At 42.2% G+C, this 144,179-nt stretch overlaps 1 protein-coding gene across 5 annotated transcripts; it reads left to right on the forward strand.

Moving 5' to 3' along the window:
* The first annotated feature begins 23,659 nt into the window (after window positions 1-23,659).
* elavl2 (ELAV like neuron-specific RNA binding protein 2) lies at window positions 23,660-116,711 on the forward strand. Of its 5 annotated transcripts, XM_045212264.1 has the most exons (10): window positions 23,660-24,065; window positions 26,704-26,802; window positions 75,676-75,766; window positions 78,166-78,409; window positions 96,892-96,995; window positions 103,402-103,555; window positions 106,920-107,145; window positions 108,667-108,705; window positions 114,145-114,374; window positions 115,483-116,711. In XM_045212264.1, the coding sequence occupies exons 3-10, from the start codon at window positions 75,695-75,697 to the stop codon at window positions 115,545-115,547; spliced, it is 1,134 nt and encodes a 377-aa protein (XP_045068199.1). In that variant the 5' UTR covers window positions 23,660-24,065; window positions 26,704-26,802; window positions 75,676-75,694; the 3' UTR covers window positions 115,548-116,711. The 5 variants fall into 5 exon arrangements, with proteins under 5 accessions (XP_045068199.1, XP_045068197.1, XP_041723511.1 ...); XM_045212262.1 differs by having other exon boundaries at window positions 114,145-116,711; XM_041867577.2 differs by having other exon boundaries at window positions 78,169-78,409; window positions 114,145-116,711.
* Window positions 116,712-144,179: the final 27,468 nt, after the last annotated feature.

A 144,179-nucleotide genomic window follows, 5' to 3' on the forward strand; every position in this document is an offset into this window, starting at 1 on the left:
TTTTCCAATGCCTGCCACCTCCTTCCTCTGCCCGGTCTCCCAACGGCCCTGCAAACTGCGGAGGCCCTGTTTACACACGTCTTCCGGCACTATGGGTTACCAGAGGATATTGTGTCTGACCGGGGTCCCCAGTTCACATCCAAGGTCTGGAAGGCATTCATGGAACGTCTGGGGGTCTCGGTCAGCCTGACCTCTGGTTTCCACCCCAAGTCTAATGGGCAGGTGGAACGGGTAAATCAGGATGTGGGTAGGTTCCTGCGGTCCTACTGCCAGGACCGGCCGGGGGAGTGGTCGGTGTTGTTGCCATGGGCCGAATATGGCCAGAACTCACTCCGTCACTCCTCCACTAACCTAACGCCACTCCAATGTGTTTTAGTTTACCAACCGATTCTGGCACTGTGGCACCAGATCCAGACCGAGGCTCCTGCAGTGGATGATTGGTTTCGGCGCACGGAGGAGACGTGGGACGCTGGCCACGTCCACCTCCAACATGCTGTGCGTCGTCAGAAGGCCAATGCTGATCGCCACCGCAGTGAGGTCCTGGTCTTCGTACCGGGTGATCGGGTCTGGCTCTCGACCCGGAATCTGCCCCTCCGCCTGCCCTGCCGGAAGCTGAGCCCGCGGTTTGTGGGGCCTTTCAAAGTCCTGAGGAGAATCAACGAGGTTACCTATAGGTTATTACACCCCCATGATTACCTTATTAACCCCTCGTTTCATGTGTCTTTCCTCAGGCCGGTGGTGGCTGGTCCGCTCCAGGAGTATGAGGTGCGGGAGGTCGCTCCGCCTCTTCTGGACATCGAGGGGGCCCCGGCGTACTCCGTCCCTTCCATCCTGGATTCGAGGTGTCGGGTGGGGGGCCTTCAGTACCTCGTGGAGTGGGAGGGGTACGGTCCGAAGGAACAGTGCTCGGTCCCGGTGAGGGATATCCTCGTTCCCTCCCTGTTGCGGGATTTCCACCGTCGCCATCCGGCTCACCCTGCTCCGCGTCCTGCTGGCCGTCCCCGAGGCCGGGGTCGGCACGCTGCTGGAGCTGCACGTCAAGGGGGAGGTACTGTCACGACTTCCTCTGAAGCTGCCTCCCCTCCTTGTTCGGGCAGGCTCTGGCGCTCCATATCTCATCATTCCATTTGTCTTGTCTTGTCAATTACACACACCTGGTTCATATTCCCCTCATTAGTATGTGTTTAAGTGTTCCCTCTGCCCCCCTTGTCCTTGTGGTTGATTGTTCTTTGTGAGGATTAGTAGCTCGGTTGAGCTCAGTATTTTATATTGCCGGCGACAAATGTTCAACTTTCCCCAACTTTGGTCCCATTTTTTTGCCAAAGTGTGATGACACATTGAACCTATAGGCTACAAATAAAACAAAGTGTAACTTATAGGGGCAATCTGCAGTTTTAACAACAACAAAGTGCACCCCGCCACTGATTTGTTAAACAGCTGAGGGATGGGGCTGGAGAAATGTAATGACTCTCAAATTTACAGACAGAACTAGTGATGCAAGGACTGACCATCCATGACATCAAAATTATAGTTTTAACCATGTTTTGAGGCTATAGAGTGTTTGTTTACAATAACATTGTTTACAAACAATGGAGTAAAAAAAGCTTATCTTTTGGGTTCTGATGGGGTATGACAGAGGAACTAAGCTCATGAGGCATTTATAAATTATATTCTTCAAGAATCAATGGGTATACGTAATTAATTTAAAAGTCCAAAAATTGATTTAGCAATAGCAGATTGCCCCTTTAAACATATGACTGCAGATAACGCAGATGAATGCCACTTTGCTTACAACTTTGAACCTTTTCCAGCTCTGTCTCTCATCTCAGAAGAATATAATCATTTTAAGCAAGAGCATATTAACATTCATAGAGCCAGAGTTCAGATCTCCTCCTCTTCCTCCTCTTAGACATGTGGATGGAAAGGCTTAGATTTGATCACACTTAAAAAATAGATAAAGTGGCAAGCGGGCAGGACCGGGCTGTTTAACCAAGCCCTTTGTTTGTTGTCTCCTCGGCCCTGTGAAGGCTTGCCAAGTGAACACTGCCTAGTAAAGCCCTGAATTCTTATTTTATCGGTGGACAACCAAATCGATTGGCATCTTCCCCTGCACCTGCTCCCCCCTGAACAACCAGTCTCTGCTGTCCATCCCATTGTCTATATCAGACTATTTAGACCAGGCTATTTCAGAGGGAGAATAAAGCTTCGGGTTGGACAAGCTCTCCTCAATGTCTCAGAAGGGAGGGCAAGTATTGACATTTCCCAGGATCTTGACGTTTAATTGAGATTTCATGCCTTAATTTCTCCCGATCAAAAAAATAGCTCTTTACACCATGAGCTGGGGGAATTTCCTACAGGATCAAGATGAAATAAATTGTTTTCAGGGTTTATTTGGTTGTTCCTTTAAGGACTATTTTTTATCAGAGCAGAACAGCTTTTCAATTAGATGTGCCTGTGTTTGATTTTGTTTATCTGAAAAGTGCTGAATGGATTTATCCCAATGAACTATTGATCAAGGCTCACAGTAATTTATTAGGCTGCATACATGGATGTCAAGATTGTCACAAACACCTCTTTTACTGTTCACAATCTTTGATGCATTTGATTGCTCAAGGCTCCTATTTAAAACTGTGTCAACTAGTGCTTGACTCAACAAGGGAATGGAGGGAGGAATATGTTGTATTTTGTTTTGACCATAAAGACAGTTCCTTTGGCTGTCAGTTTACCCCATGCTGTGCAATATTGTGGAAAGAACTTTACACGCCCGAGTCAAGGCAAAGTCTTACATGCCCAGGATGACTATGTATAACCCTGGGATTCTTGTCTGTGATACTGTTTCATTTCTATACAAGCAGGACAAATACAGTACAATGTATCAGATTGCTAAATGACCAAAGATGACCTTGTTCTATAAAACACGGTTTTAAAACCTTTATATTCAAGATGCTTTCTAACTTTTCATTGTACAGTTTTCTACATGCACCTGGTTTTATGATAAATGTGCACTTTATATTTTTTAAAAAATGTTTTACTAATGTGGCAAAACTTGTATTTTGTCACCATGACCATATGTAGGTACAGTGCCTTCAGAAAGTATTCATACTCCTTGACTTTTCCACATTTTGTTGTGTTACAGCCTGAATTCAAAATGGATTAAATATATATTTTTTAATCACCCATCTACACACAATACCTCATGACAAAGTGAAAACAAGTTTTTAGAAAGGCCCCTTAACACTTCAGTGTTGTGATGCAAAAATCCTAGCAAAATGTATAGCGCATAGAATTAAAAAGGTATTGTCGGATATTATTCATTCTAATCAGACAGGTTTTTTACATGGAAGATACATTGGAGATAATATAAGGCAAGTATTGGAAACAATAGAACACTATGGAAAATATGGGAAACCAGGCCTGCTATTCATAGCAGACTTCGAAAAGGCATTTGATAAAGTTTGACTGGGGTTTATATATAAATGCCTGGAGCATTTCAATTTTGGAGAATCTCTTATAAAATGGGTCAAAATCATGTATAGTAACCCTAGGTGTAAAATAGTAAATAATGGCTATTTCTCTGAAAGTTTTAAACTGTCAAGAGGAGTGAAACAAGGTTATCCACTATCGGCATATCTATTTATTGTGGCCATCGAGATGTTAGCTATTAAAATCAGATCCAATAATAATATCAGAGGATTAGAAATACAGGGCTTAAAAACAAAGGTGTCATTGTACGCAGATGATTCATGTTTTCTTTTAAATCCACAACTAGAATCCCTCCACAGCCTCATAGAGGATCTAGATACATTTTCTAACCTCTCTGGATTACAACCAAATTATGACAAATGTACTATATTACGTATTGGATCACTAAAAAATAAAAATTTTACATTACCATGTAGTTTACCAATAAAATGGTCTGATGGTGATGTGGATATACTCGGAATACATATCCCAAAGGAAATAAATGATCTCACTTCAATACATTTTTATAGAAAGTTAGCAAAAATGGATAAGATCTTACTACCATGGAAAGGAAAATACCTGTCAATTTGTGGAAAAAATCACCCTGATTAACTCTTTAGTATTATCCCAGTTTACCTATTTGCTTATGGTCTTGCCTACACCTAGCGAACAGTTTTTTAAATTATATGAGAAAAAATTATTCAATTTTATTTGGAACGGCAAGCCAGACAAAATTAAAAGAGCATATTTACATAATGAATATGAATTCGGAGGACAGAAATTATTAAATATTAAAGCATTAGACCTATCACTAAAAGCTTCAGTCATACAAAAGTTATACTTAAATCCGAACTGGTTCTCAAGCAAATTAGTAAGATTGTCTAACCCAATGTTCAAGAAAGGCCTTTTTCCCTTTATTCAGATTACAACCTCTCACTTTCAGTTATTTGAAAAGGAAATAATCTCCCAAATGTCACTATTTCTAAAACAAGCCATAGAAAGTTGGTTGCAATTTCAATTTAATCCTCCAGAAACGACAGAACAAATAATGCAACAAATATTGTGGTTAAATTCAAATATACTAATTGACAAAAAAAGCTTTATTTTTTGACAGAATGTTTAAAAAAGGTATAATCTTCGTAAATGATATCATCGGTAGGACTGGTGGAGTTATGTCGCACATGCAGCTAACAAAAACATATGGAAATGTCTGCTCTACCCAAAATTACAACCAAATAATTGCAGCCTTACCGCAAAAGTGGAAGAGGAAAGTGGAAGGGGGTGAAAGTAAGGAACTTGTCTGTCGGCCTTGCATTAAAGAACATAATTGGTTAAGGAAAACTGATAAATAAAAAAGTATATCAGTTTCACTTAAGGACCAAAGGATTGACAGCCGTCCCATATAGATTGCAAAATAGTTGGGAAGAGATCTTTGACGATTCGATCCCATGGCATAGTGTTTATGAACTGACACGCAAAACGACACCGGATTCAAAAATTAGAATCTTTCAATTTAAATTATTATATAAAATTCTTGCTACCAATAGAATGTTATTTATATGGGGGATACAATCTTCCCAGCTCTGCAGATTTTGCTGTGAAGAGACAGAATCATTAGATCATTTGTTTTGCTTCTGTCCATTTGTAGCTTGTTTTTGGACACAGGTCCAGGAATGGCTAAAGGATTGCAATATTTACCTGGAACTAACCTTGCAGATAGCATTACTGGGTGATCTGAAAAGTCATAGTCAATCAATCAATAATATAATAATACTTTTAGCAAAAATGTTTATTTTTAATCTGTATAAGCAATGAGAATAGAAAGGTTCAGAACTTTTGTAAAACATCACAGTACGGTTGAAATATATATGGCAAATAGAAATCCTATATGGATGGTGTTAAGAGATAGATGGGAGGTATTGAATAGAGTTGAAGGATGGGACTAATAACAACAAATAATAACAAAGATAGCTAATAATGTAAGCATACTGTGTCCATAATAAGTATATAGGTTGTATGTTGGGAGCTTTTGGGAAAGAGCACAGTTAGAAAGATATGGCATATAGAAGCAAATCGGATGGACATCATGAAAATGATCGGAGAGGTTGAGAGTAGAAGTTCAGGAGCAAAAAAAAAAATATATATATATATATATATATATATATATATATATAATAGAATTATTGTAAAATTAACTCTGTCCATAAGGTGTAGATAGTAAGTATAGACCGGAAGTAGAGGCCTGGGCATTGTTGTTCACTAATTTACTCCAAGTAGGGTAAGGATGGTGGGGTTGAAAAGTAATAAAGGGGAGTATATATATAAAAAATTAAAATAAACTTGGGGGATTGGAAGTGATGCAGACAATTACATTGATAGAAGATACAATCTGCAATATTAAGCTGATCCATTCCCCCCGGAAAAATAAAAAAATAAAAAAAATAAGCATACCCATTACATGATGCAGCCACCACCACGCTTGGTGCCACATAGTCTGAATGCCAAGGATTCCAGTATGTCTAGGGAGCTTACTGGTGTTTATCTTAGAATAATTGATAGATGGAATATCCTGCCTGGGGTACAAGCTGATACCATCAGGGTGGGGAGTGTCCAATGATGGTTGTCAGATGTTGGTGAAGACTTGTGTAACATTAAGTATTTAAGCTAAGAGATTTCCTTTGTTCAGGAGTTCAGATGACAAAGGGCAACCCACGTGTCGTTTGTTATACGAACCCGGTACCATATCTATTAAATATATTGTATCAACTCTCCATCTAAGTGTTAAATATATTCTTGCATATTGAATTATTTAATACCAGAGAAACTAATCTTAACACCGGGGCAACCATGTGGTCTCTCTCGTGTCGGGAATTGAGGAAAATTCTCTGTGCTATGTTTTACACTACCTACTGTGTAACGGCTATATGGAAGCATTCACATATCACAGCCATTTCAAAGTGTAGCTACTGTACATTTAGCCAAATTAGCTCATCCAGGACTAGCTGAAAGCATAGCTAAACCTATGCAACTTAAGAAACAAGCAAATAATTTAACAAGATAAAAAAGATATGAACAAAAAGCCATTGTATTATTCAACCTGGATACGTTAATGAACATTAAATTGTCTTTTTAATTAATTCAACTAAGTCCAGTGCCAAACAGTCTGCTTTTTCAGCCTAACAACTCATGGAATATTTAGTGTAATGCTGTCGAACATTGTTCAATGCTTTAGTGAGCCATTTCCATTCAGAACTGTTTGTGCCAATTGAACATTCAAGTTGAACATCAGTAATTTCTCTTCCGATCTTGCAACTGGGTAGAAAACTGAGCATAAATGGAAACCTCAAAGGTTGACTAATGTCAAGATGAAACTATGTCCCATGACATTGGTTGTGTAGATCCAGTTACAGTGCATTCAGAACGTTTTCAGACCCCTTGACTTTTTACAAATTTTGTTACGTAACAGCCTTATTCTAAAATTGATTAAATAAAAACTGTTCCTCATCAATCTACACACAATACCCCATAATGACGAAGTGAAAATGGGTTTTTAGACACTTTGCCAAATGTATTAAAAATAAAAAACATAAATACCTTATCTACATAAGAATTCAGACCCTTTGCTATGAGACTCGAAATTGAGCTCAGGTGCATCCTGTTTCCATTTATCATCCTTGAGATGTTTCTACAACTTGATTGGAGTCCACCTGTGCTATATTCAATTGATTATACATGATTTGGAAAGGCACATACCTGTCTATATAAGGTCCCACAGCTGAAAGTGCATGTCAGAGCAAAAACCAAGCCATGAGGTCGAAGAGCCCGTAGAGCTCCGAGACAGGATTGTGTCAAGGCACAGATCTGGGGAAGGGTACCAAACAAATTCTGCAGCATTGAAGGTCCCCAAGAACACAGTGCTCTCCATTATTCTTAAATGGAAGAAGTTTGGAACCACCAAGACTCTTCCTAGAGCTCACTGCCCGGCCAAACGGCGCAATCGGTGGAGAAGGGCCTTGGTCAGGGAGGTGACCAAGAACCCAATGGTCACTCTGACAGAGCTCCAGAGTTCCTCTGTGGAGATGGGTGAACCTTACAGGACAACCATCTCTGCAGCATTCCACCAATCAGGCCTTTATGGTAGAGTGGCCAGACGAAAGCCACTCCTCAGTAAAAGGCACATGACAGCCCGCTTGGAGTTTGCCAAAAGGCACCTAAAGGACTCTCAGACGATGAGAAACAAGATTATCAGGTCTGATGAAACCAAGATTGAACTCTTTGGCCTGAATGCCAAGCATCACGTCTGGAGGAAACCTAGCACCATCCCTACGGTGAAGCATGGTGGTGGCAGCATCATGCTGTGAGGATGTTTTTCAGTGGCAGGGACTGGGCGACTAGTCAGGATCGAGGGAAAGATGAACGGAGCAAAGTACAGAGCGATCCTTGATGAAAACCTACTCCAGAGCGCTCAGGACCTCAGACTCGGGCAAAGGTTCACCTTCCAACAGGACAACCACCCCAAGCACACAGCCAAGACAACGCAGGAGTGGAATCGGGACAAGTCTCTGAATGTCCTTGATGGCTCAGCCCGAGCCTGGACTTGAACCCGATCTAACATCTCTAGAGAGACCTGAAAATAGCTGTGCAGCGACGCTCCACATCAAACCTGATAGAGCTTGAAAGGATTTGCAGAGAAGAATGGGAGAAACTCCCCAAATACAGGGGTGCCAAACTTGTAGCGTCATACCCAAGATGATTAGAGGCTGTAATCACTGCCAAAGGTGATTCAACAAAGTAAGGGGTCTGAATACTTATGTAAATATGATATTTCCGTTTTTTCTTTTTAATACATTTGCAACAATGTCTAAACCTGTTTTTTCTTTGTTATTATGGGGTTTTGTGTAGATTGATGAGGGGAAAAAAACAATTTAATCCATTTAAAAATAAGGCCGTAACGTAACAAAATGTGGAAAAGGTCAAGGGGTCTGAATACTTTCCGAATGCGCTGTATTTGCCTCAATCCCAAATGAATGGTTTTCCCAGTTTTATTCGGTGCTTATCTTTCCCATTAATTTAGGGTGGAGGCATATAACTGGATCTACACAACTGATGTAGTGGGATGTGGTTTCGTCTTGACATTAGACTACATTTGAGGGCTGAAAATGTCTGAAAAATATTGATATGAAAGTGCAATGTCCCTTTAACATTCCAATTCTCCAGACTTCTCCTGAATTGTGCACTTGCTCACTTCCCGCCATGGATTTAGAAGCATTGGAGTGGTGTAATCATTGGCTGGAGGGAGTTTCCACCATTGATGAAAAGGAGTGTGCAAGTGCACACTTTGGGAGAAGGCCTCAGAATCATGATGCAATGACTTGTGGTGAGAAGACTGGATATGTCCCTTTAACTTAGTTTTTTTAATCAGTGGTATTAAAAGAAAGGAGATGAGGAGTTAACTTTTTGATAGCCCATGTTCTAGACCTCGATGAACGAGGTATATGAGCATATCACTAGCGAACCGTGCGACTTAAAGGCCCAGTGAAGTCAAAAACTAGATTTTTCTGTGTTTTATATATATTTCCACACTGAGGTTGGAATAATACTGTGAAATTGTTAAAGTAATGATAATACCCTTTTAGTGTAAGAGCTGTTTGAAAAGATTGCCTGAGATTTCAGCCTGTTTTGACATCACCAGGCGGTAAATTAGTTAATAGACAAATAACAAAGTTCCAAACCTCTCTGCCAATAACAGCTCATTTTCAGTTTTCCCCTCCCCACTCAGACCACCCACTCCTAGACAGCTTCGGGACAAGTCTCTGAATGTCCTTGAGTGGCTCAGCCAGAGCCCGGACTTGAACCCGATCGAACATCTCTGGAGAGACCTGAAAATTGCTGTGCAGCAACGCACCCCATCCAACCTGACAGAGCTTGAGAGGATCTGCAGAGAAGAATGGTAGAAACTCCCCAAATACAGGTGTGCTAAGCGTCATACCCAAGAAGACTCGAGGCTGTAATCGCTGCCAAGGGTGCTTCAACAAAGTATTGAGTACAGGGTCTGAATACTTATGTAAATGATGATATATATATATGTTTTTTTTCATTATATTTCATTATTATTATAATTTTTTGTTGTTGTTGCAAAAACGTATAAAAACCTATTTTTGCATTGTCAATATGGGGTATTGTGTGTAGATTGATGAGGGGGAAAAAAGAATTTAATCCATGTTAGAGTAAGGCTGTAACGTAACAAAATGTGGAAAAAGCCAAGGGGTCTAAATACTTTCCGAATGCACTGTATATACATTTTACGGACACATTTATTTTTAGTCCCACCTTTCAGCTCCCCTCAACGCCTCCCATCTATCGCTGAACAATCCAGTTTTGATTTATATTTGCCATATATTTTTAAACTGTGCTGTGAAGTTTCACAAACGTTCTGAACCTTTCTATTCTCATAGTTTCTACAGATTGTAAATTAAATATTTTTTTTGCTAAGAGTATTATTATATTATTGATCGATTGACTATGACTCTCCAAATCACCCAGCAGTACTTTTTTCAGAGTTAGCTCTAGGTAAATGTTACAATTTTTCAGCCATTCCTGAACCTGCGACCAAAAACAAGCTACATATGGGCAGTACCAAAACAACTGATGTAATGATTCTGTCTCTTCGCAGCAAAATCTGCAGAGCTGGGATGGTTGTATCTCCCATATATATATAACATTCTATTCTATTGGTTGCAAGAATTTTGTATAGTAATTTAAATTGAAAAACTCTACATTGTTAATCTGGCGTTGTTTTGTGTATCAGTTCATAAACTCGGTACATTGAAAATCTCTTCCCAACTATTTTGCAACCTGTATGGCACAGCTGTCAATTATTTGGTCCTTAAATGAAACTGGTATACTTTTATAATTATCAACATTTTCTTTAACCGGTTTTGGTCTTTAATGCAGGGCCGACAGACAAGTTCCTTACCTTCTCCCCCTTCCACTTGCCTCTTCCATTTTTGTGGAAATGCTGCAATTAGTTGGTTGTAATTTTGGGTAGAGCAGACATTTCCATATAATTTTATTAGCTGCATGTGTGACATAACTCCACCACTCCTATTTATGATATAATTTACAAAGATTATACTTTTTTTTTTTTTCAACAATCCCAAAATAATGGTTTTGGATCAATTAGTATATTTTAGTTTAACCATAAAATGTGTTGTAATATTTGTTCTGTCTTTTCTGGTGGATTAAACTGAAATTGCAAACAACTTTCTATGGCTTGTTTTAAAAATATTGTTATTTTGGAGATTATTTCATTTTCAAATAACCGAAAGTGAAAGCTTGTAATCTGAATAAAGGGAAAAAAGGACATTCTTGAACACAGAGTGAGCCATTCTTTGCTAAGAAGCTATCTTAGTTTATTTTTGACCATTTTAATTATAAACAATCACAGTAAGGTACTTAAAGTGGAAGTGACAGCATTTTAACAACATGAAATCTTATAAAAATATACACCGGCAGGAACAATATGACACCTTTTTATTTTATTTTGTACATTTTCTGACAAGCGAGCACTTAGATATGGTAATTTTCACGTTTTCATAAATTCATCGAATGTTTGGGAATGACGTATATTAAGGCATTTGTGAAAATTCTATAGCAACGTAGAATGCTAGCGGCCATGCGTTTGGACAATTAAGACAGTGCAGAAAATAAAACCTAATTAAAACATCTGTCTTGTCCAGGAACAGAGTCTACGCTGACAGATGCGCCATAGCCAAGCAGAGCTACAGTAGGCCTACAGTGAGGGAAAAAAGTATTTGATCCCCTGCTGATGTTGTACGTTTGCCCACTGACAAAGGCATGATCAGTCTATAATTTTAATGGTAGGTTTATTTGAACAGTGAGAGACAGAATAACAACAACAAAATCCTGAAAAACGCATGTCAAAAATGTTATAAATTGATTTGCATTTTAATGAGGGAAATAAGTATTTGACCCCTCTGCAAAACATGACTTAGTACTTGGTGGCAAAACCCTTGTTGGCAGTCACAGAGGTCAGACGTTTCTTGTAGTTGGCCACCAGGTTTGCACACATCTCAGGAGGGATTTTGTCCCACTCCTCTTTGCAGATCTTCTCCAAGTCATTAAGGTTTCGAGGCTGACGTTTGGCAACTCGAACCTTCAGCTCCGTCCACAGATTTTCTATGGGATTAAGGTCTGGAGACTGGCTAGGCCACTCCAGGACCTTAATGTGCTTCTTCTTGAGCCACTCCTTTGTTGCCTTGGCCGTGTGTTTTGGGTCATTGTCATGCTGGAATACCCATCCACGACCCATTTTCAATGCCCTGGCTGAGGGAAGGAGGTTCTCACTCAAGATTTGACAGTACATGGCCCCGTCCATCGTCCCTTTGATGCGGTGAAGTTGTCCTGTCCCCTTAGCAGAAAAAAACCCACAAAGCATAATGTTTCCACCTCCATGTTTGACGGTGGGGATGGTGTTCTTGGGGTCATAGGCAGCATTCCTCCTCCTCCAAACACGGCGAGTTGAGTTGATGCCAAAGAGCTCGATTTTGGTCTCATCTGACCACAACACTTTCACCCAGTTCTCCTCTGAATCATTCAGATGTTCATTGGCAAACTTCAGACGGGCCTGTATATGTGCTTTCTTGAGCAGGGGGACCTTGCGGGCGCTGCAGGATTTCAGTTCTTCACGGCATAGTGTGTTACCAATTGTTTTCTTGGTGACTATGGTCCCAGCTGCCTTGAGATCATTGACAAGATCCTCCCGTGTAGTTCTGGGCTGATTCCTCACCGTTCTCATGATCATTGCAACTCCATGAGGTGAGATCTTGTATGGAGCCCCAGGCCGAGGGAGATTGACAGCGCTTTTGTGTTTCTTCCATTTGCGAATAATCGCACCAACTGTTGTCACCTTCTCACCAAGCTGCTTGGCGATGGTCTTGTAGCCCATTCCAGCCTTGTGTAGGTCTACAATCGTGTCCCTGACATCCTTGGGGAGCTCTTTGGTCTTGGCCATGGTGGAGAGTTTGGAATCTGATTGATTGATTGCTTCTGTGGACAGGTGTCTTTTATACAGGTAACAAACTGCGATTAGGAGCACTCCCTTTAAGAGTGCGCTCCTAATCTCAGCTCGTTACCTGTATAAAAGACACCTGGGAGTCAGAAATCTTTCTGATTGAGAGGGGGTCAAATACTTATTTCCCTCATTAAAATGCAAATCAATTTATAACATTTTTGACATGCGTTTTTCTGTATTTTTGTTGTTGTTATTCTGTCTCTCATTGTTCAAATAAACCTACCATTAAAATTATAGACTGATCATTTCTTTGTCAGTGGGCAAACGTACAAAATCAGCAGGGGATCAAATACTTTTTTCCCTCACTGTATATGCAGAGAAACCATTTGCCCCACGGGCCTGCCTTCATTCACTTTCAACTGGACTGTTTGTTTACAGGCAGTAGCAACAGCGTGATTTTAGATCATTAGAACGCATTCGCCAAAAGACACAAAATACACCTGAATGGATTTCTACAAATATGTAAATACCACGGGAGTCCTCTTACATTTGGGAACTTTTGATCAAACAACCATGAAAATTGTAGGCTCTCTCTCCCTCAGTTGCCCATGCACATCATCAACAACAAGATCAACAACTAATGCTAGCCAGAATGAGATGAGCTAAAATCTAACTAGGGAACATTAGATAAACACTCTCAAACATTTTCAGCTAGTTGGCCGTCAATTGCACTGATAAACAATGGGCAATTGTAGCCTGCTCGTCCTTCTGCAACTTACCTGCCAATGCATGCTTGTCCCAACCCACGTTTTGACAACTGAATGGGAACTTGCCTGCCTGCCCACGCATTTGATTGATGCCAAATACATTTGATTGACAACTAAGAGATATGCTAACCGTGGATGACAGTCGTTCAAGTTCAGCCAGCAAAGCGATTCCAGTAGCATACCACCCTGCATCCCACTGCTGGCTTGCCTCTGAAGCAAAGCAGGGTTGGTCCTTGTCTGTCCCTGGATGGGAGACCAAATGCTGCTGGAAGTGGTGCTGGAGGGCCTGCAGGAAGCACTCTTTCCTCTGGTCAAAAAAAGATCCCAATGCATTCCTCCCGTCTTCGAATGGGACGTTAAACGGGTGTCCTGACTCTCTGTGGTCACTAAAGATCCCATGGCACTTACTGTAAGTGTAGGGGTTTTAACCCTGGTGTCCTGGCTAAATTTCCAATCTGGCCCTCATTCCATCATGGCCATCTAATCATCCCCAACTTACAATTGGCTCATTCCTCTACCCAGTAACTATTCCCCAGGTCATTGCTGTAAATGAGAATGTGTTCTCAGTCAACTTATTGGGTTAAATAAATACAAAATAAATGCACATTTCTTGCTAGCTAACCAAATGACACCTGCATCTCTAGCTGTAGCCACCGAAAGCCGATATGTGGGGAAGAAGTCGGTCACGCACCCACTCCACCAATAACATGACATCCTCCCAGCAGCTAGCTATGTAACGTTAGGCTCCATGTTTTTAGCTTGCTAAATAAATAGCTAGCTATATAAATAGATACACTAGCCCAGCGGTGTCAAACTCAATCAGCACACTGGCCATGTAAAAAAATATAATTTAAAAAACGAATACGCGGGCCAGACATAGCCTATTTGTTTTTACAAAAATACGTGCAACTGCGACCCAAACTGGCCACTGTTTTATTAGAAAAAATATGGCCCTTTATAATGTCCACTTATGTACATACACAGTGGGGGGAGTATTTAGTCAGCCACCAATTGTGCAAGTTCTCCCACTTAAAAAGATGAGAGAGGCCTGTAATTTTCATCATAGGTACACGTCAACAATGACAGACAAAATGAGATTATTTTTTCCAGAAAATCACATTGTAGGATTTTTTATGAATTTATTTGCAAATTATGGTGGAAAATAAGTATTTGGTCACCTACAAACAAGCAAGATTTCTGGCTCTCACAGACCTGTAACTTCTTCTTTAAGGGCTCCTCTGTCCTCCACTCGTTACCTGTATTAATGGCACCTGTTTGAACTTGTTATCAATATAAAAGACACCTGTCCACAACCTCAAACAGTCACACTCCAAACTCCACTATGGCCAAGACCAAAGAGCTGTCAAAGGACACCAGAAACAAAATTGTAGACCTGCACCAGGCTGGGAAGACTGAATCTGCAATAGGTAAGCAGCTTGGTTTGAAGAAATCAACTGTGGGAGCAATTATTAGGAAATGGAAGACATACAAGACCACTGAACCACACAGGGGGACCTAGTGAATGACCTGCAGAGAGCTGGGACCAAAGTAACAAAGCCTACCATCAGTAACACACTACGCTGCCAGGGACTCAAATCCTGCAGTGCCAGACGTGTCCCCCTGCTTAAGCCAGTACATGTCCAGGCCCGTCTGATGTTTGCTAGAGTGCATTTGGATGATCCAGAAGAGGATTGGGAGAATGTCATATGGTCAGATTAAACCAAAATATAACTTTTTGGTAAAAACTCAACTCGTCGTGTTTGGAGGACAAAGAATGCTGAGTTGCATCAAAAGAACACCATACCTACTGTGAAGCATGGGGGTGGAAACATCATGCTTTGGGGCTGTTTTTCTGCAAAGGGACCAGGACGACTGATCCGCGTAAAGGAAAGAATGAATGGGGCCATGTATCGTGAGATTTTGAGTGAAAACCTCCTTCCATCAGCAAGGGCATTGAAGATGAAACGTGGCTGGGTCTTTCAGCATGACAATGATCCCAAACACACCGCCGGGCAACGAAGGAGTGGCTTCGTAAGAAGCATTTCAAGGTCCTGGAGTGGCCTAGCCAGTCTCCAGATCTCAACCCCATAGAAAATCTTTGGAGGGAGTTGAAAGTCCGTGTTGCCCAGCGACAGCCCCAAAACATCACTGCTCTAGAGGAGATCTGCATGGAGGAATGGGCCAAAATACCAGCAACAGTGTGTGAAAACCTTGTGAAGACTTACAGAAAACGTTTGACCTGTGTCATTGCCAACAAAGGGTATATAACAAAGTATTGAGAAACTTTTGTTATTGACCAAATACTTATTTTCCACCATCATTTGCAAATAAATTCATTAAAAATCCTACAATGTGATTTTCTGGATTTCTTTTTCTCATTTTGTCTGTCATAGTTGACGTGTACCTATGATGAAAATTACAGGCCTCTCTCATCTTTTTAAGTGGGAGAACTTGCACAATTGGTGGCTGACTAAATACTTTTTTTCCCCACTGTAGGATGCTGTATATGACATTTTAACTTATTAAAACAAAAGACGAGATAAACAATATTTGTCCAGCCTTTGCTGCTATGCTTGCAGATGTGCATAATATGCTGTGACCCTAATCAAAAAGTATTTAATAACTCCAAAAAGCTTTACAGCCTTCTTCGGTGTGTGGGTAGCACTTTATTTAGTCACAAAAAATAGAGAATTATAGGGTATGGGAGCAGGCAAGAAGGACAATTAATTAATTGCCTTAGGTGTCTGCTCACTTGGATACATTATATGAATTCATGCGATAGCGTACCACAAGTGTACCATGTCTGTACACTTTCCCTCTGCTGCACATTGTAAACAGGACACAGAAAGTTTAATTAACGGATGTGAGCGTATCAGGCTGTAATTTCATAAAGTAGATGACTCAAATTTTGACTCATTTATACTCGCATGTGTGTCCTATTCGGCCCACGGGCCTTGTGTTTGACACGTGCGCTAGTCTATTAGCCACGTTATGACTGATGTGATCATTGCCCTTGCTAGTTTGATTGTATTGATATTCCCTGCCTTAGTTACAGTCGTCCTTTTATGTAAAGAATATTGAGTAACTGAAACTGAAATAGTGCATCCTGAATGGGTGGAGGCAGCAAACAATGTGCCAGGCCAGCTGTGATTTACAACCTGATAGCTATATTTTTGGGACTACCAAGAAATGTATTAGTGAATTATATGAATCATGTATTAAACTGCATCCATCTATTCTGCCAACAATGCCTTACTGTACGTCATGGAATTTTGAGTAAAACATTACCTATTTTTCAAACTTCTTATAAAGTTGGATTTGAAGCATGAACTGGGAATTTGATGTTAGCCAGAAATGATTTGATATTGAGACAAAAATGGCTGCATTGTACCTTTAAGTCCGGACCTGTGACTGTACCTGTTTAGCTACACTTTTCCCACGTCGGAAGCATGGGTGAAGATGTTTTAGGTTGGGTGCTAAGAATTATTATTATTATTTATTTATTTTTATCAGGGGGTGCAGCACCCTCAGCACCCCTACTTCCCGCGGCTATGGTCGGAAGGTACATCCAAAATCAGAATACATTTCTGATTAAAAGGGCATAATTTAAATCACCAAGCAGTGCCCAATAAATAATTAAATATGTTTTTTTAGATGCTACCACCCTTGCAGTATGGTCGCCATGCTGCCACAGACAGAAGTAGAATGGTGCGTGTGCACGCAAACATTGTGATCCATGTTTGATTTTGATTTGGGTGGGGGGTAGCATCTAATAACTGGATGTAATACTTTCTTGTGCACTGCTCGGTGATGTAAGGGATGCCGATATAATAAGAACTGTCTATCGACTATGGATATACCTTCCAACGTGGGACACGGGCTGCTAAACAGGTACAGTAATTTCAGCGTGACTTAACTCAAACGCTTCTCTAATGTTATACCTTCAGATGGAATGTTACTGTTAAAATAAATTATTTACTGTATACATGTCCAAGTTATTTACTGACAGCGAACTTGTGGGGCTAACGTTGAGTGTATTGAGACACAAAGGCCCTATTTGAATACTTCAACAATACATATTTCCTTCCTCCATCCCTTGAAATAATCAGAAATGTGAGAGGGTGATTGGTGAAAGCAGTGGTGTGGAAACCTTGATTTCACTTCTCCAATGACATACAGATTAGTGATGATTAGGCTACCACAAGGATAGAAGAAAGAACTGGATCCTGGACTTCCTGACGGGCCGCCCCCAGGTAGTAAGGGTAGGTAACAACACATCTGCCACGCTGATCCTCAACACGGGGGCCCCCTCAGGGGTGCGTGCTTAGTCCCCTCCTGTACTCCCTGTTCACCCATGACTGCATGGCCAGGCATAACTCCAACACCATCATTAAGTTTGCCGACAACACAACAGTGGTAGGCCTGATCACCGACAATGATGAGACAGCCTATAGGGAGGAGGTCAGAAACCTGGCCGTGTGGTGCCAGGATAACAACCTCTCCCTCAACATGCTCAAGACAAAGGAGATGATTGTGGACTACAGGGAAAAAAAGAGAACTGAGCACGCTCCCATTCTCATCGACGGGGCTGTAGTGGAACACAGGTTGAGAGCTTCAAGTTCCTTGGTGTCCACATCACCAATAAACTATCATGGTCCAAACACACCAAGACAGTCGTGAAGAGGGCACGACAAAGCCTATTCCCCCTCAGGAGATTGAAAAGATTTGGCATGGGTCCTCAGATCCTCAAAAGGTTCTACAGCTGCACCATCGAGAGCATCCTGACTGGTTGCATCACCGCCTGGTATGGCAACTGCTCGGCCTCCGACCGCAAGGCACTACAGAGGGTAGTGCGTACGGCCCAGTACATCACTGGGGCCAAGCTTCCTGCCATCCAGGACCTCTATACCAGGCGGTGTCAGAGGAAGGCCCTTAAAATTATCAACGACTCCAGCCACCCTAGTCATAGACTGTTCTCTCTGCTACCGCACGGCAAGCAGTCTAGGTCCAAAAGGCTTCTTAACAGCTTCTACCCCCAAGCCATAAGACTCCTGAACAGCTAATCATGGCTACCCGGACTACTTGCGTGGCTGACCTGTAGTTGCTCCTACACGTTTGTTTCCACTTCACAATAGCAGCACTTACAGTTGACCGGGGCAGCTCTAGCAGGGCAGAAATTTTACGAACTGACTTGTTGGAACGGTTGCATCCTATGACGGTGCTACGTTGAAAGTGACTGAGCTCTTCAGTAAGGCCATTCTACTGCCAATGTTTGTCTATGGAGATTGAATGACTGTGTGCTCGATTTTATACACCTGTCAGCAACGGGTGTCGCTGAAATAGCCGAATCCACTAATTTGAAGCGGTGTCCACATACTTTTGTAAATATAGTGTACATCCTTGTTTTTTTTAAATAATATGTTTGTTTTCCAATAAAAAATTAATAAAAGACAGAAATACAAACATTGACATTCATTGTACTGTTGAATGGGATGGCAAATTTAGAGGACAAAACAAAACTTAACTCACACATACAAAAATAAATAAAAAAATCAAATAAAAAATCCTATTAGGTGGTACATATTATAAGAAGACAGCATATAGTCATTACAAACAGTGTAGTTAAGCCAAAAATCTATATTGAGTGGAGTACAGCACAGATTAGCAGTAGAGCATCAACCCAGTTATGAAGCTGGACTAGACCATTCATCCAGTATTGGCTGCCATATTTTGTAAAACATTGGACTTCTATTGGAGGTATTGTATCGAATATTTTCCATCAAGTCCTCCTCTTGTTCACCATCCAAAGGACACAGGGACAACTCAAATTTCCAACTCAATCTTTTTTATTTTTAGTTTGCTTTCAGTTGATTGGTCTGTCCAGTAAATTAGCCAGTAAATTAGGTTGTAAACCTTTAAAGACAGAACAAAAAGTTAACATTTTAGTTAATTTTAATGAACTTAAATTAGTTTAAACATTTAAATAAACATTCTAAATGAATTAACCATTTAAGCCTTTTACCATTGGCGTCTTTGGACTGAACCTGTGAGTGAACTTGGAGTCTTCTCTCTGAAGTTTGTTCTTCTGAATGACTGAGCCCCTCCATGCCTTCACAGGTGCTCCAAATCAGTGAAAATGACTGATCAGGTGACAAGCAGCCGGTTTGCTGCTGCTGGTGCACTCTGGGAAGTGTAGTTCTTTGACTCACCTCTGAGATTCAGCTCAACAATTACATTCCCTAAACCCGTAACCACATTTCAAAGGAAGGTACAGTTTCCAATTTCCAAAATTGCAATATGAGCCTTTTGGCTAATAGAGTACAAAGAGAGACAGCCTTCCCTTCCTGGTTATTCCCAACAACTGTACCAAACAGAGCGATCAATGGGTAGGGGGCTATACTCTATCAAAAGCTTTAGATAAGTAATAAAAAATTAGAGCCCAGTAAACATGTAACTTTTGACATGTCCAAAATAAGTTGGTCAAAGTCCCCTCATACTGCTTGCACCTCTCACACAGTGGTGAGGTGTCTGGGAATATTTTATGCAGTTTCACTTTTGAGTAATGTAACCTGTGTATCAGGTTGCGTCTGGCATTCACTGAACTGTGGTTTATATTCCTGAGAGCTTCTACCCAGCCCTGCTCCCAAGCCCTTTTAATAGTGTCTGTGGATACCTCTATGTGGGCCTGTAGCACATCATAAAGTCTAGAGACCGACCCTTTGAATGGGGTTTGACAAGGATAAGGCTATCTAATGTAGGATTATTTGGCTTAATGTCTACTGTGGGATATGTGTCCTTAAGAAATTCCTGATTTGGAGGTATCTGAAAAAATGTGTTGCTGGCATGTTAAACTTACCCTGTAATTGTTGAAATTAAGCTAAATTACCATCAATGTATGAGTTACCGATTGTTGTGAGCCCCTTCTCCCTCTACTGTGAAAACACCATATCATCCAATGCAGGGTGGAAAACACGATTCAGGCAAATTGGGCTGTCAATGTATACAGTGGGTATGTTAAGAAAATACCCAATCTGTTTCCAGATCCTAAGAGTGTGACAAATGACTGGGTTAGAGTCATAACTGTCTTTTTTCACATGCTGGGCTATTAACAAGTGCAGGGAGTGAGGAACGTTGACAGGAGGCCTGCTCCATTAAAAGCCATGAAGGCATATCATTCTGTCGGATCCCAGGGTGTACATCCTTCTTTTCTTGTTTCCTTGAGGTAAGCACAGATCTATGAGTGATTGGATAGGTGAAAGTAGGTTACCACTCTATAACTTCCACAAATCCAACTAATTCAGAACTGTGATTATTTCAAGGAAGGTAGTGAGGAAGGAAAACAGTTGAGTGTTTGTGCAGATTTTGTTGCTGAGAAATTCAAACTTGTAGTGTATTCTACACATTTGATAGTCGTAGATAGACCTACATTGTGCATCTTCAAAAATGGCATCATGAAATAGGAGCAAGTTAAATATGAGAACTATGCTGTAGGTAAACCTACACAACCCATAATAAGTTATGGCCCCAAACAAATCAAATCAAATCAAATTGTATTGGCCACATGCGCCGAATATAACAGGTGCAGACATTACAGTGAAATGCTTACTTACAGCCCTTAACCAACAGTGCATTTCTTTTTAACAAAAAAGTAAAAATAAAACAACAACAAAAAAAGTGTTGAGAAAAAAAAGAGCAGAAGTAAAATAAAATAACAGTAGGGAGGCTATATATACAGGGGGGTACCGGTGCAGAGTCAATGTGCGGGGGCACCGGCTAGTTGAGGTAGTTGAAGTAATATGTACATGTGGGTAGAGTTAAAGTGACTATGCATAAATAATTAACAGAGTAGCAGCAGCGTAAAAGGATGGGGTGGGGGGCAGTGCAAATAGTCTGGGTAGCCATGATTAGCTGTTCAGGAGTCTTATGGCTTGGGGGTAGAAGCTGTTGAGAAGTCTTTTGGACCTAGACTTGGCACTCCGGTACCGTAGCAGAGAGAACAGTCTATGACTAGGGTGGCTGGAGTCTTTGACAATTTTGAGGGACTTCCTCTGACACCGCCTGGTATAGAGGTCCTGGATGGATGGCAGGAAGCCAAGGCTTGTAAAGTTTGTACTTTCCATTTTAAAATGTCAGACTTGATGTGCCCAAAGAAACATGTATCAACCCCTAAAAAAAAATTCAATTTTAATCCACATAATAATTCACATTTACTGTTGCTGCAGATTAATTGTACTGCTGTAGCAAACTGGCTCAAATTAAGATCTTACATCTGTAGGTGTTTGAATGGGGTCAGATTTTCTGGCATCTTCCAGCCATTTTCCATCCTTTCAAACTACCAGAGACCATGGCCCTGTTTGAAAACTTTAAAACACTCTTTCCTCCCTTCGTAATCCCTGATCTAACACAAATTAAAAGGCAGCAAAGATAAATGCATTCTTAAAGTAATCGAACAAGGTCATTGTGTAGCATAAATCACACTGTTGTGTCAGTGGAATTTTTATGCAATTTGAAATTGTCATTCTCTCCAACAAAGCAATATGCAGGCCTTTGGCAAATGACCATCAGGTTTCATTATGTAAATAACACACTGAGTGCTCAAATGAATTCTGATGGAAATGCAGGCAAGGCTTGTATCATTTACTTGACGACCATCGTTTTCCATCTTGAAAATATGCAAATGCCCCTCAGTGTAGCTCCTAAATTTGTAAATCATATGTCAATTATAATAACATCTTAGTTTATTGGCCAAAGGCCTTCTTAGATTGACTTTCTTGTAAGTATGGCTGTTTGGCTTGAAACCTAATGGATATCTGAAGATGATCTTGACTTCATTGTCATCACTAAAAGGCTCTTAGTAGTCCTATACTTTCTGCCTTTCATAGCTGATCTAGGTTCAGGTTTCATACCCTTAGCCCTGACTTTAACCATTGCGCAGATAAATTACAAAACAGGCCTTGGACCTGTATATATAGCCTCCCTACTGTTAGTTTATTTTACTTCTGCTCTTTTTTTCTCAACACTTTTTTTGTTGTTGTTTTATTTTTACTTTTTTTGTTAAAAATAAATGCACTGTTGGTTAAGGGCTATAAGTAAGCATTTCACTGTAATGTCTGCACCTGTTGTATTCGGCGCATGTGGCCAATAAAATTTGATTAGATTTTATTTGTTTGGGGCCATAACTTATTATGGGTTGTGTAGGTTTACCTACAGCATAGTTCTCATATTTAACTTGCTCCTATTTCATGATGCCATTTTTGAAGATGCACAATGTAGGTCTATCTACTACTATCAAATGTGTAGATCTTTTGAAAACGTGTGACGTGTAGGCCTATTGTTCCTTGTACTGGCTGCGGTCATTTTATTTTCGAAGGCTAATAAGTCTTTATAAAAAAACACGTAGTATTTTCCACCATGTACTTCGAGTTATTTGTGCAACATTTGTGAATTATTTGTGCTACTTTTGATACTAAATTACTTAAACGTTAAATAACATTCCCTAATCGTATTTTGCGTTTGAATAACATAGCTAAAACGCTGTGGGGGGAAGCACTAGGCTAAATGTAAACACATGCTCAGTACAAAGCTGTGAATGCAGAGGAAAACCTCGTGCACTCTGTCAGAACTCGCGTTCGCTGTCCTTCGTGCTGAAAGCTGTGGCGCTGAATGTCGATTTCTTCGTGCAGTATGCATGGCAATAGGAGCCAAACGCCTCTTATTCCACATACTATTTTGAGTTGGTGCAATATTTTATCTTGCATAATATGCACTAAAGATCTGTAGGATATAGCGTTGGAATGTAGTAGACACATGGTACAAGCAGTAGCCTAGGCTATATTGATGTAAAAAGCTGTGAAGTAAAGTCCAAGGTTTAGACGCCTCATTGACATGGATCTTATATTTAGCCATGAAAACACCTATAACGAAAAGTTGAGAGGGGCATTCAGCTTTACTTAATTCAATTGAAAACACGTTCGCGTGTTTTGAAGGTTATCCTTGCATGGTCCACTATTTCAGTAGGTAAAAGGATCCATCCCATAATTGTAGCCTATAAAACCACAAGATATCCCACGTTTGCTAAAGCATTTCCCCCTGTTCAATCCATGAAAAATGAAATATCAAGACATTTTGTTATTCCCGCATTCCAGCTTTTACGTCTCTCTGGCAAGTCGATATTGTTGAACATCAAATTCCTAATTTAGGAATCAGCGTGATCGTTTTGAATGGCATAAAAGATAACCAATATAATATTTGGTTTGGTAGGATGGAAAGCCCGATGAGGATGTGTTATAGCCAATTACATTCAGGCACCTCGATGCATCACAGTGGATGGAGCTACTCCGGGTATACTTCCGCGTGCATGCGCGCTCGTGTCTGTAGGTTGAATGGAGGAAACAGCGAGAGCGGAGAGGTATAGCGTTGCTGTGATACGTCCCTATATATTTGCTGACAGGACTATCTTCCCTTTACAGACAACCTCCTTACATTGGTTTTCACTTAGTGATGTCGCGTATTTGTGTGGTGAACCTATAAAGAGAGAGACAGGCAGAAGCCAGCTTTTTAAATTATTTGATTCCTTTTATTTCTTCAGTTATTTTTTATTTGATTTAATGCATTGGCTGAAATGGACTCATTTCTGTATTTTGGTTAAATTTGATTTTTTATTTGTTGATTTTTATGTTTCCAAGTTTGAACTAGGAGGAAGGTAGAATTCATATTTTTATATTGGCAAGTGTTTTCTTCTTTCTCTATTTTTAAAGAGATTGTTTGGCTAAGGACGTCCATAACTTTCATTTGTAGAAACGGTAAGACATTTACAAATGTATTCATTATTCTGTGAAATCGATATTTTATTACTTCTAAGCTTTGGCAATATTATTGTATTGTTGGATATTGTAGCCTGCACTCATCGCATGAGGACCATATAGCCCAATGTTGCAGTTACGTTTTTGTTGCATTGAACAGATTCATTGTGTAGAATTATGGTGCGTAAAAATTAATGTCTAAATTAGGCTATGCCCCTGTGCGCGTAGGTTTTTTGCGACCCCATGTCAAACTATAGGCCTACATTCTGTGTCCAGTGAGTGCGAATCTTTGGGTCTCGCATGTCATGTTGGTCGCCGGTAGCTAAGCCACGAGTGTGAATAGCCGACCACAATATGCATTGGATAGGCTACAGCTCGCGTTTTGTCTTGAATAGTGCTGGTGAAACTGGCTATACCTACAGTTGAAGTAGGAAGTTTACATACACTTAAGTTGGAGTCATTAAAACTCGTTTTTCAACCACTCCACACATTTCTTGTTAACAAACTATATTTTTGGCAAGTCAGTTAGGACATCTACTTTGTGCATGACACAAGTCAATTTTCCAACAATTGTTTACAGACAAATTATTTCACTTATAATTCACTGTATGACAATTCCAGTGGGTCAGAAGTTTACATACACTAAGTTGACTGTGCCTTTTAAACAGCTTGGAAAATTCCTGAAAATTATGTCATGGCTTTAGAAGCTTCTGATAGGCTAATTGACATCATTTGAGTCAATTGGAGGTGTACCTGTGGATGTATTTCAAGGTTTACCTTCAAACTCAGTGCCTCTTTGCTTGACATCATGGGAAAATGAAAAGAAATCAGCCAAGACCTCAGAAAAAAATTGTAGACCCCCACAAGTCTAGTTCATCCTTGGGAGCAATTTCCAAACGCCTGAAGGTACCACGTTCATCTGTTCAAACAATAGTACGCAAGAATAAACACCATGGACCACGCGGCCGTCATACCGCTCAGGAAGGAGACACGTTCTGTCTCCTAGAGAAGAACGTACTTTGGTGCGAAAAGTGCAAATAAATCCCAGAACAACAGCAAAGGACCTTGTGAAGATGCTGGAGGAAAACCGGTACAAAAGTATCTATATACACAGTAAAACGAGTCCTATATCGACATAACCTGAAAGGCCGCTCAGCAAGGAAGAAGCCACTGCTCCGAAACTGCCATAAAAAAAGCAAGACTACGGTTTGCAACTGCACATGGGGACAAATATCGTACTTTTTGGAGAAATGTCCTCTGGTCTGATTAAACAAAAATAGAACTGTTTGGCCATAATGACCATCGTTATGTTTGGAGAAAAAAGGGGGTCGCTTGCAAGCCGAAGAACACCATCCCAACCGTGAAGCACGGGGGTGGCAGCATCATGCTGTGGGGGTGCTTTGCAGCTGGAGGGACTGGTGCACTTCACAAAATATATGGCATCATGAGGAAGGAAGATTATGTGTATAAATTGAAGCAACATCTCAAGACATCAGTCAGGAAGTTAAAGCCTGGTCGCAAATGGGTCTTCCAAATGAACAATGACCCCAAGCGCAATTACAAAGTTGTGGCAAAATGGCTTAAGGACAACAAAGTCAAGGTATTGGAGTGGCCATCACAAAGCCCTGACCTCAATCCTATAGAAAATGTGTGGGCAGAACTGAAAAAAGCGTGTGTGAGCAAGAAGGCCTACAAACCTGACTCAGTTACACCAGCTCTGTCAGGAGGAATGGGCCAAAATTCACCCAACTTATTGTGAGAAGCTTGTGGAAGGCTACCTGAAACGTTTGACCCAAGTTAAACAATTTAAAGGCAATGCTACCAAATACTAATTGAGTGTATGTAAACTTCTGACCCACTGGCAATGTAATGAAAGAAATAAAAGCGGCAGGTAGCTTAGTGGTTAAGAGCGATGTGCCAGTAACCGAAAGGTTGCTGGTTCTAATCCCCGAGCCGACTAGGTGAAAAATCTGTCGACGTGCCCTTGAACAAGGCACTTAACCCTAATTGCTCCTGTAAATTGATCTGGATAAGAGTGTCTGCTAAATTACTAAAATGTACATGTAAAGGCAATGCTGCCAAATACTTATTGAGTGTATGTAAACTTCTGACCCACTGGGAATGTGATGAAAGCAATAACATCTGAAATAAATCATTCTCTCTACTATTATTCTTAAAATAAAGTGCTGATCCTAACTGACCTAAAACAGGGAATTTTTACTAGGATTAAATGTCAGGAATTGTGAAAAACTGAGTTGAAATGTATTTGGCTAAGGTGCATGTAAACTTCCGACTTCAACTGTATAGTCTTTGAGACTTGGAACTCCAAATTGTTAAAAATGTGTGGGTGAAAGAATCAATGCATTGCACTATCCTACAAGGCCTTCATTTGGATTAATTGAATGTAAAAAAATTCAAATAATGTTGGCTAGTTTTTCCTTCAAGGTCTGGAACCTTGACCTGGATGACCCATGTGGCCTGTGCACCTGATGGAAATTAAATGTGTATCTCTCCTATTTGGGCTGGTTGGCCAATGGAATCTTCCAATTTCGGAGATTCTACGTAGAATAACTGTGTGATTGGTTGCCTATCTTGTAAGTTTACATAGGGTTGTTTTTTTTTCCCGCCACTTGCCCAGCTATTCTTCACCGCGCTTACTTTGGACCAGGAGCGGCCGTTTGTTGCATGGACCTTTGTCAATTATAGAAATTGTTGTGAGCTTCATTTATCACCAAAGGTAAGGAAACTGCAAAGACTATTTTACTGTATCCAACGAATTAGCTAAACCGTAAAAGAAACTAAAGAAAGTGGCACGCTTTCAAATGCTAGCTCAGTTGGTTTGATGGTCACGAGCAAGAAAGCTGCAGACACAACTCTACGTGGATTGCAGTCAACTTCAAGCATGAAGCTTTTCCCCTTTCGTTACTGTACCCAAGTATTTTTACTACTCTAGGCCAGGTGGACAAAAATGACAATTGTTTTTGTCAAAATTGTAGCCGGCTAACGTTAGAAAGATAACCAATACATTCTGAGTGGATAGGTAACGTTAACACTGCGTTGACTATATCAAAAGCCAGCCCGTATCAAATGTCTGAGACTTTAGTTTAACTAGATAACCTAGTTAGCCTAACTAGCTAATCTATCGTGTGACCATGTTGTTCGCTACGGTAGTTAACTTTACCTAAGTAGTTAACCTGGGTTGAAATAGTTGCGCTTTGATACTAGTTAACTACGGATAACGTTATACTGCGTCGTAGTCACCGTTAGGCAAATTGAAACAGGTGGCATGTAAATCATTTAGTCACAGGTCAATTGTTAAACTAAGTTATGCAGTAACGTTACAGGCTTGCTGATTATCATGCCATTCATATATTTGTACACAGGAGTTGGTTTATCTCAACCGCTCATACTCCATCAATACATTTCATTTTAGTGCTATATGCATCTACTCAGACCCAGGATAAGAAAATCACGGTGCATATTCATCATAACACATGTAGGAGAGATTGCATTGATTGGTAATGGAGCGCAAGGTCAGGACATTTTGTTATGCCCCGTTTACATCGTGAAGTGTATCATTCGTGATCTTCATGGAGTGCAGTGTTTGTAAAGCAAGATGGAGGAGAGATTGCAAAATATGACCTTTTAATTCAATACAGGAAACATGTATTGTTTCAGGTGATAATAAAACATGTTTTGTTTTGTTACTTTTTCCTCAGCTTGTTTCTAACTATAGCAAGTCAAGCTAGTTTGCACTCAGTGGCATGTGTTCATGGGTTCCAAGGAAGCCAGGCTTCCCCAAAACAAATTACCAAAAAAAAAAGAATGTATATTTCGTCTGTTACATTATTTACCTAAAATTCACAAGAGGCTGACTGTATCTCACCAGAGAAAGCATCAGAGCAAGCGAAACAGCACCCCTCTGTCTCTGTATGTGTAAGCAATGTATCTGATGTGTCTGGTCCAAAATATTACATCGTTTCTGCCCGTAGCATTGAATACAAGGGAAGCCAACGAGCATTTGGCCTCCCTTGATAAAAAAGGTGTAAAATAATAGCCAATCAGCGTTGAGCTAAACTGAGTGAGCTCAACTGTGAATGGTCCTGGCGCACCAAAAGGTGTCAAGGGAAGCCAGATTGGATTTAGTGTCACTCCTATCAAATCGCAATGAGAGCATACGTCATTGACAAACAATTTAAATTGTTGCATCTCGTTGTGTTGTCCTCTGGTGGCTAGCTAAAATTGGCCCTTTACTAAATTAGCCATGGCTGGAGATGGGGATTTGGACTTATGGTTTTACTTAATTCTTCCATGGGGCAGAAGTCATGCCGCATTCAAATGCTAGTCGGAACTAGGAAACATGGACATTTCTGACTTGTTGAACGCGGCATGTGCATAACTACAACCAGTTAGCAAGTGGGACATTTTTCTAGTTCTGACTAACACGTGAACGCGGCATCAGCCTGTTGTGATTCTGGATGGCCAGATTGCTAGCAAGAATGACAAGTAACTGGCATATGGGGAATCGTAAGTGGCTCGTTTCATCTTATTGATATCATGTCTTGTTTTGACTGATTTCATGTCAATGCTAATATGGCTAAAATTCGCTAGCTAGCTAACCAACAACTGTAACAATGTATTTGAGACAAGTGGTCATTGAGCAAATTTATTTGTTTTTCAATAAACATTGGAGACAAAATATAGCTTACATGTTGTCAACAATCTAAGCCAACCTCATCTGGTTGCGCACGTGTTTTTGTTGCTAAACAACAAACCTGTCTATAGGAATGGGTATTGTTTACAATTTGCTAGCTATCCCATAAAGCCATCACTGAAAACCACATTTTCATCTTCTGTGGTTTGGTCACTTCCTGTTCTTCGATGGACTCCGGCTGAACTGAAGATTGAAAAATGTGATAGTATGCAGCTTCCGTATAGCAACTCATCCTTCAACTGCAAGAAGGTGTTGCGTTTCCACTCAGCTGTTGACATCCCCATTGAAATGCATGACATCTGGCACACCGTACCGGAGTGTTTATGGGTAATGTGAACAAGGCTTTACTCAAGCAATTAACTTTCCAGCACAGGTGGTAAAGAACAACTAATTGTAATGCCAGCTCTCATGTCTCACTGCATGCAGTTTGGCATTACTCTTCGTGAAGTGCACCACTATTTGAGCTACATTCCAGCTATTTAGGTCATTTCTGGTTGGCTGAAGATCCAATGTTACATAGCTATGGTATTAACATATAACATTATGTAACCCACTCTAGTATTACTGTAAGGCATGAATTAGTCGGGTGTGCGGTGGTCATTCTTGTGTTCCAGGTTGCCACCTCATACTACAGTGCATTCGGAAAGTATTCAGAACACCTTTACTTTTTCCACATTTTATTACGTTACAGCCTTATTCTAAATACAAATGTCAGCAGTCTACACACAATACCCCATAATAACAAAGAAAACAGGTTGTTAGAATTGTTTACAAATGTATACAAAAAAAAACGATGCCTTATTTACACAAGTATTTAAACCCTTTGCTATGAGACTCGAAATTGAGCTCAGGTGCATCCTGTTTCCATTGATTATCCTTGAGGTGTTTCTACAACTTGATTGGAGTCCACCTGTGGTAAATTCAATTGATTGGACATGATTTGGAAAGGCACACACCTGTCTATAAAAGGTCCCACAGTTGACAGTGCATGTCAGAGCAAAAACCAAGCCATGAGGTCGAAGGAATTGTCCGTAGAGCCCCGAGACAGGATGTGGTTGAGGCACAGATCTGGGGAATGGTACCAAAACATTTCTGCTGCATTGAAGGTCCCCAAGAACACTGTTGCATCCATCATTCTTAAATGGAAGAAGTTTGGAACCACCAAGACTCTTGCTAGAGCTGGCCACCCGGCCAAACTGAGCAATCAGGAGATAAGGGCCTTGGTCAGGGAGGTGACCAAGAACCCGATAGTCACTGACAGCGCTCTAGAGTTCCTCTGTGGAGATGGGATAACTTTCCAGAAAGCTTATCATAAATACCTGATTGGTGGAGTGCTGCAGAGATGGTTGAGTGGCCAGACGAAAGCCACTCTTCAGTAAAAGGCACATGACAGCCCGCTTGGAGTTTGCCAAAAGAGATTAAGAAAAAATATATAGAGGTCCTGGATGGCAGGAAGCTTGGCCCCAGTGATGTACTGGGCCGTACGCACTACCCTCTGTAGTGCCTTGTGGTCGGAGGCCGAGCAGTTGCCATACCAGGCGGTGATGCAACCAGTCAGGATGCTCTTGATGGTGCAGCTGTAGAACTTTTTGAGGATCTGAGGACCCATGCCAAATATTTTCAGTCTCCTGAGGGGGAATAGGCTTTGTCGTGCCCTCTTCACGACTGTCTTGGTGTGTTTGGACCATGATAGTTTGTTGATGTGGACACCAAGGAACTTGAAGCTCTCAACCTGTTCCACTACAGCCTACACTACAGTCGATGAGAATGGGGGCGTGCTCAGTCCTCTTTTTTTTCCTGTAGTCTTACTCACCAAACAGATGTCGGGGCCGTAATTCACCACCATGCAATATTCAATGTGGAATTGAATGTCTATATCGAAAAATACATTGGTTTGTAACCCTGAGAAATTCGTTCAACTCGCCAAATTGTTCCCCATTTCAAATGATCACTCTTGAGAATAACTGCTCCAGATGAGAGATGCGCATCACTTTGCACTGGCAACTTTTTTTTCATTTGGAAAAATATTCTGTTCTATTGCTATATTACATGTTTTCTTTTAAACTATAAATTAGGTGTCTTGAATGATAAGGGCTCGGGAAATAAGAGCGTCTTGTCTGCTAAGTTAACAAAGCAAGGCTGTCATTGCACAGCCATGGGCTTCTACAAGCAGTGCCACTGCTGAGGTTGCTACCTTTTTGAAGACTGTTCAATGATATAATATAGCCAGTTGATATTACTGTGTGTGTATATGGGGAAATTTGTTACAGTATCTGTAACGGTTATGCTTAATTAGGCACTGTTGGCATAGGCCTATAGATACATGTGCAAAAAAATTGAGTACCCTAGGAGGGAATGGGGTGTTGATGCTGAAGGGTTGAGGGTGTGCTGCCCTCTATCAGCTAGCTGAAGTCCCAACTGTCCTCCCTGAACAATAATCTCACACGACGCTAACTGAATAGCCACCCTACTGTTGGAAGTTATGGCATGTCAAAAGGGAAAGGGGGGGGATACCTAGTCAGTTGTACAACTGAATGCATTCAACTGAAATGTGTCTTCCGCATTTAACCCAACCCCTCTGAATCAGATAGGTGCGGGGGGCTGCATTAATAGACATCCATGTCATCGGCGCCTGGGGAACAGTGGGTTAACTGCCTTGCTCAGTGGCAAAACGACAGATTTTTACCTTGTCAGCTCGGGGATTCGAACTAGCAACCTTTCGGTTACTGGCCCAACGCTCCTACCCGCCAGGCTACCTGTGTTAGGCTAAATACAGTTAATAAGAGGTTTCTGTTTACATTTCATCCATCAATAAATGTTTACAATAATTCCTTGGCAAGGTAGTTGGTCAATGGAAACTATTTTGCGGGCTGTTTTTAAGTTGAGGTTTCTGAACATAAATTGAGCTAGATTATTTCCTGCAAGTCCCTAACATTTTGCAATAAATGTTTTATTTTATAGGCCTAGATACTGCGTTTGGACAATTTCCTTCCTCATGTCTCCTGTTTCTTCCACAATTTAAACAGATACCGTGAGAGACAAGGGGATACGTGTGGTTGTCTTTATGTATTATTAAGGCCAGACATTTGCCTTTCTAAATGAAGAGAGCTGACCGAACGAGTAAAACGCAGAAGAGTAAGTGAACTTCCTAAGTCATGACAGTGCGCTCTGTGTGCAGCGTAGAATTCTCATTCTCAGCCTGAACCCGTTAAGGCCCGCCTGGCCTCAAATTCTGTGAATTGATTTGGGCCGAGTGGGTTTTCGGGCTTGCCATGCTTTGTTAAGAAAAGAAAACGGTGTGTCTCTGCGCAGCTTTTACTACGGCTCTCTGCTGCTAGCGGTGCCAGGATTCCAATATTTGCTGGGCCAGAGACATTTGTGGCCATGATGAAACTTATCTTTGTGATGATTTTAAAATGTTTCAAATTAAGATACGATTAGGCTGGAGTGCACTCGGGAGAATGAGGATCCACAAAACCACGACAGGCAGCACATCTCCGAATCAGGAGAAGCCCATATTCCAATGGCATCTGTTAACACCGATACAACCTGTGACTGCTCTGCTAATGAGCCTTGCTGGACCTTGTAAACCAGGGATATTCAATAGGCGGCCTGCGGTCCAATTTTGTAGTTTTCTGAGCCCTCCCTCAAAGTGTATTTTGTTTATTGTTGTTGGACTGTGAGACGATTTCTTAGTGATTTTAATTTAGGAATTCTGTCCCAAATATTTCCAAGTATAAGTAGAGACGTATGTGATCGTATTCCAATGTAATCAAGATTTTAAATGATTGTTTTTGTCTGTTTGGGCTTGTTGCGTTCAATATGCAGTGTACACTTAAAAATAATTGTTACGGCGCCCCGACGAGCTGCTCAAGGAAAATTCGGCCTGCGGCTTTTGAGCAATTATTCAAATGGTTGTTTGGCAGAAAATCGAATGCATTTGTTTAATTATTCAAGGATCCCTTTATTTCATTTAGAAATTATTGATTGTATTTTAAGGCATGAATGACTTGTATGCTGTGTAATGACATAAATCATTTGATTATATTGACGTAGGCGAGCTGGTTAAGAAGCTAAGATTTAAAGTTGGCTTTTTCTACAGAAACAGATCGTGCCTTTCTCTAAGCAGTAGGAAGCAGATTATTCAGTCAACCTGTATCTGTTCTTGATTATGGTGATATTATTTATCAAAGTGCAGCTGCTACTACTTTTAAACCTTAGGATGCCATCTACCATAGTGCCCTATGTCTTGTTACAGGTGACAGTTTTGATACTCATCACTGCATCCTGTATCAAAAGGTTGGCTGGACTTCGCTAAATCCGTAGATCTCTACATTACACCCTTTTTGTTTACAAGGCCCTACTTCATCAACTTGCATCTTATCTGACTTTGCTGTTGTAGTATAGACACCTGAGTTGCCTAACCCCATTCACAGGATTGATTCCTAGGGTATCCACCGAGGTAGGTAAATCTGTTTTTAGTTTTAAAGCACCGTATTTCTGAAACAAAATTCGAAATACATTTAATCTTTGAATGTTCTGATGCCATTTGCGCAGTTTAGAGTATTGATTGGGGACTTATTTGTGGAGGAATGTAACTGTTTTTCTAGGTGATTTGTGATGTTTTACTTGTGCTTCTCATGACTGTTTTTATATTTTGTGTATATTTGTGTTGTGCAGGTCACATTTGAAAAAGAGACCTAGGTCTCCGTCTTCCCTGAAAAAACAATAACAATTGACAAACAGTACGCGCTCTCAGAGCTCGATGGTGGAAAGATTATATAAGGCTACTAAAGTCTATACGTGAGTCGAGCAAAATGATACTTAATTTAGGCTACATTATTACATGCTATGTGTTTCTGATCCATGATGGATGAGAAAAATAATAAATAAGCTACCGCCTCTACTTATTTGCCCAGCCAGAGATCAATTAACCAAATATACAGACGGAAATTCAGTGAAACAAAATCGCATTGATCGATTATCAGACAAGTCGCAGGTATTTGGTCGGGAGTATGACACGCTACTACGCGAGTGAAGAGCGACACTCACTTGTTAAGCTACATAGCATGCTAGCAAAATGTTCTAATCCGTTAATATATGAGCAAACTAAACTGAACAGAAATATATAAACGCAACATGTATAGTGTTGGTTTCATGAGCTGAAATAAAAGATCCCAGAAATTTTACATACGCACTAAAAGCTTTTCTCTCCAATTTTGTGCACAAATTGGTTTATCTACCTGTTAGTGAGCATTTCTCCTTTGCCACAATCAATCCACCTGACAGGTGTGTCATATCAAGAAGCTGATTAAACAGCATGATCCTTACACAAGTGCACCTTGTGCTGGGGACAATAAAAGGCCACTCTAAAATGTGAAGTTTTGTCAAACACAATGCTACAGATGTCTCAAGTTTTGCGGGAGCGTGCAATTGGCTTGCTGACTGCAGGAATCTCCACTAGAGCTGTCAGAGAATTGAATGTTAATTTCTCTACCATAAGCTGCCTCCAATGTGGTTTTAGAGAATTTTGCAGTACGTCCAACCGACCTCACAACCGCAGACCACGTGTATGGTGTCGTGTGGGCGACCCACTTGAGTGCCCAGAACCTCCACATCCGGCTTCTTCACCTGCGGGATATCTGTCTGTAATGAAGCCCTTTTGTGGGGAAAAACTCATTCTGATTGCCTCGGCCTGGCTCCCCAGGGGGTGGGCCTGGCTTCCAAGTTGGTGGGCCTATGCTCTCGTATGCCAACCCGTGTCTGCGCCCCTGCCAAGTCCATAGATTGGGGCCTAATTCATTTATTTCAATTGACTGATTACCTCTATGAACTGTAACTGTAAATTATGGCATGTTGCGTTTTATTATATTTTTGCTCATGTTCACTGTAGATTTGTGTACATTCAGTGCTACCTCAGGGAAAAAAAAAACATTCTAAAGGAAATATTTTTTCCTTCTGGTGATGTGGTCTATTCTATAGTATTTTCTTAGTGTGGTCTCAGAAGTCGCCACTTTGTTAACTTTTGCATGGTGTTAGTGCTTTAATAGCAGGAGTCGTGTGTTCTCCCCAGGTAGCTTGGTTGTCTTAGCCACTGTTTGGTGGTAGATTAGCTGCTCCTATGACATGTCAGAGCTCATTGTAAGTGATGAAGTGCTATGCCATAATGTTAAAGGACACACACCACACATCTGCGATCATAGAATAAAAATAAATTGATACTGGATAATGAACAATGCCGAAATAGCCTTTGTGCAAAACGAACTTCCAGAAGTAATCAAGGCACTCGTGTAGTAAAAAAAAAATCGAAGAGCCTTTGTTTTACGGCTTATGCATGGCAAGAATACAAAAATAAAAGACGCATTGCAGCTACAACAGCCCTCATCAGGGTGACAAACAATAGTGGTGGACAAACAGGTGTATAACTTAACTCTCACAGGAAGTGACTAAATGCATTACCATATGTAATTGATCAAGTAAAACAATTTGGGGAAAACATTCAAGATACAAAGAAAAAAATTATAAACATGGAATAATTAATGCAATACCACAATGAAATATAATTTAAAGGAAAATACAAAATGTGTACACATGAACTCATATTACGAAACTTAAGAAAGAATGGAGAACAAAGAATCATGGAGAACAAAAACAGCTCTTACAGGAAGGGAGAATAATACATTTCCTCATTTAGACCTGGCAATACAGTGGCACTTACTTTAAAGATCCAGAATGTTTTGCGTTGTAGGAGGTGTTTGATACATCCTGTCCTTGAGCCTGCTCTAAATATGTCCTATGTAAAAACACCCACATGGGCACTCCAACCTGTACACCACATACTGTAGGTAGTGTTGCTGTTGACAAACGATTGCACTTGGTCCACAAGTGTCCCTGAACGTATTTGTTTTTACAATGTGATTGCAGTTACCGCTTGGGGAGCCAACTTGGCTTAGTTACTGGGGTGAGGTCGCTGCACACCAATTTATCCTTGAGGAAAGGGGCCCTTCTGTAAGAGAATGCTGGGGGTTCAGTGAACACATCACACAAAATAGGATCACTTTAAATTATGGTCCAGTTGCATTTAATGATGTCCTTAACCCTGGCTGCCTCCTGGCTATGTCGGGTAAAAAGTAGATTTGTTTTGGGTTTTTGAGGCTTGTGGGTGTGTTTGAGAAGACTTTCTCTTTCCAGAGATTTAGCTTTAGTGAGTGATTTAACAGGCTCCGGTTTGTATCCCCGTTGCTGAAACCTAGAATCCATTTTCACAGCTTTTTCCTCAACCATCCCCCCCGGTGACATATACTGCGCTGCCTTTGAAATTGTTTGACGGGAATGTTCTTAATCAAATTAGCGGGGTGAAAACTGTCTGCCCCGAGGATAGTATTGCGGTCCGTACTTTACCTGTAAGTGGTGTGGAGTGAACCATCCTGAGTTAAGATTTTCAGATCCAGATTTATTTTCTTCAGTTTGACATTCTTTTAGTGTTCTCTGGATCAAAAAGTCTACTGTTAGAATTCCACAACTGTGAATATATTAAACAAGGATTTGAAACCAAATTTAGAATAGTCAATGTATCTGCCAAACCAGAACAAAGAATTAACTTATCTTCCTAAAATCCCCAAAATAAGTTTGCGTAGTTCGGAGCAAAGCAAGCCCAGTAGCAGTCCCCTTTTGTTGTTTGAAAAGCTTGTAGTGGAAAAGGAAAACGTTGTTTAGTGTTCACTCTCTTAATTGAAGGAGAAAGTCAGCAGGGGGCATACTTTACTCTGGTCTAAATTGAAGATAATGCTTTAAAGCAGGGTTCTCCAATTCCGGTCCTGGAGGGCCGAAACACTTCTGTTTTTTATTTCTACCTGGTAGTTAATTGCACTCACCTGGTGTCCCAGGTCTGAATTAGCCCCTGATTAGAAGGAGAGGATGAAAAACAGAGGTGTTTCGGCCCTCCAGGACCGGAATTGAAGAACCCTGCTTTAAAGCCTCCAGACTTTCATAGTGTACAATATTGGCGTAAAGAGATTCAACATCCATTGGTACCAAATAGGAAGATCCAACATCTTTAAGCTCAGCTTGTTAAGAGTGCGCGTGGTGTCTTAAAGGAAAGCGGGATGTTTGGACACATGGCTTAAAGTAGAAATCAACATACTTGTAGGTTGCCTCTGATATAGGATGATTGATGCTGATGATGGGCCTTCCAGGAGGATGTGTGAGGATCCTTGTGGACTTTTGGTAAAGTAGTAGCACGCCATCCTAAGGTGGGCAGGGAGAAGAAAGTATTCAGACCCCCTCCCTTATTCCACATTTTGTTACGTTACAGCCTTATTCTAAAATGGTTTAAAAATATATTTTTTTTTTCTCATCAATCTAGACACTACCCCATAATGACAAAGCAAAAACAGGTTGTTATACATTTTTTGCAAATGTATTAAAATATAAACAGTGAGTAAAAGGTCTGAATACTTTATGTAAATGTCATTTTTGCATTTAATTTTTTATTTGTAATACATTTGCAAAAAAAATCAGCCTGTTTTTGCTTTGTCATTATGGGGTATTGTGTGTAGATTGAGATTATTTAATCCATTTTAGAATAAGGCTGCAACGTAACAAAATGTGGAAAAGTCAAGGGGTCTGAATACTTTCCGTGACACACTTTTTTTTTGTTGGTAAAGGCATTAAGGCAAGTACATTTTTTGGGTGAGTAGATCAGCTTTAATATTGCAGATTGTGGCTTCCATCAATGTAATTGTCGCCATCATTTCCAATCCCCCATATATTTGTGTTTGAAAATATATTTTACCCTATTTTACCTAACCCTACCACCCCTCCCCTAATTGGAGTAAACTAATGGACAACAACACTTAGGCTTCTACTTCCAGCTTATACATACTATACATTTTACAGACACTAAGTATATTTTACAATAGTTATCTTTTGTTTGTTTTTAGTCCCATCCTTCAGCTACCCTCAACTCCTCCCATCTACATTTTGATTTCACTTCTCCAATGACATACAGATTAGTGATGATTAGGCTACCAGAAGGATAGACGAAAGGATTCATGGCCCTGTTCGAATACTTCAGAAATACATTACATGACCAAAAGTAAGTGGACATCTTCTCGTTGAACATCTCATTCCAAAATCATGGGCATTAATATGGAGTTGGTCCCCCCTTTGCTGCTATAACAGCCTCCACTCTTCTGGGAAGGCTTTCCACTAGATGTTGGAACATTGCTGCTAGGACTTGCTTACATTCAGCCACGAGCATTAGTGAAGTCGGGCGCTGATGTTGGGCAATTAGGCCTGGCTCACAGTCGGCGTTCCATTTCATCCCAAAGGTGGTGTTGAGGTCAAATCTGTGCAGGCCAGTCAAGTTTGTCCACACCGATCTTAAACAATTTCTGTATGGACCTCGCTGTGTGCATGGGGGCATTGTCATGCTGAAACAGGAAGTTTTTTTTAATCCGGCGTCGTTTTGTGTATCAGTTCATAAACCATGTGTCATGGAATCGGTACATCGCAAATCTCTTCACAACTTTACGAATGCATAGTATTCAGACCCCTTGACTTAATTAACATTTTGTTATGGTACAGCCTTATTCTAAATTGGATTTAAATTATAATTGTTTTCTCATCATTCTACACACAATACCCCATAATGACAAAGTGAAAACATAATTCTAGAAATTACAGCAAATGTATGAAAAATAAAAACTGATACCTTATTTACGTAAGTATTCAGACCCTTTGCTATGAGACTCGAAATTGAGTTCAGGTGCATCCTGTTTCCATTGATCATCCTTGAGGTGTTTCTACAACTTGATTGGAGGCCACCTGTGGTAAATTCAATTGACTAGACATGATTTGGAAAGGCACACACCTGTCTATATAAGGTCCCACAGTTGACAGTGCATGTCAGAGCAAAAAACAAGCCATGAGGTCGAAGGAATTGTCCGTAGAGTTCAGATAGGATTGTGTCGAGGCACAGATCTGGGGAAGGGTACCAAAACATTTCTGCAGCATTGAAGGTCCCCAAGAACACAGTGGCCTCCTCCATTCTTAAATGAAAGAAGTTTGGAAACACCAAGACAATTCCTAGAGCTGGCCAAACTGCGCAATCGGGGGAGAAGGGCCTTGGTCAGGGAGGTGACCAAGGACCCTATTGTCACTCTGACTGAGCTCCAGAGTTCCTTTGTGGAGATGGGAGAAACTTCCAGAAGGACAACCATCTCTGCAGCAATCCACCAATCAGGCCTTTATGGTAGAGTGGCCAGACGGAAGCCACTCCTCAGTAAAAGGCACATGACCGCCCGCTTGGAGTTTGCCAAAAGGCACCTAAAGGAATCTCAGACCATGAGAAACAAGATTCTCTGGTCTGATGAAACCAAGATTGAACTCTTTGGCCTGAACGCCAGGCGTGAAGTCTGTAGGCAACCTGGCACCATCCCTACGTTGAAGCATGGTGGTGGCAGCATCATGCTGTGGGGATGTTTTTCAGCGGCAGGGACTGGGAGACTAGTCAGGATCGAGGGAACGATGAACGGCGCAAAGATCCTTGATGAAAACCTGCTCTTGAGCACTCAGGACCTCGTACTGGGCTGAAGGTTCACCTTCCAACAGGACACCGACCCTAAGCACACAGCAAAGACAATGCAGGAGTGACTTTGTAACAAGTCTCAATGTCCTTGAGTGGCCCAGCCAGAGCCTTGACTTGAACCTGATCAAACATCTTTGCGAGAGACCTGAAAATAGCTGTGCAGCGACGCTCCCCATCCAACCCGACAGAGCTTGCGAGGATCTGCAGAGAAGAGTGGTAGAAACTCCCCAAATACAGGTGTGCTAAGCTCGTAGTGTCATACCCAAAAAGACTTGAGGCTGTAATCGCTGCCAAAGGTGCTTCATCAAAGTAGTGAGTAAAGGGTCTGAATGTTAATGTGATATTTCCGTTTTTTTTAATGAGTAAAAACATTTCTAAACCTTTTTTTACTTTGTAATCATGGGGGTAATGTGTGTATTGATGGGGGGGGGGGAACTAATTTAATCAATTTTAGAATAAGGCTTTAACGTAACAAAATTTGGAAAAAGTCTAGGGGTCTGAATACTTTCCGAATGCATTATATCGCACAGCTGTCAATTTATTTTGGTCCTTACATTTTCTTAAGCCAATTTTGGTCTAATACAGGGCTGACAGAAAAGTTCCTTACTTTCTCCCTCTTCCACTTGCCTTCATTTTTGCGGTAATGCTGCAATTAGTTGGTTGTAATTTTGGGTAGAGCAGACATTTCCATATATTTTTGTTAGATGCGTGTGTGACAACTCGACCAATTTGTATTTATGATATAATTTACAAAGATTATACTGTTTTTAAAATATTTGTTTATTTTTTAATCAATTGGTATATTTGAGTTTAACCATTTATATTTGTTCTGTCTTTTCTGGTAGATTAAACTGAAATTGCAACCAACCTTCTGTATTTTGTTTTAAAAATAGCGATCTTTTGGATATTATTTAATTTTCAAATAACTGAAAATGAGCGGTTGTAATCTGAATAAAGTTTGACTTTTGAATGATTGAAGCCTTTAGTGAGAGGTCTAATGCTTTAATATTTAATTTCTGCCCTCCGAATTCATATTCATTATATAAATAGGCCAGTTTTAATTTTGTCTGGCTTACTGTTCCAAATGAAATTGAATCTTTTTTGCTCATATAATTTAAAAACAGGTCGCTAGGTGTAGGCAAGGCCATAAGCAAATAGGTAAACTGGGATATGACTATAGAGTTAATTAGGGTGATTTTTTTCCACAAATAGACAGGTATTTTCCTTTCCAGGGTAGCAAGAGCTTATCTATTTTTGCTAACTTTCTATAAAAATGTATTGTAGTGAGATCATTTTATTTCGGTATATGAATACCGAGTATGTCCACTTCACTTTTATTTTTGTAGTTATCCAATACGTGATATAGTACATTTATCATATTTTGCTTGTAATTCAGAGAGGTTAGAGAAAGTATCTACAGTGGGGAGAACAAGTATTTGATACACTGCCGATTTTGCAGGTTTTCCTACTTACAAAGCATGTAGAGGTCTGTAATTTTTATCATAGGTACACTTATCGGAATCTAAAACAAAAATCCAGAAAATCACATTGTATGATTTTAAAGTAATTAATTTGCATTTTATTGCATGACATAAGTATTTGATACATCAGAAAAGCAGAACTTAATATTTGGTACAGAAACCTTTGTTTGCAATTACAGAGATCATACGTTTCCTGTAGGTCTTGACCAGGTTTGCACACACTGCAGCAGGGATTTTGGCCCACTCCTCCATACAGACCTTCTCCAGATCCTTCAGGTTTCGGGGCTGTCGCTGGGCAATACGGACTTTCAGCTTCCTCCAAATATTTTCTATTGGGTTCAGGTCTGGAGACTGGCTAGGCCACTCCAGGACCTTGAGATGCTTCTTACGGAGCCACTCCTTAGTTGCCCTGGCTGTGTGTTTCGGGTTGTTGTCATGCTGGAAGATGACCCATCTTCAATGCTCTTACTGAGGGAAACAGGTTGTTGGCCAAGATCTCGCGCGCGATACATGGCCCCATCCATCCTCCCCTTAATACGGTGCAGTCGTCCTGTCCCCTTTGCAGAAAAGCATCCCCAAAGAATGATGTTTCCACCTCCATTTTTCACGGTTGGGATGGTGTTCTTGGGGTTGTACTCATCCGTCTTCTTCCTCCAAACACGGCGAGTGGAGTTTAGACCAAAAAGCTCTAATTTTGTCTCATCAGACCACATGACCTTCTCCCATTCCTCCTCTGGATCATCCAGATGGTCATTGGCAAACTTCAGACGGACCTGGACATGTGCTGGCTCGAGCAGGGGGACCTTGCGTAGTGTGTTACTAATGGTTTTCTTTGAGACTGTGGTCCCAGCTCTCTTCAGGTCATTGACCAGGTCCTGCCGTGTAGTTCTGGGCTGATCCCTCACCTTCCTCATGATCATTGATGCCCCACGAGGTGAGATCTTGCATGGAGCCCCAGACCGAGGATGATTAACCGTAATCTTGAAGTTCTTCCATTTTCTAATAATTGCACCAACAGTTGTTGCCTTCTCACCAAGCTGCTTGCCTATTGTCCTGTAGCCCATCCCAGCCTTGTGCAGGTCTACAATTTTATCCCTGATGTCCTTACACAATTCTCTGGTCTTGGCCACTGTAGAGAGGTTGGAGTCTGTTTGATTGAGTGTGTGGACAGGTGTCTTTTATACAGGTAACGAGTTCAAACAGGTGCAGTTAATACAGGTAATGAGTGGAGAACAGGAGGGCTTCTTAAAGAAAAACTAACAGTTCTGTGAGAGCCGGAATTCTTACTGGTTGGAAGGTGATCAAATACTTATGTCATGCAATAAAATTCAAATTTATTACTTAAAAATCATACAATGTGATTTTCTGGATTTTTGTTTTAGATTCCGTCTCTCACAGTTGAAGTGTACCTATGATACAAATTACAGACCTCTACATGCTTTGTAAGTAGGAAAACCTGCAAAATCGGCAGTGTATCAAATACTTGTTCTCCCCACTGTAGGTCCTCTAGGAGGTTGTGGAGGGATCCAAATTGTGGATTTAAAAAATAACATGAATCAGCTTCTTACAATGACACCTTTTTGTTTTTAAGCCTTGGATTTCTACCCCCTTGATATTATTGTTGGATCTGATTTTAATAGCTAGCATTTCAAAAGCCATAATGAATATAAATTATATGCTGATAGTGGACAATCTTGTTTTACTCCTTGACACTTTTAATACTTTTTGAGAATTAGCCATTATTTACTATTTTACACCTAGGGTTACTATATATAACTTTAAACCATTTCTATAAGAGATTTTATATGTAAATTGTAGTCGTACTTTATCAAAAGCCTTTTTCAAAGTCTGCTATGAATACCAGGCCACACTTACCCAGCATGGCTACCACATCATTCTGCAGCGATACGCATCCCATCTGGTTTGGGCTTAGTGGGACTATCATTTTTGTTTTTCAACAGGACAATGACCCAACACACCTCGAGGCTGTGTAAGGGCTATTTTATCAAGAAGGAGAGTGATGGAGTGCTGCATCAGATGACCTGGCATCCACAATCCCCCAACCAAATTGAGATGGTTTGGGATGAGTCAGACCGCAGAGTGAAGGAAAAGCAGCCAACAAGTGCTCAGCATATGTGGGAACTCCTTCAAGACTGTTGGAAAAACATTCCAGGTGAAGCTGGTTGAGAGAATGCCAAGAGTGTGCAAAGCTGTCATCAAGGCAAAGGGCGGCTATTTGAAGAATCTCAAATGTAAAATATTTGTATTTGTTTAACACTTTTTGGGTTACTACATGATTCAATGTGTTATTTCATAGTTTTTGATGTCTTTACTATTATTCTACAATGTAGAAAATAGTAATAATAAAGAAAAACCTTTTGAATGAGTAGGCGTTCTAAAACTTTTGACGGGTAGTGTATATTGCTGAGATTTGTAAACACCGATTTTAAACCCTTGCTGTAATTTCTGCTTGACATGTTTTGCTTCTTTGCTCTCGTCATTCACTAACGGCAATTTTTCAGGTTTTAAGTTTCTCCTGTAAAGTGCAAGATTCATTTCAAGCAAAACATTAGGACATTTAGCTGGCTACATTCTTTCAATGATAAACATTAGACATATGATGTCAATGGATCATTTTTGCATTGTAAGCTAATTTACGTGTGGCTGCTAGCCAAATAGCGTTGCACATCAGTTGTCATCTGATTTAAAAAAAATACATAAAGAACTAAGCTCTTCTAAGTTGCACTGTTTTTTGTGTGAAGGTAAACTATAGCACCTATCTGGTGTATGAGACAATCAAAATATCATAGTTACATACCCCTGATCACTCTATTGAAGCAAAAATACACTGACTTTCAATATAAAACGCAGGTGAAGTGGTTTAAAAATGCAGATATTTGGATGGTCTGCGTTTTTGAAAATGCATCACTAACTTTGTATGAAAATGACAGGGCCAGTATGTGTTTGCAGAGTGCTCTTTTTAAGGTTCTAAGGGCAACTGCAGGGCTGGGTGGGAAACCCTATTTTACTATATACCGGTATTGATGCACGGACTGGTTTGGATAAGAACTTTACCTTCCATAACTGTATTTCAATGTTCAGTATGTTAAATGTAGTAATGGAGTGATGAAATGCAAAAAAAATGACAATCTTCTGTTGTTACCGACAGTATGAGGCTGCTGACAGTTGAGAACTACTAATTTGCTAGCAAGAGCTTTGGGTGTGCACATGTACTTTTTAACAATGAATAGTGTATGTGCCAAAAGCACCCTAGAAATCGGCACACTGCTCCTTGTGGCGAAAGTAAGAACTGCCATTGAATCCATGGTCATAGAGGAGAATAATTATTCTGATTAAAGGAAAAGTGACTTTCGCAAAATAGAGGGATACAAAACAAATATGGTACAGTGTGGAACTGATAAATGAGTGAAGCAAATGCAGAAATTGATCAATGCTGACATTTTTTGGGGGTCAAAGTTTGTATACTTTTCAATCAGAAGAGAGAGAGAGACCCATTTTAAACCACTTAGAATGTATTTGTTGCACCCTAGGGTCATGCACTACTCATGAAGCAAATTTTTGGAACTTTTATTATTCAAAAACATCAAATACTGCCATACCATCTAAAGTGAGAAATATCCTGATATTTTGGCCATATCACCCAGCCCTAGGCAACTGATCATGAAATATTGAATAGTCAGCGTGTCAGTCTTTCACATTATTTAAACTGATACATTTACTCCCCAAATTGGGCATCCTCTGCAGCCTCTACCAGATTTATGCTTTTCGTAGAAACATAGCATGCAAAGCAAGGGCTGTATGATTCGAGAGTATCAGTAACTAAGCATGCTGCACTTTAATGAGCCTGCTCAGTGGGGTAAAACACTGGAGGTAGATGGGTTTAGCCCAGCACAAAAATTACAGATTCCAATTTTGACACACTTAACCATTCACACAGTCTGTGTGTTTCCCCTTTTCTGAAATATTTGCATAACATCACCAACGGTGCTGTGGTCATTATCAGTGTGGCAGTATGTTGTTCAAAGTGTCTAGAGAGGATGCAGTAATGAGAGAAATCATAAACTACTAGGAAAAATAATATGCTACTGAAAATATTAGGATACGCTATTCATCCTATAGACGGGTTAGCTGACAAGGTCACAAACGATGCACACGCTTCAATGAGGCGGAAGTCTGTGATTCTGGATGGTCAGATAGCTAGCAACAATGACAAGAAGCTACCATGTGTGCTATTGTAGGTGGCTTGTTTTAGCTTGTTCTCGATACCATGTCTAATTTTGGGGTGTTCTGACTAGTGTCTATGCTAAAATGGCAAATTCGCTAGCTAATTATCAACTGTAAGGATGTATGAGAGAAGTGGTCATTTTGCACATTTTATTTATGTTATCAATAAACATTGGAGACAAAATATAGTTTACATGTTTTAAACAATATAAGCCAACCCTGTCTGTTTTGTCCCATAGTTGCGCGCGAATCGGGTTTGTTGCTAAACAACCAACACGTCTACTGGATGAATCAATGGAGATTGGCTATGTTTCATTGAGTTGCATCCAATTTAATGAGAGGAAACACAAAACTGGCACCGGTCGTCATTCCTCGCACATACAGTTGAAGTCGGAAGTTTACATACACTTAGGTTGGAGTCATTAAAACTTGTTTTTCAACCACCCCACACATTGGCAAGTCGGTTAGGACATCTACTTTGTGCATGACACAAGTAATTTTTCCAACAATTGTTTAGACAGATTATTTCGCTTATAATTCACTGTATCACAATTCCAGTGGGTCAAAAGGTTACAATACACTAAGTTGACTGTTCCTTTAAACGGCTAGGAAAATTCCAGAAAATGTCATGGCCTTAGAAGATAGGCTAATTGACATAATTTGAGTCAATTGGAGGTGTACTTGTGGATGTATTTCAAGGCCTACCTTCAAACTCAGTGCATCTTTGCTTGACATCATGGGAAAATCAAAAGAAATCAGCCAATACCTCAGGAAAAAAATTATACATACATACATAGTTGAAGTCGGAAGTTTACATACACTTAGGTTGGAGTCAATAAAACCAGTTTTTCAACAACTCCACAAATTTCTTGTTAACAAACTATAGTTTTGGCAAGTCGGTTAGGACATCTACTTTGAAGTTTACATAGACTAAGTTGACTGTGCCTTTAAAGAGCTTGGAAAATTCCAGAAAATGATGTCATGGCTTTAGAAGCTTCTGATAGACTAATTGAAATCATTTGAGTCAATTGGAGGTGTACCTGTGGATGTATTTCAAGGCCTACCTTCAAAACTCAGTGCCTCTTTGCTTGACATCATGGGAAAATCTGAGTGGCGCAGTGGTCTAAGGCACTGCATCGCAGTGCTAGCTGTGCCACTAGAGATCCTGGTTCGAATCCAGGCTCTGTCGTAGCCGGCCGTGACCGGGAGACCCATGGGGCGGCGTGCAATTGGCCCAGCGTCGTCCAGGGAAGGGGAGGGAATGGCCGGCAGGGATGTAGCTCAGTTGATAGAGCATGGTGTTTGCAACGCAAGGGTTGTGGGTTCGATTCCCACAGGGGGTATGAAAAAATAATAATGTAAGTCGCTCTGGATAAGAGCGTCTGCTAAATGACGTAAATGTAAAATCAAAAGAAATCAAGTCTGGTTCATCCTTGGGAGCAATTTCCAAACGCCTGAAGGTACCACGTTCATCTGTACAAACAATAGTACGCAAGTATAAACACCATGTGACCACGCAGTCGTCATACCGCTCAGGAAGGAGACTCGTTCTGTCTCCTAGAGATGAATGTACTTTGGTGGGAAAAGTGCAAAATCAATCCCAGAACAACAGCAAAGGACCTTGGGAAGATGCTGGAGGAAACGGATACAAAAGTATCTATATCCACAGTAAAACGAGTCCTATATCGACAACCTGAAAGGCCGCTCAGCAAGGAAGAAGCCACTGCTCCAAAACCGCCATAAAAAAGCCAGACTACGGTTTGCAACTGCACATGGGGACAAAGACCGTACTTTTTTGAGAAATGTCCACTGGTCTGATGAAACAAAAATAGAACTGTTTGGAGGAAAAATGGGGTGGCTTGCAAGCCGAAGAACACCATCCCAACCGTGAAGCACGGGGGTGGCAGCATCATGCTGTGGGGGTGCTTTGCTGCAGGAGGGACTGGTGCACAAAATAGATGGCATCATGAGGAAGGAAAATTGTGGATATATTGAAGCAACATCTCAAGACATCAGTCATGAAGTTAAAGCTTGGTCGCAAATGGACAATGACCCCAAGCATACTTCCAAAGTTGTGGCAAAATGGCTTAAGGACAACAAAGTCAAGGTGTTGGAGTGGCCATCACAAAGCCCTGACCTCAATCCTATAGAAAATGTGTGGGCAGAACTGAAAAAAGCGTGTGCGAGCAAGGAGGCCTACAAACCTGACTCAGTTACACCAGCTCTGTCAGGAGGAATGGGCCAAAATTCACCCAGCTTGTTGTGGGAAACTTGTGGAAGGCTACCTGAAACGTTTGACCCAAGTTAAACAATTTAAAGGCAATGCTACCAAATACTAATTGAGTGTACGTGAACTTCTGACCCACTGGGAATGTGATGAAAGAAAAAAAGCTGAAATAAATCATTCTCTCTATTATTCTGAAATTTCACATTCTTAAAATAAAGTGGTAATCCTAACTGACCTAAGACAGGACATTTTTACTAGGATTTAAATGTCAGGAATTGTGAGAAACTGAGTTTAAATGTATTTGTCTAAGGTGTATGTAAACTTCCGACTTCAACTGTTCAATCTGTATTCCCAGTCGTGAACTCCATAGATTAGGGCCTAATGAATTTATTTCAATTGACTGATTTCCTCATATGAACTAACTCGGTAAAATGAATGAAATTGTTGCATATTGTGTTTATATTTTTGTTCAGTATATTTTCATAAACCATGTTTCGGGCCGTTTTAAACTAATCCCGACCGCTAATTATAGCTTTCATAACAAACTACGTTGTTCAGTTATGTTACCTAGCTAGCAAACAACCTAGGCAAATTTGATTGGCACAGGAAGAAAGGAAAAGGGTCTGCTACTCATGAGATATGCTTCAAAGGTAGGATTCATATAGGCCTAATGTAAACCTAAACTATCAAAAATCAATCTCTTTCTGGTGCCTAACCTTAAAGTTGTGAGCATTGTGTATGTGTTTGTGAGAGTGGTTTGTGTGTGTGTGAAGGAGGAAGAGGAAAGGTTTCATGCAGTGTTTTCCCCTTAATACCACAATGGCATGCAGATCTATATACATGTATATTCCTTCCTCCCATTCCTCCAGCCAAATCACAGGTAGGCCTTTGCAAGTATGAGCAAATTAGCCATTCTATGCAGCGTTATATTATATAGTGAAGTTAAATTCAATGTGTTGTATTGAGTAGTGTGAATTTTAGTGACAGGTTTTTTGTGTAGCAGATGCGCATTACTTTTAGAATATGGGAACAAGTGTTAGGGGTCGAACAGGATGCTCAGCCACTGAATTTTCTACCCCGTGGTATTGCGATACTAGACGGTATCATGATACTTGGCCTGGTATTGTATCGTTACTAAATGTTGGTATCGTGACGACACTAATACATAGACAAGGCATTCACATCAATAAAATGTGAAATATACAATAAAATAGACAGTACAAAGTAGGTATGGCAGTGCTGTTACAAAATCAAATCAAATTGTATTTGTCACATGCGCCGAATACAACGGGTGTAGACCTTACTGTGAAACGCTTACTTACAAGCCCTTAACCAACAATTCAGTTTTAAGAAAATGGTTAAGAAAATATTTACTAAATAAACTAAAGTAAAAAATCAAAAAAAAATTTTTTTTAACAATAAGGAGGCAATATACAGGGGGTACCGGTACAGAGTCAATGTGCGGGGGTACAGGTTAGTCGAGGTAATTTGTACATGAAGATTGGGGTAAAGTGACTGTGCATACATAATAAACAGCGAGTAGCGGGAGTGGGGTGGGGGTCAATGCAATAGTCCAGGTGGCCGTTTTGATTAATTGTACAGCAGTGTTATGGCTTGGGGGTAGAAGCTGTTAAGGAGCCTTTTGAACCTAGACTTGAGGCTCTGGTATCACTTGCTGTGCGGTAGCAAAGAGAACGTCTATGACTTGGGTGACTGGAGTCTTTGACCATTCTTTGGGCCTTCCGCTGACACCGCCTGGTATAGAGGTCCTGGATGGCAGGAAGCTTGGCCCCAGTGATGTACTGGGCCATACACACTACCCTCTGTAGCGCCTTAGTTGGACGCCGAGCAGTTGCCATACCAGGCGGTGATGCAACTGGTCAGGATGCTCTGGATGGTGCAGCTGTATAACTTTTTGAGGATCTGGGGACCCATGCCAGATCTTTTCAGTCTCCTGAGGGGGAAAGGGCATTGTCGTGGCCCTCTTCACGACTGTCTTGGTGTGTTTGGACCATGATATTTTGTTGGTGATGTGGACAACAAGGAACTATTCCAAGGAACTATTCACTGTAGGCTACTATGTACAGTATTAGCCTACAGTGAATATATCTTTATTTTATGCTAGAGATGCAGAGTGATTATGACCGGAGGCTAACAAATTGTTACATTACTGTGTTTGTATTAGGTAGTAGTGCAAGGAGGACCATATATTTGTGTTTATTATGGATCCTGATTGCTCTTCCTGGGGTCCAGCAAAATTAAAGCAGTTATACAATTTAAAAAAAAATTACAATACATTCTCCACAGATTTCACAACACATTACGTGTGTGCCCTCAGGACCCTACTCTACTACCACATATCTACAACACAAAATCCATGTGTATATGTTTATAGTGCGTATGTTATCGTTTGTATGCATGTCTGTTTTAAATCTAATTTTACTGCTTGCATGAGGTACTTGCTGTGGAAAATAGTTCCATGGAGTCCTCTCTATGTAGTACTGTGCGCCTCCCGTAGTCTGTTCTGGACTTAGGGACTGTGAAGAGACCTCGGGTGGTACGTCTTGTGGGGTATGCATGAGTTTCCGAGCTGTGTGCCAGTAGTTCAAACTCAGCTCGGTGTATTCAACATGTGAATACCTCTCACAAATGCAAGTCGTGATGAAGTCAATCTCTCCTCCACTTTGAGCCAGGAAAGGTTGTTAGCCTTCTGTGTACATCCAAGAGCCAGCCGTGCTGTCCTGTTCTGAGCCAATTGACATTTTCCTAAGTCCCTCTTTGTTGCACCTGACCACACGACTGAACAGTAGTCCAGGTGCGACAAAACTAAGGCCTGAAGGATCTGTCTTGTTGATAGTGCTGTTAAGAAGGCACTGCAACACTTTTTATTATGGACAGACTTCTCCCCATTTTAGCTACTGTTGTATCAATATGTTTTGACCATGACAGTTTACAATCCAGGGTTATTCCAAGCAGTTTAGTCACCTTAACTTGGTAAATCTCCACATTATTCATTAGAAGATTCAGTTGAGGTTTAGGGTATAGTGAATGATCTGTCTCAAATACAATGCTTTTAGCTTTAGACATATTTAGGACAAAGTTATTCCTGGCCACCCATTCTGAAAATAACTGCAGCTCTTTAAGTGTTGCAGTCGCTGTAGTAGCTGACGTGTATAGTGTTGAGTCAACCGCTTTACTCAAAGCCTGTGGCATGTCGTTAGTGAATATTGAAAAAGTAAGGGGTCTTGATACCTGCTCTGGGGAATTCCTGATTCAATCTGGATTATGTTGGAGAGGCTTCCATTAAAGAACACCCTCTGTCACCTTCTGTTAGACAGGTAACTCTTTATCCACAATATAACAGGGGGTGTAAAGCCATAACACACAAGTTTTTCCAGTCGCAGACTATGATCAATGGACGGGGGGGACGGGGGGGGGGGGAGAATATGTCAGAATAGCCTTGATGTGAGTCTTGATGTGTGTGTGTGCTGAAATGACCTCCTTGCTGGGTTTTGGGATGGGGCTATTATGGCAGCCAGACAATGGCCTCTGCCTCAGGATTTGTCCATGCGTCTCTGCAGGCCGCACTCCATGTCATTCCTGAATCTTTGAGTGCCTGAAATGAGGAAAGCGAAGAAGATAAACTAGTGAATACTATCTAAACAGAAGGACATTGCCATACATATAGAAATTACATATGGGACACTACTTGGTTACTTGGATCACCACCTCAAGCTGAACCTCAGCCAGACGGAGCTGCTCTTCCTCCCGGGGAAGGACTGCCCGCTCCATGATCTCGCCATCACGGTTGACAACTCCGTTGTGTCCTCCTCCCAGAGTGCAAAGAACCTTGGCGTAACCCTGGACAACACCCTGTCGTTCTCCGCTAACATCAAGCGGTGACCCGATCTTGTAGGTTCATGCTCTACAACATTCGCAGAGTACGACCCTACCTTACACAGGTCCTAATCCAAGCACTTGTCATCTCCCGTCTGGATTACTGCAACTCGCTGTTGGCTGGGCTCCCTGCCTGTGCCATTAAACCCCTACAACTCATCCAGAACGTTGTAGCCCGTCTGGTGTTCAACCTTCCCAAGTTCTCTCACGTCACCCCGCTCCTCCGCACACTCCACTGGCTTCCAGTTGAAGCTCGCATCTGCTACAAGACCATGGTGCTTGCCTACGGAGCTGTGAGGGGAACGGCACCTCCTTACCTTCGCTCTGATCAGTCCCTACACCCAAACGAGGGCATTGCGTTCTTCCACCTCTGGCCTGCTGGTCCCCCTACCTCTACGGAAGCACAGTTCCCGCTCAGCCCAGTCAAAACCGTTCACTGCTCTGGCACCCCAATGGTGGAACAAGCTCCCTCACGACGCCAGGACAGCGGGGTCACTGACCACCTTCCGGAGACACTTGAAACCCTACCTCTTTAAGGAATACCTGGGATAGTATAAAAGTAATCCTTCTACCCCCCCAAAAAAAAATAAATATATATAACAAATGTAAATTAAAAATACTCTAAAAAGAAATTAGAAAATTAGAAAACGATATAAAACAATTGTGAAGTGGTTGTCCCACTGGCTATCATAAGGTGAATGCACCAATTTTTAAGTTGCTCTGGATAAGAGCGTCTGCTAATTGATGTAAATGTAAATACTTGGTTTGCTACATTGCACTCAGGCTGGATGTAGGTGATGGGATTAGTGTAGTGGTTAGTGCAGTGGATATAGACAGGCCCCACACTAGAAAAAAGGTGCCTCTGAGCATACTTGAAAGGGAGCACCATCCCCCACTTTCCTCAAGTAAACCAAACTATCCTGGAGGGGCAGTTAGGCTACCTGTTAGAATAGATCTGTCTGGACAGGTCAATGATTGCATTACCATACCAATATGACAAAACAAGTGCTAAAGTGTAAACCAGAACATTAGCTAGGTTTCCATCCATTTGGCGACAGAATATTATGAAATCTGCATAAAAACAAAATGAAAATGTTTCAACCATCACATTGATTTGTTGCAGGTAAAAGGCTGTGCGTGATGACGTAGTGCACATAAAAATAACTTTTGCGGTTAAATTCCCATATACCAAATCAAAAAAAAAAATATTAAATGGGTTTTCATCATATTTGGGTTTTCAAAATGTTGCGTTTTATATAGCGAGTGTGCCCACTCTGGTATTGGCACGTGCGCTCTAGCCAGTAGATACAGTACTGTATCTGCACTAGGGCTGACCCCAATTAGTCGATAGGCTGTTGGTCGGATTTTTGCAAATATATTAAAAGTAAAAAAACTATCACATTTACCTAAGTATTCAAACCCTTTACTCAGTACACCTTTGGCAGCGATTACAGCCTTGAGTCTTCTTGGGTATGACGCTACAAGCTTGCCACACTTGTATTTGGGGAGTTTCTCCCATTCTTCTCTGCCGATCCACTCAAGCGCTGTCAGGTTGGATGGGGAGCGTCGCTGCACAGCTATTTTCAGGTCTCCAGAGATGTTCGATCGGGTTCAAGTCCGGGCTCTGGCTGGACCACTCAAGGACATTCAGAAACTTGTCCCAAAGCCACTGCGTTGTCTTGGCTGTGTGCTTAGGGTTGTTGTCCTGTTGGAAGGTGAACCTTCGACTCTCTGCGGTCCTGAGTGCTCTGGAGCAGGTTTTCATCAAGGATCTCGCTGTACTTTGCTCCGTTCATCTTTCCCTCTCCTGACCAGTCTCCCAGTCCTTGCCGTTGAAAAACATCCCCACAGCATGCCACCACCATGCTTCACCGTATTGATGGTGCCAGGTTTCCGCCAGACGTGATGCTTGGCATTCATGCCAAAGAGTTCCATCTTGGTTTCATCAGACCAGATAATCTTTTTTCTCATGCTCAGTCCTTTTTAGGTGCCTTTTGGCAAACTCCAAGCGGGCTGTCATGTGCCTTTTACTGAGGAGTGGCTTCCGTCTGGCCACTCTACCATAAAGGCCTAATTGGTGGAGTGCTGCAGAGATGGTTGTCCTTCTGGAAGGTTCTCCCATCGCCACAGAGGAACTCTGGAGCTTGGGGACCTTCAATGCTGCAGAAATGTTTTGATAACCTTCCCCAGATCTGTGCCTTGACACAATCCTGTCTCGGAGCTCTACGGACAATTCCTTCGACCTCATGGCTTGGTTTTTGCTCTGAAATGCACTGTCAACTGTGGGACCTTATATAGACAGGTGTGTGTGCCTTTCCAAATCATGTCCAATCAATTGTATTTACCACAGGTGGACTCCAATCAAGTTGTAGAAATCTCAAGGATGATCAATGGAAACAGGATGCACCTGAGCAATTTTGAGTCTCATAGCAAAGGGTCTGAGTACTGATGTAAATAAGGTATTTCTGTTTTATTTTTAATACATTTGCAAAAAAATAAAAATACGTTTTGCTTTGTCATTATGGGGTATTATGTGTAAATTGATAAAAATAATATTTAATACATTTTAGAATATGGCTGTAACGTAACAATGTGGAAAAAGTCAAGGGGTCTGAATACTTTCTGATTTTTTATTTTAACAGATTGCAACATTTTGTTTGTTTTGGTGAGCTTTGAGAGCTTTTTAACTGTTTTCCTGGATATCCTTCAACTGTTTGTTTCTCTCATTTGCATCTCCAAATTGTTTTGTCTTGTCCTCTAAGGGAAGCCATGGCTTGTTGGGGTCTGTGTCACTTTCCTCACAAATTGGTTCGTTGTTGTGTATAACTCTCCCGGTTGCTTGGGGATATATTGCTCTATTGATTTTAAATGCTTAATTTAATGTCTGGCTTCTACATATAATCACAGTTTTGACGGTACAAAACTGACCTATCTCCCCATGCATCCTATCGTTACGCACATGCTAGCTTACTATTCAATCATAATGTTAGATCATCACTCTTACACCCATTCCACTTAGTTCTGGCTTGCTTAGAATGCCCACTGATGGAACCACTGTATTAATGTATCTGCATTCCCAGTCATGTGAAATCCATAGATTAGGGCCTAATGAAAATATTTCAATTGACTGAGTTCCTTATATGAACTGTAAATCTTTGAAATTGTTGCATGTTGCGTTTTATATTTTTGTTCAGTGTATATTCAGGGCAACTAGCCATAGTTTCAATCCGTGCAGGTCATTCAATGGAAGTTTGAAAGTTATGGCCGACCACTACAATGCAACTATTACAGCATTGGAATTGTGGGCCAATTGTGCGTCGCCTCATGGGTCTCCTGGTTGCGGCCGGCTGAGACACAGCCAGGGATCGAACCCGGATCTGTAGTGACGCCTCAAGCACTGCAGTGCCTTAGACAGCTGCGCCATGGCTGCACTTTTTTACGTGACTGTAAGTTAGCCATAGTTGGCTAGCTAGCAAGCATGGGATAAGAACGTTGCTAGCCAGTATGGTAATAGATACAGAACAAAAAGACAAAGACTGGGTCGCGTCTCTAGCAAACGAACCAATAGAACAAACGACCAGCCGACTTGGGTAGCAACCCTAGATTTGTGTCGGGACTATATCTTCTGGAAGGATGAAATGGTATGAATAAATGCATAAAAATAACGTTTTTATTGAAAATGTCAATCATTATTTGAATTTGTTGGTAACCCGTTGTATAAAAGTGATTATGCCCTCGAAGCCGGTGTTTGGAGGATATATTGGCACGGTTTTATAACAACACCCGTGCCAATATATCCTCCAAACACCGGCTTCGAGGGCATAATCACTTAACTAAAAAACTTGTTCAAAACTCCCGCTATCTCAGCTGGCCAGCTGTGTTGACACTTGCGCACAGCCTATCCTTGTGCCCACTGTCACAGTGGATGAATGAAATGAGTAGTTGGGAGAAAATGGTTCCAAAAATGTTTTTCAAACAACTTACAATCAAAATATAATTTCCTATATACTTGTAAAGAATACGTAAGAGTACTAACCACCCAGCTTTGGAGTAGTTAGGTCTATTTCTGTGCTTTTGAGAGGAGATTGCTAGTAGATACCCATAGACTTCAGCAATTGTGCTAAGCTAACGACATGCTATCTTCAACTTCCTTTAAACTGCACGCAGAGACATAAAAATGGTATCCATGAATTCCTTTGACTCTGATTACCCAAAATCCCGAAGTATCCCTTTAATGTGGGCTATGATGCACAGAGCTAAGAAACATGAATAAAGGGTGACATTGAAGGTGTTTTTCACTTAATCTTTGTTAGGGTTAAGTAAACCATGAGTGACTGTATGAAGACATTGGAAGTAGGCTTGTCACGATACCAACATTTTACAAATGATATGACACCAGGTGAAGTATCATGATGCGAAGTATCATGATACCAAGTAGTATTGCGATACCACAGTGGAAAGATCAGTGGCATAGCATCCTGTTCGCTCCGTCCCCTGGATGCTTGTTCACGTTTTCTAAACGGTCTCCAAAAACCTCACTGAAATTCACACTTCTACTCCATACAACACATTTTAATTTAACTTCACACTGTTCAGTGTATAATGGAATACTGCATAGAATGGTTGATTTGCTGATATATGCAAAGGCCTACCTGTGATTTGGCTGGAGGAATGGGAGGAAGGAATATGATCTGCATGTCATTGTGGTAGTAAAGGGAAAACACTGCATGAATCCTTAACTCGTCAGTTAACACACACACTCCCTCGCACACTGTCTCGCTCACACACACACACACCTCTCACTCCCACAAACACATACACACTGCTCACAACTTTTAAAAACGTTAGGCACCAAACAGAATGTAAGGGGCACCAGGAAGAGATCGATTTATGGTAGTTTAGGTTTACATTAGGCCTATATGAATCCTACCTTTTTTGAAGCAGATCTCATGAGTAGCAGACCCTTTTCCTTTCTTCCTGTGCCAAACAAAAGTAAGGAATATACATCAGTGGAGGCTGCTGAAGGGAGGACGGCTCATAATAATAGCTGGAACGGCTCAAATGGAATGGCATCTCAAACACAGAAACCGTGTGTTTGATACCATTCCACTGATTATGCTCCAGCCATTACCATGAGCCCTTCCTCCCCAATTAACTTGCCACCCAACTACCTGTGATATACATGCATAGTGATCTGCATGTCATTGTCAGTAAGGGGAAAACACTGCATGAAACCTTTGCTCTACACTTAACACACTCTCCCTCCCTTCCTCACACACTCGCTCTGTCTCCCTCACTCTCATAAACACACACACACCGCGCTCTCCCACAAACACACATACACACACAGCTCCCAACAGTTAAAATGTTAGGCACCAAACAGAATTTAAGGAGCACCAGAAATAGATATTTGTTTTTAGTTTAGGCCTATATGAATCCTACCTTTTTTGAAGCACATCTCATGAGTAGGATTCCTTTCTTCCTGTGCCAATACAATTTGCCTAAACCTACTTTTAAGTTACCAGGTTGTTAGCTAGCTAGGTAACATGACTGAACAACGTTGTTTATCAAACCAATAATTAGCTACCCAGGATTAGTTTAAAACTGCACGTGACATGGTTTGTGTAATTATATAAAATGCGCACGTATCCCGATAGAATGAAAAAAAAAAAAGGCACCTCCGGTAATGAGTCATATAAAAAAAAAAAAAAACATTTTAGGCTAGAGACAAGCCGTTTGCTGTAAAGCTGCAAGCATGCCTGTCGCAATGTGGTGCTAAATTTTCCCCTCTCTGACACTGAGGCTGCGTGACAGTGAACATGCAAAGTCTACTCAGACTGGTCTGTGCTCTTGGTTATAACAGGCAATGAAATTATACAATGTACAGTGCATTCGGTAAGTGTTCAGACCCCTTACCCTTTTCCACATGTTGTTACATTACAGCCTTATTCTACAATGGATTACATTTTTCCTCATCAATCTACACACAATACCCCATAATGACAAAGGGATGACAGGTTTTTAGAAATCTTTACACATTTATTAAAAATAATAACTTATTTACATAAGTACTCAGACCCTTTGCTATGAGACTCGAAATTGAGCTCAGGTGCATCCTGTTTCCATTGATCATCCTTGATGTTTCTACAACTTGATTGTCCAGCTGTGGTAAATTCAATTGATTGGACATGATTTGGAAAGGCACACACCTGTCTCCAGGGAGGTGACCAAGAACCTGATGGTCACTGACAGAGCTCTAGAGTGACAACCATCTCTGCAGCACTCCACCAATCAGACCTTTTATTGGTAGAGTGTCCAGACAGAAGCCACTCCTCAGTAAAAGGCACATGACAGCCTGCTTGGAGTTTGCCATAAGGCACCTAAACGTCTCTGACCACAAGTCTTTGAATGTCCTTGAGTGGCCCAACCAGAGCCTTGACTTGAACCCGATCAAACATCTCTGGAGAGACCTGAAAATAGCTGTGAAGCGACGCTCCCCATCCAACCTGACAGAGCTTGAGAGGATCTGCAGACTAGAATGGGATAAACTCCCCAAATACAGATGTGCCAAGCTTGTAGCATCATATCCAAGAAGGCTCAAGGTTGTAATTGCTGCCAAAGGTGCTTCAACAAAGTACTGAGTAAAGGGTCTGAATACGTTATGTTAATGTGATATTTCAGTTTTTTTTTGTTTTTTTTCTATTTGCTAAAAAATGGAATAACCTAGATTGATGAGGGGGAAAAACCATTTTACATTTTAGAATAAGGCTGTGACGTAACAATGTGGGAAAAAGTCAAGGGGTCTGAATACTTTCCAAAAGCACTGAATCAACATTGCTTGCTTTGCACACTGCTCCAATGTACCAAATATACAAATCTAACAACGGAAGACTCATCTGGGTCTGTATCCCTGCTCACCATCACGGCTAAATTATATGTTTAAAAAAAAACGATGGAGGAATAGACTCCCGTGAAGAGCAGGTGAGTGAGGGCTGGTAGGGGATGCAGCTGCCACACGTGATATGCACATGAAAGTTAAGTGGATATTATTGGAACTGCGCATACAAAACTAGTGGCTGTTGCTTAAATTCAACTGAATTTATAAACATTTTATAACAGGCTCCAGCAGGTTCTTTAGATCGGTAGGGCTGAAAGGTAGTTACTATCATGAAACTGTACTACGGTATTCTAAAATGTTGGTATAAGTATCATGACATTTTGGTACTGTTATATTACCGCGGTACTAGTATACCATGCATCAATAATTGGAAGTAGAGACGGTAAACAATTTAAAGCATATTTTTTTCCAAAGCAATTCGTCTTTTCATATAGTTCAATGTTAGGCTGTTGCCAGTGGCAACATTGCTTCTGGCTTCCGGTTTTGTAGATGTATTTGAGTGGGCTGCAGATGTTCGTGTGTGCATTCAACTGTCATACCTAACAATTTGGAGTTCAAACAGTCAGTTCCTCCAAGGAAATATTGATAAAAATGCAAGATATAGGCCTAGTCTTGTATGCAATCCTGTAAACATGAATTGATTTGTCAATTTGAAGTTTGGTTCTACAATGGCTGTTTCTTTATTTGTGAAAGTAATATGTGATGCTCAATTATAAAATGCCTATACATGAATGTGCTGGTCATCAAGGCTTCATTATGATTTTGATTTGTTTCTGCATTGGTGTTGTGAGTAACATGCTGACTTGCATGTTTGCACTAAACTGAGTAGCATGTTGGAATTGAATAGAACTTCATACATGTAATTTAATGTACATGCTGATAACACTTCCACTGCTTTTTGAGAATTGTCCTTGACCCTGTTGTGCTTAAAGGACAGATTCAGCCATTTTGAATGTTATCGTATTTGTGCATCTCTGAGCGATGTTCTATCCATTTTCCATGGTCATGTTTTCATGTGTATCTGAGCTAGTATTGCCCAGTATACCGAAACGTATGTACTTTTCCAATACAAATTTTTTTTTTTAAGTTTGGTACAATAATTGGTTACGTTCGGTACTGTCAAATGTTTCTCACGTGATTGAGAAGATCAAGTCTGTATCGGCGCAGCCAGTTTATAGCGTGAAGAGCAAAGTGCCTGCTCCACTTACTCATTCATTGCTAGAGCAAATTTTTTTTGGCAGAAATGCCTTCTGGAACATGTGAACTTTCATGTGCCTTAATAACAAACTTGTATGCCATCTGTAAATACGGATAAAATGGTTAAATTACGAGCCTAGTTCGTTTAGCCACAGAAAAAGACAGCAACTTTCCCGCTAGCCATGATTGGCTGAGATAATGAGTGGGCTGGACATGCCGAGAGATTAGTTCTGCTTGGTCTGCCATGTAGCGCGCTTCTGTCTATTTGAGCTGGTCAGTATGTGTAGGTAATTCTATCTAACGTGGCATTAAAAAAAATGATATCATGTAGTAAACCTGCATAAGTGTTGCTCTCCACTTTCTGGAGTACCGAGTTTTGAAATTGGTGGAATTATAGTATGATAGTTAAGGAGATGGAGAAAATTATTGCGTTTGATTGCAAATATGCAGACTGAGTCGAAAAGAGAACACACAAGGCTGTTGTAAAACACCTGTCTCCATCTTATAACTAAGGGCAACCATGGCATCCGTGAAAGAGGGAGAAGCGTCCATCCATGTATACAGGTAAGAGTCTAGCTAGCTACATTTTCAGATATTACACGTTTCTAATTTTGTCAAAGTAGCTTTCATTTCAAGTTAGTGCACTGTAAGCTAGCTAGCTAACGTTAGCTGTCTGGCTCGCTAGCTAACATTACGTGTATGATCTGTGTAGTAATATTATTCGTATCTCCAAGCCATTTGCTTTGCTAGTTATAGCCTAATGTTAGCTAGCTAACATTCAACCTGGTTGGTTAGCTACCTGCAGATTCATGCAGGATAATAACGTCATGAGTTGGGATTATGGTTAATTGTTTAGCTAGCTAGCTAGCTACATGTCTTAACAAAAGACTCCACTGTGCAAGTAACCATTTCAATGGAATGTTCATGATGTCACTGCGACAACTGTTGATAGACGTAGCTGGTGAATTGGCTCTGGTTATCTACTCCGATTTCAGAGCACTCTCGTCTGAGCACATAATAACTGACGAATGTAGGAATGCTCAACACCTGTTGAATATGGCCAGTGTCAGTAAACGTTGGCAGCACAGTTGCAGTCACCAACGCTCTGGATAACATAAAAACAGCCTAACCAGCTCTGCTAGGGCGAGTAAAATGGTCAGTGAGCTGTTCTCTCATTTGTGTCTGGAAGTAGCTAGCAAGTTAGCCAGTTAGCTTGGGTGCTTGACTGCTGTTAGGACAGAACGCTTGGATCAACCCTACTCCTCGGCCGGAGCGTCCAGTGTGCGCTCTGAACACTGAGTGCGAAACGCTTTGAATTTACGAAAGGCCAATCTGACAACGCTCTGAGTTTACGAATGCCCAGAGCACACTCCAGATAAAATTTACGAACACAACCGTAGAATAAACCAGCCATTAGTCTTAAAATGTTTGGTTGTTTAGTACATGGCCTCACATGCGAATCCTTAGAGATGAGTGGGGCTAAAGCTTAAGAGGGTTTGAACGATGCTGAATGGGTGTAGACAAAGAAGAGCTCTCCAGTAGGTGTACCAAAACATTCAAAGGCCATTTTGTCAAAAGTGAGGTTACAAGTTTATCAACTTTAAAAGCAGAATTACTTTACCATTGTTCCTCAAATGTAGTATGTGATAGAGCATTTTCTAGCTCTGAGTCTCTACTTTTATCCAATGTAAAAAACACCATTTCACATTTTGCTACATAAGACTGACTCGAGGGGGTCGGTCACAAATTTGAGACCCGACTTCATATAAAATAAAATAACTTGGGACTTAACGTCGACTCGGTACTCGACATTGACTTGAGACTGATGAATAGGAAATTATCTGGCAAGGTTTTGTAATGTTTTGTCACTAATTTTGTGGATTAGGCTACTCCACTCAGCAAGAGTTAGCTAGTGAAACGCACACTCGGCCCTATGGTTGGACCAGCAAACTGTCAATCAACTCAGGTCAGGTGAGCTAGTGCAGTGATAAGGTTTTGGGGTGGTCGCACCTGGTGATTTCATTGATCATTTTCATATTTCAGATGGGCCTAGTTTGGGTTGGTTATACTTTTTTACCTCAGTGGTGGTACTGGATATGTCTAAAGATATCTGTAACATCGCACTACCTTCAATACTTATGGGATGAATATGTAACATATTCTGGCGAATTAATTCCGATATTTGTGAGGAAGAAAAATGCTACAGACAGATCATGCTTTCCATCCGATCCTGCAACCCCCGCTGCATACCGATCCTTGACTTCGGCGATGTCATTTACAAAATAGCCTCCAACACTCTACTCAGCAAATTGGATGTAGTCTATCACAGTGCCATCCATTTTGTCACCAAAGCCCCATATACTACCCACCACTGTGACCTGTACGCTCTTGTTGGCTGGTCCTCACTACATATTCGTCGCCAAACCCACTGGCTCCAGGCCATCTATAAATCACTGCTAGGCAAATCTCCGCCTTATCTTAGCTCATTGGTCACCATAGCAACACCCACCCGTAGTATGCGCTCCAGCAGGTATATCTAACTGGTCATCCCCAAAGCCAACACCTCCTTTGGCCACCATGCCTTCCAGTTCTCTGCTGCCAATAACTGGAACGAATTGCAAAAATCTCTGAAGCTGGAGACACTTATCTCCCTCACTAACTTTAAGCATCAGTTGGCAGAGCACCTTACCGATCACTACACCTGTACACAGCCCATCTGTAATTAGCCCACCCAACTACCTCATCCCCATATTGTTATTTATTTTGCTCATTTGCACCCCAGTATCTCTATTTGCACATCATCTCTTGCTCATCTATCATTCCAGTGTTAATACTAATTGTAATTATTTTGCACTATGGCCTATTTATTGCCTTACCTCCATAACTTGCTACATTTGCACACACTGTATATTTATTTTCTGTGGTATTTTTGACTTTATGTTTTGTTTTACCCCATATGTAACTCTGTTGTTTTTATCGCACTGCTTTGCTTTATCTTGGCCAGGTCGCAGTAGTAAATGAGAACTTATCATTTGTTTTATTTTTTTATTTTTTTGTCATTTAGCAGACGCTCTTATCCAGAGCGACTTACAGGAGCAATTAGGGTTAAGTGCCTTGCTCAAGGGCACATCGACAGTTTTTTCACCTAGTCGACTCGGGGATTAGAACCAGCGACCTTTCGGTTACTGGCACAACGCTCTTAACCACTAAGCTACCTGCCGCCCCAACTTGTTCTCAACTGGCTTACCTGGTTCAATAAAGGTGAAATAAATAAATAAAATAAATACAGGTAGGCCGTATGATCCTGCTGTGACAATGTGACATGATATCCTTAGTTGATATTGATTGCTAACATGAATGACTTTCAGCTGACAATGCAGGTGTAAAATGCAGTTTGTTTCTGTAACTTGCATTTTTTTAAAATGCATCACCGTTTATGGCGGTAATGACAGGACACATTAGCGCAGCGTTTGTGTGCGTGTTTGCCCTCTGCAGGTCACAAGCTTTGAACCACTCCGTGCTATTTGAACCACACCGTGCTATTTTGTGTTTTTTCGCATTGTTTGTAAATTATTTTGTACATAATGTTGCTGCTACCGTCTCTGATGACCGAAAAGAGCTTCTGGACATCAGAACAGCGATTACTCACCAATTTTATGAGTCAGGCCCTCATCCCCGTCATTCGCAGTAGAAAGAAAAGGAGATATTGCGGAAGGAGATTGGGGTGCTTGGTAAGGAGCCTGCGACGAGTGGCTAATCTGCCGGCCAATTTACAATCGCTTGATAATAAAATGGAAGAACTACAGGCACGAATATCCTACCAAAGGGACATTAAAAACTGTAATATCTTACGTTTCACCGAGTCGTGGCTGAACGATGACATGAATAACATACAGCTGGTGGGTTATACACTGTATCGGCAGGATATAACAGCAGCCTCTGGTAAGACAAGGGGTGGTTGTCTATGTATATTTGTCAACAACAGCTGGTGCACGATATTTAAGGAAGTCTCAAGGTTTTGCTCGCCTGAGGTAGAGTATCTCATGATAAGCTGTAGACCACACTATCTACCAACAGTCTTCATCTATATTCTTCGTAGCTGTCTATTTACCACCACAAACCGTTGCTGGTACTAAGACCGCACTCAATGAACTGTATACGGCCATAAGCAAACAGGAAAACGCTCATCCAGAGGCGGCGCTCCTAGTGGCCGATGACTTTAATGCAGGGGAACTTGAATCCGTTTGACCTCATTTCTACCAGCATGTTAAATGTACAACCAGAGGGAAAAAAAACTCTAGACCACCTTTACTCCACACACAGAGACTCGTACAAAGCTCTCCCTCGCCCTCCATTTGGAAAATCTGACCATAATTCTATCCTCCTGATTCCTGCTTACAACCATAAACTAAAGCAGGAAGCACCAGTGACTAGGTCAATAAAAAAGTGGTCAGATAAAGCAGATGCTAAGCTACAGGACAGTTTTTCTAGCACAGACTGGAATATGTTCCGGGATTCTTCCGATGGCATTGAGAAGTACACCACATCAGTCACTGGCTTCATCAATAAGTGCATCGATGACGTCGTCCCCACAGTGACTGTACGTACATACCCCAACCAGAAGCCATGGATTACAGGCAACATCAGCACTGAGCTAAAGGGTAGAGCTGCCGCTTTCAAGGAGCGGGACTCTAACCCGGAAGCTTTTAAGAAATCCCGCTATGCCCTTCGACCAACCATCAAACAGGCAAAGCGTCAATACAGGACTAAGATCAAATCATACTACACCGGCTCTGATGCTCGTTGGATGTGGCAGGGCTTGCAAACTACAAACTGCAGACTACAAAGGGAAGCACAGCCGCGAGCTGCCCACTGACACGAGCCTACCAGATGAGCTAAATCACTTATATGCTCGCTTCGAGGCAAGTAACACTCAAACATGCATGAGAGCATCAGCTGTTCTGGATGACTGTGATCACGCTCTCCGTAGCTGACGTGAGTAAGACCTTTTAAACAGGTTAACATTCACATGGCCGCAGGGCCAGACGGATACCAGGACGTGTACTCCGAGCATGCGCTGACCAACTGGCAAGTGTCTTCACTGACATTTTCAACCTCTCCCTGTCTGAGTCTGTAATACCAACATGTTTCAAGCAGACCACCATAGTCCCTGTGCCCAAGAACACTAAGGTAACCTGCCTAAATGACTACCGACCCGTAGCACTCACATCTGCAGCCATGAAGTGCTTTGAAAGGCTGGTCATGGCTCACATCAACACCATTATCCCAGAAACCCTATACCCACTCAAATTTTCATACAGCCCCAACAGATCCACAGATGAAATATCTATTGCGCTCCACACTGCCCTTTCACATCTGGACAAAAGGAACCTACAGTTGAAGTCGGAAGTTTACATACACCTTAGCTAAGTACATTTAAACTCAGTTTTTCACAATTCCTGACATTTAATCCTAGTAAAAATTCCCTGTCTTGGGTCAGTTTGGATCACCACTTTATTTTAAGAATGTGAAATGTCAGAATAATAGTGATTTTATTTTTTCAGCTTTTATTCATTTCATCACATTCCCAGTGGGTCAGAAGTGTACATACACTCAGTATTTGATAGCATTTTGATAGTCTTTTAAATTGTTTAACTTGGGTCAAAAGTTTCGGGTAGCCTTCCACAAACTTCCTACAATAAGTTGGGTGAATTTTGGCCCATTTCCTCCTCACAGAGCTGGTGTAACGGAGTCAGGTTTGTAGGCCTCCTTGCTCACACACGCTTTTTCAGTTCTGCCCACAAATGTTCTATAGGATTGAGGTCAGGGCTTTGTGATGGCCACTCCAATACCCTGACTTTGTTGTCCTTAAGCCATTTTGCCACAATTTTGGAATTATTGTCCATTTGGAAGACCCATTTGCGACCACGCTTTAACGTCTTGACTGATGTCTTGAGATGTTGCTTCAATATATCCACATAATTTTCCTACCTCATGATGCCATCTATTTTGTGAAGTGCAACAGTTCCTCCTGCAGCAAAGCACCCCCACAGCATGATGCTGCCACCCCCGTGCTTCACGGGTTGGGATGGTGTTCTTCGGCTTGCACAACTTCCCCTTTTTCCTCCAAACATAATGGTCATTATGGCCGAACAGTTCTATTTTTGTTTAATCAGACCAGAGGACATTTCTCCAAAAGGTACGATCTTTGTCCCCATGTGCAGTTGCTAACCGTAGTCTGGCTTTTTTATGGCGGTTTTGGAGCAGTGGCTTCTTCCTTGCTGAGTGGCCTTTCAGGTTATGTCGATATAGGACTCGTTTTACTGTGTATATAGATACTTTTGTACCGGTTTTCCTCCAGCATCTTCACAGGGTCCTTTGCTGTTGTTCTGGGATTGATTTGTACTTCTCGCACCAAAGTACGTTCATCTCTAGGAGACAGAATGCTTCTCCTTCCTGACCAGTATGATGGCTGTGTGGTCCCATGGTGTTTATACTTGGGTACTATTGTTTGTACAGATGAACGTGGTACCTTCAGGCATTTGGAAATAGCTCCCAAGGATGAACCAGACTTGTGGAGGTGTACAGTTTCTTTTTCTAATGTCTTGGCTGATTTCTTTTGATTTTCCTATGATGTCAAGCAAAGAGGCACTGAGTTTGAAGGTAGGCCTTGAAATAAATCTACAGGTACACCTGATGTCAATTAGCCTATCAGAAGCTTCTAAAGCCAATTTGCCAAGCTGTATAAAGGCACAGTCAATTTAGTGTATAAACTTCTGACCCACTGGAATTGTGATCTGTCTGTAAACAAGTGTTGGGAAAATTACTTGTCATTCACAAAGTAGATGTCCTAACCGACTTGCCAAAACTGTAGTTTGTTAACAAGACATTTGTGGAGTGGTTAAAAAACGACTTGTAATGACTCCAACCTAAGTGTATGTAAACATCTGACTTCAACTGTATGTAAGAATGCTATTCATTGTCTACAGCTCAGCGTTCAACACCATAGTGCCCTCAAATCTCATCACTAAGCTAAGGACCCTGGGACTAAACACCTCCCTCTGCAACTGGATCCTGGACTTTCTGACGGGCTGCCCCCAGGTGGTAAGGGTAGGTAATAACACATCTGCCACGCTGATTCTCAACACAGGGGCCCCTCATTGTGCGTGCTCAGTCCCCTCCTGTTCTCTCATGACTGCATGGCCAGGCACGACTCCAACACCATCCTTAAGTTTGCCGATGACAGAACAGTGGTAGGCCTGATCACCGACAACGACGAGACCTGGCCGTGTGGTGCCAGGACAACAACCTCTCCCTAAACGTGATCAAGACAAAGGAGATGATTGTGGACTACAGTAAAAAGAAGAGGACCGAGCACGCCCCCATTCTCATCGACTGCTTCAAGTTCCTTGGTGTCCACATCACCAACAAACTAACATGGTCCAAGCACACCAAGACAGTTGTGAAGAGGTTACGACAAACCCTATTCCCTGTAAGGAGACTGAAAAGATTAGGCATGGGTCCTCAGATCCTCAAAAGGTTTTACAGCTGCTCCATCGAGAGCATCCTGACTGGTTGCATCACTGCCTGGTATGGCAACTGCTCGGCCTCCGACCGCAAGGCACTACAGAGGGTAGTGCGTACGGTCCAGTACATCACTGGGGCCAAGCTTCCTGCCATCCAGGACCTATATACCAGGCGGTGTCAGAGGAAGGCCCTAAAAATGGTCAAAGACTCCAGCCAACCTAGTCATAAACTGTTCTCTCTGCTACCGCACGGCAAGCGGTACCGGAGCGTTAAGTCTAGGTGCTAGAGGCTTCTAAACAGCTTCTACCCCCAAGCCATAAGACTCCTGAACATCTAATCAAATGGCTACCAAGACTATTTGCATTGCCCCCCCCCCCTTTACCCTTCTGCTACTCTGTTTATTATCTATGCATAGTCACTTTAATAACTCTACCTACATGTACATATTACCTCGACTAACCGGTGCCCCTGCACATTGACTCGGTACCGGTACCCCCTGTATATAGCCTGGCTATTGTTATTTTTACTGCGGCTCTGTTACTTTTATTTCGTATTATTTTATGTATTCTTTTCATTTTTTCATTTTTTATTTTATTTTGGTATTCTTTCTTAAAACTGCATTGTTGATTAAGTAAGCATTTCACTGTTAGGTCTGCACCTGTTGTAGTCGGCGCATGTGACAAATACAATTTGATTTTTGGTGGTCACTGGTCAAAAAGTTTGAGAACCACTGTGCTAGCGATCAGATTGTTGTACAGCGTAGTATCAGGTGCAGCGCAAACTGTAGGGAGGGAGGATTTCCATAAATATGAAGCTCCAAAAAATGTTTGCTGATCAAGAATTGTATCTGTTTGCAAGCTCACCAGACATGGGGCATCAAGCAACAATTTCTAGGTCTTTTGGTGTTTAGTTTTGAAGCGTGCATTTAGAATTTGTTACTAAATTCTGTTGTAGACAAAATAATGAAAAGGGCTGTCTGGTAGTTTCAATAAATGCGCAAAGCATAATTCTGAGATATTGAGCATCTTGAACAATTTTTCACATCCCAGATCTCAGAACTGTTTTGCTGTGAATTCTTCTTTCATAATCCATTAAGGTCATGACTTTAAAGGTAGCTGAAGTACAGTGTATCAACATCTTTTTTTTTTTTTTTTTTGGGGGGGGAACAATCGCAGATACTGTACAACCTTAAAGTTCTATCTGACATTTCTGAATTAAACATGTTACGTTTTTATACTTATATACTGTATACCAGGGTATTTGGAAATAGTCATGGGATGGTTATTCAATACACTGATTTATTTTACGTTTTTCAGTCAATTTTTCTATTTGTAGCTACTTTTTAAGTAAATACCTACAGTCAACTTGTGCAGTACGTTAGGAAATGAAGCAGATCGCGTTCTTCATTTCACATGTCACATTATTTTACATTATGAAGCTTATCGTATTTCCCCAGAACAGTTGAGCCAGCCACGTGTTTGTAAATAGCACAGCTGGAGCAGGTGTGTCCAGCTGTGTATTGACGGGTCGCGTTTTATATTGAAAGTCACATTTTTTGTGTTTTTTTTTGTTGACTGCAATAGTGATCAGGGACGTGTAACTAGTTTTGCAAAAAGGATGTATTGCGATCATATTTCTAATATTTGTCGTAGAAAGAATGTAGCCGGCTACATTTCCTAATGTTTTCCTTAAAGTTAATCTGGCATTTTACTAGAGAAAAGTATGCTGGCTACACCGAGAAAAGTACTGGAGAAAAGTAGCTACACATCAGTCAGAGCGTGGTCTGCTGATGGAATGAATGCCTGTTTAGTGAATTCTCATCTGAGTGGAGAAGTGCAGCAACTGAAGCACAACATTATTCTGATGCAGAGCAGAAATTATAATAAGAAGCATTTTAGATCTGCGTTTAGAAAACACAGAAAGATTATTCTTTTGCGTTTTTTATCTTCATTTCCTGTGTGAAAAAGGCTGGATTTGTCGTTAACACTACCCCTAACTTTAACTTGCTAGTTATCTAAGTAAGTGGCTGAATTAACAAGGTGACTGGGCATCATATTGTGTTAGCTTTCTGCTGTGTTTGAGAATTCTAAGCCCTAGTGACTCCAGACTCCACACACACACAGCATGTACACATGCTGCTCCAGAGCCAGTACTGTTCTTCCTTCAGACAAGCATGCGTCCAAAACTTTGTTCATTTCCACAATGTCTATCGTTCACATTCGCTTGTAAATGTCCTAACTCACCAAAAATGAAATTTGTTTGCTCCTACCTACAGTGGGAGAAAAAAGTATTTAGTCAGCCACCAATTGTGCAAGTTCTCCCACTTAAAAAGATGAGAGAGGCCTGTAATTTTCATCATAGGTACACGTCAAATATGACAAACAAAATAAGAAAAAAAATCCAGAAAATCACATTGTAGGATTTTTAATGAATTTATTTGCAAATGATGGTGGAAAATAAGTATTTGGTCAATAACAAAAGTTTCTCAATACTTTGTTATATACCCTTTGTTGGCAATGACACAGGTCAAACGTTTTCTGTAAGTCTTCACAAGGTTTTCACACACTGTTGCTGGTATTTTGGCCCATTCCTCCATGCAGATCTCCTCTAGAGCAGTGACGTTTTGGGGATGTCGCTGGGCAACACAGACTTTCAACTCCCTCCAAAGATTTTCTATGGGGTTGAGATCTGGAGACTGGCTAGGCCACTCCAGGACCTTAAAATGCTTCTTACGAAGCCACTCCTTCGTTGCCCGGGCGGTGTGTTTGGGATCATTGTCATACTGAAAGACCCAGCCACGTTTCATCTTCAATGCCCTTGCTGATGGAAGGAGGTTTTCACTCAAAATCTCACGATACATGGCCCCATTCATTCTTTCCTTTACACGGATCAGTCATCCTGGTCCCTTTGCAGAAAAACAGCCCCAAAGCATGATGTTTCCACCCCCATGCTTCACAGTAGGTATGGTGTTCTTTGGATGCAACTGAGCATTCTTTGTCCTCCAAACACGACGAGTTGAGTTTTTACCAAAAAGTTATTTTGGTTTCATCTGACCATATGACATTCTCCCAATCCTCTTCTGGATCATCCAAATGCACTCTAGCAAACTTCAGACGGGCCTGGACATGTACTGGCTTAAGCAGGGGGACACGTCTGGCACTGCAGGATTTGAGTCCCTGGCGGCGTAGTGTGTTACTGATGGTAGGCTTTGTTACTTTGGTCCCAGCTCTCTGCAGGTCATTCACTAGGTCCCCCCGTGTGGTTCTGGGATTTTTGCTCACCGTTCTTGTGATCATTTTGACCCCACGGGGTGAGCTCTTGCGTGGAGCCCCAGATCGAGGGAGATTATCAGTGGTCTTGTATGTCTTCCATTTCCTAATAATTGCTCCCACAGTTGATTTCTTCAAACCAAGCTGCTTACCTATTGCAGATTCAGTCTTCCCAGCCTGGTGCAGGTCTACAATTTTGTTTCTGGTGTCCTTTGACAGCTCTTTGGTCTTGGCCATAGTGGAGTTTGGAGTGTGACTGTTTGAGGTTGTGGACAGGTGTCTTTAATACTGATAACAAGTTCAAACAGGTGCCATTAATACATGTAACGAGTGGAGGACAGAGGAGCCTCTTAAAGAAGAAGTTACAGGTCTGTGAGAGCCAGAAATCTTGCTTGTTTGTAGGTGACCAAATACTTATTTTCCACCATAATTTGCAAATAAATTCATAAAAAATCCTACAATGTGATTTTCTGGATTTTTTTTTCTTAATTTGTCTGTCATAGTTGACGTGTACCTATGATGAAAATTAAAGGCCTCTCTCATCTTTTTAAGTGGGAGAACTTGCACAATTGGTGGCTGACTAAATACTTTTTTTCCCCACTTTATGTATAACTGTATGAGCTGGATTGCCTGTCTTTGCAATTCGTTGATTTTCATTTGCGCTAGTTAGCATATTTAGCTGGTAACCTCCATGGATATATGCTATTAATTGTGCTAATTGACGCCCAGTGGGCTTTTTAGTGTTTTTTTGGTCGCCTCCTTGTGTAGTAAGCCGATAATACTGTAAATTCGCTATTAATTGTGCTAATTGACGCCCAGTGGGCTTTTTAGTGTTTTTGGGCGCCTCCTTGTGTAGTAAGCCGGTAATACTGTAAATCCTGGGATGAGAGGAGGACTGTATGACTATGAAAATATGGATACCGTCCAACACTCATTTTAATACTTAAATGATAGAATAACACTATTTTACCAAGATAGAACACATTATCAAATGCATTAAGAAATGTATTATGATCATCAGACAAATTATTCATCACTGAACAACGATGTGACATTTTACTTGAAGATTTCTAACTGTTTTGCTTTCATGCCATTATTGCTAGCTAGACTAGCATAGACCATACTTGGAGGGAGATGGCAAAGACATGTTCTGATTGGTCCGTCGGTATTTGTTCAGGCTTGGATTGGATTGCAGATAGAACCTTATAGCACCAAGTTCAAATGGGTTTATGCAGAAAGACTTTCTAGTTTTTCACTTAAAATGTACTTTAAAAAAAATCTATCTTCACAGACATGAAGAACCATCTAAAGATCTATTATGTGACTAACTCATTTTTGACAAAAATGTCAGATGGAAACTTATTAGTCCCAAAGTCTCGATTTGTAGTTGAACAAGTTTTTTTTTTACTCGACTTGACTTGCTCTTAGAATGCACGACTTGGACTTTGTTCGAGACTACCCCGTTCTACTTGTACTCGACTTAAGTCTCGGACCTTGTGACTTGACACTTGCTTCTGACTCAAACAATAGTGACTTGGTCCCACCTCTGCTAGATTCCATAGCCACAAAATCAGATTATTGCGGATGACATCATGACTTTCTTATAGAGACAGTGCACACTTTTATAAAAGAAGAGATTGCTTCTTCTATGCAAATGTGGTTGATCAATATAATAAAATGTTATCCTAGCAATTGCCAATAAAATAAGTCCTAAATGGAAGGGATTGTTGGTAATCTGTAGCCCCATGAAATCCGCTAAAACAAGCTCAATAACTCAATGCATCCACACACTCTTATTGAATAATATGCATTTACCTGTATTATGAGTAAACCTAGGCTACATCTTGATTTACCGAGTTTATCAATAGAGATTTCCCATTCAAGTAAGTGATTACTATTATGCTTTGTAGTTAGATTGGTAAAAAGTCAAATTGGTTGTATAATTGATTCATTAATGCATATATGGCTGACTCAAAAAAACATTTTTGAACGCGCATTTCACAATCTTTCATAATGGTAGCCTGCTTTACATTGGAGATTTGGTTCTAGGTCGATTTTTAAGCATTTTGAACAAAGATGTTTGGGAGCCAAATGAGCCGGCTCACTGAAAAGACTCGGAATGTCTATAACTATTGTATTGACATTCCCAGCCTTAGTTACAGCCGTCCGTTTTTGTCAAATATTGAGCCATTGAAATTAAACAGTGCATCCCGAATGGGTGGAGGCAGCAAACAATGTACATTTGACATTTTAGTAATTTAGCTGACACTCTTATCCAGAGCGACTTACAGTTAGTGCATACATTACAGTTAGAGTGCATACATATTATTATTATTTTTTTATGCTGGCCCCCCGTGGAAACAGCTGTGTACCAGGACAGCTGTGATTTACAACCTGATAGCAATATTTTTTGGACTACCAAGAAATGTATTGGTCAATTATATTAATCATGCATTGAACTGCATCCATCTATTCTGCTAACAATGCCTAAGAGCCAATTTATGCTTGATCCGGTAATGTAGTCAGAGGCTCCGTATGGAAGATGTGACGCAATTGCGGAGCCTCCGGAGGCATGCAGAGGCCAAATTGATCTCCGTACCGCATCGCTGTGCGCCTCCCAAATTTTGTAACAATGCGGAGGGCTCTGTATAGCTCCGCATTGACATGATTGGTTGACAGAAGGTGTGGCGGGAGTTCCTGTATAAACTCAAGCTCACTTCCTTAACAACAGCTCTGCGCTGCTCCACAATGCACAAGAAGTATGAATGCCCTGACTTCTGCAGAGGCCGTGTCACCATAAATGTATTGACCATGCACCACCTTTTACTCTACACAATGGCATTGAGTCAAATATAACCGTATACAGTGAGGGGAAAAAAGTATTTGATCCCCTGCTGAGTTTGCCCACTGACAAAGAAATGATCAGTCTATAATTTTAATGGTAGGTTTATTTGAACAGTGAGAGACAGAATAACAACAACAAAAATCCAGAAAAACGCATGTCAAAAATATTATACATTGATTTGCATTTTAATGAGGGAAATAAGTATTTGACCCCCTCTCAATCAGAAAGATTTCTTGCTCCCAGGTGTCTTTTATACAGGTAATGAGCTGAGATTAGGAGCACACTCTTAAAGGGAGTGCTCCTAATCGCAGCTTGTTACCTGTATAAAAGACATGTCACAGAAGCAATCAATCAATCAGATTCCAAACTCTCCACCATGGCCAAGACCAAAGAGCTCTCCAAGGATGTCAGGGACAAGATTGTAGACCTACACAAGGCTGGAATGGGCTACAAGACCATCACCAAGCAGCTTGGTGAGAAGGTGACAACAGTTGGTGTGATTATTCGCAAATGGAAGAAACACAAAATAACTGTAAATCTCCCTCGGACTTGGGCTCCATGCAAGATCTCACCTCGTGGAGTTCAATGATCATGAGAACGGTGAGGAATCAGCCCAGAACTACACGGGAGGATCTTGTCAATGATCTCAAGGCAGCTGGGACCATAGTCACCAAGAAAACAATTGGTAACACACTACGCCATGAAGGACTGAAATCCTGCAGCGCCCGCAAGGTCCCCCTGCTCAAGAAATCACATATAATAATAATAATAATAATAATAATAATATACATGCCCATCTGAAGTTTGCCAATGAACATCTGAATGATTCAGAGGAGAACTGGGTGAAAGTGTTGTGGTCAGATGAGACCAAAATGGAGCTCTTTGGCATCAACTCAACTGGCCGTGTTTGGAGGAGGAGGAATGCTGCCTATGACCCCAAGAACACCATCCCCACCGTCAAACATGGAGGTGGAAACATTATGCTTTGTGGGTGTTTTTCTGCTAAGGTGACAGGACATCTTCACCGCATCAAAGGGACGATGGACGGGGCCATGTACCGTCTATTCTTGGGTTAGATCCTCCTTCCCTCAGCCAGGGCATTGAAAATGGGTTGTGGATGGGTATTCCAGCATGACAATGACCCAAAACACATGGCCAAGGCAACAAAGGAGTGGCTCAAGAAGTGGCACATTAAGGTCCTGGAGTGGCCTAGCCAGTCTCCAGACCTTAATCCCATAGAAAATCTGTGTAGGGAGCTGAAGGTTCGAGTTGCCAAACGTCAGCCTCGAAACCTTAATGACTTGGAGAAGATCTGCAAAGAGGAGTGGGACAAAATCCCTCCTGAGATGTGTGCAAACCTGGTGGCCAACTACAAGAAACGTCTGACCTCTGTGATTGCCAACAAGGGTTTTGTCACCAAGTACTAAGTCATGTTTTGTAGAGGGGTCAAATACTTATTTCCCTCATTAAAATGCAAATCAATGTATAATATTTTTGACATGCGTTTTTCTGGATTTTTGTTGTTGTTATTCTGTCTCTCACTGTTCAAATAAACCTACCATTAAAATTATAGACTGATCATTTTTTTGTCAGTGGGCAAACGTACAAAATCAGCAGGGGATCAAATACTTTTTTCCCTCACTGTAACCTTGTCAGATATGCACAAATACGATATACTGTAACATTCAAAATGGGTGAATCTTTCCGTTAATTAACTGCAGTCAGAAGACCAAGCTATGGCAGGTGATGATGGCTTAAAAAGAAAATACGATTATGGTAAAATATTTCCATTTGCTGACAGCATTTATTTTTTTACAATTATCTCCAACGGGAGACCTGGCCTGCTTTGTTGGGGTAGAACTGAGCACTTGCTCAGACTTTTTGAATGTGGCATTGTTTACCAGTAGCAGGTGAAATGTAGCTTATCCACTTTCTATTATAAGTGATTTGATATACTGTAGCAAGCTTGGATATACTCATCTTCTTTTGGTTGTAACCTTAGGGTTAGAAAGACCCGAAAGATAACCTAATTGCTTGAAAATGTAATTGAATGACCACAGATTGGGTGATTTTTGTACTTTGTGAGCTACTTGAACACGGTTAGTGAATGTGTGTCAGCGTAATAAAAGCAGATGTAAGCTGTACTGTGCAGGGCTATTGTGGTCCTCTGTAGCTCAGCTGGTAGAGCACGGCGCTTGAAACGCCAAGGTAGTGGGTTCGATCCCCGGGACCACCCATACACAAAAAAAAAATGTATGCACGCATGACTGTAAGTCGCTTTGGATAAAAGCGTCTGCTAAATGGCATATTATATTATATTATATTATTATTATATATTATATATTATTATATATTGATTTGCACTGTCCGATATCAGTACATCTTACTGTGAAGCATCCCATCCATTCAACTAATTGTCATTACTCATGCATGTTCCTGTTTTTGTGGCAAGATTTCTTTCTTGACTCTCAAACTCCTACAGATATTTCCTCAGTCTCATTTTTGCTCCTTGCTAAAGAGTACTTATTATGATAAATTGCCTTTTTGTCACTGCCTCTCTGGGTGAAGCCAATCTGCAGAGACAGCCAGTGCCAAGAAAGAATCCCCCCCCCATCCCCCATCTCCCCCTCTCCTCTAACTATGACATGTGATCGTCACTGACTGTTGCTTTTGTTCCTGTGAATCTAACATACAGTACTTTCTGTGTCCACATTTGCAGACGGCAACGCCAAACTAACATGGCAGTCAGACTGTGTGATGTGGCTTCTCTGCTTAGAAGTGGTTCGTGGGCGGCAGAGCCTTGGACTGGGGTCGGTGGCAATTTTAATTGAATTCATTTGGCCAATAATGCTCATTGTCTCAGGCCATACCAATGACTAGGTCTCACCAACTTTGGATGCGTTTAAATCTTTTATTTGCCAGAACAGTCTTTCTGTTCAATATTAGGCTAATGTACTGTGATTTTTTTTCATTTTGGGTACGAAATACTCCAAGTAGTCTGTCTGCATTGGTATGGTCTAAAACGGTGTATTGCCACTTTGATTATAACTGTCTGAATGCATGCAATTTGTATGTAGTATAGCACCTCTTAGCACTTAACTTTTATCTAGCCTAAATGAATGACTATTCAGTTAGTTCTTGAATGAAACTGATGAATTGTGCTGCCTCTGACTGGACATGTTTGAGTAAGGATATCTTCATACTTGTTGGGAGATGCATCAAATTGTAGCTTTGTAGGATACATTTACAGAGCCTATCCCCTTATGCCTTTGTTTTGTAGTGCCAGAATTCCCACGGTTGTTGCCTAGCCTAGTTTCATTCTTAAATCTTTGTCTTCACAACACTTGAATGATGCCACTGTGGAGTAGGCCTACTGGATTTCACCCAGTTTGCCTTTGAAAGATCTTTATATAAATGCAACAGAGCAGTGCATCTTCTCACTTTAGTTGATCAGTGTTTGTTTTCTGCCATCTTGACATCAGCAATTAAATTTAATACCGTATTTTCCGCACTATAAGGCGCACTTAAAAGCCTTTAATTTTCTCAAAAAACGACAGTGCGCCTTATAATCCGGAGCGCCTTATATGGATCAATTGGTTAATTGGTTGATCCATACTGGTTGTACACGGCGCTCAAGGCGCTCTGTCAAAATGTTTCAGTATGAAAAACCAATAAAAACAATTGAATAATAATGAAATGTTTCAGTACGACTGGTAAACTACAAAGCCGCACCACTTGCAGCATTACGGTAGCCAGTACACACCGGTATTGTGCTTACTCACAGTCCCACACCACTTGTGTGTGTATAAAGACCCCAAAATGGCACCTTTCAAGAGACACGCTTACGACGCAGAGTTCAAGCTCAAGGCTGTCGGTCACGCAGTAGAATATGGGAATAGAGCAGCAGCGAGAGAATTCAACATTAATTAATCAATGGTACGGAAGTGGAGGAAGCAAGAAGATGACCTGCGCCAAGTAAGGAAGACTAAACAAAGTTTCCGTTCAATTCGGACACTGAAGAAGAAGAATTCGAGGGATTCGTGGACGGGGAAAGCTTTACGTGTTATACGTAACTGAACAATGTTGAGTTATGCACTAACGTTTGATTTAGTGGTATCAGACTGTTTCTTTTACTACGTGTTTACTGAATCAGGGAAAAGTTCCCCTCCACGTTTGGGAGAAGAGTGAGCAAGGCTGGGAGATATTGTTAATATGCACATTAACGTTTGAGCAACGTTACCATGGGAGTGAACGGAGTTGTCAGAACGCTTAATAAAGTTTGACTTTATCTGACTGTTTTGTTGACATTCCCTTTAGCACACCTCCATCTAGTGGATGCATAACGCAACCCCAGTCAAACGTTTGACTTCAGTATCTTCTATTCTATCCGCTTTATAATCCGGTGCGCCCTATATATGAAAACAGTTCTAAAATAGGCCATTCATTGAAGGTGCGCCTTATAATCCGGTGCGCCTTATAGTGCGGAAAATACGGTAGTTTATTTTCTCATTATCCTCTTAAGAGGAAAGGACAACTGCCTGCAGGAGCAGTAACCATGTTGGTGTCCCTTTCTTTTGCATGACAGTGCAGACTTAACACATCTCAAAATTGCACACCTATTCAAAGGTAGTCTGCTCACCTCCGACTCATATTTGAGAGGATAGGCTAGTATAAAAAAAATTCTGGACCGGGCCAACTGAACTGAAGCTTGTCATGCTTTGGGTCTTTTTTCATGGTCCCATCCCTGTGAGAATGAAGGGAGAAATTATTTTGCTAAAAGCAGCCTGAAAGTTTATTTCACCTCAGCTATAGTCTCAGGAGAAGTGTAATTATATAATGTATGTTGCAATTCACTGGTCTGGGAGGGCTGTATTCTCAAAGGTATTGTATAATTAGGCCTAATGGTAATAATCTATAATACTCAATGATAACTAGCATATTGTTCAATATCCTTTATAATAGTTTTTCTCACACTAATAGGCTACACATAGTTGGTGTTCATTTCATTTAATTCTGTTGAGAATTTTATGTTTCAGGTCAGTCTGACCTTACTCTTCCCAAAAGCGAGAGACTGTAATCTTGATAAAATGGTGTCATGGAATGGCTTCAGTTAATTGTGAAGAGCATCCTTTTTAACTATCCAATTTTGGTCTGCTTCATGTTTGATGTATTAGCATGTGGTCCTGACTTGACTTTTCTATCTCTTTAGCAGGTTATTGCTGCCATGGAAACACAGCTGTCCAATGGGCCCACTTGCAACAACACAAGCAATGGTCCCTCAACAATCTCAAACAACTGCTCCTCTCCGGTAGAGTCAGGGAACATAGAGGACAGTAAAACTAACTTGATAGTCAACTACTTGCCTCAGAACATGACCCAAGAAGAGCTCAAGAGTTTGTTTGGGAGCATCGGGGAAATCGAGTCCTGTAAATTAGTTCGAGACAAAATAACAGGTAAGGTATGCAGATGCCATTGAATTGTTGACAGAAGTAATTTTAGTCATTTTGTAAAGTTGTGCCAAGAAATTGCATGTTTTTTGGGTGTTTTTTTGCATATCAGTTGAGACCACAGACGTGGTGGTTTATGGGTGGATCTCATAGGCATTTGTCTCTATTGCATTCATATTTTTGTTTCTTAGCCTGATGCCTTTGATCTCCAGTGTGTTTTTTATATATATTTTTTCCCCCAATTTAAATCATGGTTCTTGCTTTTTAAGATTATATTTAGTGAGGTGAAAAAGGCTCTCACTGAGAGAATCCATTCACTTGACAGGTGTGGCATATCAAGAAGCTGATTAAACAGCATAATCATTACACAGGTGCACCTTGTGCTGGGGAAAATAAAAGGCCACTCTAAAATGTGAAGGTGTGTCAAACAACACAATGCCACAGATGTCTAAAGTTTTGAGGAAGCGTGAAATTGTCATGCTGACTGCAGGAATGTCCACCAGAGATGTTGCCAGATAATTTAATGTTAATTCCTCTAACATAAGTCATTTTAGAAAATGTGGCCTCAAAACCGCAGACCACGTGTTAATACGCCAGCCCAGGACCTCCACATTCGGCTTCTTCACCTGCGGGATCGTCTGAGACCAGCCACCCGGACAGCTGATGAAACTGAGGAGTATTTTTGTCTGTAATAAAGCCCTTTTGTGGGGGAAAAACATATTCTTGATTGGCTGGGCCTGGCTCCCACGTGGGTGGGCCTATATCCTCCCAGGCAAACCCATGGCGGCGCCCCTGCCCAGTCATGTGAAATCCATAGATTAGGGCCTAATGCATTTCTTTCAATTGACCGATTTCGTTATATGAACTGTAACTCCGTAATATCGTTGTACGTGTTGCGTTTATATTTTTGTTCAGTATAGATGGCATCTCGAAGTGAAACACATGATGAAACGTTCCCAGCAGCAAGTCAGATTGACTTACTCTGAGTTCTGATTGAATTGTTAAATATTACTGGTTTAATCTGTTCTTTTAAATACGGCTTGCTCATGTCAACCACCATGCCACAAGCAAACGAGCAATGCCAAAAGAGCGTAAACCCTTTGAGTATCTTAAACCCTTAGCCTAGAATTTCCGTGGCCCCTCGGAAATCTAATTAACATAATAAAACGATCCCCATCAATCTGGCTAAGGTAGAAATGTTTTTTTGCATGGGCTGCGTCTCAATCCACCGCATCTGCCGATATATCGCCCTTCCGCATCTGCAGTGGAAGGTGGCAGCGCTAGAGTAGTACTTGTCAGACCATGAGACATCCCGAAAATCGGTGGTCTCACGAAAACATATATAGCGTCCGAACGGTTTGGCCTACAAACATGCAACTCTCACGAACACAATGGTGTTCTCCGTTTTGCTCTACGACCCCCACAAGACTCGTCTGAAGTTGGTACAGCCTCTTCTACCAACTTCTGTCTGTAGCGTCCGAACGGTTTGGGCTACACACTATTATGATCCCTCTGTGGAAAGCGGTGACTCTCACGAACACGATGGTGTTCTCCATCTGAAGGTCCCCTGTTACCAGTTTAAAAAAATTAATGGAAGTACACTATATGGCCAAAAGTATGTGGGCATCCCCTTCAAATGAGTGGATTTGGCTATTTCAGCGACACCCGCTGCTGACAGGTGTATACAATTGAGTACACAGCCATGCAATCTCCATAGACAAAACACTCGCAGTAGAATGGCCTGTACTGCAGAGCTCAGTGACTTTCAACGTGGCACTGTCATAGGATGCCACCTTTCCAACAAGTCAGTTTGTCAAATTTATGCCCTGCTAGAGCTGCCCCGGTCTGTTATTGTGAAGTGGAAATGTCTAGGTGCAACAACGGCTCAGCCGCGAAGTGGTAGGCCACACAAGCTCACAGAACGGGATCGCCAAGTGCTGAAGCGTGTAGGGCGGAAAAAGTCTGTCCTCGTTTGTGACACTCACTACAGAGTTCCAAACTGCCTCTGGAAGCAACATCAGCACAATAACTTTGTCGGGATCAAATCAAATTTTATTTGCCACATGCGCCGAATACAACAGGCGTAGACATTATAGTGAAATGCTTACTTACAGCCCTTAACCAACAATGCATTTATTTTTTTATAAAAAAGGAAAATAAAACAACAGTGTTGAAGAAAAAAGCAGAAGTAAAATAAAATAACAGTAGGGAGGCTATATATACAGGGGGGTACCGGCTAGTTGACGTAATATGTACATGTGGGTAGAGTTAAAGTGACTATGCATAAATGAGTAGCAGCAGCATAAAAAGATGGGGTGGGGGTGGGGGGGGGGGCAGTGCAAATAGTCCGGGTAGCCATGATTAGCTGTTCAGGAGTCTTATGGCTTGGGGTAGAAGCTGTTGAGAATTCTTTTGGACCTAGACTTGGCACTCCGGTACCACTTGCCGTGCGGTAGCAGAGAGAACAGTCTATGACTAGGGTGGCTGGAGTCTTTGACAATTTTGAGGGCCTTCCTCTGACACCACCTGGTATAGAGGTCCTGGATGGCAGGAAGCTTGGACCCAGTGATGTACTGGGCCGTACGCACTACCCTCTGTAGTGCCTTGCGGTCGGAGGCCGAGCAGTTGCCATACCAGGCGTTGATGCAACCAGTCAGGATGCTCTCGATAGTGCAGCTGTAGAATTTTTTGAGGATCTGAGGACCCATGCCAAATCTTTTCAGTCTCCTGAGGGGGAATAGGCTTTGTCGTGCCCTCTTCACGACTGTCTTGGTGTGTTTGGACCATGATAGTTTGTTGGTGATGTGGACACCAAGGAACTTGAAGCTCTCATCCTGTTCCACTACAGCCCCGTCGATGAGAATGGGGGCGTGCTCTGTCCTCTTTTTTTCTTCCTGTAGTCCACAATCATCTCCTTTGTCTTGGTCGCATTGAGGGAGAGGGTGTTATCCTGGCACCACACGGCCAGGTCTCTGACCTCCTCCCTATAGGCTGTCTCATCGTTGTCGGTGATCAGGCCTACCACTGTTGTGTCGTCGGCAAACTTAATGATGGTGTTGGAGTCGTGCCTGGCCATGCAGTCATGGGTGAACAGGGAGTACCGGAGGGGACTGAGCACGCACGTGTTGAGGATCAGTGTGGCAGATGTGTTGTTACCTACCCTTACCACCTGGGGGCGGCCCGTCAGGAAGTCCAGGATCCAGTTGCAGAGGGAGGTGTTTAGTCTCAGGATCCTTAGCTTAGTGATGAGCTTTGAGGGCACTATACACACTCACAGTGAAGGGGAAAAAAGTATTTGATCCCCTGCTGATTTTGTACGTTTGCCCACTGACAAAGACATGATCAGTCTATAAATGTAATGGTATATTTATTTGAACAGTGAGAGACAGAATAACAACAAAAAAATCCAGAAGAACGCATGTCAAAAATGTTATGAATTGATTTGCATTTTAATGAGGGAAATAAGTATTTGATCCCTCTGCAAAACATGACTTAGTACTTGGTGGCAATCACAGAGATCAGACATTTCTTGTAGTTGGCCACCAGGTTTGCACACATCTCAGGATGGATTTTGTTCCAGTCCTCTTTGTAGATCTTCTCCAAGTCATTAAGGTTTCGAGGCTGACGTTTGGCAACTCGAACCTTCAGCTCCCTCCACAGATTTTGTATGGGATTAAGGTCTGGAGACTGGCTAGGCCACTCCAGGACCTTAATGTGCTTCTTCTTGAGCCACTCCTTTGTTGCCTTGGCCGTGTGTTTTGGGTCATTGTCATGCTGGAATACTCATCCACGACCCATTTTCAATGCCCTGGCTGAGGGAAGGAGGTTCTCACCCAAGATTTGACAGTACATGGCCCCGTCCATCGTCGCTTTGATGCGGTGAAGTTGTCCTGTCCCCTTAGCAGAAACACACCCCCAAAGCATAATGTTTCCACCTCCATGTTTGACGGTGGGGATGGTGTTCTTGGGGTCATAGGCAGCATTCCTCCTCCTCCAAACACGGCGAGTTGAGTTGATGCCAAAGAGCTCGATTTTGGTCTCATCTGACCACAACACTTTCACCCAGTTCTCCTCTGAATCATTCAGATGTTCATTGACAAACTTCAGACGGCCCTGTATATGTGCTTTCTTGAGCAGGGGAACCTTGCGGGCGCTGCAGGATTTCAGTCCTTCACGGCGTAGTGTGTTACCAATTGTTTTCTTGGTGACTATGGTCCCAGCTGCCTTGAGATCATTGACAAGATCCTCCCGTGTAGTTCTGGGCTGATTCCTCACCGTTCTCATGATCATTGCAACTCCACGAGGTGAGATCTTGCATGGAGCCCCAGGCCGAGGGTGTTCTGCAAGAGTGTTCTCCCTTTAAGAGTGTGCTCCTAATCTCAGCTCGTTACCTGTATAAAAGACACCTGGGAGCCAGAAATCTTTCTGATTGAGAGGGGGTCAAATACTTATTTCCCTCATTTAAAATGCAAATCAATTTATAACATTTGTTACATACGTTTTTCTGGATTTTTGTTGTTGTTATTCTGTCTCTCACTGTTCAAATAAACCTACCATTAAAATTATAGACTGATCATTTCTTTGTCAGTGGGCAAACGTACACAATCAGCAGGGGATCAAATACTTTTTTCCCTCACTGTATATATCAGATATAGGACAGACACTTCAGAACAAACTTCCTTTTTTATTTTTGTGGGGTTGACTATCTGTTCCATGTAGTGAATCTGTTATCCAACGTGTTTCTAATAGCAGTAATGTCAAATTCAATGTTTCATCCCAAGAAAATTGGTATGTATATGCTCGTCATAACTCACACTCCCAGGAACTTGTAGAGCCCTATAAAATGCATGAAATGTTTTGCTTAATTCAGTTTTTTCCCCCGTATTCAATTTTATCAGTTTAGTTCTTCAATTTTTTCGCTCTTTGTTTTCAAACATCAGATGTTCTAAATCCTCAACAATGCTTAAACCACATCGGGAGACAACTTTTGAGGTCTGGGAAAAATTGAAGACATTTGCATTTTTGGTTGTAGTTGCCCTTTAAGGCAAATGTGCACCAGCAAGAGACAGTTTGGTTAGTGATGTTTCTGTAGCGCTCATGTGATTGCAGAGTTTGGTAAACAAATGGCCACTGGATTGATACAAATAATCATGTAATTCTGCCAGGTAGGCTACTTGGTAGTTATCATTATCAAATGTATGCACTCACTAACTGTAAGTCGCTCTGGATAGGAGCGTCTACTAAATGACTAAAAATGTTTAAGAAATGATCGATAATGGCTACACAAAGTGTAGGCATTCACTACATGACCAAAAGTATGTGGACACCTGTTTGTCGAACATCTCATTCCAAAATCATGGCCATTAATATGGAGTTGGTCCCCCCTCTGCTGCTGTAACTGCCTACACTCTTCTGGGAAGGCTTACCACTAGATGTTGGAACATTGCTGTGGGGACTTGCTTCCATTCAGCCACAAGCTCATTCGTGAGGTCGGGCACTGATATTGAGCGATTAGGCCTGGCTCACAGTCGGCGTTCCAATTCATCCCAAAGGTGTTCGATGGGGTTGAGGTCAGGGCTCTGTGCAGGCCAGTCAAGTTCTTCCACACAGATCTTGACAAACCATTTCTGTATGGACCTCGATTTGTGCACGGAGGCATTGTCATGCTGAAACAGGAAAGGGCCTTCCCCAAACTGTTGCCACAGAGTTGGAAGCACAGAATCGTCTAGAATGTCATTGCATGCTGTAGCGTTATGATTTCCCTTCACTGGAACTAAGGGGCCTAGCCCGAACCATGAAAAACAGGTCCAGACCATTATTCCGCCTCCACCGAACTTTACAGTTGGCACTATGCATTCGGGCAGGTAACGTTCTCCTGGCATCCGCCAAACCCAGATTCGTCCGTCGTACTGCCAGATGGTGAAGCGTGATTCATTGCTCCAGAGAACGCATTTCCACTGCTCCATAGTCCAATGTCTGCAAGCTTTACACCACTCCAGCCGATGCTTGGCATTGCGCATGGTGATCTTAGGCTTGTGGCTGCTCGGCCATGGAAAACCATTTCATGAAGCTCCCGACGAACATTTCTGACGTTGCTTCCAGTGGCAGTTTGGAACTCGGTAGTGAGTGATGCAGTGAGTGATGCAACCGAGGACAGACAATTTTTACGTGCTACGCACTTCAGAACTCGGCGGTCCTGTTTTTTGAACTTGTGTGGCCTACCACTTCGCAGCTGAGCTGTTGTTGCTCCTAGATGTTTCCACTTCACAATAACAGCACTTACAGTTGACCGGGGCAGCTCTAGCAGGGCAGAAATTTGGTGAACTGACTTGTTGGAAAGGTGGCATCCTGTAACAGTGCCACTTTGAAAGTCACAGCTGTTAAGGCCATTCTACTTCCAATGTTTGTCTATGGAGATTGCATGGCTGTGTGTTGATTTTATACACCTGTCAGCAACGGGTGTGGCTGAAATAGCCTAATCCACTCATTTGAAGGGGTGTCCACATACTTTTGTATATACTGAATAGTGTACATGTGCACCGCACACACATATAGACGGGCATTCCTGTGCAGATTTTATAGGGCCCTAGACTTGATAGTGAATCGGTAGCCATAGTGACAATTGCATCCGTTTAATTTGCTTATGCACTGAAGCGTTCACTGCGGCTCAATGTAGTGCGATGCCTTATCCCAATTTGGTAGACCATGAAGGGAATAAGACTGTTTCCCCCACTGACAAGGGAAACCACTTGAATTGACTCCATGTATTTTTGTAGTCATGGATGATTTTTAATGATATTGCTTTATTCCCAGGTTAGTCATTCTTCATTAAATACCTGTAAATAATTTGCATACAACCACCTCTCCCTTCTGAAATATTAAGTGTTGAATATTTTACAATGCTTATGTATAGCTGACCAGCTTTCATAAGAAAGCCTGTCTACTGTTATGCTATATGCATGCTTTTTAGTAACTCCAAGTAATGGCTTGAATATTTTTTGCCTAATGAATCCATGTCCATACCTGCCCGGTACTACATTGTGTTCAGTATCCAATGAGGGATTCCCATCTTCCCTGAAAAAAGCCACTTGCGATAAGTATACACAATACGCAGCAAGGCCAACAACCTGTGAAATTACTGTACTGTATACTTTGTCATTTTCTGCTTGTTCCATTTGAAAAAGAAGTGATGCATTTGCAGGTAAACTGGCTGTGCTATTTACTGTCAGATGGGATGACATCTGGATTATTACTTTTCTTCCACAAGAGATGCATATGAAACAGATTAATGCATGATAGACTAGGATGAAAAATCAACATTTGATTTACTGTGGAGTTTTCCTTTCATACATTTACATTTTAGTCATTTAGCAGACGCTCTTATCCAGAGCGACTTAGTGAGTGCATACATTTTTCAAACTCTCATTCGCTTGGTACTCTTTGCAGGTGTCTTAACAAATACAGTGCCTTCAGAAAGTATTCATACCCCTTGACTTATTCCACATTTGATTGTTACAGCCTGAATTCAAAATTGATACCCTATAATGACAAAGTGAAAGCATGTTTTTTGACATTTTTGCAAATGTATTAAATTAAGTACAGAGATCACAATTGCATAAGTATTCACACCCTTTAGTCAATACATGTTAGTCACCTTTGGCAGTGATTACAGCTTTCTGTACAGTCTTTCTGGGTAAGCCTCTAAGAGCTTTGCACACCTGGATTGTACAATATTTGCCCATTATTATTTTCAAAATTCTTCAAGCTCTGTCAAATTGTTTTCTGATCATTGCTAAACAACCATTTTAAATTCTTGCCATAGATTTTCAAGCAGATTTAAGTCAAACCTGTAACTCGGCCACTCAAGAACATTCACTGTATTCTTGGTAAGCAATTCCTGTGTAGATTTGGCCTTGTGTTTTACGTTTTGTCCTGCTATAAGCTGAACCAGGTTTTCCACTAGGATTTTGCCTGTGCTTAGCTCCATTCCGTTGTTTTTTTTTTGTCCTGAAAAAATCCCCAGTCCTTAATGATAATAAGCATACCCATAACATTATGCAGCCACCACTATGCTTGAAAATATGGAGGAGTGGTAATCTGTAATGTGTTGTATGTTTGGGGCAAATCTAATAACACCTTGTATTCAGGGCAAAAAGTGAATTCCTCTCCGGCAATTGAGTTAGGCAGGACACCTGTATCTTTGTAGTGACTGGGTGTAGTGATACACCATCCAAAGTGTAATTAATAACTTCACCATGCTCAAAGGGATATTCAGTGTCTGCTTTTTTTTATTTGTACCCATCTACCTTACAGATAATTGTATGTGTGGGATACAGAGATGAGGTAGTCTTTCAAAAATCATGTTAAACACCATTATTGCACACAGAGTCCATGTACTTACTATGTTACTTGTTAAGCACATCTTTAGTCCTGAACATACACTGCTCAAAAAAATTAAGGGAACACTTAAACAACACAATGTAACTCTTAGTCAATCACACTTCTGTGAAATCAAACTGTCCACTTAGGAAGCAACACTGATTGCTGTTGTGCAAATGGAATAGACAACAGGTGGAAATTATAGGCAATTAGCAAGACACCCCCAATAAAGGACTGGTTTTGCAGGTGGTCACCACAGACCACTTCTCAGTTCCTATGCTTCCTGGCTGATGTTTTGGTCACTTTTGAATGCTGGCGGTGCTTTCACTCTAGTGGTAGCATGAGACGGAGTCTACAACCCACACAAGTGGCTCAGGTAGTGCAGCTCATCCAGGATGGCACATCAATGCGAGCTGTGGCAATAAGGTTTGCTGTGTCTGTCAGCGTAGTGTCCAGAGCATGGAGGCGCTACAAGGAGACAGGCCAGTACATCAGGAGACGTGGAGGAGGCCGTAGGAGGGCAACAACCCAGCAGCAGGACTGCTACCTCCGCCTTTGTGCAAGGAGGAGCAGGAGGAGCACTGCCAGAGCCCTGCAAAATGACCTCCAGCAGGCCACAAATGTGCATGTGTCTGCTCAAACGGTCAGAAACAGACTCCATGAGGGTGGTATGACGGCCCGACGTGGTGCAGGACATTTGGCATTTGCCAGAGAACACCAAGATTGGCAAATTCGCCACTGGCGCCCTGTGCTCTTCACAGATGAAAGCAGGTTCACACTGAGCACACGTGACAGAGTCTGGAGACGCCGTGGAGAACGTTCTGCTGCCTGCAACATCCTCCAGCATGACCGGTTTGGCGGTGGGTCAGTCATGGTGTGGGGTGGCATTTCTTTGGGGGGCCGCACAGCCCTCCATGTGCTCGCCAGAGGTAGCCTGACTGCCATTAGCTACCGAGATGAGCTCCTCAGACCCCTTGTGAGACCATATGCTGGTGCGGTTGGCCCTGGGTTCCTCCTAATGCAAGACAATGCTAGACCTCATGTGGCTGGAGTTTGTCAGCAGTTCCTGCAAGAGGAAGGCATTGATGCTATGGACCGCCCGTTCCCCAGACCTGAATCCAATTGAGCACATCTGGGACATCATATCTCGCTCCATCCACCAAAGCCACGTTGCACCACAGACTGTCCAGAAGTTGGCGGATGCTTTAGTCCAGGTCTGGGAGGAGATCCCTCAGGAGACCATCCGCCACTTCATCAGGAGCATGCCCAGGTGTTGTAGGGAGGTCATACAGGCACGTGGAGGCCACACACACTACTGAGCCTAATTTTGACTTGTTTTAAGGACATTACATCAAAGTTGGATCAGCCTGTAGTGTGGTTTTCCACTTTTAATTTTGAGGGTGACTCCTAATCCAGACCTCCATGGGTTGATAAATTTGATTTCCATTGATAATTTTTGTGATTTTGTTGTCAGCACATTCAACTATATAAAGAATAAAGTATTTAATAAGATTATTTTATTCATTCAGATCTAGGATGTGTTATTTTAGTGTTCCCTTAATTTTTTTGAGCAGTGTATTTAGGCTTGCCATAACAAAGGGGTTGAATACTTTTTGACTCGAGACATTTCAGCTTTTCATTTTGAATTAATTAGTAAAAATGTCCACTTTGACATTCTGGGGTATTGTGTGAAAATACATCTCAATTTTATAAAATATTTTGATGGACAGATTATTACTGAAAATTGTCTGGAATAGATCTGAGTTGTTAATCTGACAGCCAAGTGAGACGGGCATGGATTGTTCAGGCTAGTGTGAACAACCTGGGAATAAGTTTTCCACTAGTGTTGTCACGATACCAGAATTTTGAATTCAATACCAGTTATAGTTTCACAACACTCGATACCAAAAAAGATTACAAAATTATACCACGCAAAAAATAAGGGGTATTAGCAAAAGTCACAGAATGGCACTTGATCTTTTGAGTTCAATGTCAATACATTTGAAATGTTCGATAAAAAAAATATACTATTCATTAATCATACAGTCAATTTACTGTTTTTTACCAGTCTAACTACATAACATAATGTTAATCATTTATTTGAATGGTACATCTCCAGTCTATTGATGAACTGGGTAAATCAAGATGTAACCTAGGCCTACATCTTGATTCAATAGTAATCGAGATGTATTCAATAGGAGTGTGAGCATGCACAGAGATACCGTGACGAGATCCTGAGGCCCATTGTCGTGCCAATAATCCGCTGCCATGTTTCAGCATGATAATGCATGGCTCCATGTCGCAAGGATCTGAACATTTTACTGGAAGCTGAAAATGTCGCAGTTCTTCCAGGGTATGCATACTCGCCAGACATGTCACCGATTGAGCATGTTTGGGAAGCTCTGGATCTACGTATACAACAGCGTCTTCCAGTTCCTGCCAATATCAAGCATCTCCGCACAGCCATTGGAGAGGAGTTGGACAACATTCCACAGGCCACGATCAATAGCTTAATCAACTCTATGGAAATGAGATGTCTCACTGCATGAGGCAAATGGTGGTCACGCCAGATACTGACTGGTTTTCTGATCCACGCTGCTACAAAAAAAAAAAGTATCTGTGACTAACAGATGCATATCTGTATTCCCAGTCATGTGAAATCCATTGATTAGGACCTAATTTATTTATTTCAATTTCCTTATGAACTGTAACTCAGTAATCGTTGAAATTGTTGCGTGTTGCGTTTGATTTTAGTTCAGTATATTTACATCTGTTCCTTTTTGTCCTAACATCGTTTAGTTTTGCTTTGGATAATTTTTCGTTGACTGAGGGACAGCATAAGCATATTTTAGTTTTAGTTGGAAATTTGATTTAATGTGCAAATTAACGTTATGACGTTGTCTAGCGACAAATGGAGAATCCCACAGCTACATTCCATGAAAATTTTTTGGCAACGCTGTTGGAGGCTCGAGCAAAGATGATCTTGACAGGGAGAGATGTGAAGCAGGGGAGGCTAAGTGAATGAATAAAGTTTTGGCTGACAATCAGCTTTGAAATCCACAATAATCTGCGTTATGGTTTGTGTACTACAGTAGTGAATTGACGGTAGCTTCAGCTGTAAGCTAGCAAGGAAAGGTAGCTTACAAAGCTGGAAGCTACTGGTATCATATTGCTTTGTAAAGTCTTGTAGCCTGTAATGGACATTTTGTTTTGCGAACAGTAATTAATTAAGTTTCAACATTTCTACTTGCTGTGTTGCATTATTCAAGTGTGTTAACTTCTGTGCAGCATAAATGGTGATGCTGCCCAGACACCCAGTGAGTGCAAACACAGTACTCTTGCGCTATTCATGTTCTATTATCGAAAGTACTGTGGTTTTGGTATACCGTGCAACACTGTTCCACACACCCTGCTTGGGTGATTGAACACAAACGTGCTCAGTAGGCTACATACTAAACCGGGTAAATGAAGAAATCTTAATTTAAGTGTTTCAAACTAAAGGGACCAAACGATTTGAAACCAATCTAGTGTGAAAGGCCTAGAGGCACTGCAAACCCCTGATTCTGCATCTCTGGTCTTTTTCAATATTAAGTTAACTCACCTGGTGCAGCTTTAGCAGACAGTTGGGGACTTGTTTTCAGGTGGTAGATCTTTGGTGGATTTAGGAGGGAATATAGGCTATGTTCAGAAAACTATGGATTGAGCCAATTGTTTTTCAATGGGAGCCATTAATTGACGGGTGATGGACAAAATAGATAATTGTTCCTAAAGAAACGCACAATATGTCCTCTTGTGGTGTATGCAGCTTGTCCCGTGTAGCTCAGTTGGTAGAGCATGGCGTTTGCAACGCCAGGGTTGTGGGTTCGTTTCCCACGGGGGACCAGTATGAAAAATAAATAATTGTATGCACTCACAAACTGTAAGTCGCTCTGGATAAGAGTGTCTGCTAAATTACTCAAATGTAATGGAAATGTCAGAAAATCGTTGACTTGAATTTAACTTTTGATGGACAAAAACGGACAATTGATACATTCGTATACGATTTCATCCGTGTTCTATGTGGGTGTAGCGTAAGTCTGCAAACACATAAGAGTTCAAGTTAATTAAAAGTGGTACATTTTTGGTTTTACTTTAAACTGTAGCTAGCTAACAGTAAAATATGGATTTGGGGTAACTGGAACTAGGTTGTCATGTTTGTCTACTGTGCTAGCCTGAGTTTACCTGTATGATCACATCCTTTTATGCTCAGTTGGTTTGAGAAGGTGTAGTGTGTGCCGAATGAGATTGTCTGATATGTTTTCTCTGGAAATAACACATTTGTTGTACCTCAACTTTGCAGCCTTGATAAGGTGTGAAATAATCGTTAGCATTTAGCCCTGTTGGCTATCTGAATAGGAGTCTGAAGGTGTCATTTTACTCTTGCAATGCACTAGTGCTGTGAGAACGCACATAACAATTTTTATAACGGGGCGAGTTAAATTATTATTTGCAACTTTACTTTAACAGTTTCCGTGAGGAGGAACTTTGGTTTTAGTAAACAGCGTAAAACACACAATGCGATCACAAGCTGCAGTAGCAGCTCATCTATTTAGAATGTTAGGGTGCATTTGCTCCCAGCGCATGTATGTTTGGGAATGGAAAATGTCTCTGTTGACCACAGAGGAAACCTAGTGTTGGAGCTAGAGCTGAGCGATATGGACAAAAATCCATATGACGATAAATTGACTGAATTATCACAATGATGATAAATTGAACAATATGGTAACATTTTTATATTACCCTTCTACTACTTTAAATGTTGTGGCTATCAATTGTCCCGTTAGCAATAGCCCATATTAGCAGACTTCAAACTTCACACGCCTTTTAGTAAAGGCTACTTATCGATATCAGTAAAATGTCATCGATAATTGGTCTCTTCAATTTTCGGTTTATAATCTCAGCTCTAGTTGGAGCCCTCTCATTCTCATAACTTTACTTTCCATACTGCATGCACATCTCTGTCCTAATTTCTCTTCATTTTATGTTTGACTGGATGGTGATTCAAAGTGTCTCCTGTGGCAGTGTATTTAGGCTAATCAACCTACCCCTGTATGCTACTTGTGCTAGGTACCTCAAATGTTAGGTCATCACCAGACATCCTGAGAGATTAATATTTTTCTCCCTGCTTTGGCTCATCCTGGACCTTTCATGTCCACTCTCCTTTAGCTTGCAGCCATAGACTTAACTCTGTGCTGGGTGCAATCTTCCTGTTTAAGTCTGCATCCCACCGGATCCCCTTTGCCCCCACTGCCTGCAACGACTGGGGAGCCAATTACAGTATAGGCAGATGTTGGAGGGAGCCCAATCGGAACAAAGGGAGTGCGAAGTATACATAGGAATGCTTAATTTCTGCCTCAGATGTGTAGTTTTCTCAACATAGCACAACCCAGTGAGAGAGGCTTTGCTTGCCCTCCAGGCTCAAATAGAAGTGTCATCTCACCAGCTTCTTTCAAAGGCTCACTGTGTTTCTCCTGGCTATAGCACTCCCCGAGATGCAAGGTGAATTTAAGTTTATGAACTGTTCATCATACAAGCGGAGGAACCCGTGCAAGCAATGACTCACGGTGATATCCCATATTGAGCCAGAATGGGAGTGAAGCACCAATTTATAGCATGTAAGATGGCAGCATCTGTTTGAAGAGGCATCTAGAAAGCCAACCCCTCAAACCCTTGTTGAATCTGCATCCCCCATTGCATTTCATGTGTATGTTTAATGTCGTTAGTATTAGTTTTCTTTTGTGGCCATGTTTTTGAACTAAATTTAAACGGGTGGTTTGTGCATGCTACCATGGGATTATGAAAATATCGAGATGGGCAAAGATTCTTGGCATAGCCGAATAGTTGTCTGGGTAACACTTGACAACCAGTGTCATAGCACGTTACGACATGGTCATAACCATGTCATAATATGGTTATAACACTGGCAATACCCATATATATACTAAATTATATATAAAAGTATGTGGACACCCCTTGAAATTTGTGGATTCGGCTATTTCAGCCACACCCATTGCTGACAGGTACAGTTTAAGTTGGAAGTTTACATACACTTAGGTTGGAGTCATTAAAACTTGTTAACAAACTATAGTTTTGGCAAGTCGGTTAGAACATCTACTTTGTGCAAGACACAAGTAATTTTTCCAACAATTGTTTACAGACAGATTATTTTACATACATTAAGTTGACTGTGCCTTTAAACAGCTTGGAAAATTCCAGAAAACGATGTCATGGCTTTAGAAGCTTCTGATAGGCTAATTGACATCATTTGAGTCAATTGGAGGTGTACCTGTGGATGTATTTCAAGGCCTACCTTCAAACTCGGTGCCTCTTTGTTTGACATCATGAGAAAATCAAAAGAAATCAGCCAAGACCTCAGAAAAATAATTGTAGACCTCCACAAGTCTGGTTCATCCTTGGGAGCAAACGCCTGAAGGTACCACGTTCATCTGTACAAACAATAGTACGCAAGTATAAACACCATGGGACCACGCAGCTGTCATACCGCTCAGGAAGGAGACGCGTTCTGTCTCCTAGAGATGAACGTACTTTGGTGCGAAAAGTGCAAATCAATCCCAGAACAACAGCAAAGGACTTTTTGAAGATGCTGGAGGAAACAGTTACAAAAGTATCTATATCCACAGTAAAACGAGTCCTATATCGACATAACCTGAAAGGCCGCTTAGCAAGGAAGAAGCCACTGCTCCAAAACCGCCATAAAAAAGCCAGACTCTGTTTGCAACTGCACATGGGGACAAAGATCGTACTTTTTGGAGAAATGTCCTCTGGTCTGATGAAACAAAAATAGAACTGTTTGGCCATAATGACCATCGTTATGTTTGGAGGAAAAAGGGAGGTCTTGCAAGCTGAAGAACACCATCCCAACCGTGAAGCACGGGGGTGGCAGCATCATGCTGTGGGGGTGCTTTGCTGCAGGAGGGACTGGTGCACTTCACAAAACAGATGGCATCATGAGGAAGGAAAATGATGTGCATATATTGAAGCAACATCTCAAGACATCAGTCAGGAAGTTAAAGCTTGGTCGCAAATGGGTCTTCCAAATGGACAATGACCCCAAGCATACTTTCAAAGTTGTGGCAAAATGGCTTAAGGACAACAAAGTCAAGGTATTGGAGTGGCCATCACAAAGCCCTCAATCCTATAGAATTGTGTTGGCAGAACTGAAAAAGTGTGTGCGAGCAAGGAGGCCTACAAACCTGACTCAGTTACACCAGCTCTGTCAAGAGGAATGGGCCAAAATTCACCCAAATTATTGTGGAAGGCTACCTGAAACGTTTGACCCAGGTTAAACAATTTATAGGCAATGCTACCAACTACTAATTGAGTCCCACTGGGAATGTGATTAAAGAAATAAAAGCTGAAATAAATCATTCTCTATACTATTATTCTGACATTTCACATTCTTAAAATAAAGTGGTGATCATAACTGACCTAAAACTGGGAAGTTTTACCAGGATTAAATGTCAGGAATTGTGAAAAACTGAGTTTAAATGTATTTGGCTAAGGTGTATGTAAACTGCTGACTTCAACTGTATATAAAATTGAGCACACAGACATGCAATCTCCATAGACAAAGATTGGCAGTAGAATGGCCTTATTGAAGAGCTCAGTGACTTTCAATGTGGCACCGTCATAGGATGCCACCTTTCTAACAAGTCAGTTCGTAAAATTTGTGCCCTTCTAGAGCTGCCCTGGTCAACTGTAAGTGCTGTTATTGTGAAATAGAAATGTCTAGGAGAAACAACGGCTCAGCCGCGAAGTGGTAGGCCACACAAGCTCACAGAACAAGACAGCCTACTGCTGAAGCACGTAGCGTGTAAAAATCGTTACAACACTCACTACCAAGTTCCAAACTACCTCTGGAAGCAACGTCAGCCCAATAACTGTTCCTCGGGAGCGTTATGAAATGGGTTTAAATGACCAAACAGCCGCACACAAGCCTAAGTTCACCAATGCCAAGGGTTGGCTGGAGTGGTGTAAAGCTCACCGCCATTTAGACTCTGGAGCAGTGGCTGAATCACGCTTCACCATCTGACGAATCTGGATTTGTCAGATGCCAGAAAAACACTACCTGCCCGAATGCATAGTTCCAGCTGAAGTTTGAGGGAGGAGGAATAGTGGTCTGGGGCTGTTTTTCGTGGTTCGGGCTAAGCCCCTTTAGTTCCAGCGAAGGGAAATCTTAACGCTACAGCATACAATAACATTCTAGATGATTCTGTGCTTCCAACTTTGTGGCAACAGTTTGGGGAAGGTCCTTTCCTGTTTCAGCATGACAATGCCCCCTTGCACAAAGTGAGGTCCATACAGAAATGGGTTTTTGAGATCGGTGTGGAAGGATTGGCATGCACAGAGCCCCATCGAACACCTTTGGGATTAATTGGAACGCAGACTGTGAGCCAGGCCTAATCGCCCAACATCAGTGCCCGACCTCACTAATTCTCTTGTGGCTGAATGGAGGAAAGTCCCCACAGCAATGTTCCAACATTTAGTGGAAAGCCTTCCCAGAAGAGTGGAGGCTGTTATAGCAGCAAAGGGGGGACCAACTCCATATTAATGCCCATGATTTTGGAATGAGATGTTCGACAAGCTTACTTTTGGCCATGTAGTGTATTTACAGCTGTTGTGACATATTGCGTTATTTTATGGCTGGTAATGACACCTACATGCATGTCAAAACCCAAATGTTTGAAAGTTTAAGGTATTTTGTTGTAATTAATTATTTCGTTTTATTTTTTTTAAACATTTTTTTATAACTTGTCAAATACACTTGATGACACTGTCAAGAAGCATTATGACCATCATAATCATATAAGCCAGATAAGCCTATCACGTACATGCCCTTATGTCAGTCAAAAAGAGGGTGTCTAAAATCTGCTCCTGCATTCAACACAGTCATCAGCAACAGAGTATAAGGGTAGGTACATTTCTGACATCAATGTGTGCGCAATTACAATGATAATTTAATATGGTACATTTCAGAAAATGTTATAATTGTTGTGGAAATTATTACACACATGGACACTCGAAGTCAATATTAAATTAATCATTGTCAGCGCGCTGGAGAGGTTCCAACAAACTTGATGCACAATAGTGAATATCTGTCAGGAGCTGTAACGGAGCAGTCCTGTTAGTTCTCTTATATACTTACACAAAGTAATATTTGCATGATTTAGCTTATTCATTATTCGTAATAATTGATCAACATTTGCTTCGTTCATGTGACCGACCCAATACTGGGTCAGGCATGTGACCGACCAATACCTCACAAGGCTTCTTCTCTCTAAGCTGAGACCTTAACTAAGATATCTTTCGTTCTCAATACAAGGGTCTGGGCATACTGCCAAATTGCAGATACTGATGGTGATGATTCTGAACACAGAAAACGGTTATTAGAAAAGCACGAACAAAGAACACATAAATGTATAAATAGAGAACCACCAACATTGTTTCATAACATAAGTAGGCTATGGTGCAATGGAATGTTTTACCTTGTGGGGTAGGTTTTGTGGGTTTTGACACTTATGTTGGTGTCATAACCAGCCATAAAATAACACTGTCACAACAGGTCTAAATATGCATCACGACAGTGTTATAACCATATTATGACTGGTTATGACCGTGTCATAACGTGTTAAGACGCTGGGTTTCAAGTAAAGTATTACCGTTGTTTCAAATGCTGACAGTTTGTATGTGGCTTCCTGTGTTAGAATATCCTGTGGTTGAAAACATTTTGATTGAAAGGGGTTGGCAATCTACAATATTTTGCTGTGCTGTCACTGGATAGGAAGTAGTTGTGTTTAGGGCATCAGGGCTTGAATGGATTGGCAGTAATTAGTAATTAATTCACTTTTTTTTTTTGTGACGCACCATTGAGGCTTCAAGTTCATCATATGCCCTTTTAAATTTGAACTACTGTATTGTATTCTACATCTTGTGTGTCCGTATCTTGTCTACTACATTGATGTGGCCTACTATGTGTGTGTGGGCAAGACAAACCTGATCTGACCAAAGCCAAGCTTAGAAATTCTAATTGGTTTGTTTTCTGATTGCAGGGCAGAGCCTAGGTTATGGATTTGTGAATTACGTGGACCCGAAAGATGCAGAAAAAGCCATCAACACCTTAAATGGCCTGAGACTTCAGACCAAAACCATTAAGGTAAGCGCCTGATCTCTATCGGGTATCGCATGTGAGTGTTCATTCAATTGTCCAGCATGATGGAATTTTAACCTGATAGCTTATTCTATTCTAAGTACACTGAAAAATATATAAACGTGTTGGTCCCATGTTTCATGAGCTGAGTATTTGTCTGTAATTCCTTTTGTGTGTGAAAAACTCATTCTGATTGGGTGGGCCTGGCTGCCCGGTGAGTGGGCCTATGCCCTCCCAGGCCCACCTATGGCTGCACCCCTGTCCAGTCATGTGAAAGCCATAGATTAGGGCCTAATGAATGTATTTCCTTTAAATGAACTGTAACTCAGTAAAATCTTTGAAATTGTTACATGTTGCGTTTTATTTTTTTGTTCAGTATAAAAGTCATTTCCATGTTCCATTCACTTAGTATCTAGTGGCAAAAATCAAAATTTCATGGTAGTTGTGTGCTGTCCATGTTTTAACATCCTGTCTGGTATTAAGGTGTTGCGTTGTGAGGAGAGAGCCTTTAATAACTGTGTCGCTATGAGGCCTCAAGTAGAGCAGAACTGTTTCTATGGTTGCATGTGCTGCCTTAGCTCGTAGAGCGCCTGTTTATGATGCCGGTACAGGGAGGTGGCTCACTTACTAGCATTCATCTGGCAGAGCAGGTATAGATAGATGTGCTAGAGAAAAAACAAATGTGCTTCATACAGTGAATCAGGACCTGTGAACGCTGGGACTGATTTATTGGATGCGATTTTCCTTGGGCCGTACATAAACAGCATTGGCCTGATCTCGCGGGGGATTGCAGGGGAAAGAAAAGGGCTGTTTGCAAAACTGTATTGAGCGATAATGAAGGGATTTTGAATGACACCAAATTGTGTAATGCAAGCTTGATTACCGTTAATGTATATCGAGGATGTGGCGAGCGCCATTGTATTTGCATGAATCAAACATAACACAGCTTTTTCTCCCAGCCCCCCTCTCAACCTCAACTAGAACACATGATCTGTTAAATTTTTTTACATCACCTGAAATTCTCCAGCTGCTCTGTCAGAAGTGCAAATAAACCCCAGTGAGCCAGCAGAATATACTTTGCAAGTATTAGCATCAAGTGCAGTGTGAAGGTGAGACTGGGGGAGTAAAGGAGGGGGGGTGGTTCGATACTTTCGCCTGTCTTTCCTTTAGGTTAGGGAGAGGGGGAAGTACGTGAGGGAAGTGTATGGGGCGGGGGTTTCATCGATCGGGGAGCACCAAAAGGGATCCTATTTGGAGGTTTAATTAAAGCAAGTGAATTTTATTGATACAATCCGTCAGGCAAGATTGCGGAGAGGGTCTTGGTGGAGGACCATTTAGCGGATCTGACACTGTAATTAAATACGGCCGCGGTGCACTGGCCAGATAATAGACGGCCCTGTCTCTCACACAGACCTATAGGCAGCTACGAGGGCAGCCCAGACCAGTGTGGGCAGCCCAGTGTGGGCAGCCCAGACTGCTCCACACTGTCCCCACACACTGGCGTACTACATACTTAAACTGCATACTATTTAGCACGTACCATTTAGTAAAAGGTATGCCACGGCCGCAACGCAGTAGCAGCTCATGACTGGCCGAGGAGGCGGGGCTGAGTGCTGGTGGAATTTTCAGAATACCACTGTACTTTCTTACATGAAAGGGGAGGTTAACTTGGCCCCAGACAATCGATCTGAGATCTACTTAAGTTTAGTCGTTTTTTGTTATTTTTTGCTTTGACCCCCGAGTATAAGATCCTGGCGTTTAAACCATACTCGATTTTCAAAAATTCACATACTCGATTTCCGCATACTGAGAATGCTTCATGTGCGATTGCGTTGTTTCCCGTTATTCGTTGATTTCGGCATCCCCATATCTAATTGATCAGCTGTTGTCAAAGCCAAAAAGAGTATGACATCAGTCATTTAAAGTATACTCGATCTATTGAACATTATTTTTTCGCATACTCTAAAGGCCTACTATTTAGGACGCAAGTATGGGTATTCGGACACAGCCACTCTCTCCACACCTAAACTCTCACTGTGTGTGTGTGTGTGCCTGCATAGAAGGATGTTATCCTCAGTAAATAAATTGATAGGACTGTTCAGGGATGTAATGATGTATTGACCCTCAGGTAGAGTAGATGACTATCTGGTACCTTCCTGTTTTTTAGTACGCGGATGTGTTTTCGGAAACATGTATTTATGACTACGCTGGAGATGTTAGTTGGGCCCAGTGTTTGAGAGGCAATACACCCTCACAGGTTGTGTGCAGAAAACATATGATGGGTTTCTGAAAACGAATGGCTATTTTGGTCTACATGTAGGCATATATTTCTCCCCTCATTCAGTTCTGTACACAGGTATGACCTCTAGAAACCATGCTGCCTTGCTCTCAGCTCTATCCATCAAGTCTAACACAGTTGTTCCCCCAATACTCTCCCAACATCCATACCAACTAGGGTTGGGCATTTGAAGTTATTTCACTATTTGAATAATATCATGGCATTTTTTGGGATGTCCGGATAGTTTCAATAAAATAAATGCTCTTGACCAATCATAACGACAAAAATGCAGAGGGCAAAGGTAACACAACAGCGGACAGCTGCTATTTTCCAGTAGGTTTTGGCTAACCGCAACAGTGAAAGAGAAGTCTGATGTTCGCCATGATGGAACTGATTCTGTTTCAAAAAAGTTTTCTGGTGGGTGTTTTACATTGATCTGTGTCAGGTCTTGTGGAACCTCTGTAAGGTGTGTGCCTGTAATAGCAATTTGAAGTGGGGAAAATGTCATAGTCTACTGTTGTCAGGGCTGACTGGAGGGCTAAATGTGACCCAGCACCTTGATTCGGACCTATGTAGCAAAATTTGAAATTGTTTTTTTACATTGGCTAAAAGTAGAGACTCAGGGCTAGTAAATTGAATTTCATACATTGCAGTTGAGGAACAATGAGAAAGTAAGTCTGCTTTGAAAGTTGATAAACTTGTAACCCCACTTTTGAGAATGTTTTAGTACACCTACTGGAGAGCTCTTTTTTTGTCTACACCCATTCAGCATAGTTCACACCCTCTTAAGCCTTAGTTCACACCCCCACCCATCTCTTTAATGATTCACGTGTGAAGCCATGTGCGAAACAGTGACTAAAAGTGGTGAAAGTAGTAGCAAAAATACACTATCTAGTCCTTGGTCTGTATCCTAATCTGACTTTGGTGCAGGTCATGTTCTTCACATTACAGTCTCTGGTAAACACACACTATATCAAATAAAATCTCAGTTTATTTGTCACATGCACAGGATACAGAAGGTGTAAATGGTACAGTGAAATGGTTACTTGCATAGTGTACTTTTTTTGTTTAGACCCATAATCCCCACCCATAGTACCATGCATGAATCTGCAGGTACCTAAAGATAGCTAGCTAACATTAGGCTATAACTAGCAATGCAAATGGCTTTCTGACAAAATGTAGAAACACATAATATCTGGAAATGTATGGAAATGACTCTTAACCCTATACAGTGCCTTTGGAAAGTATTCAGACACCTTGCAAATGTATTAAAAATAAAAACAGATACCTTATTTACATAAGTATTCAGACCCTTTGCTATGAGACTCAAAATTGAGCTCCGGTGCATCCTATTTCCATTGATCATTCTTGATGTTTCTACAACTCGATTGGAGTCAACCTGTGGTAAATTCAATTGATTGAACATGATTTGGAAAGGCTCACACCTGTCTATATACGATCCCACAGCGCATGTCAGAGCAAAAACCAAGCCCTGAGGTCAAAGGAATTGTCCGTAGAGCTCCGAGACAGGATTATGTCGAGGCACAGATCTGGGGAAGGGTACCAAAAAATTTCTGCAGCATTGAAGGTCCCCAAGAACATAGTGGCCTCCATCATTCTTAAATGGAATAAGTTTGGAACCACCAAGACTCTCTTCCTAGAGCTGGCCGCCCAGCCAAACTGAGCAATCTGAGGTGAAGGGCCTTGGTTAGAGAGGTGACCAAGAACCCGATGGTCACTCTGACAGAGCTCCAGAGTTCCTCTGTGGAGATGGAAGAACCTTCAAGAAGGACCACCATCTCTGCAGCACTCCACCAATTTGGCCAGACGGAAGCCACCAGATTCTCTGGTCTGAATGCGAAGTGTCACATCTGGAGGAATCCTGGCACCATCCCTACGTTGAAGCTTGGTGGTTACAGCATCGTGCTGTGGGAGTGTTTTTCAGCGGCAGGGACTGGGAGACTAGTCAGGATCGAGGGAAAGATGAACAGAGCAAAGTACAGAGATCCTTGATGAAAACCTGCTCCAGAGCGCTCAGGACCTCACACTGGGGCAAAGGTTCACCTTCCAACAGGACAACGACCCTAAGCACACAGCCAAGACAATGTAGGAGTGGCTTCGGGACAAGTCTCTGAATGTCCTTGAGTGGCCCAGCCAGAGCCCGGACTTGAACCTGATCGAACATCTCTGGAGAGACCTGAAAATTGCTGTGCAGCAACACTCCCCATCCAACAGCTTGAGAGAATCTGCAGAGAAGAATGGGAGAAACTCCCTAAATACAGGTGTGCCAAGCTTGCAGCGTCATACCCAAGAAGACTCGAGGCTGTAATCGCTGCCAACGGTGCTTCAACAAAGTACTGAGTAAAGGGTCTGAGTACTTATGTAAATGTGATATTTCAGTTTATTTGTAATCTGCAAACATTTCGAAAAACCAGTTTTTACTTATGATTCAATCCATTTTAGAATTAGGCTGTAACGTAACAATGTGAAAAAGTCAAGGGGTCTGAATACTTTCCGAATGCACATGGGTAAACGCTTCTCCCTATCTGTCATGGATGCCAAGGTTGCCCTTAGTTTGAAGATGAAATCCGGAGACAGGTTTTTTATACCACAGCCGTCTGTGTTCTCTTTTTGACTCCAACTGCATTTTGCAATCATACTCTGCTTCCACCGGGCATTCCACTGATTTCAAAACTGTCAACTTCTTCCGTGACAACACTGTTTATCGCTGTTTCTTCCCCATCACTGTCATCAGAAGACTCTACAATGTATGGATCAATGAAAATGTTTTAACCTAAATCAGGGATTTCCCCATCTTTTGATACATTTTCAGAGTCAGAGCGAGTCAGCATGGCATGATCGTCCTCCAGAAAGTAGTCCTCCACATTTTTTTCCCACTGATCTTTGTCGATACCGCCTGTTAAATTCAGTTGTGTGCAGTAGCAACACTTGCTGTTCTTCATGAGATCTTTCAAAAAAGCTGCGGTAGAAAGGATTATCGACACAAACTGAGCAGCTCATGTTATAGACAGAAGCATGCTACACGGCAGACCAATCTGAACTCATCTCTCGGCATCTCCAGCCCATCCATTATCTCAGCCAATCATGGCTAGCGGGAAGGTTCCCGTCCTTTTCCGTGGCTAAACCAACTAAGCTCGTTATTTATTTATTTATTCGTATTTACAGATGGCATACACATTTGTTATTAAGGCACATGAATGTTCACATGTTCCAGAAGGCATTTCTGGGCCAAAATGCATTTTGCTAAAAAAAAAATTGATTTAATGTTCAAATGCCTCATGTGATGTAGTGACATACGCCTAGCTTCCTGGAACGGGTCACAAATGCACTATAATAATACACTTTATTTTTATGTAAAACGCAACATAAAAGATAATGTAAGAATTTATTTAAAACATTCAAATATCATGGTGTATCCTTGTATGGAACAATTTTAATTTAAACAATGTGTTTTCATTGTTAAAATAGACCTATAATTTATTCTCTCCAAAAATTAACACTCAAGTGAAAGAATACTAATTCCTAATACAAACCTCCCACCAAAACCCACATTTATTTTGATCCCTAAAATAAAATGTATATTAAACAAGCCTACTAAGCGTCTGTCCTAGAAAAAGAGGCCCTGAAACTAAGGTTGGAACCTAAAATGTTATGTTTTCATCAGTGCAGAAAACACTTAATGTCACTCCTACCCTGGCTCTGCTCCCTCCCCGCTGTTCAGACGCGGCCTTGTTTGTGGAACATTCCAGAAGCCATCAGGGAGACACCAAGACTCATGAATATGGATTTCCCCATAATTGTGGCAGAAGTATTTTATTGTAACGAAATCAGCAGTCTAAATCGGCAACCTGTTCGGAGGGGCGAGCGAGCACTGGATGTTTATCATTGGATTCAGAGCTTTTAATTGGCCCTACACTTGTTAGACATAACAAACACGGGAGGCTTTGGAATTCTTCTCTTGTTTCTCCACTGCTGGTCGTGTGTAGAGGGTGTCACCACCATTTCTCAGTTAGGTCACTAGTGGCATTCTTCAGTGTGAAGTGTGTGTGTGTGTGTGTGTGTGGCTTTTACTAGAAGACACTAACATGTCTCTTGTAATTGCTCCCGCTCTAGGTTTCCTATGCTCGTCCAAGCTCAGCCTCCATTAGAGATGCAAATTTGTACGTCAGTGGCTTGCCAAAAACCATGACTCAGAAAGAACTGGAGCAGCTCTTCTCGCAGTATGGACGCATCATTACCTCACGCATTCTGGTGGACCAGGTGACCGGTGAGTAGGAGCCCCCCCACACACACACACACACACACATATCTGGCATACAAACAAAATGCCTCAGCCAGGCCTCAGGAATACATATCAGAGGTGGCAGTATGCGGTCCCAAATAAGCAATTTTCCGCTGCAGACATTCATTAAATATGAATAGCTGCATGAAATATGAAACCCACCCCCACCCCTTCTTTCCCTCTCCAACCTCCCCCTCTCCCCTCATGTCCTCATTGCCCCTGAAGGTGTAGCTGTAATGCCTGTTTCATGGCAGAAAATACAATTCATTTACAATTGTTATAATATCCATTTCTAAACTGTCATGTGGAAATGGAATCTGTACACTCCTAATAAACAGAATTTCTATCGCGGAGACATTTCCCACCCCCTCTCTGCTGCAGACAATATTCTCCCTGGCAAGGATTAGGGACAATGCTTCCATATGTACAGCACCAGTCATTCAAGGGTTTTTCTTTATTTTTACTATTTTCTACATTGTAGAATAATAGTGAAGACATCAAAACTATGAAATAACACATGGAATCATGTAGTAACCAAAAAACTGTTAAATCAAAATATATTTTATATTTAAGATTCTTCAAGGTAGCCACCCTTTGCCTTAATGACAGCTTTGCATTATCTCAACCAGCTTCATGAGGTAGTAACCTGGAATGCATTTCAATTAACAGGTGTGCCTTGTTAATGTGTGGAATGTCTTTCCTCCTTAATGCATTTGAGCCAATCAGTTGTGTTGTGACAAGGTAGAGGTGCTATACAGAAGCTAGCCCTATTTGGTAAAAGACCAAGTCCATATTATGTCAAGAACAGCTCAAATAAGCAAAGGGAAACGACAGTCCATCATTACTTTAACACATGAAGGTCAGTTAATCTGGAAAATTTCAGGAACTTTGAACGTTTCTTCAAGTGCAGTCGCAAAAACCATCAAGCCCTATGATGAAATTGGCTCTCATGAGGACCGCGACAGGAAAGGAAGACCCAGAGTTACCTCTGCTGCAGAGGATAAGTTCATTAGTGACCATCCTCAGAAATTGCAGCCCAAATATATGCTTCACAGAGTTCAAATAACAGACACATCTCAACATAAAGTTCAGAGGAGACTGCGTGAATCAGGCCTTCATGGTCGAGGCCTTCATTGTGGAATTGCTGCAAAGAAACCACTACTAAATGACACCAATATGAAGAAGATACTTGCTTGGGCCAAGAAACACAAGCAATGTACATTAGACCGATTGAAATCTGTCCTTTGGTCTGATGAGTCCAAATTTGAGATGTTTGGTTCCAACCACCTTGTCTTTGTGAGATGCAGAGTAGGTGAACGGATTATCTCTGCATGTGTGATTCCCACCGTGAAGCATGGAGGAGGAGATGTGATGGTGTGGGGATGCATTGCTGGTGACACTGTCTGTGATTTATTTAGAATTCAAGGCACACTTAACTAGCATGGCTACCACCACATTCTGCAGTGATACGCCATCCCATCTGGTTTGGGCTTAGTGGGACGATCATTTGTTTTTCAACAGGACAATGACCCAACACACCTCCAGGCTGTGTAAGGGCAATTTAACCAAGAAGGAGAGTGATTGAGTGCTGCATCAGATGACCTGGCCTTCACAATCATCCGACCTCAACCCAATTGAGATGGTTTGGGATGAGTTGAACTGCAGAGTGAAGGTAAAGCAGCCAACAAGTGCTCAGCATATGTGGGAACTCCTTCAAGACTGTTGGAAAAGCATTCCTCATGAAGCTGGTTGAGAGAATGCCAAGAGTATGCAAAGCTGTCAAGGTAAAGGGTGGCTATTTGAAGTATCTCAAATATAAAATATATTTTGATTTCTCTACCATAAGCCCCCTCAACGTTGCTGAGGAGTATTTCTGTCTGTAATAAAGCCCTTTTGTGGGGGAAGAAAGAATTCTGATTGGCTGGGCCTGGCTCCCCAGTGGGTGGACCTCCCAAGTGGGTGGGCCTATGCCCACCCAGAACCACCAATGGCTGCGCCCCTACCCAGTCATGTGAAATCCATAGATTAGGGCCTAATGAATTCATTTCAATTGACTGATTTCCTTCTATGAACTGTAACGCAGTAAAATCTTTGAAATTGTTGCATGTTGTGTTTATATTTTTGTTCAGTATAATTTGATGCCAAGGCAATTTTGGGTTGTTTTTATATAAGAACGTGACTGCAGAGCAAGTGACTACTTACTCATATATCCAGTCAGTTTTCGAGAAGGAATCTTATTCCTGCTTCCCCGTCTGCAAATATGTTGAACCCGGTGGTTTGACTACAGGGATATCATTGACTTGTGGGGTTTGTGGTTCTGATTTTGAAAAGGAAGACTTACATTTCAAATATCAGGTGTAGGCTTGATGTTTCAATGACTGTTTGACCACAAATGTGTTTGTTATGCTGCTCATCACTTTATTTTCTGCCAAGTATGTTGGCATGGCCTTGCAATAGACAGCACGACCAAGTGGACTGGGGACAGCCAGGAGACATCAGGCCAGGTAGTCCTGAGGCATGGTCCTAGGGCTTAGGTCCTCCGGGAGGGGAGAAAGGGAGAGAGGGAGAGAGAGAGAGAGAGAGAGAGAGAGAGAGAGAGAGAATTAGAGGGAACATACTGGAGGCTGAGACGGGGGGGGTCGGGAGACACTGTGGCCCCGTCCGACAATACCCCCGGCCAGGGCCAACCAGGAAGGATATAACCCCACCCACTTTGCCAAAGCACAGCCCCCACACTACCAGAGGGATATCAACAGACCACCAACCTACTACCCTGAGACAAGGCTGAGAATAGCCCACAAAGATCTCCTCCACTGCACGAGCCCGAGGGGGCGACAAACCGGACAGGAAGACCACGTCAGTGACTCAACCCACTCAAGTGACGCACCCCTCCTAGGGACGGCATGGAAAGCACCAGTTTGCCAGTGACTCAGGCCCCGTAATAGGGTCAGAGGCAGAGAATCCCAATGGAGAGACGGGAACTGGATAGGCAGACCATTCCATAAAAATTGAGCTCTATAGGAGAAAGCTCTGCCTCCAGCTGTTTGCTTAGAAATTCTAGGGACAATAAGGAGGCCTGTGTCTTGTGACCGTAGCATACGTGTAGGTATGTACAGCAGGACCAAATCGTAGAGATAGGTAGGAGCAAGCCCATGTAATGCTTTGTAGGTTAGCAGTAAAACCTAGTATATCGTGCTGCCTCACGTTACAGAAACAGAAGATGGACTCCTTCCCTATGGCCAGTTCTGGCTCGGACAGGGCTTACTTACTATAATGACATGTAGCTAACCAAGTCACTCAGGGTCACGATATTGCATCCGTCTAAACATGTGACACTTGCGGTCCCCAGGTGTCTCCAGAGGAGTGGGTTTTATCAGGTTTGACCGGCGAATCGAAGCAGAAGAAGCCATCAAGGGCCTGAACGGCCAAAAACCGCCAGGCGCTACAGAGCCCATCACAGTGAAGTTTGCCAACAACCCCAGCCAGAAGACCAGCCAGGCACTGCTCTCCCAGCTGTACCAGTCGCCCAATCGAAGGTGCCCCGGACCCCTTGCACAGCAGGCACAGCGCTTCAGGTAAAGGGGCACACCAAAAACAAACCCACTTACCTACCGCATTCTGATTAGACCTAAACAAAGTCATAGCCAACCTACAATGATATGGAATCAATTTATTCCTCACAGGTGAAAGGAATTATAGGGCCCTATAAAATCTGTTGAATTTTTCACCTTGTTCCATTTAGTTTTATCCCAAATTCCGTTTTCTCAGTTTTGTTTTTACAGATTTCAGATTTGTCTGTTTTTCAGGTTTTCTCAAAATCTAACTTTTTTTAAAAGAAAAACAACAATGTGATGTTCTAAGTCCACAGCAATGGTTAAACCATTTACATTTTTGGGTGTAGATACCCTTTAATTCAAGTGTGCACCAGCAAGAGACTGGCTTGGTTAGCAGTGTTTCTGTCGCACGCACGTGATTGCGGATTGATGCAAATAATCATAGCATTCTGCCAGGTTAGGCATAGACTACTTTGTAGTTAACATTTAATATAAAAGGTTTTTGGGAAAGCTTTTCCATCTACCAGAAGACGGTTGTCGTTAGCATCATCGTTAACGGCTACACAAAGTGGTAGACAAATGCACGTACACAGACGGGCGCCATTCCCACGCCGTTGCCTCTTCATGAAAGTTGAAAGAAAATACGATTAACTTATGCATTTTGTACATATCATAATCTTGGGCAAATTAATACATTTTCTAATAAATTGAATACATTTTGTTGATTTCCTACTTAAGTTCAATCGATTTTTGAACAGTTTTAATGTCTGGATTCTGTGATTCCGTCCTCGTTCTCCTCATCGATTTTATAGGGCCCTAGAATTCGCATTTGAATTGTCTCACTTAAAAGTGGAATACTATAGGCTACATTACGCTACAACATTGTTTTACTTAACAAAACATCCAGTGTTATTCAGAATACTGATGGTATTCATGTTTCAACCATATGTACTTTGCTGTGTTCCTCCTGTTGCAAATATCTCATCTTGTTTAACGTAAGCGTGGGTTTGGGGGATTTTGCAAATTTTGGAGTTGAGTATTTTGGTCATTGAAACACTTGACTATTGGAAAGCCCCCTTGAATAAAAGGCAAACACTCTGTAATGGGCTGTCCAAATTGACTTAACCATTTGATTTGATTTTTGGCAACCTTTTAATGGAATTGAATGTATTCTAATTCAAACTGTCATGTAAGCCTAATACTTTAACCATACTTTTCTTCCTTAGTGACTCTCTTCGTATTTGCGTATTTTATTAATATGGGTGCACTTGCAGTTCATAATGGCTTTTTATTCCTTTTCATCATGCTTTTTGACCATATAATGGTACACGTTTGCCCTTTACACTGACATTTGTGTGAATATACTACACATCATAAACAATGTAATTTGGAAGTAATTTCCCTGGGGATATCCTGAGAGTGAATTTGCTTTAAACTCGCGTACATCTGCGCATTGGCATCTTTAATGAATGTGTTCAACTTCATCAGTGTTCTGTAGAATACAGTATGTGCTTCAACTGAACTCCACTTTCTTCATTTCAGGTTGGACAATCTGCTAAACATGGCATACGGAGTCAAGAGGTAATTTATCTATTTTTACTGATATTTTATACAAGATTTCTGTGTCAAAAGTGGACATAGCAAATTTCGATTGGGCTATATTCCTCAGAAAATGTCAGTTGCGGCAATTATGCATAAGGACAAATTTTGACACGTGTGTTTTCCACCCGAGATTGTGTCTGTTAGGCCTAGATCTTTTTCCATGACAATGTTCAGCAGTGGATGTATAGGCTGTTGGTTTGAGCGATTCAGGGGTGAGTGTATGGCATTCATTATAGCGACTACAATTGAGGTTGGTGGTGAATGAAATATTCTGGCATTTGTGTAAACTAGTGCGTGTTTGTATGTTGCGGGTATGTGGAATTTGACTGTGTGTGTGTGTGTGTGTGTGTGTGTGTGTGCGTGTGTGTTAAGAAGAGCGTGTCATGGGGGGAACACTGCTGCGCTCTGAGGCTGATTCACGCTGGCAGGAGAAAGGCCAGTGACAGGTCACATGTCACACAGTAAGCACATACCTGATCCTATAACCCTGGGCACTCTTTCTTCCTCTCACTCTTTCCCTCTGCCTACTCTACATGCACTGCCACTGGGGCTCATCTCTGAATTTTCCACTTTCATTTGAGATCTGACTGATTGAGGCGGTTTAGTTTTAGAACAGTCACAATAGGTTAATTTATTCACTGTAAAGGAACGTGTCTGCCCACAGACCTTGAATTAATACTGCTTTTCCTCATAGTTCTCCATTGCGCTCCGTGTCAGACTTTGTCCATTATTGACAATTGTGTCCTGTTTTAAACAACCGAGCAGCGGTGTTACATCAGCCGCCTCTCAGGAACTTCAGACTCCAGTATGGCATTTTGTTTGAGCTTAATTTCCCACACTGCCTTCCTGAAGTGTGATTGAAGTGTAATCCTTCAGAAGTTAAAACGCCCTTCACTGGGTGATGGTAGACTTGTGATTTCTCTCCCCCACTGCTTGTGGGCTGGTGTCTTGGTTGCCAAATCCCAGGGTCATTGATGCTCTGAGCACACCTGTCATAGTGCATGTTCCCTGAGAGGCCAACTGGAGCAGCTAATCTAATCTGACACTGCCGAAATAATTCATGCCCTCCTGTGCACTTTGCTTTTTGTTTCCTCAAACTACATAACCACGATTACCTACGAGCTGTGATTTTGGCGGACTTAATTATTGTCTATGTAGCCTAAATCCCAATTTCATAGGGAGCGACTTCCCTCCTGGTTTTTGAGATTTTCCAGGAAATTTTAGAACTGGGCCATTTTAAGGTCTAGTGTAGTCAAACATGTCATTTTCATGTGTTTTCTATACACTGAGTGTACAAAACATTAAAACCTACTCTTTCCATGACAGACTGACCAGGTGAAAGCTATCATCCCTTATTGATGTCACGTGCTAAATCCACTTCAATCAGTGCAAATGAAGGGGAGGAGACAGGTTAAAGAAAGATTTTTAAAACTTGAGACAATTTACATGGATTGTGTATGTGTACTATTCAGAGGGTGAATGGGCAAGACAAAAAATATAAGTGCCTTTGAACGAGGTATGGTAGTAGGTGCCAGGCGCACCGGTTTGTGTCAAGAACTGCAACGTTGCTGGGTTTTTCACGCTCAACAGTTCACGTGTGTATGAAGAATGGTCCACCACTCAAAGGACATCCAGACAATTTGACACAACTGTGGGAAGCATTGGAGTCAACATGGACTATCATTCCCGTGGAACGATTTTGACACCTTGTCCATGGCCAAACTGCCAAAGGTGCTTCAACAAAGTACTGAGTAAAGGGTCTGAATACCTATGTAAATGTGATATTTCCAGTTTTTTTCATACATTTGTTTTGTTATTATGGGGTATTGTGTGTAGCTTGATTGGAGGGGGGAGGGGGAAGGGGGGACAATTTAATCCACTTTAGAATCAGGCTGTAACGTAACAAAATGTGGAAAAAGTCAAGGGGTCTGAATACTTTCCGATTGCGCAGTATCTACAGAAATAATACTCCTTTCTCTTGCTCACATTGAGGGAGAGGTTGTTGTCCTGGCACCACACTGCCAGGTCTCTGACCTCCTCCCTATAGGCTGTCTCATCATTGTCGGTGATCAGGCCTACCACTGTTATCATCAGCAAACTTGATGATGGTGTTGGAGTCGTGCTTGGCCAAGCAGTCGTGGGTGAACAAGGGAGTACTGGAGAGGACTAAGCACGCACCCCTGAGGGGCCCCAGTGTTGAGGATCAGCGTGGCTGTCTACCCTTACCACCTGGGGGCGGTCCATCAGGAAGTCCAAAATCCAGTTGCAAAGGGAGGTGTTTAGTCCCAGGGTCCTTAGCTTAGTGATGAGCTTAGTGAAGCTGCAACAATTATGTTGCAGCTTCAGCAACACGGACAGCATGATAGACACCGTTGATGTTCTGTGGTGGTCGCTGCAGCAGGGAGGAGAGAAGAGGCAACGGGTGCTAGTCACAGCCACACTTTTTTTTTTTTACACAGCACAGCAAGTCTGAGCCAGGCCCGGCACAATCAAATCTGTTGTGGTCAGACTCCCACTAGTCATTTGTGTGTCTTAATTATTTAATCAAGCAGTTTGCTTAAAGCATCAGACAAGCTCAGTGTATATAGTTGATTTGATTAAAACACATTTCGAGAACAGACTACTCTTGGTCGATAAAGATTTTTTTTTTGTCTGTGACAGCCCTAGTTTGCAGTATACTTGTTGAAGGGGGTGTGTCGTCTACCATCATTCACTTCCGGAAGTTTACTCGAAATACGAGTGAAACAGCCCTTCACCTCATTTTGGTATAACGTCTTTGGTCTGACAGACGTTTACGTGACAACCAGAATGCATTGTATGATGTCAACAAACATGGCGACACACATAGCTGGCAATTAGTTCAGCATTAGCTCATCATAATCAGTACAACCTTAAAAAAATATATATACACACGTGTCCATTACAATCTATGCAAGAATCGGAATGCATGATTTGTCACCAGTACTTGAAAACATGTTAATAAAACAGTAAATACATTATGCTGTATATATACTTACGGTGTGCTACAGTAGAAATGACAACACAATATGCAGAAACTATAATGATGAATTAATAAGGCACTTACTTTGATAGGAACGCACACTTGTCCAAAGTTATTATTTGTAGTGAAGGCAATGCAGGCGCCAGCTGGAAAATGTGCCAGGGAGGAAAAAGTTTGTGCTTGGGCTCAGTAATGGCTCAAACGTAAATTGTCCGCAACAGTGAAATGGGCTACAGTGAGGGAAAAAGTATTTGATCCCCTGCAGATTTTGTATGTTTGCCCACTGACAAAGAAATTATCAGTCTATAATTTTAAAGGTAAGTTTATTTGAACAGTGAGAGACAGAATAACAACAAAAAAATCCAGAAAAACGCATGAATGTTATAAATTGATTTGCATTTTAATGACGGAAATAAGTATTTGATCCCTCTGCAAAACATGACTTAGTACTTGGTGGCAAAACCCTTGTTGGCAATCACAGAGGTCAGACGTTTCTTGTAGTTGGCCACCAGGTTTGCACACATCTCAGGAGGGATTTTGTCCCACTCCTCTTTGCAGATCTTCTCCAAGTCATTAAGGTTTCGAGGCTGACATTTGGCAACTCAAACCTTCAGCTCCCTCCACAGATTTTCTATGGGATTAAGGTCTGGAGACTGGCTAGGCCACTCCAGGACCTTAATGTGCTTCTTCTTGAGCCACTCCTTTGTGGCCTTGGCCATGTGTTTTGGGTCATTGTCATGCTGGAAAACCCATCCACGACCCATTTTCAATGCCCTGGCTGAGGGAAGGAGGTTCTCACCCAAGATTTGACGGTACATGGCCCCATCCATCGTCCCTTTGATGCGGTGAAGTTGTCCTGTCCCCTTAGCAGAAACACACCCCCAAAGCATAATGTTTCCGCCTCCATGTTTGACGGTGGGGATGGTGTTCTTGGGGTCATAGGCAGCATTCCTCCTCCTCCAAACATGGTGAGTTGAGTTGATGCCAAAGAGCTCAATTTTGGTCTCATCTGACCACAACACTTTCACCCAGTTCTCCTCTGAATCATTCAGATGTTCATTGGCAAACTTCAGAGGGGCATGTATATGTGCTTTCTTGAGCAGGGGGACCTTGCGGGCGCTGCAAGATTTCAGTCCTTCACGGCGTAGTATGTTACCAATTGTTTTCTTGGTGACTATGGTCCCAGCTGCCTTGAGATCATTGACAAGATCCTCCCGTGTAGTTCTGTGCTGATTCCTCACCGTTCTCATGATCATTGCAACTCCACGAGGTGAGATCTTGCATGGAGCCCCAGGCTGAGGGAGATTGACAGTTTTGTGTTTCTTCCATTTGCGAATAATCGCACCAACTGTTGTCACCTTCTCACCAAGCTGCTTGGCGATGGTCTTGTAGCCCATTCCAGCCTTGTGTAGGTCTACAATCTTGTCCCTGACATTCTTGGAGAGCTCTTTGGTCTTGGCCATGGTGGAGAGTTTGGAATCTGATTGATTGCTTCTGTGGACAGGTCTTTTATACAGGTAACAAGCTGAGATTAGGAGCACTCCCTTTAAGAGTGTGCTCCTAATCTTAGCTCGTTATCTGTATAAAAGACACCTGGGAGCCAGAAATCTTTCTGATTGAGAGGGGGTCAAATACTTATTTCCCTCATTTAAAATGCAAATCAATTTATAACAGTTTTGTTGTTATTCTGTCTCTCACTGTTCAAATAAACCTACCATTAAAATTATAAACGGATCATTTCTTTGTCAGTGGGCAAACGCACAAAATCAGCTGGGGATCAAATACTTTTTTCCCTCACTGTACTTCTATGTGAATTAATGAGGAGGCGGAACGCACCTCAATTTGAACTGTTAGAAAATAAAACTTGTTAGAAAATAATTTGAAATTGACAAGTTGAAACAGCCTATAGATAATTAGCAGGCAGCGTGCCTTGGTTTGAGGGCAGTGTGCGTTAACTGTCCTGTTGCGTAACAATCACATTTTGGAACAGTGAGTACATTCCGACATCACTCGCATCAAAAAAATTGCGCAGTTGCGAGCGTTATAGATATTTGGAACTCATGGGTGAAAAGTTAATTGTTACCCAGAAATTATATCATATTGAGATAGAAACTGCTGCATTGGACGTTTAAGGAAGTATGCAATTTTTTGCCTAAGGTGGTCAAGTGGCAATGAGAAAATGGGGTCAATTTTGGTGTTTGGCGTAGCTCAAACTTAATGTAGCCATGTACATGCAGTTGAAAGTGATTGTGTCAAGTGAACATCTTTTTTGTGCCGTTAGATAAAACCTAAAAACAATTTAATGAGTTCAATGAAAAGTCACTGAAATACCAGCAGTTTGTAGTTCATGCTTGTCAGTGATGCCGGTCTGCTGTCTGGGTTTTGCATTGACCCATGCTTGTCTTTGTGTTTTACAGCAGGTTCTCCCCCATTGCCATCGATGGAGTGACCAGCCTGGCTGGCATCAACATCCCGGGGAATGCGGGCACCGGCTGGTGCATTTTCGTCTACAATCTGGCTCCGGATGCAGACGAGAGCATCCTGTGGCAGATGTTTGGACCATTTGGTGCCGTCACAAACGTTAAAGTCATCCGCGACTTCAACACAAATAAGTGCAAAGGGTTCGGATTTGTCACCATGACTAACTATGACGAGGCAGCCATGGCCATCGCCAGCTTGAACGGATACCGCCTCGGGGACAGAGTTCTGCAAGTCTCGTTCAAAACCAACAAAACGCACAAAGCCTAATCTCCATCTCAGATTGTTTATAGAAAACTCTACAGAAAATGGAAAAACATTAAATGGAAACCTACCGACCATAAACTTTCTACATTAGTAAAAATATCTTTGTAAATCAGTGTTACGAAGGGAAACTATATTTAGCGTCCAAAGTTTTTTCTTTGTTTTCCTTCATTGCTAGGCTTTGCAACTTCTTAAAATACTTTGCGTTGAACCAGAAAAAATACTTCAGGTTGTCACACCTGTAATGTTGCATTCAATTGCAGTCTTTAAAGATAGACCTTTTAAAATGTTACTACAGCTTATTATTTTTTTGCTGCACATCTGCTTTGAACCATTATGTCTTGTAAGGCTTTGTGATTATTTGTAAAAAAAAAAAAAAATCTGTGTCCTGATTTGCCTTAGGTGCGTTTGCGTCTTAATTGGTTAAAAAGTATTTATTTTGGATTATTCATAGTTTTTCTTATTTTTGTAAGTATTTTGTTTATCATAATATGAGTTGTTTATTGATTGGCTGCATAATGTTGCTTATTGTAAAATGTAAATAAGACAAAAAAAAGAATAACCTAAAGCAGTAACTTGCCAAAGAGCTATGAAACTCTTTGATGTGGGTTTAAAAAGCATCTATTTTTATAAAAAATGAAAATTTGGAGACACTTTTTACTGGACCTGGAACAAATATTTTGACTTGGATACTTTGAGAAATATCTTCATATGAGACCTTGTGAGCTTTTGAACTTTACCAGAAAGTTTGCTGTGGTTTAAATTTATGGAGAGATGTGTATAATCTTTCGGTTCTAGAATCAATGGCAGTGCTGGTTTCATTTGTAAAATCTGTGGGTTGTCCTATCATCCTGGTTGTTATAACTAGAAACGCACATTCAGATTTGATTTGGAGAGACAGACAGAAAAATACAAAGGTTTATTCGCAAAAGTGCATGCAAAATTATAAAGTGGAAATATCTTAAATGTAAAAGCAGGATAAAAATCAGTTCTTCCTAAATGATTCCCTTCAGACAGAGCTCATGGTGTTTTGTGGTGTACTTACTATATCATTAGACTCATTTTGTCTTTATATTAAACAAATAAGGGTTTTACCTGCTTTGTATGAAAGAGGACAAGCTAGATAAAACCGGCAGCATCTAAAGAAAACTAGTTTGAATGAAGAATGGAAAGGATTACTCCTGAGCTTACAGCTATGTAAATAAGTCATTTTTTATGTTAAGTATTTGGCTAACTTATTTTGTTTATTAATTTGGAACTTTATGGAAAAGTGCTTTTTTATTTACGAGGACGTACAAATATGATTTTTATTTTGGATATTGCCTTTGATTTGTTTGACTCAAAGTTGTTTACATTCAGTTGAAAAACTTTATTTGTTGTCCTATGGACTAGCATTACAGTGTAAGATTTGTTGGTGGTTTGGTCTTTAGATAGTCTTGCTTCTGCTATTAAGAAAACTAGACATTTAAGTTGGTTTGTTTTTATATCTAAACATTATAGATATATATTTATGTGGTAAAGAATGGATATAAACCAGTTTTGAACTATTTGATTACCTTTTCTTCATGTTCATATATACGTAATGCATATAAACTGTCTTAAAAATCGTAAAAAGGTGTACATTGCTTTATTCACTTTGGGGAAGGACAATGAAGCAGTTCCATGACCGTAGTAAAAAGGGTTGCAAGGGGTTGCAAGAGATTGCTGAACGTCTTGCTTATCTCGAACAAACGGAGGCTGGTCAAGCCTTAAATGCACTGAATACTGCACCTGCATCCTGCTTTGTATTTAACTAAATATTAGACATGCTTCCCCTTAAAACAAGCAGTGTGTGCGTTATATATTTATCTTAGCAACTGCTTTTCTTTCTGGTTTGACTTGTTTCTTTTTTGGGTTACTTACTTGTACAAGTTAAACTTTGATTATAGATGAGCTGTGACACACCTGCTGCTGTGGGGGAGGGGCCCTATTTTTTCAAGCCCCTCACTGGTCTTGATTGAGGGTAACTGTTAACGGAACAGAGGGGGATCCGGCGTGACGAAATTAGTCCCCCTGCCCCCACTTTATCTCAATTCTAAATGTGAGAATGATTATTTATTTGAAGTTATACAGTATGACTTTGTTCACAGCATTTTAGGGATAGAATATATCTTTTGAATATTTAAAAGGATGTACATGTTGTTTTCTTTTTTTGGAATACTTTGTATTTTTTCATGTTCAGTACATCAATAAATAAATTGAAGGGAAATGCACCTCTGTGGCTGGACCCCGTGTGTTCAGCACAACCCTCAAGTTAACGTCTCAGACATTTCACATTTCTTAGTTTGTATAAAATACCATCCAGAGGCAATGAGTCACACAAAGCTTGTCCATGTGGAATTTATTTTGTAGTGCTGTTTGTGATTGATTGATATCCATCCCCTAGTTTTTCTTCATATTGCTCTTCACTCCAAAGGGAATGGGTAGCGTAGCACCTGGCCGCCAGTGAATTGCAGGTGGAAAGGCTAGTGCAAGTCTTAAATCAGACAGTTGGACTTAATGGTCCGTGACCATAGGAAAATGCACCTGAAAAAAATTATTGTTTGAGGTCATTAGTTCGAGGTCTTTTGGGTTTTGATTTACAAACAATATAGATTTGATTTATTTTACATTATTTACTTGTTTTCTATCTTTGGGCAGTAGATTCAGTGAGGTAAAGTTATAAAGATAACCCTGTCCTTTCTAGTCTTAAGTTGCACTGTGTGGGTGTGGCCCATATCACCAATGTTGCGGGGGTCAGACGCCGACACATGGCCCAAATGGACGTGCATGATCAGGAAACCTGGGAAATGAGCATGCTACAGCTACTGTAGTACCACATCCAAATGACAATAACACCACTTAGTAACCTCCTATTCATCTCCAGCACCATACCAGTGTCAGTAAAAACGGCGCGTTTCTATGATCAATGGTTAAAAAGATGAGACACAAAAAATAAAAACGTATCTGTGACATCACAGGGAAGGATTAAAAGTAAGAAAAAAATATTTTTAAAAACCTGCAATGTGTTTCTAGCCAGAGGGAGGGTATTTTATTTGAATAAAATGTTATTATTCACATGCTTTGTAAACAGGAGTAGACTAACAGTGAAATGCTTACCTACGGGCTGTTCCCAACAATGCAGAGAGAAGGAAAATAGTAGAAAATTTATAACACGTCATAATAAATGTGACTGACCGGCTCGATTCGGTCTTATGTCACAAAGATTGAAAATGTGTTTTTTACATCGGATAAAAATCTAGAAATAAGACAAAAGAACTGAACTTGAGCGTGCATAACTATTCACCCCCCCCCAAAGCTAATGGGAAAACATCCCCACAGCATGATGCTGCCACCACCATGCTTCACTGTGGGGATGGTGTTCTCTGGGTGATGGGAGGTGTTGGGTTTGCGCCAGACATAGCTTTTTCCTTGATGGCCAAAAAGCCATCCTATGGACAGATACTCCAATATCCGCTGTGGAGCTTTGCAACTCCTTCAGGGTTATCTTTGGTCTCTTTGTTGCCTCTGATGAATGCCCTCCTTGCCTGTTCCGTGAGTTTTGGTGGGCGGCCCTCTCTTGGCAGGTTTGTTGTGGTGCAATATTCTTTCAATTTTTTTATAATGGATTTAACGGTGCTCCGTGGGATGTTCTAAGTTTCTGATATTTTTTTATAACCCAACCCTGATCTGTACTTCTCCACAACTTTGTCCCTGACCTGTTTGGAGAGCTCCTTGGTCTTCATGGTGCCCCTTGCTTAGTGGTGCCCCTTGCTTAGTGGTGTTGCAGACTCTGGGGCCTTTCAGAACAGGTGTATGTATACTGAGATCATATGACACTTAGATTGCACACAGGTGGACTTTATTTAACTAATTATGTGACTTCTGAAGGTAATTGGTTGCACCAGATCTTATTTAGGGTCTTAATAGCAAAGGGTGTGAATACATACGCACGCACCACTTTTCCGTTATTTTTTTAAATTATTTCACTTCACCAATTTGGACTATTTTGTGTATGTCCATTACATGAAACCAAATAAAAATCAATTTAAATTACAGGTTGTAATGCAACAAAATAGGAAAAACACCAAGGTGGATGAATACTTTTGCAAGGCACTGTAGCTGACAACGTCTTAACTTTAGCTAAATTACATTCATTATTACCAATCATTATTTGCAAGTTAATGGCGAGCTAATTACAGAAAATTAGCTTGACGCTCTCGACCCACTCCACTACTGCCCGTTGATGTGAATGGGGGTGTGCTCGGCCCTCTGTTTCCTGTTGTCCACGATCAGCTCCTTTTGTCTTTCTGACGTTGAGGGAGAGGTTGTTTTCCTGGCACAACACTGCCAGGTCTCTGACTACCACCCTATAGGCTGTCTCATCGTCATCTGTGATCAGGCTTACCACCGTCGTGTCGTCAGCAAACTTAATGATGGTGTTGGAGTGGCGCAAGACCACAAAGTCGTGGGTGAACAGGGAGTACAGGAGGGGACTAAGCACGCACCCCTGTGTTGTTGCACGCACTACCCTCACCACCTGGGGGTGGCCCGTCAGGAAGTACAGGATCCAGTTACATTGGGAGGTGTTCAGTTCCAGGGTCCTTAGCTTAGTGATGAGCTTGGAGGGCACTATGGTGTTGAACGCTGCACTGTAGTCAATGAACAGCATTTTCACATAGATGTTCCTCTTGTCTAGGTGAGAGAGGGCAGTGTGGAGTGCATTAGAGATTGCGTCATCTGTTGGGATGGTATGCGAATTAGAGTGGGTCCAAGGTGTCTGGGATGATGGTGTTGTGAGCCATGACCAGCCTTTCAAAGCATTTCATGGCTACATATGTGAGTGCTACGTGGCGATAGTCATTTAGACAGGTTACCTTGGTGTTCTTGGGCACAGGGACTATGGTGGTCTGCTTGAAACATGTAGGTATAACAGACTGGGTCAGGGAGAGAAAAATGTTAGTAAAGACAGTTGCCAGCTGGTCAGCACATGCTCTGAGTACGCGTCATGGTAAGCCTTTTTTTAAGGTCTTACTCACATTGGCTACGGAGAGTGTGATCACACAGTCGTACGGAAAAGCTGGTGCTCTCATGCATGGTTCAGTGTTGCTTGCTCGAAGCGAGCATAGAAGGCATTTAGCTCGTCTGGTAGGCTTGCATCACTGGCTGGGTTTCCCTTTGTAATCAGTGATAGTTTGGAAGCCCTGCCACATCCGACGAGCGTCAGAGCCGGCGTAGTAGGATTCGATCTTAGTCCTGTATTGACGCGTTGCCTATTTGATGGCTCGTCGGAGGTCTTAGCGGGATTTATTATAAGTGTCCGTATTAGTGTACCGCTCATTGAAAGCTGCAGCTCTAGCCTTTAGCTCAGTGCAGATGTTGCCTGTAATCCATGGCTTCTGGTTGGGATATGTTTGTACGGTCACTGGGGACGTCGTCGATGCACGTATTAATGAAGCTGGTGACTGATATGGTAAACTCCGTATTGAGCGTGTAACTGATACTTCCTGTTTGAGTTTTTGCTTGTAAACAGAAATCGGGAGGATAGAGTTATGTTCAGATTTTCCAAATGGAGGGCAAGGGAGAGCTTTGAAGGGATTTCTGTGTGTGAAGTAAAGGGGATCTAGAGTGTTGTCTCCTCTAGATGCACAGGTGATAAGCTGGTAGAAATTAGGTAACGGATTTCAGTTTCCCTGCATTTAAATCAATGGCCACTAGGTGCACCGCCTCTGGATGAGCATTTTCTTGTTTGCTTAGGGATGGATCGAAATTTACATAATGGGTACCTGGAGGAAAATGGGAGAGGGTCATGCTTTTTCAATTTCAGTCAAGGGGAGGGTTTAGTTTTTTTTCTATCTAGTCCAGGGGAGGGTCGTGTAATTTGTAATTTATGAAATTTCAATATTTCTCAGTGTTTTAGAATGACTTGCTTATTAGGCTATACACTGAGTATACCAAACATTAAGAACACCTTCCTAATATTGAGTTGCGCCCCCCCCCCCCCCTTTCGCCCTCAGAACCGACACAATTCGTCGGGGCATGGACTCTACAAGGTGTCGAAAGTATTCAATAGGAATGCTGGCCCATGTTGACTCCAATGCTTCCCATGGTCAAGTTGGCTGGATGTCCTTTGGGTGGTGGACCATTCTTGATACACACGGGAAAGCGTGAAAAACCCAGCAGCTGGCCTTTCAAAGGCACTTAAAGCTTTTGCCTTTCCCATTCACATACACAATCCATGTCTCAATTCTCTCAAGGATTAACCATCTTTCTTTAACCTGTCTCCTCCCCTTCATCTCCAAAATTAAACTATGAGATCAGGTTGACTTTGATAGTTTGCAATTACTATAATTTATTTTATTAAAAACAATATGTTTCTTGCGCATGATGTATGCCTATTTATCAGAGTTATTGACCTCACAATATACCAGATTCAAGTAACTTACATTGTGGTGCTGAAACTTGAAGCGGAAGCCTCGGCACAATCAATCGGAAATGGACAGCTCAGGGTGCTGAAAGTAGGCAAATTCGAGTAGGCATTATTCATTTCAACCCTCTTCTTTTTAATTAAACTTTACTAACAAAAGGGCGTTGTGTTGAGGTAAGCCTACCTGTTTGGCATTCAAAATTACCTGGGAAAGACGTGGCTGTCATGCATATGGGGATATCATAGTTTCATTTCTTTGACATTCAGAGGCTGAGCTACAACCTTCTATAGTCGAGGAGACAAAAATTGACTGCTTGGGAAGTCATCTAATTCTGTCACTATCAATTGATTAAGCTATTCACTTTCTGTACAATAGAAAATGTTTAAACCAAGACAGCTTTTAGGGTAACCTAGACAGCTTTTAGGATAACACTTGTGACCTTCTCTTGTTGGGTTAAGCCACAGAAGAAGAGTAGCCAGCAGTTAAAGCTTACATTTTTCTGCGTCGGTATGCCTACTCTGTCTGGGGTGGAAAGGTAGGCCTAACTTTTGAAGTACCATGCTCAGATTCCTAATGACATCTCAGATTTAATTATTTGCAAACAGGGACAGTTTTGTTGCAAACAAGACACACTGATTTGGCATTGGAGAAATATGATAAAATGAACACACAGCCCTATCTCTCTGTCTATTTTTAGCCTGTAATTTCTGTAATTTGTGTGGTATTAAAAAATATTCTGCTAAAATGTAAAATTACATAGAATTGCATGACATGTTTATAAAAGGCAATTTTTTTCGGACCTGCAAATATGATGATAGATTCATGCAATGATTTTACTATAAAGGAGATCTTTCCACCCCTAATGTTGTCCACGGAGGTCTGAGAACCCACAACCGTCTGGCCCTGTGTGCTATCGAAATTCCAGCGTTGCTATGTAATGCTTACAGGATGAAGAACAGTTTCTAAAACTGCATATCTAAGGCTCTGGTCTGTCCAAGAAGTGAGGGTAAATGGTAGACATGTTTTCTGCTATTCACTTTGTTTTAATTATTATTCATGGTATTTGGGAGGGTCACTTTTTTCTTTTCTTTTTTTTGCCTTCAGTAAGGGTTTAGGTAAATATATTTTGCTGAAGGGAGGGCCATCTATTTTCATTTCAGAGAGGTCAGATTTTCTCCATTTAACCCTTATTATAAGTAACGTTTACTCCCTTATGGCCCTATACAGCTTGTTGAGTGTGGTCTTAGTGCCAGCATCGGTGGTAAATAGACAGCTATTTACCATCAGAAGCTATTCATATCCCTTGACTTATTCCACGTTTTGTTGTGTAACAGCCTGAATTCAAAATTGATTACATAGATTTTTTTTCTCACCTGTTTCACACAATACCCCTTAATGACAAAGTGAAAACATGTTTTTAGAAATGTTTTCTAATTTATGGAAAATGAAATACAGAACTATCTCATTTGCATAGGTATTCACACCCGAGTCAATACATTTTAGAATAACCTTTTGCAGTGACTCTTTCTGGGTAAGTCTTTAAGAGCTTTGCACACCTTGATTGTACAATATTTGCACATTATTCTTTTAAAAAAATATTCAAGCTCTGTCAAGTTGCTTGTTGGTCATTGCTAGACAGACATTTTCGAGTGTATATATGGCCTTGTGTTTTAGGTTATTGTCCTGTTTTAAGGTGGATTTGTCTCCCAGTGTCTCCCAGGTTTTCCTCTAGGATTTAGCATGTGCTTAGCTGTATTCCATTTTATCCTAAAAAAAACTCCCTAGTCTTTGCCGATGACAAGCATACACATAACATGATGCAGCCACCACCATGCTTGAAAACATGAAGAGTAGTACTCAGTGTTGTGTTGGATTTGCCCCAAACATAACACTTTGTATTCAGGACATAAAGTTCCTTTCTTTGCCATATTTCTTTTAATGTATTTTTTTGTTTAATTAATTTGTAGGTGGAAGATCATTTTTAATATTGCAGATAGATTGTGGGTTATATCAATGTAATTGTTTGCATCATTTCTAATTCCCCCTTTTGTATATATGTTCCTACTTTATTATTTCCCACTAACCCTACCACCCCTCCCCTAATTGGAGTAAAGTAATGGACAACAATACTTAGACTTCTACTTCCAGCTTATACATTTTACGGACACGGTACATTTTACATTAGTTATCTTTTTTAGTCCCACCCTTCAGCTACCCTCAACCCCTCACATCTATCTCTGAAAACCATCCAGTTTCGATTTCAACTTGCCATATATTTTTCAACTGTGCTGTGATGTTTCATTTTTTGTTGCAGTTTTACTTTAGTGCCTTATTCCATGTTTTGGAATATTGTTATTCTGTATAGGCTTCCTTCTTTTCACTCTGTCATTTAGGTTAGTATTGTGGAGTAACTATAATGTTGTTGATCCATCCTCAGTTGTCTCCTATCACAGCCATTAAAATCTGTAACTGTTTTAAAGTCACCATTGGCCTCATGGTGAAATCCCTGAGCGGGAAGGACGTCTGTATTTTTTAGTGGCTTGGTGTATTGATACACCATCCAAAGTGTAATTAATAACTTTACCATGCTCAAGGGGATATTCAATGTCTGCTTTTTTTACACATCTACCAATAGGTGCCCATCTTTGCGAGGTATTGTAAAACCTCCCTGGTCTTTGTATCTGTGTTTGAAATTCACTGTTCAACTGAAGGACCTTAGATAGTTGTATGTGTGGGGTAAGGAGATGAGGTAGTCATTCAAAAATCATGTTAAACACTATTATTGCACACAGAGTGAGTCCATGCAACTTATTATGTGACTTGTTAAGCACAAAGGGGTTGAATACTTATTGACTCAAGACATTTCAGCTTTTCATTTTTTATTAATTTGTAAAAATGTATAAAAACATAATTCCACTTTGACATTATGTGTTATTGTGTGTAGGCCAGTGATATGAAATCTCAATTTCATCTATTTTTAATGCAGGCTGTAACACAACAACATTTGGGAAAAGTCAAGGGGTGTGAATACTTTCTGAAGGCACTGTAGATGAAAAATCTCTTGTTGCTCCCCTCCTTATCACGGATCTGTGTTTGAAAATCGCAGTAAAAAAAATATACTTTTGACGATGTCATCGTGTATAACATTTTTACTTTGATTTGTTTTTCTAATTGTAGAAATGCGCAGTTTTCACCCTATGTAGACACTGGTATTGTGCTGGAGATAATGAAAATGAGGTTGAAAAGTGTTGGAATTGCCCTTTAAGTTCTCATGATTCAAGATCACTGCCATGTGGTGTGTTTAGAGATGCATACTGGGGGAGATTCTGATTTAGGCAAAAGTATGTCCTCGACTCCTCCGTCCTCTTTCCTCCGTGACTCAGAAACCGAAAAGTGGGCGAACGAAGGAGTCTGCTCCTCTGCTCGATTACCTACTTGGGCAGAGGAAGCACAAGAGTATCCTCGCAGTGGCAATCGTGGAAGTGTTTTAATTCCCGCCACACCCCCTTTGAATTAGCAGTTTTCTCGAAGGGAAAAGGCATGCAAGCATTCAAAAACAATAAGCTACTTATCCTTTCATCTATAGAATGTATTGCGCAACTAGTAGGCAGGGTAAATGAACAAGCTGCTGCATAGTCAATTTGCATAAGGGCATTTTTAAACTAAATGGTTAAACTAGTGAGAAATATATGTGATTGTGGCAAGAATTTGTTAGTGGGTAACATACACTATCAGCCTAACTTAAAATGTTGATTTATCTTTACATATTAGATATTTTGTATTGCGCTAATTTCCTCTACGTGAACAGTATGTTTTACCACAATACACAATCTCACCTTTTGACCACATCGAATTGAGTGTAAGTACACATTATTTTTACCAGAGATTAATTATGTGCATATAAAGGTTTATAGTAATCAGTATGACACAAAATCGATTGCTTAAAACAGATGTTATGTACTGTTGATTTTATCATACGCGCTAGCGGTTTTAGGACTTTAAATTATGTTATCATTTTCCTACTGAAATGGCAGGGAAAATTGGGGCACTTTATGTATAAAAGTCACTGGCCTCACACCAATACATGGATTTGAGAGTCAAACTATCACTCAAATAACAGCAAACCCTTGTCACTGTTGATATCCTATGGCGGGTCGTGATTTGTTGAAGTTAAATAACAACAGTGGTGTGTATTCATGGATTTCCAAGGGAAGCAAAGCTTCCCCAAATATTTGACCAATAACAAAATAAAATAATAAAATAATGTATCTTTTGTCTCTCTCTGTTTTCATACTTTTCTGTCAATTTTCACCGGAGAAATCATCAGAGTAAGGGAAACAGCGCCCCTCTGTCTCAGTATGTGTAGCACATGTATCTGATGCTGTCTGGACCAAAAGAGTATATAACATGTTACCGCTGTAGCATTTGATTGATTGATGCCAGCAAGCGTTTGGCCTCTCTTGATAAAACATTTATAAAATAATTAGCCAATCAGCGTTGAGCTGAGCTCAATTGTGGGTTGTCCTGATGCAGCAAAACGCCCCCCAAGATTTGGCTTCAGACCAATCAAATCACTTCCTAAGCAAAACTTCATTTTCAGAAAAACGTGTCTGTTGCTGGTCTGCTTGTGTTGATGTCCTGCAGTAGCTACTTGCTAAATCGTCCATTTCCTAAGCCATGGATGGAGATGGGGAGTTGGACTTGTGGTTTTGACTTAATTATCTGTACAGGCCAGTAATTACGAGAGTGATTCTGATCTAACCATACATTAATATGTTGTGCCACTTGCCTGAGAAGATTGAAATTCAATATATAGTGTAGTAGGCTCACGTTGACTAGCTAGCTAGCTAGCTAACTTAGCTGGTTCATTGTTGCCCATGCGAGGAAGTTAGGCTAGCAAGCATTTTAGCTAGGTAGCCTATAACTAAACTCACGGACCAGGCAAGGAGGGCATTAATAAGAGAGGCAACAAAGAGACCAAAGATAACCCTGAAGGAGCTGCAAAGCTCCACATATTGGAGTATCTGTCCATAGGACCACTTTAAGCCGTACACTCCACAGAGCTGGGCTTTACGGAAGAGTGGCCAGAAAAAAGCCATTGCTTCAAGAAAGAAATAAGCAAACACGTTTGGTGTTCGCCAAAAGGCATGTGGGAGACTCCCCAAACAAATGGAAGGTACTCTGGTCAGATGAGACTGAAATTGAGCTTTTTGTCCATCAAGGAAAACGCTATGTCTGGCGCAAACCCATTTTGAGCCTGTAATCGAACCCACAAAATCAATCATATCATTTATTTTCTTCAATTTCATTTATTTTCATTTGTATCTACCACTTTAGTTTCTTAGTGGCACCTATCTGATGCAATGGGTGTGTCCCAAATGGCACCCTAAAAGTATTCACCCCCCATGGATTTTTTTCACATTTTGTTGCCTTACAAAGTGGGATTGAAATAGATTAAATTGTAATTTTTTGTAATTGATGTACACTAAATACTCCATAATGTCAAAGTGAAAAGGAAATTCTACAAATGTGTACAAACTAATAAAAACGAAATAACTAAAATATAGTCATTGCATAAGTTTTCCCCCACTTTGATTAGACAAGCCTAAATTAGTTCAGGAGTAAAATTTGGCTTAACAAATCTCATAAATTACATGGACTCGCTCTGTATGAAATAATAGGGGAGCTTACAACATCTGTAAGGACCAGGGAGCTTTTTGAAAGACTCATAAAGAAGGGCAGTGATTGCTAGATGGGTAACAATAATAATTTAGCTGTGGATGATGTATTACACCACCCAGACACATCAAAGATACAGTTGTCCTTCTGAACTGTGCTGCAGGACAGGAAGGAATCTGCTCAGGGTTGTCACCATGAGGCCAACAACATTGTAGTAACGCCACAATAATGACCTAAATGACAAAGTATATACACTGTATATTCCAAAACATGCATCATGTATGCAACAAGGCAGTAAAGTAATACTGAAGAAGAAAATAACATGTCAAAGAAATACACTTTTTGGTCTAAATACAAAGCTTTATGTTTGGGGCAAATTTAACACATAACTGAGTAGCTACCTCCTTATTTTCAAGCATGGTAGAGGCTGCATTATGGTATGGGTATGCTTGATATCGGCAAAGACTGGGGAGTTTTTCAGGATAAAAAGAAATGGGACGGAGCTAAGCACAGGCAAAATACTATAGGAAAACCCTCTTGAGTCTGCTTTACACGAGACACTGGGAGAGGAATTCACTTTTCAGCAGGACAGTAGCCTTCCACATTTTGTTGTGTTACAGCCTAAATTCAAAATTGATTGAATATATATTTTTTCTCATCCGTCTACACGCAATACCCCGTAATGTTAGAATCACCTTTGGCAGTGATTAAAGCTGTGAGTCTTTCTGGGTAAGTCTCTAAGGACTTTGCACACCTGGATTGTACAATATTTGCACATTATTCTTTAAAAAATTCTTCAAGCTCTTAAGTTGGTTGTTGATCATTGCTAGACAGTCATTTTCAAGTCGTGCCATAGATTTTCAAGTCAAATTTGTCACAAGTGTAGAGAGGAGTAGGCAGGAGCAGGTTCGGCAGCAGCTAGAAGGCTGGCGATGCCGAACGCCTGTCCTGGACAGGAGGGGGAGCCAAAGCGAAGGCTGGTGTGACAGTACCACCCCCCTCGATAGATGTCCGCGTCCACATTCCATATGACAGGAGCCACAATGCAGGACAGAGGAATAATGGGTGTCACTTCCTCCCTCCGATCCTCTGTGTCTTGCACCCGGGACAATGCATTGCGTTCTTAGATCCTGGCCGGTAGGAGAGAGTAAAGTCAAACCTGGTGAAGAATAGGGCCCACCTGGCCTGATGCGGGTTCAGCCTCTTCGCTGCTCGAATGTACTCTAGGTTCCGGTGGTCCGTCCAGACAAGGAATGGGTTTTGAGCACCCTCCAGCCAGTGCCGCCATGCCTTCAGCGCCTTCTTGACAGCCAACATTTCACAATCCCCCACGTCGTAATTCCGCTCAGCGGGAGACAGCTTCTGTGAGTAGAAGGCGCATGAATGGAGTTTAGGCGGCGATCCAGTACGTTGGGAGAGAACCGCCCCTACTCTGACCTTGGAGGAGTCCACCTCCACGATGAAGGGCAGAGACGGGTCAGGGTGAGCCAGAACCGGTGCGTTCGTAAACCGTTCCTTGAGCGCACGAAAGACTTCGTTGGCCTCCCTAGTCCAGCGCAGCTGTAGAGGACCTGTAGGGAGGTGAGATGGGCCACCACTGTGCTGAAATCCCTAATGAAGCGCCTGAAACAGTTGGCAAAACCTAGGAAGCACTGCACCGCCTTGATGTTGGAGGGAACATGCCACGACCGTACTGCACTGACCCTCTGTTCTTCCATCTCCACTCACGCGGTGGATATCCGATAGCCCAGGAAGGAGACTGCCTGCTGGAAGAAAAGGCACTTCTCCGCCTTGGCGTACAGGTGATGCCCGATCAGCCTCTCCAAAACGGACTTGACATGAGAGACATGTTGCTCGCGTGTAGTGGAGTACACCAAGATGTCGTCTATGTACACCACTACAGAGCGACCCAACATGTCTCTAAACACCTTGTTAATAAAGGATTGTAACACCGAGTGTGCATTTGTCAGGCCGTAGGGCATTACCCTGTATTCGTAGTGCCCGGTGCTGGTGCTGAAGGCGGTCTTCCATTCATCCCCCTCTCTGATGCGCACCAGGTTGTAGGCGCTGCGTAAATCCAATTTGGTAAAGTACTTTGCACCGTGCATCTGTTCGATCACAGTGGGCATGCGAGGCAGGGGATAACTGAATTTAACCGTAGACTTATTCAGTGTCCGGTAATCGATACAGGAGCGGAGACATCCGTCCTTCTTCACCAAAAATAAGCTGAATGTGGCTGGAAAGGTGGACTGACGGAGGAATCCTTGGGCCAGCGCCTCCTGGATGTAGACCTCCATGGCTTCGGTCTCTGCATGCAAGAGAGGGTAGATGTGCCCCCGTGGGCCAGGCAGTAGGTTGATAGTCCAGTCCCATGGACAATGAGGGGCCAGGCAAGTGGCACGAGTCTTCGAAAAAGCCACCTGTAGGTCCCAGTATTCCTCCAGGATAGGGACATGGATGGCCTGGTCCGGAATTTCCACGGAGGTTGCACAGATAGACACCGAGACACCTCCCCTAACACTACTGAGACCAACCCAACAACCTCCTATCTGTCCACGATATACTGGGGTTATGCAACTGTAACCAGGGGAGACCTAAAACTACGGGGTGTGCAGGAGAGTCTAAGATGAGGAACGTGATGCGTTCATGGTGGTTGTGATCAACTGTGAGGGAAATGGGAATCGTGGTCTGGCTCACCAGCCCTGTTCCTAGGGGACGGTTGTCTAGGGCATGGACTGGGATAGGGGGTTGTAAAGGGACTAGAGGAATGTGTAATGATAAGGCCACTGACCGGTCTAGGAAATTGCCTGCATCACCTAGGGCAGGACTCAGTGAGGGACCAGGATAGTCCGGGAAGGTGACAGGGAGGAGGACGGGCTGGGTGGACAGAGAGGAGCAAGGCAGAGAGGAGCAAGGAACGTCCACACCTACCTGGGAAGGTGCAGGAGCGCTCCTCAGCTTGTCGCTTCCTCGCCTGGTTCTCCTTCTGGGACAGGTGTTCCAGGGGTGGTCCGACTCCCCGCAGTAGGAGCGACCCTTTTTTTATTTATTTTTTATTTCACCTTTATTTAACCAGGTAAGCCAGTTGAGAACAAGTTCTCATTTACAACTGCGACCTGGCCAAGATAAAGCAAAGCAGTGCGATAAAAACAACAACACAGAGTTACATATGGGGTAAAACAAAACATAAAGTCAAAAATACAACAGAAAATATATATACAGTGTGTGCAAATGTAGCAAGTTATGGAGGTAAGGCAATAAATAGGCCATAGTGCAAAATAATTACAATTAGTATTAACACTGGAATGATATATGTGCAAGAGATGATGTGCAAATAGAGATACTGGGGTGCAAATGAGCAAAATAATTAACAATATAGGAATGAGGTAGTTGGGTGGGCTAATTTCAGATGGGCTGTGTATAGGTGCAGTGATCGGTAAGGTGCTCTGACAACTGATGCTTAAAGTTAGTGAGGGAGATAAGAGTCTCCAGCTTCAGAGATTTTTGCAGTTCGTTCCAGTCATTGGCAGCAGAGAACTGGAAGGAATGGCGGCCAAAGGAGGTGTTGGCTTTGGGGATGACCAGTGAGATATACCTGCTGGAGCGCATACTACGGTTGGGTGTGGCTATGGTGACCAATGAGCTAAGATAAGGTGGGGATTTGCCTAGCAGTGATTTATAGATGACCTGGATCCAGTGGGTTTGGCGACAAACATGTAGTGAGGACCAGCCAACAAGAGCGTACAGGTCAAAGTGGTGGGTAGTATATGGGGCTTTGGTGACAAAACGGATGGCACTGTGATAGACTACATCCAATTTGCTGAGTAGAGTGTTGGAGGCTATTTTGTAAATGACATCGCCGAAGTCAAGGATCGGTAGGATAGTCAGTTTTACGATGGCATGTTTGGCAGCATGAGTGAAGGAGGCTTTGTTGCAAAATAGGAAGCCGATTCTGGATTTAAGTTTGGATTGGAGATGCTTAATGTTAGTCTGGAAGGAGAGTTTACAGTCTAACCAGACACCTAGGTATTTGTAGTTGTCCACATACTCTAGGTCAGACCCGTCAAGAGTAGTGATTCTAGTCGGGTGGGCAGGTGCCAGCAGCGTTCAATTGAAGAGCATGCATTTAGTTTTACTTGTGTTTAAGAGCAGTTGGAGGCTACGGAAGGAGTGTTGTATGGCATTGAAGCTCGTTTGGAGGTTTGTTAACACAGTGTCCAATGAAGGGCCAGATGTATACAAAATGGTGTCGTCTGCGGAGAGGTCGATCTGAGAATCACCAGCAGCAAGAGTGACATCATTGATATACACAGAGAAAAGAGTTGGCCCAAGAATTGAACCCTGTGGCACCCCCATAGAGACTGCCATAGGTCCAGACAACAGGCCCTCCGATTTGAAACATTGAACTCTATCTGAGAAGTAGTTGGTGAACCAGGCGAGGCAGTCATTTGAGAAACCAAGGCTATTTAGTCTGCCAATAAGAATGCGGTGGTTGACAGAGTCGAAAGCCTTGGCCAGGTCGATGAAGACGGCTGCACAGTACTGTCTATTATCGATCGCGGTTATAATATTGTTTAGGACCTTGAGCGTGGCTGAGGTGCACCCATGACCAGCTCGGAATCCAGATTGCATAGCGGAGAAGGTACGGTGTGATTCGAAATGGTCGGTGATCTGTTTGTTAACTTGGCTTTCAAAAACTTTTTGAAAGGCAGGGCAGGTCTGTAACAGTTTGGATCTAGAGTGTCACTCCCTTTGAAGAGGGGGATGACCGCAGCAGCTTTCCAATCTCTGGGGATCTCAGACGTTACGAAAGAGAGGTTGAACAGGCTAGTAATAGGGGTTGCGACAATTTCGGCGGCTAATTTTAGAAAGAAAGGGTCCAGATTGTCTAGCCCAGATGATTTGTAGGGGTCCAGATTTTGCAGCTCTTTCAGAACATTAGCTGTCTGAATTTGTGTGAAGGAGAAGCGGGTGGGCGGGGGGGGGGCATGCGGAAGTTGCAGTGGAGGGTGCAGAGCTGGTGACCGGAGTAGTGGTAGCCAGGTGGAAAGCATGGCCAGCCGTAGCAAAATGCTTGTTGAAATTCTCGATTGTTGTAGATTTATCGGTGGTGATAGTGTGTCCTAGCCTCAGTGCAGTGGGCAGCTGGGAGGAGGTGCTCTTATTCTCCATGGACTTTACAGTGTCCCAAAACCTTTTGGAGTTAGTGCTACAGGATGCACATTTCTGTTTGAAAAGCTAGCCTTTGTTTTCCTAACTGCTTGTGTATATTGGTTCCTAACTTCCCTGAAAAGTTGCATATCGCGGGGGCTATTCGATGCTAATGCAGTACGCCACAGGATGTTTTTGTGCTGGTCAAGGGCAGTCAAGTCTGAGGAGAACCACCCTGTTGACGGCGGCATTGACGTTCCTCTGGGGGAAGGTGCATTGTTACCACCTCCATGGGCTCAGTCTCGCTGGAGGTTCCTGGGAGAGTCCCGAATCCCTGGGATTGGCGACGACGGGCACGCAGGAGATTATCCAGGCGGATGGCCATGGCGATGAGCTGGTCCACTGTCAACAGGAACTGGTCGTTCCAGCCAGTGGACACATCCACTGTCTGGATATCCAGAGCGTACTGAGATGCTGTCCTGGACCCCTTGCGCAGACAGAGGAGACACTCACCTCCCTCCCGGCCCTATGTTGAGTGGTCGAAAACGGCACGGAAGAGTTGGGTTAAGCGCTCATAGGACTGTACTTCTGGACCGTCCCTTCCCAGATGGCGTGCACCCACTCCAGAGCCCGGCCTGTCTGCACTGAAATCACCAAGACCACATTGTCCCTCTCGGAGGCCGTCCCGGCATGATGTGCAAGGTGGAGGTCACACTGCAGGAGAAAACCCCTACAGTGAGCTGGGGTGCCGTCAAACCGCTCCGGGAGGGGCAGGTGGACGTTGCTGATCGGACCGGGTGATGTAGATGGTGGTGGGGTTGCTGGAACAACCGTTCGGAGTTGTGAAGGTGGAGGTGTAGCCTGCAGTTGGCGTACAGTCCGGATCACCTCGTCCATGGCAGTCCCATGGTGCTCCAGGCACGGGTCGTGCTGTAGAAGCTTCGCTGCTACAGCGGAGAGGTCAGGATGTCCTCTGTCACAAGTGTAGAGAGGAGTAGGCAGGAAGCGGTCGCAGGTTTAGAACTACTGAATTTATTAAAGCACCATAGCTTAAAGCGGGACGAAACCCACAGTGCAAAATATAAAGTACTCAGGAAATAGTAGGAGAGATTCCTCTCAGGAAAACAAGCAACACATACAATGACCGACAAAGACAAATGACAGAGGGAGTATATATACAGTGATAGAGTTGGGATTGGAACCAGGTGTGTGTGTGTAATGATGATGAGACAAGTCCGGGGTTGATGAGTGAAGGGCGTTTGCCAGCAGCAGGTTCGGCAGCAGCTAGAAGGCCAGTGACGCCGAACGCCTGAGCTGGACAGGAGGGGGAGCCAAAGCGAAGGCTGGTTTGACAGAATTAAGCCAAAACTGTAACTAGGCCACTCAGGAACATTCAATGTCATCTTGGTAAGCAACTCCAATGTATATCTGGCCTTGTGTTTTATGTTATTGTCCTGCTGAAAGGTGAATTTGTCAACCAATGTCTGTTGGAAAGCAGACTGAACCAGGTTTTCCTCTAGGATTTTGCCTGTGCTTAGCTCTATTAATTTTATTTTTAGCCCCCCTCATAAAAAACGTCCTAGTCCTTGCGATGAGAAGCATACCCATAACATGATGCAACCACCACCATGCTTGAAAATATGAAGTGTGGTACTCTGTGATGTGATGGATTTGTCCCGAACATAACACTTTGTATTCAGCACATAAAGTTAATTTCTTTGCCACATTCTTTGCAGTTTTACTTTAGTGCCTTATTGCAAACAGGATGCATGTTTTGGAATATTTTTATTCTGTAAAGGCTTCCTTCTTTGCACTCTGTCATTTACGTTAGTATTGTGGAGTAACAACAGTGTTGTTGATCCATCCTCAGTTTTCTCCTATCACAGCCATTCAACTCTGTAACTGTTTTAAAAGTCACCTTTGGCCTCATGGTGAAATCCCTGAGCGGTTTCCTTCATCTCCGGCAACTGACTTAGGAAGGACGCCTGTATCTTTGTAGTTACTGGATGTATTGATACACCATGCAAAGTGTAATTAATAACTACACCATGCTCAAAGGGATATTCAATGTCTGCCTTTTTTATTTTTACCCATCTACCAATAGGTGCCCTTCTTTACGAAGCATTGGAAAAACCTCATTTGTCTTTGTGGTTGAATCTGTGTTTGAAATTCACTGCACGACTAATGGACCTTACAGATAATTGTATGTGTGTGGTACAGAGTTGAGGTAGTAATTCAAAAATCATGATAAACACTATTATTGCCCACATAGTGAGTCCATGCAACTTATTATGTGACTTGTTAAGCACATTTTTACTCCTGAACTTAATTAGGCTTGCCATAACAAAGGGGTTGAATACTTATTGAGCTTTTCATTTTTAATTAATTTGTTAACATTTCTAAAAACATAATTCCACTTTGACATTATGGGGTATTGTGTGTAGGCCAGCGACACAAAATCTCAATTTAATCCATTTTAAATTCAAGCTGTAACACAACAAATTGTGGAACAAGTCAAGGGGTGTGAATACCTTCTCAAGGCACTGTACAACACAAGGCCAAATCTACACTGGAGTTGCTTACCATGAAGACAGTTAAAGTTAATCACAGCATGCAATAAAATTTTGGAAACCTCTGAAATTACAGATTCAAAAGATACACTTACTGTGTGCCGTTTTAACACATTCCCACAGAGGTGTTTTACATTGCACTTCCTGAGCTAATGGAAACTCTGAAGAGAAAAAAAAAATTAGTCTTGAAGCTGTGTTACACAAAAAACCTGTATTTGTAAAGTTGTTTTGGATGATAATTAAGTTGTGTTCAAGGTTTCCAAAACCATATCGCAATCAAGGATCAATTGTTTCTAGACCTATGACCTGACCCATCACCTTATGTATTACTACCCACCAGTTGCGATAAGTGACATCCCAAAAATCACACAAAAGCTATACAACCCAAATGGCTCCTAGCCTCCCACTCATGCTTTCTGTCCCTAACACTAAAACTAGAACTGAAACAAAATAATATAAAAACAAAATATAAATATTTGTATACAACTGAAACTAAATATAAACTAGCATATGTGACTTGTTTCAGGAAACTAGGTGTATGTCACATTTCACTACTTCACAGGCGAGCCATTTGAATGTAAACAAAACAAAAAAAATCTAAATGCGTTTTTGTCAGAAATGCCTTCTGGAACATTTGGACTTGAATGTGCCTCAATAACAAACTTGTATGCCATCTGTAAATACGAATACAGTTGTTAAATTACGAGGCTAGTTGATTTAGCCAGAAAAAAGACAGCAACTGTCACGATCGTCGTAGTAAGGAGTAGACCAAGGCGCAGCGTGTGAAACAAACATGACTTTAATTAGTTAAAGTATCCAAATTACAAAACAAGAAACGACTCGTGAAGTCCACGGTGACAAATACCGACACGGAACAAAAACCCACACCACCCAAGGGAAAACATACAGATTAAATATGGCTCCCAATCAGAGACAACCAGCCGACAGCTGACACTCGTTGCCTCTGATTGGGAGTCACACAGGCAAACATAGAAACAGACAACCTAGAACACCCAAACAAAGAAACAGAACACATAGAATAAACACACCCTGGCTCAACAAATAGAGTCCCTGAGCCAGGGTGTGACAGTACCCCCCCCTAAAGGCGCGGACTGCGACTGCGCCTAAATACGAGCAAAACAGGGGAGGGCTGGGTGGGCATTCCTCCTCGGTGGCGGCTCCGGCTCCGGTCTTGCCCACCACCCTCCAACAAACCCCCCATAGCGCCCCTGGTCCGGTCTGGCCCCGCTGGCTGGAGCTAGACTGGATGTAGCAGGGGCGGTAGGCTTCAGCTCCTTAGTGGAGCAGTTGAGCGGTACCTGAATTGGCACCGATGACCCAGGCACGGGTTGTGCCGGACTGACGACTCGCACCCTAGGCTTGGTGCGTGGAGCAGCGACGGGCCTTACCAGGCTGACGACTCCGTACCCGGGCTTGGTGCGAGTAGCAGGAACGGGCTGAACCAGGCTGACGACTCGCACCCCTGGCTTGGTGCGAGTGGCAGGAACGGGCCGGGCTGGGCTGTCGACGCACACCGTAGGCTTGGTGCGTGGAGCAGGAACAGGCCGGGCTGGGCTGTCGACGCACACCGTAGGCTTGGTGCGTGGAGCAGGGACAGGCCGGACAGGGCTGGCGACGCACACCGTAGGCTTGGTGCGTGTAGCAGGGACAGGCCGGGCAGGGCTGGCGACGCACACCGTAGGCTTGGTGCGTGGAGCAGGAACAGGCCGGGCTGGGCTGGCGACGCACACCGTAGGTTTGGTGCGTGGAGCAGGAACAGGCCGGGCTGGGCTGGCGACGCACACCGTAGGTTTGGTGCGTGGAGCAGGAACAGGCCGGGCAGGGCTGGCGACGCACACCGTAGGCTTGGTACGTGGAGCAGGAACAGGCCGGGCTGGGCTGGCGACGCACACCGTAGGTTTGGTGCGTGGAGCAGGAACAGGCCGGGCAGGGCTGGCGACGCACACCGTAGGCTTGGTGCGTGGAGCAGGAACAGGCCGGGCTGGGCTGGCGACGCACACCGTAGGTTTGGTGCGTGGAGCAGGAACAGGCCGGGCTGGGCTGGCGACGCACACCGTAGGCTTGGTGCGTGGAGCAGGGACAGGCCGGGCTGGGCTGACGACGCACACCGTAGGCTTGGTGCGTGGAGCAGGAACAGGCCGAACCGTACTGGGAACACACACCACTGGCCTTAAACGGGGATCAGGAACGGGCCGAACCAGACTGGCAATACACCTCAGTACCTCTCGCCGTGCCTCTACAACTTCCTTCCCTCCTCTCGCCAATGGCTCCCGTAACCCGGTGGCCTTCTCTCCTCGTCTCCCATTTCACCCTGTGGCAGCCTCCTGCTGCCCAGTCGCCCATGCCGTGTGCCCCCCCCTAAAAAATTATTGGGGGTGCCTCTCGTCCGTCCGACGATGGCACTGCTGACGCCGCTGCTCCTCTCTCGCCAGGGCCTTAATCCTACCCCAAGGTCCCTTGCCCCCGAGCATGTCCTCCCAGGACCACACTTTGCCCACCTGGGCCATCGCCAGCCTCTCCATCTCCTTTCCCGGCGCTTCCTCCCATGTCCAGTCTGCCTGCTCCTGGACACGCTGCTTGGTCCTTTTACGGTGGGTTTTTCTGTCACGATCGTCGTAGTAAGGAGTAGACCAAGGCGCAGCGTGTGAAACAAACATGACTTTAATTAGTTAAAGTATCCAAATTACAAAACAAGAAACGACTCGTGAAGTCCACGGTGACAAATACCGACACGGAACAAAAACCCACACCACCCAAGGGAAAACATACAGATTAAATATGGCTCCCAATCAGAGACAACCAGCCGACAGCTGACACTCGTTGCCTCTGATTGGGAGTCACACAGGCAAACATAGAAACAGACAACCTAGAACACCCAAACAAAGAAACAGAACACATAGAATAAACACACCCTGGCTCAACAAATAGAGTCCCTGAGCCAGGGTGTGACAGCAACATTCCCGCTAGCCATGATTGGCTGAGATAACGAGTGGGCTGGACATGCCGAGAGATGAGTTCGGATTGGTCTGCCATGAAGAATGCTTCTGTCTATTTCAGCTGGTCAATATGTGTAGGTAATCCTGTCTAACGCAGCTTTGTTTTTGTATATCGCGTAGTAGAACTGTATAAGTGTTGCTCTCCACTTTCTGGAGGACAGAGTTTTGAAATCAGATGGAATTAGAGTATGAAAGCTATGGAGAAGGAGACAATTCTGAGTCGAAAAGAGAACACACAGAAGGCTGTTGTATAAAACACCTGTCTCCGGATTACATCTTCAAACTAAGGGCAACCGCCATCCGTGACAGAAAGGGAGAAGCGTCCATCCATGTATACGGGTAAGAGAGTCTAGCTAGCTACATTTTCAGATATTACACGTTTCTAATTTAGTCCGAAAGTCGTTTTCATTTCAAGTTAAAGTGTACTGTTAAATAGCTAGCTAACGTTAGCTGGTTGGCTCACTAGCTAACGTTACATGTATGATCTGTGTAGTTATATTATTCGTATCTCAGAGCCATTTGCATTCCTAGTTATAGCCTAATGTTAGCTAGCTAACATTGAACCTGGCTGGTCAGCTACCTGTAGATTCATGCAGGGTAGTAACATTATGAGTTGGGATTATGGTTAATTCTTTAGCTAGCTAGCTACATGTCTAAACAAAAGACTCCACTATGCAATTAACCATTTCAATAGAATGTTCATGATGTCACTGCGACAACTGTCGATAGACGTAGCTGGTAAATTCGCTCTGGCTATCTACTCTGATTTCAGAGCACTCTCGTCTGAGTGTGCCAGAGCGCAGAATAACTGACGAATTTACAAACGCTCAACACCCGTTGAATTTGGCTGGTGTTAGAAAACGTTGGCAAAAACCTTAATAATTTTTAGCCAGCAGAACAGTTGCAGTCACCAACGCTCTTGATAACATAAAAACAGCTTAACCAGCTCCACTAGGGCAAGTAAAATGGTCAGAGTGCGCTGTTCTCTCATTTGTGTCTGGAAGTAGCTAGCAAACTAGCCAACGTTAGCCAGTTAGCTTGTGTGCTTGACTGCTGTTGTTAGGTCAGAACGCTCGGATCAACCCTACTCCTCGGCCAGAGCGTCCAGTGTTCGCTCTTAACACTCCGAGAGCGAAACACTCTGAATTTATGAACTGACAATCTGACAACGCTCGGAGTTTGCGATCGCCCAGAGCGCACCATGAGCACACTCTGGCACTCCAGATTAAATGTATGAATGCACCCGTAGTATAAACCAGCCTTTAGTCTTGAAATCTTTGGTTGTTTAGTACATGGCCTCACATGTGTATCCTTAAAGAGATGGGTGGGGCTAGGACTTTAGAGGGTGTGAACGATGCTGAATGGGGGTAGACAAAGAAGAGCTCTCCAGTACGTGTACCAAAACATTCAAGGACCATTTTCTCAAAAGTGAGGTTACAAGTTCATAAACTTTCAACGCATAATTACTTTCCCATTGTTCCTAAATTGTACTGTATGATATAGCATTTTCTAGCTCTGAGTCTCTACTTTTATCCAATGTAAAAAACACAATTTCAAATTTTGCTACATAAGACCAAATCGAGCCGGTCGGTCACATATCAGGTCTGAAAACTAACAGAAACTGAATTCAAAATACTAATGTAAAAACTAATATAAACTAGATGGTTATTGTCCATGAATAAAAATTGTGTGACTTGCTTCAGCTCTTTAAAAGTATTATTTGTGGCAGTGGATAGGATAGCCTGACCATGTGAACGTTGGTTTGGTGTCTCTAGCTTGAACGGTTCAAGAGTTACTGTTGGTGGGTTATTTTATGCAAATGTTACCCCTCTTTCTTCAGGCAGCTTTGTCATGACTTCAACTAGGCTAGTACTGATAGAGAGAAAAGAGCTGGGTTCTATCAGGTGGGCCTTAACAAGGCACACCTGTTAATTGAAATGCATTCCAGGTGACTACCTCATGAAGCTGGTTGAGAGAATGCCAAGAGTATGCAAAGGTGCATCAAGGCAAAGGGTGGCTACTTTGAAGAATCTCAAATATTAAATATATTTTGATTTGTTCAACACTTTTTTGGTTACTACATGATTCAATATGTGTTATTTCATAGTTTTGATGTCTTCACTATTACTTTACAATGTAGAAAATAGCAAAAAAATAAATAAATAAAATAGAATGAGTAGGTGTGTCCAAACTTTTGACTGATACTGTATATATAGGTGAGTGGCATTAATAGACAAGGTGGTGTATACTGATAGCATGTAGGCCTACTGGACACTGTACAGTATGTGTATTACCATGAGTCAGTATGCCCATGAACGATTCAAGGGTATGATATACCATAAGACTGTATACTGTGTGTACCATGTCTAGAATAATGCAGTGCCTAATAAGCATAAACCCGTTAAAGGTTATAACTAGCTTATTAGGAAACTATATGATACACCCACGAAATGGGTGTATCATTTTTCCTCCACTTTAGTGAAATGTATTAAAACTAATAAATGTAAAAGTAACAATGTAAGAACATAGCAATTGTCACAGAGGACAACGAACCACAGAGGACCACAGAATAATACTGGACCTAATAAAAGCCTGAGATGAATTGTAAACTGGTTTACTATTAAAACCTCAAAATAATAAAAAACGATTTGAATAAGATACAGTACATATAAAAAAAATCTACAGTATTGCAATTGTACATCCATATATCAGATAGGGATCAAACCCTGTAAACCGTTTAAACCGGGGGGAAATGTACTCTAGCTACTTTCCCAACCTAGAACCCTGAAGCTAGTTCGAAACTGGTACCAGTATATATGCGTAAAGATAGTAAAGTTAAAACACTTGAGAGTTTTACCTAACAATAAAAACCTTGGGGTGCCCCGAAAACAATATTAAGAAGTTCGGCCCTTGTCCTCAGGGTTAAACACTGAAGTTACCGTCCATCCATTGAAGAGAGGGGAACCGGACAGAGGGAGCGTACAGTGATTCCTCATTTAAAAGTTGCTTAATACCGCAGTATAGCGTGCGGTATGCTGTGATATGCTTCGGTGAGTCGTAGTGCTTGCCATTAGTGCACATTTGAACCACCAGAGGTTATAATCCATGCCTTCTGGGAATGTTTTAAAGTCCAAAAGTTATGGACGTAGTTAGAAAGTTGGCTGTCAGAAGTATTACAATGGAAATGTACTTTTCATCCGTCTGTTTGCATTTTTCAAGACATGGCATATGAGGGTGCAGTGAAGGATTACTGTTATACTATTCCAGGTATTCCTTAAAGAGGTAGGGTTTCAAGTGTCTCCGGAAGGTGGTCAGTGACTCCGCTGTCCTAGTGTCGGGGGGAGAGCTTGTTCCACCATTGGGGTGCCAGAGCAGCGAATAGCTTTGACTTGGCTGAGCGGGAACTGTGCTTCCATAGACGTAGGGGGGCTAGCAGGCCAGAGGTGGATGAACGTAGTGCCCTCGTTTGGGTGTAGGGTCTGATCAGAGCCTGAAGGTAAGGAGGTGCCGTTCCCCTCACAGCTCTGTAGGCAAGCACCATGGTTTTGTAGTAGAAGCGAGCTTCAACTGGAAGCCAGTGGAGTGTGCGGAGGAGTGGGGTGACATGAGAGAACTTGGGAAGGTTGAACATCAGACGGGCTGCAGCATTCTGGATAAGTTGTAGGGGTTTAATGGCACAGGCAGGGAGCACAGCCAACAGCGAGTTGCAGTAATCCAGACGGAAGATGACAAGTGCCTGGATTAGGATTTGTGCCGCTTTCTGTGTAAGGTAGGGTCGTACTCTGCGAATGTTATAGAGCATGAACCTGCAGGATCGGGTCACCGCTTTGATGTAGCTGATGTTTGTGTGATGTTGTTGTTTGCATATGTATGTTTTGTTGTAAAGATTTTTAAAGTTAGGGATAGCCTGAACATGTGAAAGTTGGTTTAGTGTATGTTGTTTGAACGGTTCAATAATTACTGTCGGTGAGTTATTTTATGCAAATGAATGCAACATTTATATAGTTATAGTTGATAAGAGTTTTTTAAGAATTTGAAGTTGGGAAAGTGGGAAAAGTAGCTTATGTTGGGAATGATTATGTCACAGTGGGACCTTTAGTATGCCCATGAAAGGACAAAAAAAAGGACAACAAGTTTAATAGTTTAAAAAGTATAAAATATATCAAAAAGTTGTATGTAAGCACACTTTTTCAGACCAGTCTACACGTTTTAAAGTTTGAACGGCGTTTCTAGCTTAAACGGTGTAAGAGTAGTAGCATTGTAAATAATAATAATAACTAGATGGTCATTTCCATGAATATTTTTTTTTTGACTTGCTTCAGCTCTTTAAAAGTATTTTGTGTGGCAGTGGATTGGATAGCCTGAACATGTGAAAGTTGGTTTGGTGTCTCTAGCTTGAATGGATCAAGAGTTACTGTTGGTGGGTTATTTTATGCTACTTTATGCTAATGTATACACTGAGTGCACAAAGCATTAGGAACACCTGCTCTTTCCATGACATACAGTGAGTGAAAAAAGTATTTGATCCCCTGCTGATTTTGTACGGTTGCCCACTGACAGAGAAATGATCAGTCTATAATTTTAATGGTAGGTTTATTTGAACAGTGAGAGTGTCATGCCCTGACTCAGGGGACGCTTATTTGTTGAGTCAGGGTGTGTATATTCTATGTTGTGTAGTTCTATGTTTTCTATCTAGTATGTCTAGATCTATGTTGGCCGGTGTGGTTCCCAATCAGAGGCAGCTGTCGCTCGTTGTCTCTGATTGGGGACAAATACTTAGGCCAGCCTATTAGCACTAGTGGGTTGTGGGATCTTGTTCCGTGTGAGGTTTGTTGTGTGTTACCTTTGGACGTCACGTTTCGTTGGTTTATTTTTTTGTCGTTGTTTATTCGTTAAAATAAACATGTATGCATATCACGCTGCGCCTTGGTCTGACCAGTCTATGAACGTGACAGAAGATCCCACCAAACAAGGACCAAGCAGCGTGCCCAGAAGGAGCAAACGGGAGGTAACTTTAGTAGATGTCCTCCTCGGTTGGGGGAGAATTACTGAGGAGGAGGCCGTCCGTTATCGGGAGGCGATGAAGGTTGATGCCCAGGTAGGAGAGGAGAAACGGCGCCAACCGTGCCGACGACGGAGACCCGAGAGGCAACCCCAAGAAAATGTGTGGGGGGGCACATGGGGTGGATGACGAGGCAGCAGGAGGCCGTGGAAGGGCGAATCTGCAGGTTAGGAGAGGATGCCACCATGTTACGGGGGCTATTGGTTCAGATGGAGCAGGAGTTATTCGGTCAGAGGGAGGTGCTACAGGAGGCTAAAAGGGAGAAGGAAAGTGTAGAGGCACGGCGAGAGGAGCTGGTTAGGCAGCAGAAGCAAGTGGTGCTTGTCGCCAGTCCGGTCCGACCCATTCCTGCTCCCCGCACTAAACCAGTGGTGCATGTTCCCAGTACGGCCTGACCCGTTCCTGCTCCTCGCACCAAGCCAGTGGTGCGCGTCACCAGCCCGGCCCGGCCTGTTCCTGCTCCTCGCACCAAGCCAGTGGTGCGCGTGGCCAGCCTGGCCCGGCCTGTTCCTGCTCCTCGCACCAAGGCAGTGGTGCGCGTCGCCAGCCCGGCCCGGCCTGTTCCTGCTCCTCGCACCAAGCCAGTGATGTGCGTCGCCAGCCCTGCCCTGCCTGTTCCTGTTCCTCGCACCAAGCCAGTGGTGGCTGTCGCCAGCCCAGCCCGGCCTGTTCCTGCTCCTCGCACCAAGCCAGTGGTGCGCGTCGCCAGCCCAGCCCGGCCTGTTCCTGCTCCTCGCACCAAGCCAGTAGTGCGCGTCGCCGGCCCGGCCTGTTCCTGCTCCTCGCACCAAACCAGTGGTGCGCGTCGCCAGTCCGGCCCGTGCCTGCTCCTCGCACCAGACCAGTGGTGCGTTTGTCCAGTCCGGCACGGCCCGTGCCCATTCCACCGGTGCCTGGTCCGGCACCGGTCAGCTGCTCCACTCCGGAACCAGAGCAGTCCGCTCCACTGGTGCCTGATCCAGTTCCGGTCAGCTGTTCCTCTCCGGAGCCAGAGCAGTCCGCTCCGCCGGTGCCTGATCCAGCTCTGGTCAGCTGCGCCACTCCGGAGCCAGAGCAGTCCACTCCACCTGGGTCTAGTCCAGCTCCGGTCAACGGCTCCACTTTGGAGCCAGAGCAGTCTGCTCCACCGGTGCCTGATCCAGCTCCGGTTAGCGGCTCCACTCCGGAGCCAGAGCAGTCCGCTCCACCAGTGCCTAGTCCAGCTCCGGTCAGCGGCTCCAGTCCAGACCATGACGTCAGCCCCTCTCCAGGTTCGGGGAGAGGGGAAGCAACGCGCCGAGGTCTAGACCAGACCAGGGGCGCAACAGGGAGGCGAAGAGTGAGAGGTCGTCACGCCCTGAGCCGGATCCGCCTCCGAGGCGGAATGCCCACCCGGCCCCTACCCTGTTATGTTTATGTTGTGCGGTCGGAGTCCGCACCTTTGGGGGGAGAACTGTCATGCCCTGACTCAACAAATAAGCGTCCCCTGAGTCAGGGCATGACAGTTCTCCCCCCAAAGGTGCGGACTCCGACCGCACAACATAAACATAACAGGGTAGGGTATATTGTGTGTATATTCTATGTTGTGTAGTTCTATGTTTTCTATCTAGTATGTCTAGATCTATGTTGGCCGGTGTGGTTCCCAATCAGAGGCAGCTGTCGCTCGTTGTCTCTGATTTGGGACCATACTTAGGCAGCCTATTGGCACTAGTGGGTTGTGGGATCTTGTTCTGTGTAAATGTAATGTAAATGTTTGTTGTGTGTTACCTTTGGACGTCACGTTTCGTTGGTTTATTGTTTTGTCGT

The sequence above is a fragment of the Coregonus clupeaformis genome, unplaced genomic scaffold, assembly GCF_020615455.1.
Source record: "Coregonus clupeaformis isolate EN_2021a unplaced genomic scaffold, ASM2061545v1 scaf0003, whole genome shotgun sequence".
Classification (NCBI taxonomy): domain Eukaryota; kingdom Metazoa; phylum Chordata; class Actinopteri; order Salmoniformes; family Salmonidae; genus Coregonus; species Coregonus clupeaformis.

Bases quoted from the DNA above. Each gene is read 5' to 3' on its own strand.
- elavl2 (XM_045212262.1), top strand. From the start codon at position 75,695: ATGGCAGTCAGACTGTGTGATGTGGCTTCTCTGCTTAGAAGTGGTTCG. The intron at 107,146-108,666 runs GTAAAGGGGCAC...TCTTCATTTCAG, and splicing joins CAGCAGGCACAGCGCTTCAG to GTTGGACAATCTGCTAAACA. The intron at 108,706-114,144 runs GTAATTTATCTA...TGTGTTTTACAG, and splicing joins ATGGCATACGGAGTCAAGAG to CAGGTTCTCCCCCATTGCCA.